Raw genomic sequence first — 144,179 nt, 5'->3', positions numbered from 1 at the left:
AGCAGCACGAAAGTTCCGGTGCTAGTCCCTAAAGCAGCGCAGCACATAACGCTTAGTTAAAATTCATGAAAGGGCTGTTTTCCTCACCTCACATGGCTAGTTTTTTAATCATAAAATGGTTGTGCACAATCGTCATATACCTTGCATCAAGAATGTCACGTGGTATCTCCCGGAATGCATTGCAATTGATTGATAAACTTTGACCAATGCTGAGAGGACAAGAAACCTAAGTCGTTGGTTAGACAGGCACTTCCATGGGGGAAAGTTTTGTGAGGCAAATCAAAATCTCCTGGAACAATGAATTATGAAAGAGTGGAGTTTGTGCATTATGTTTTATATATTCGAGCGACGCATCGAGGGGCCAATCCCCAAGGTGTAGGAGAGTCGCAGTGGAGCCGCGGCAATCAGCCGAGAGGTGCTTCCCACATATTACGAAGCATTATACCTCCCTCTAAGGAGAAGGGAAGGTGAACGTTGGACTACATATTGGATACAAACGCAAAATCGTCATAAGCATTTAGTGCAAAGTGAGTTTTAGATGCTCCTGGTCCACGAGGACGTGTGGTGGGGTTGTCTGTCGTATGCATGAGGTTCAGCTAGTACCATATCCAGTGTTGGTCCATTTTAGGTCCCATCAGTGGTGCATCTGCCGAGAGCTGCCAACAAGTGGTGATTCTCGAATCTAGGGTTTTTAGGGACCAAATAGTTGGATTATGTCCTTTGATAAGGACGGTCAAGCCGAAATACAAAAAGCAGAACGTGCTGAGAGGGCTAGACAGTGGTTGGAGATTGTAAGATGCTATTCTCCTCAAAGGAGCAGCCCGTTACGCATAAGTGGCAGTGGTTCCAGTAACCTAGGTGTTATGAGTAGCTCTTTTGAGTGCAAGTGGAAGTCTTGGTACTTCCCTATTTCCAGTTAATCAACCCACAAGAAGTGGGGGTGTAATGTTGCCTACACAAACTCCTGTTGTCAATTCGGTTGTAGCCATGGCACAACCTATCGCAATTCTAGTATATACACCAGATTTACCGGCATTAGGAGCACTGTTGCCCATTTTCTATAGGTTAGCACAAGAAGATGGAGAACTCCACATTAAGGAGTTTCAAACGCTCATGTTCAACTATCGAATCCAAGACGAAGGACACCTAATGATGTTCTTCAACATGACGTTAAAAGGAAGAGTGGCAGTGTGGTATCACGGTCTAGAAGCTGGAACCATAACTAGTAGTGCCCAATTCTTTACGGCTTTCCGTAGAGAGTTTGCCCCTGAGAAGGGTGGGCAATATTGGTTGCATGTTTTGAATGTAACATGCCAAGAGCCAAATGAGAATGTCTAGGCATATGCCAAGAAACTAAAGCGAGTTCTTTGCAAACTTAACGCTTATATTCCCATTCCAGCGGCGGCTGCACAATTGCAATATTTCCTACATGGATTGGATTTTAATATCCAGGTGCAGCTGAGTAGTGTTGCTTTGGCCGATATCGACATTGCCATTACCCAAGTAGAAGCAATAGAATTGCACTTGCAAACGGCTTATGCAGCAAGGATAAATTAGAATGGTAATAATTTGGCTTTGACAAATGGGAGTCAAGGGGACCCCATGTTAAATACGAGTGGCAGAGGAGGGAGTATTATGTCAAATTTCCCTATGTTACCAGCTCCTCCTAGCATGACTATGCCTATGGCTAGTCAAGCGGCCTCACTAAATAGTGGTGAAAACCAAACAATAAATCCTAATATTGTCCCGATTGGTCAGCGGTCGATTCCTAATCAAGTGCTTAGGCCCATGGGGCGATAGACTGACGATCGCGGCTATGAGTCGAGTGCTTCTAATGTCCTTGGTGAAGTTAAGGACATGACAAAGCACTACACTGATATGATCTCTGAACAGTATCGACAAATAGCTATGGATGTCAATTTTCTTAAGAAGCAATAGAATTTGATAGGGAGCCGACGCCCTCTAAAGAGGGTGGCTCCTCAAGATTCAGCTGTAAGTGGTGTGGGGGCCAACATTTCCCTAGAAATTGCCTGAATGTCAAATGTGATATTTGTGGGAAGTCTTGCCACTTAGCTGCTACCTATTGAAGTAAGATCAGTTCTCTCCAACAAGGGAGTAAACAACCAGGTCAAGTTAACCATCGCGCACAAGGGAATAATCTCCAGCAAGACGATGGACCAAGGCAAATACTGCAAAGAGGAAAGGCTGTTGTAGAGGAGTTACCTCATGGCAATGGAGTCAGCCTTATTGAGACTGTACATGTCAATGATGCTGAAACTTCTAATCTACGAGCCATAACAAGAGGTCAAAATATTAAAGAGGGTGACAAAGGAATTGTAAAACCTATCGAGGGAAGTCCTAAACAAGATGCTAGGGAAAAGCGAGTCCTGAATCCTGATATGGAAGGTGGACTGTTAAGACGTGTTGGCAGTAAAGTCGATCTCGAGGAGGATAAAAGATTGCCAAGAAAGAAGGTAAAGGCTAAAAAAGAGGCACCAAAGCCGATAGAAAGACCAAAGGAGAGAATGGTTTGGCGCGAGAAGAGAACTTTGGCTAATTATCACGACTTTGATCTAGCAAGTTCCCTTTGCGAAGTCAAACCAGATGTGAATCTCCTACAATTGATTAAACTTTCTCCAGGAGTATGCAAGGAATTCAAGAAAATCCTGCATATAGGGTATATAGTAGAACCTTTGGGCATAGCTAGAGTGGGGGAAGATTGGTTCGATCATGCTGAAAAGCATTGCCCTAGGGTTCCAACATATGTGGATGGAATATTAGTGGAGCACGCTATCGTGGACACTGGATCCTCCGTCAATATCATAAGTTCAGACTTGATGGGGAGAGGTTAGGTCTAGAGATCGAAAAAGACAGCTCCACACTTCTTAGGATGGCTGATGATAGTCTAAGATAACCAGAGGTTGCATTACTAAGGTCCACATTACAGTTGCGAGCATGGAATGCTATCTGGACTTTAGGGTACTAAGGTTCGCAAGATGTCCTAGCTATCGAGTTTTGCTAGGCAGGCCATGGATTCTACAGAGAGACTGTTAAGTCGATATACCTGCTGGTCGAGTGATTCTAGGTCGAGGTGCCCATCATGTAATAGTGGATGCTTACCGTGAGTCTCCTCAGAGTGAGAGAGCTCCACTATCCTCCACTGAACCAGAAATAGTAGATGATCCATCTAGTGGTGAGACGTCATCGAGCGATGGATCTAAGTAAGGGTCCACTACAGAGGATATTTATCAGATAACCTTGAATGAGCCGATAGAGCCTCATGATCGAATAAGAAACGCGGATATTATTGAGCTGGATCTTGGTATGCTAAATGTTTCGCAGCCAATTAAATTAGGGTCCATGCTTAGTTCGGAAGAAAGAGAGGATTATGTGTCCTTAATTCGAGTGTTTCGTGACATTTTTACTTAGAGCTATGATGAACTTCAAGGTATTCCTCCCAGTCTAGCTGTGCATACTATTCTTATAAAAGAAGGTACCCGCCCTATACGTTAGAAAGTAAGGCATGTGCCTTTTGAATTAAGGGACGGGTTGTACGAGGAACTACAGAAGTTGCGGAAAGCGGATTTGATCTTCCCTGTTCAACGTACTGAATGGTGCTGTGATCAGGAAGAAGAATAATAATCAAATCCGTCTTTGTGTAGACTTTAGAGAGTTGAATAAGCAGATTGTTAAAGATTACTACCCGTTGCTATTTATTGACCAAATTTTGGATCAACTAGCGGGTAGGGAAATATATTCGTTCATGGACTGCTTTGCAGGGTATAACCAAATGGCGATTCCTGAGCAAGACAAGCTAAAAACAACATTTATTACAGTCTTTGGTACCTTTTCGTACCATGTGATGGCATTTGGGTTGTGTAATGCACCTGGTTCGTGGCAAAGAACAGCCGATAAGACCTTTGGTGACATCTCCCCAGAGGAGCTGAAACTATTCATTGATGATCTGGGGGCAGCCACCCTAAGGGATAGGCAGTTGATCATTTTGCAGAAGTGTTTTGAGCGTTGCAAACAATTTTGCATAGCTCTTAACCCACGGAAGTGCATTTTCAAAGTCCCTTATGGGCTCTTGTTAGGCCATGTGGTTAGTTCCGCAGGCATTGCGACTCATCCTGAAACGATCATGGTCATAGTCGCCATGAGTCCGCCACATACTCCAAAGGAAGTGCATAGCTTTCTGTCATCAGTAGGGTATTATCGCAGGTTTATCAATGCCTTGGCAAAAAGAACATTGCCTCTGACGAACCTATTGTCCTTTAATTGTCAGTTTTCATGGAGTGATGCTTGCAAAGTGTCTTTTGATGATGTGAAGCAGGAGCTTGCCAAAGCACCTATTTTAAAAGCACAAAAAAGGGGTGAAATGTTCTATATATTTTCAGCAACAACCATGTATAGTATCGGCTGCTATTTAGCTCAAATTTGGGAGGAAAAGTAGTACCATCCAATATCTTTTGCTATTCGGAAGTTGGGTGTATCGAAAATTAACTACACCTATATGGAGAAGTTGTGCCTTGCGATGGTATTTGCGACCAAAAAGTTCAGGCACTACATTCTTTATGACAGGGTGGCTTTTTATACGAAGGCAGAAGGGCTTCGATTGTTGTTGAATAAGTTACAGCCACCTGACCGTGTAGCAAAGTGGTTAATCACTTTGCAAGAATTTGATTATGAGATTAAGAGCAAGCCGTCGAAGCTTCAGGGCATTATAGAGTGTCTTGTGGATTTGGGAGAGCCAAAAGAGGTCGTGGTTAAAGGAAGTGACATGGAAACTTTGTTCAAGATTGATATGGCATCTATTTCCTCCTGGTATGCTGCTATAACACACTATCTTTCTACGGGAGTCACTGGAGCTGGGTTATCAAAATCGAAGAAGAGGAAGATTAAACAGCATGCATTCAAATTTTCCTTGATTGCAGTAACATTATATCGGCAGGGTGTTGATGATATTTATCGCCGATGTGTGATGCATAACGAGGTTCCGTTTATTTTGGAAGAGTGCCATGACTCCGCTTGTGGAGGGCACTTTGCTGGGTGGTTAGCGGCACAGAAAGCTTTAAGAGCTAGATATTGGTGGCCGTCCACCTTCCAAGATTCATTTCACTATGTTAAGAGATGTGATACCTGTCAAAGGCATGACAGCAGAGAAAATAGGAAACATCCACTTACGTCTATCATGGCTATCCTTCCATTTGAGAAGTGGGGCATTCACTTTGTGGGTCCTATCACCCCGTCATCTACTACTCAGAAGAGGTACATTATAGTAGCAATTGATTATTTTTCAAAATGGTCAAAAGCATGGGCGACAAGACGGGACAATGCAAAAGAGACTGCCAATTTCTTACTTGAGCAAATCATCTACCGATTTGGTCCGCCAAAGGAAATAGTATCGGACCGTGGAACTCACTTTTTAAATAAAGTGATTAAAAGTCTGACTAAATCATGAAAAATTACGCATAACAAGACAACCCCCTATAATCCGCAAGCTAATGGACAAGTCGAAAGTACCAATAAGTAGCTTGTGGGTATCCTATCCAACATAGTCTCCGAAAAGAAGTGGGACTAGGATACAAAATTATATGTGGCAGTTTGGGCATATAATACGACATTTAAATGAGCCACTGGCCACACCCCATTTAAATTAGTTTACGGGGAGGAGTGTGTCTTGCCCTTAGAAATTGAGTTGCCAACCATTAGATTCCCAATCAATCATTCTCTGGGTGATGAATATGCCCTATTTGAGCGGTTTACGACTATAGCCCACTTGGACGAGCTCAAATTACAGAGTTTGTTGCACCAGGAGGTAGCTGAATGTCAGATGAAGCGGTTGCATGATCTAAAAGCGAAGAAATATACTTTTAAAAAAAGGCAGTTAGTTCTATATTATGATGCACGTAGGAAGCTATTTCCAGGAAAGTTGGAACCTCGATGGGATGGCCCTTACAAGATAGTTCGGATAGGTAGAAATAAGTCCACAGTTCTATTAGCTGATCTACAAGGGGTAGAATTTAAGAATAAGGTTAATCTTAATAAGATTAAACCTTATTATTTCTAAATATGCTAACGCACTAAATGCATTGCAAGTTTTTGAAGGGGTTAATTTGAGACCTGCAAGAGACCTTAAATTGGTTGATGGGGCAGTTAGTCCCTTATTTGGAGCACCCATATCTTGAGGAAAGAAATCATCAGGGGAGGCTTATCTTGTGGAGCAAGGGATATAAAGCGATTGAGCAAGAAGACGGTACCTTTGTGTGGGAAATTAAAGTTTTCTACCATCATTGTTTACAAATCTTGACAAGCATCCCTGTTCAGTTTAATGAAGAAGGTGAGATGGAGCCCTCAGTCCATCCTCTAAGTATGTTGAACTTTGACTATTGTAATTACGAATAGGGGAGTTCTTCATGGCTGGCTGTGTAAACCCATTATGGACGTATACATTATACTTTGATGGAGCATCCAGGGGCCCTAATAGAAAAGGGAGTGTTGGAGTAGTTATCCGAGATCCCCGACGTAGAGTTATAATGAAATTAGCTGCTTATCTTGAGGTAGGATTTACTAACAACATGGCCGAGTATAAAGCTCTGATTATGGGATTGAATATTGCTAAGAAAGGTGGTATTAAGCGGTTGTTAATAAAAGGGGATTCCCAGCTGATCTTAAATCAACTCAATGGGACATATACAGTCTGGAATCCTCTCCTTCGTATGTATCATCGAACTGCTATAACCCTACTTGATGAATTTGAGAGCATATCTATTCAGCTCATTCCACGTTATTGGAATCACTTTGCAGATTCCTTAGCTAATTTTTCTTATGAAGAGGACCTCTTTTTCAACTGTGGTCCTAGTCCAAATGTTGCTATTGATAATGAGACAGGACGTGGTCGCTTGTGGGGAATGTTATCAGACTACGCATTATATGCTAGGCAATGGTTGATATGGGTGATGCAAAGAGTAGCCGAGACCCATCTACCACTATTATCTTGGACCCATAGGTTGATCAGACGACATGTTATGCGTACGTCTCTTGCTATATATGCAGGAGGTATGGGCCATAATTTGATGCATTTAGTTTAGGACTGAGAGCCCTATTTTTCCCCTTGGAATGGAGTGTATTTGCATATATTTGCCTTTTTCCAAGGAGGGATCTCTATAAGCTTGTTTGTTTGTTTCATTAGGCCAAGAGAGCCAATAGGTTTAAGCAGTTAATGTCTGATTTATTTAGGCCAAGAGGGCCAGTTGTTTTCGGGTTTTAATAATCTATCTCTATAGGCCAGGAGGGCCAGTTTGTTTGCAGTGAAATGTGCTCTCTTTAGGCCAAGAGGGCCCTATCTCTGTTTGGTGCAGGTGTATTTAATGCTTTGTTGTTTTAGTGATTGCACCATACAGGTTGCCGAAGTCACTGGAGGGAGCCCTTGCTGCGAAGACGCTTTTTGTGGCCATTCCAAGTAGTTTCATTCCCTTTTCGAGTTTTTCCCTTAAGCAATTAATGATATATGTGCGGGTGAGGGTTTTCTTTCTTGTTGGGGACCGACAATCAAGGCATGAAGTCCCAAGTTTAGGTTAGGTATGTCTGGGGGAGGTCTGAGTAGTCATTGCCTCCTGCAAGGCATTGCCAGGCATTGAAATACCTGTTTTAGATGGGAGTTCTACTGACCCTGTTCTACGGACCTACTAGGCGGCCGTTCTATGAGTTCCTGTTGGTTGTGAGGCAGTTAGAGAAGCCTACTAAAATAATGATGGAAAGAGACAAAACCCTAAAGATCTGAAAGACAATATATGAATATACGGAGGTGTGTAAAAAGGGGTTTGACCCCTTAAAAATAGAAAAAGAAATAAAGTAAAATCCTTGAGCTGTTGTTTATCGCCTTGCGAAGGCCTGGTAGGTTCCTGGGGATGAGACAAGATCCGGGGCCGATGCCTTGTCTTCCTAGGGGTGACATCTAGCAGAAAAATAAAGAATATAAGAAGGTTGGAAGGAAAATAAAAGTGAGCATTAGAAAAAGATTCAGTGTCGCCTTGCAAGGGCTTGGTAGGTTCTTGGGTACCGAGACAGGACCTGAGGCCGATGCCCTGTGCTCCTTGGGTCACTACGCTCAGCTCCCGCCTTGTTACACGCCCGAGTATGGAAAAATAAAAGCCTAAAACCAGAAAAACTGTGCGAAAAGAAAATATTTCTTGCTTAGGGCTTAGGAATCCTTGCCTAGTAGGAGCTCCTAGTTGAGTTGTCCTTAGTCAAGAAGGTAGGTCAGACCACCACTTACGGCGACCTCTTTGATAATTCTTTTTAGTTTAGTCATGTTGGAGCAATCGGTTAGTGACTAGCTTCGGGCCTTCTATCAGATTATGCTGGGCCTACTCCTCGTGGATTTCATGCCTTGGTTTTGTCCGGGGGTAGGGTATGAGCTATGATGTGTTGTGTTGTGTATTTTTTGTATCAGCTTGATGCTCCTTTTTGTTGTTTATGTGCAGATCTATTGGTGGGATTCGACGGGCTAAGTCGCCCTATCCCGTGTTCGCCAATGGACAGACGATTTTGATACCGAGAAGTGCTTATATGATGGCGGATGGCTGAGCTGGAGTTTTTCTAGATGCAAAAGGATGTCAGGAATCCAATGCAAGTCTCATATCTCAATTCCGAGGTCGTTTGATTCCCCATTTAATCCCCGCAAGGTTCAGGTTGTGAAGCGGCTACTGGATCTGGAAGCCGAGAAGAGCATGACGATGCCCAACTTTGTAGATTTCGATGCCACGGAACCACCCATCGAACCCGATGTCGTTTGCCCCTCCAAAAGCAAACAAACCACTTGCCGGAAGTGTGTAAGCAAAAGTCATGAACCAGATAATTTGGGTTTTAAGCTTAAGCTCTAATTGAGAGCTTAAAAGAAGCTCACGAAATGAAACGTTGGGGGGGGAGGGGGGGTGTCATATTTTTGTGCCCCATTTTTTATCATTTTTCTGATCGGTCTAGTGCAGGAGGAATCCTCTTGGCCCTGAGATGCTTCTATCCTTCGCCCTCCATCGCCAAAAACGGATCAAGGAATGATGCACTGAGCAAAGAGATTAAAAACGAATCTTTCTCTCTCCTCCCTCTCTCTCCTACATAGAGGCAATTCATGTGCAAGAAATCAAGAAGAAGAGGGGTTGAAGAATGCTTGTTCGGCTGTGTGATCGAATTGCTTCAAGATGAAGAGGAGGCTAAGGAAAGAGGTTCAGCACTGAAGAATGGTTGCTGGTTGGCTCAAAATAATTATTAAAAAACCTGCAACACGCAACACACGCGCTCTGCTCCAATTTTATGAATAAATTTGCTTGTTTTTGTTGTTTCATGGTCCAAATGTTGTTCATATGCAATGAATTTTTGTTTCAATCTTGTTTCAAAATCTCCTGGAACAATGAATTATGAAAGAGTGGAGTTTGTGCATTATGTTTTATATGTTGGAGCGACGCATCGAGGGGCCAATCCCCGAGGTGTAAGAGAGTCGCAGTGGAGCCGCGGCAATCAGTCAAGAGGTGCTTCCCACATATTACGAGGCATTATACCTATATATTATGGGATCTCCCTCTAAGGAGAAGGGAAGGTGAACGTTGGACTACATATTGGATACAAACGCAAAATCGTCATAAGCGTTTAGTGCAAAGTGAGTTTTAGATGCTCCTGGCCCATGAGGCCGTATGGCGGGGTTGTCTGTCGTATGCATGAGGTTCAGCTAGTACCATATCCAGTGTTGGTCCATTTTAGGTCCCATCAGTGGTGCATCTGCCGAGAGCTGCCAACAAGTGGTGATTCTCGAATCTAGGGTTTTTAGGGACCAAATAGTTGGATTATGTCCTTTGATAAGGACGGTCAAGCCGAAATACAAAAAGCAGAACGTGCTGAGAGGGCTAGACAGTGGTTGGAGATTGTAAGATGCTATTCTCCTCAAAGGAGCAGCCCGTTACGCATAAGTGGCAGTGGTTCCAGTAACCTAGGTGTTATGAGTAGCTCTTTTGAGTGCAAGTGGAAGTCTTGGTACTTCCCTATTTCCAGTTAATCAACCCACAAGAAGTGGGGGTGTAATGTTGCCTACACAAACTCCTGTTGTCAATCCGATTGTACCCATGGCACAACCTATCGCAATTCTAGCATATACACCGAGTTTACCGGCATTAGGAGCATCGTTGCCCATTTTCTATGGGTTAGCACAAGAAGATGGAGAACTCCACATTAAGGAGTTTCAAACGCTCATGTTCAACTATCGAATCCAAGACGAAGGACACCTAATGATGTTCTTCAACATGACGTTAAAAGGAAGACCGGCAGTGTGGTATCACGGTCTACAAGCCGAACCATAACTAGCAGTGCCCAATTCTTAACGGCTTTCCGTAGAGAGTTTGCCCCTAAGAAGGGTGGGCAATATTGGTTGCGTGTTCTGAATGTAACATGCCAAGAGCCAAATGAGAATGTCCAGGCATATGCCAAGAAACTAAAGCAAGTTCTTTGCAAACTTAATGCTTATATTCCCATTCTAGCGACTGCATAATTGCAATATTTTCTACATGGATTGGATTTTAATATCCAGGTGCAGCTGAGTAGTGTTGCTTTGGCCGATATCGACACTGCCATTACCCAAGCAGAAGCAGTAGAGTCGCGCTTGCAAACCGCTTATGCAGCAAGGATAAATTGGAATGGTAATAATTTGGCCTTGACCAATGGGAGTCAAGGGGACCCCATGTTAAATACGAGTGGCAGAGGAGGGAGCATTATGTCAAATTTGCCTATGTTACCAGCTCCTCCTAGCATGACTATGCCTATGGCTAGTCAGGTGGCCTCACTAAATAGTGGTGAAAACCAAACAATGAATCCTAATGTTGTCCCGATTGGTCAGCGGTCGATTCCTAATCAAGTGCTTAGGCCCATGGGGCGACAGACTGACGATCGCGGCTATGAGTCGAGTGCTTCTAATGTCCATGGTGAAGTTAAGCACTACACTGATATGATCTCTGAACAGTGTCGACAAATAGCTGTGGATGTCAATTTTCTTAAGAAGCAACATAATTTGATAGGGAGCCGACGCCCTCTAAAGAGGGTGGCTCCTCAAGATTCAGCTGTAAGTGGTGTGGGGACCAATATTTCCCTAGAAATTGCCCGAATGTCAAATGTGATATTTGTGGAAAGTCTGGCCACTTAGCTGCTACCTGTTGGAGTAAGATCAGTTCTCTCCAACAAGGGAGTAAACAACCAGGTCAAGTTAACCATTGCGCACAAGGGAATAATCTCCAGCAAGACGATGGACCAAGGCAAATACTGCAAAGAGGAAAGGCTGTTGTAGAGGAGTTACCTCATGGCAATGGAGTCAGCCTTATTGAGACTGTACGTGTCAATGATGCTGAAACTTCTAATCTACGAGCCGTAACAAGAGGTCAAAATATTAAAGAGGGTGACAAAGAAATTGTAAAACCCGTGGAGGGAAGCCCTAAACAAGATGCTAGGGAAAAGCGAGTCCTGAATCCTGATATGGAAGGTGGACCGTTAAGACCTGTTGGGCAGTAAAGTCAATCTCGAGGAGGATAAAGGATTGCCAAGAAAGAAGGTAAAGGCTAAAAAAGAGGCACCAAAGCCGATGGAAAGACCAAGGGAGAGAATGGTTTGGCACGAGAAGAGAACTTTGGCTAATTATCACGACTTTGATCTAGCAAGTTCCCTTTGCGAAGTCAAGCCAGATGTGAATCTCCTGCAATTGATTGAACTTTCTCTAGGAGTATGCAAGGAATTCAAGAAAATCTTGCGTATAGGGTATATAGTAGAAGCTTTGGGCATAGCTAGAGTGGGGGAAGATTGGTTCTATCATGCTGAAAAGCATTACCCTAGGGTTCCAACATATGTGGATGGAATATTAGTGGAGCACGCTATCGTGGACATTGGATCCTCCATCAATATCATAAGTTCAGACTTGATGGAGAGGTTAGGTCTAGAGATCGAAAAAGACGGCTCCACACTTCTTAGGATGGCTGATGATAGTCTAAGACAACCAGAAGGTTGCATTACTAAGGTCCACATTACAGTTGCGAGCATGGAATGCTATCTGGACTTTAGGGTGATAAGGTTCGCAGGATATCCTAGCTATCGAGTTTTGCTAGGCAGGCCATGGATTCTATGGACAAACTGTCAAGTCGATATACCTGCTGGTCGAGTGATTCTAGGTCGAGGAGCCCATCATGTAATAGTGGATGCTTACCCTGAGTCTCCTCAGAGTGAGAGAGCTCCACTATCCTCCATTGAACTAGAAACAGTAGATGATCCATCTGGTAGTGAGACGTCATCGAGCGATGGATCTAAGTAAGGGTCCACTACTACAAAGGATATTTATCAGATAACCTTGAATGAGCCGATAGAGCCTCATGATCGAATAAGAGACGCTGACATTATTGAGATGGATCTTGGAACGCTAAATGATTCGCGGCCAATTAAATTAGGGTACATGCTCAGTTCGGAAGAAAGAGAGGATTATGTGTCCTTAATTCGAGAGTTTCGTGACATTTTTGCTTGGAGCTATGACGAACTTCAGGGTATTCCTCCCAGTCTAGCTGTGCATACTATTCCTATAAAAGAAGGTACCCGCCCTGTACGTCAAAAAGTAAGGCATATGCCTTTTGAATTAAGGGACGGGTTGTACGAGGAATTACAGAAGTTGCGGAAAGCGAGTTTGATCTTCCCTGTTCAACGTACTGAATGGTGCTCACCAGTTCTGATCAGGAAGAATAATAATAATCAAATCCATCTTTGTGTAGATTTCAGAGAGTTGAATAAGCAGATTGTTAAAGATTACTACCCGTTGCTATTTATTGACCAAATTTTGGATCAACTAGCGGATAGGGAAATATATTCGTTCATGGACTGCTTTGCAGGGTATAACCAAATGGCGATTACTGAGCAAGACAAGCTAAAAACAACGTTTATTACAGTCTTTGGTACCTTTTCGTACCATGTGATGGCATTTGGGTTGTGTAATGCACCTGGTTCGTGGAAAAGATCAGTCGATAAGACCTTTGGTGACATCTCCCCAGAGGAGCTGAAAGTATTCATTGATGATCTGGGGGCAGCCACCCTAAGGGATAGGCAATTGATCATTTTGCAGAAGTGTTTTGAGCGTTGCAGACAATTTTGCATAGCTCTTAACCCACGGAAGTGCATTTTCAAAGTCCCTTATGGGCTCTTGTTAGGCCATGTGGTTAGTTCCGCAGGCATTGCGACTCATCCTGAAACGATCATGGTCATAGTCGCCATGAGTCCGCCACATACTCCAAAGGAAGTGCATAGCTTTCTGTCATCAGTAGGGTATTATCGCAGGTTTATCAATGCCTTGGCAGAAAGAGCGTTGCCTCTGACGAACCTATTGTCCTTTAATTGTCAGTTTTTATGGAGTGATGCTTGCAAAGTGTCTTTTGATGATGTGAAGCAGGAGCTTGCCAAAGCACCTATTTTAACAGCACCAAAAAGGGGTGAAATGTTCTATATATTTTCAGCAACAACCATGTATAGTATCAGCTGCTATTTAGCTCAAATTTGGGAGGAAAAGTAGTACCATCTGATATCTTTTGCTATTCGGAAGTTGGGTGTATCAAAAATTAACTACACCTACATGGACTTGTGCCTTGCGATGGTATTTGCGACCAAAAAGTTCAGGCACTACATTCTTTATGAGAGGATGGTTTTTTATACAAAGACGGAAGGGATTCGATTGTTGTTGAATAAGTTACAGCCACCTGACCGTTCAGCAAAGTGGTTAATCACTTTGTAGGAATTTGATTATGAGATTAAGAGCAAGCCGCCGAAGCTTCGGGGCATTGTAGAGTGTCTTGTGGATTTGGGAGACCAAAAGAGGTCATGGTTGAAGGAAGTGACATGGAAACTTTGCTCAAGATTGATGCGGCATCTATTTCCTCCTAGTATGCTGCTATAACACACTATCTTTCTACGGGGAGACACTGGAGCTGGGTTATCAAAATCGAAGAAGAGGAAGATTAAACAGCATGCATTAAAATTTTCCTTGATCGCAGGAACATTATATCGGCAGGGTGTTGATGATATTTATCGCCGATGTGTGATGCCTGACGAGGTTCCCTTTATTTTGGAAGAGTGCCATGAGTCCGCTTGTGGAGGGCACTTTGCTGGGCGGTTAACGGCACAGAAAGCTTTAAGAGCTAGATATTGATGGCCGTCCATCTTCCAAGATTCATTTCACTATGTCAAGAGATGTGATACCTATCAAAAGCATGATAGCAGAGAGAATAGGAAACGCCCGCTTACGCCTATCATGGCTATCCTTCCATTTGAGAAGTGGGGCATTGACTTTGTGGGTCCTATCACCCCATCATCTACTACTCAGAAAATGTACATTATAGTAGCAACTGATTATTTTACAAAATGGTCAAACGCACAGGGGACGAGACAGGACAATGGAAAAGAGACTGCCAGTTTGCTACTTGAGCAAATCATCTGTCGATTTGGTCCGCCAAAGGAAATAGTATCGGACCGTGGAACTTACTTTTTAAATAAAGTGATTAAAAGTCTGACTAAAGCATGAAAAATTACGCATAACAAGACAACCCCCTATAATCCGCAAGCTAATGGACAAGTCGAAAGTACCAATAAGCAGCTTGTGGGTATCCTATCCAAGATAGTCTCCAAAAAGAAGCGGGACTGGGATACAAAATTATATGTGGCAGTTTGGGCGTATAATACGACGCTTAAACGAGCCACTGGTGGCCACATCCCATTCAAATGAGTTTATGAGGAGGAGTGTGTCTTGCCCTTAGAAATTGAGTTGCCGACCAGTAGATTCGCAATCAATCACTCTCTGGGTGATGAATATGCCCTATTTGAGCGGTTTACGACTATCGCCCAATTGGACAAGCTCAAATTGCAGAGTTTGTTGCACCAGGAGGTAGCTGAACGTCGGATGAAGCGGTTGCATGATCTAAAAGCGAAGAAATATGCTTTTAAAAAAAGGCAGTTAGTTCTATATTATGATGCGCGTAGGGAGCTATTTCCAGGAAAGTTGGAACCTCAATGGGATGGCCCTTAGAAGTTAGTTCGGATAGGTAAAAACAAGTCCACAGTTCTATTAGCTAATCTGCAAGGGGTGGAATTTAAGAATAAGGTTAATCTTAATAGGATTAGACCTTATTATTTCTAAATATGCTAACGCACTAAATGCATTGCAAGTTTTTGAAGGGGTTAATTTGAGACCTGCAAGAGACCTTAAATTGGTTGATGGGGTAGTTAGTCCCTTATTTGGAGCACCCATATCTTGAGCAAAGAAATCATCAGGGGAGGCTTATCTTGTGGAGTAAGGGATATAAAGTGATTGAGCAAGAAGACGGTACCTTTGTGTGGGAAATTAAAGTTCTCTGCCATCACTCTTTACAAATCTTGACAAGCATCCCTGTTCAGTTTAATGAAGAAGGTGCAATGGAGCCGTCAGTCCATCCTCTAAGTATGTTGAACTTTGACTATTGTAATTACGAATAGGGGAGTTATTGATGGATGGCTATGTAAACCCATTATGGACATATACATATACTTTGATGGAGCATCTAGGGGCCCTAATAGAAAAGGGAGTGTTGGAGTAGTTATCCGAGATCCCCGACGTAGAGTTACAATGAAATTAGTTGCTTATCTCGGGGTAGGATTTACTAACAACATGGCCGAGTATAAAGCTCTGATTATGGGATTGAATATTGCTAAGAAAGGTGGTATTAGGCGGTTGTTAATAAAAGGGGATTCCCAGCTGATCTTAAATCAACTCAATGGGACATATACAGTCTGGAATCCTCTCCTTCGTATGTATCATCGAACTGCTATAACGCTACTTGATGAATTTGAGAGCATATCTCTTCAGCTCATTCCACGTTATTGGAATCAGTTTGTGGATTCCTTAGCTAATTTTGCTTATGAAGATGACCTCTTTTTCAACTGTGGTCCTAGTTCGGATGTTGCTATTGATAATGAGATAGGACGTGGTCGCTTGTGGGGAATGTTATCAGACCACGCGTTATATGGCAAGTGATGGTTGATATGGGTGATGCAAAGAGTAGCTGAGACCCATCTACCACTATTATCTTGGACCCATAGGTTGATCAGACGACATGTTATGCGTACGCCTCTTGCTATATATGCAGGAGATATGGGCTATAATTTGATGCATTTAGTTTAGGGCTGAGAGCCCTATTTCTCCCCTTGGAATGGAGTGTATTTGCGTATATTTGCCTTTTTCCAAGGAGGGATCTCTATGAGCTAGTTTGTTTGTTTCATTAGGCCAAGAGGGCTAATAGCTTTAAGTAGTTAATGTCTGATTTCTTTAGGCCAAGAGGGCCAGTTGTTTTCGGGTTTTAATAATCTATCTCTTTAGGCCAAGAGGGCTAGTTAGTTTGCAGTGAAATGTGCTATCTCTTTAGGCCAAGAGGGCCCTATCTCTGTTTGGTGCAGGTGTATTTAATGCTTTGTTGTTTTAGTGATTGCACCATACAGGTTGCCGAAGTCACTGGAGGGAGCCCTTGCTGCGAAGACGCTTCTTGTGGCCATTCCAAGTAGTTTCATTCCCTTTTCGAGTTTTTCCCTTAAGCAATTAATGATATATGTGCGGGTGAGGGTTTTCTTTCTTGTTGGGGACCGGCAATCAAGGCATGAAGTCCCAAGTTTAGGTTAGGTATGTCTGGGGGAGGTCTGAGTAGTCATTGCCTCCTGCAAGGCATTGCCAGGCATTAAAATACCTGTTTTAGATGGGAGTTCTACTGACCCTGTTCTACGGACCTGCTAGGCGGCCGTTCTATGAGTTCCTGTTGGTTGTGAGGTAGTTAGAGAAGCCTACTAAAATAATGATGGAAAGAGACAAAACCCTAAAGATGTGAAAGACAATATATGAATATACGGAGGTGTGTAAAAAGGGGTTTGACCCCTTAAAAATAGAAAAAGAAAGAAAGTAAAATCCTTGAGCTGTTGTTTATCGCCTTGCGAAGGCCTGGTAGGTTCCTAGGGATGAGACAAGATCCGGGGCCGATGCCTTGTCTTCCTAGGGGTGGCATCTAGCAGAAAAATAAAGAATAGAAGAAGGTTGGAGCGAAAATAAAAGTGAGCATTAGAAAAAGATTCAGTGTCGCCTTGCAAGGGCTTGGTAGGTTCTTGGGTACCGAGACAGGACCTGATGCCCTGTTCTCCTTTAGTCACTACGCTCAGCTTCCACCTTGTTACACTCCCGAGTATGGAAAAATAAAAGCCTAAAACCAGAAAAACTATGCTAAAAGAAAATATTTCTTGCTCAGGCTATAGGAGTCCTCGCCTAGTAGGAGCTCCTGGTTGAGTTGTCCTTAGTCAACAAGGTAGGTCAGACCACCACTTAGGGCGACCTCTTTGATAATTCTTTTTAGTTTGGTCGTGTTGGAGCAATCGGTGTGACTAGCTTCGGGCCTTCTATCAGATTATGCTGGGCCTACTCCTCATGGATTTCATGCCTTGGTTTTGTCCAGGGGTAGGTATGAGCTATAATGTGTTGTGTTGTGTATTTTTTGTATCAGCTTGATGCTCCTTTTTGTTGTTTATGTGCAGATCTATTGGTGGGATTCGACGGGCTAAGTTGCCCTATCCCGTGTTCGCCAATGGACAGATGATTTTGATACCGAGAAGTGCTTAAAAATAGCCAATGACAGATGATTCGACGGGCTGAGTCGCCCTATCCCGTGGTCGCCAATATCAGGGGGAAAATAGACTTGTTGAAGGCAGCGGTGGCAATCAGTACGATTTTAAGCGGCAAGTCCCTAAAGCGCTAGTGCTAATTTTCATGGAAAATCAAATGATGGTGGATGGATGAACTGGAGTTTTCCTAGATGCAAAACGATGTCAGGAATCCAATGCAAGTCTCAGATCTCAATTCCGAGGTCATTTGATTCCCCATTTAATCCCCTCAAGTTTCGGGGTTGTGAAGCGGCTACTAGATCTGGAAGCCGAGAAGAGTGTGACGGGGCCCAACTTTGTAGATTTCGATGCCACGGAACCACCCGTCAAACCCGATGTCGTTTGCCCCTCCAAAAGCGAACAAACCACTTACCGGAAGTGTGTAAGCAAAAGTCATGAACCAGATAATTTGGGTTTTAAGCTTAAGCTCTAATTGAGAGCTTAAAAGAAGCTCATGAAATGAAACGTTGGGGGAGGAGGGGGGTGTCAGTTTTGTGCGCCCCATTTTTTATCATTTTTCTAATCGGTCTGAGGCAGGAGGAATCCTCTTGGCCCTGAGATGCTTCTATCCTTCACCCTCCATCGCCAAAAACGAATCAAGGAATGATGCACTGAGCAAAGAGATTAAAAACCAATCTTTCTCTCTCCTCCCTCTCTCTCCTACATAGAGGCAATTCATATGCAAGAAATCAAGAAGAAGAGGAGTTGAAGGATGCTTGTTTGGATGTGTGATCGGATTGCTTCAAGATGAAGAGGAGGCTGAGGAAAGAGGTTCAACACTAAAGAATGGTTGTTGGTCGGTCCATGGGCTGCCCAAAATAATTATTAAAAAACCCGCAACACACAAGACATACGGTCTGCTCCAATTTGATGAAGAAATTTGCTTGTTTTTGTTGTTTCATGGTCCAAATGTTGTTCATATGCAATGAATTTTTGTTTGAATCTTGTTTACATCATGGTTGAGGGCTATAACTATAGAAATGCAGAACTCGTAATGATTTAGAGCCGTTATTAATTCTTTAAAACTCACAAAATGTCATTTTTCAATGAAAATTAGTGGTTTTTTCGATTTTGAGTTGGGATTAGGAGTGGAAATGAGATAAACTCAAGGAAAATGTTAAGTTTCAGTCAAAATAATAATCCAACAAAAATAAATCAGAAAATACCTATTTTTCATGAATAATAAATAGGAAAAAATAATGAAAACACAACCATTTTATGATTAAAAAACCAACCATATGAGGTGCGAAAAAGAGCCCTTTCATGAATTTTAACTAAGCGTTACGTGCTGCGCTGCTTTAGGGACTAGCACCGGAACTTCCGTGCTGCTAGTCGCCTATATTTAATTATGGAACGATCCCTAAATGCTATGCACAAAGAGGAAAATCAGAATTTGTATCTTTTCAGCAATTAGATCGTCGCACAAACTTTATCCCCCCCTCATCATTTAGGTGTTGCTGCGGTGCATAGGTGCAAATGATTTTTTGTGCTATTTTTGTATGCAAAAAACAATAAACACGTATTATAACACAAAGGACGAGGCCAAACTGAGGCTTGACCTCATGCTTTAACCTCGCCAAACATTCACGCACGTCTAATCCTTGCATCAAGCACGTCACGTGGTATCTGGTGGAATGCATTGCAATTGATTGATAAACTTTGACCAACGTTAAGAGGACAGAAAACCTAAGTCGTTGGTTAGACATGCATTTCCATGGGAGAAAGTTTTGTGAGGCAAATAAAAATCTCCTGGAACAATGAATTATGAAAGAGTGGAGTTTGTGCGTTATGTTTTATATGTTGGAGTGACGCATCGAGGGGCCAATCCCCGAGGTGTAGGAGAGTCGCAGTGGAGCCGCGGCAATCAACCGAGAGGTGCTTCCCTATGTGTGTACTACGAGGCATTATACATATATGTTATGGGATCTCCCTCTCAGAAGAAGGGAAGGTGAACGTTGGACTACATATTGTATACAAACGCAAAATCGTCATAAGCATTTAGTGCAAAGTGAGTTTTAGACGCTCCTGCCCCACGAGGCTGTGTGGTGGGATTGTCTGTCTTATGCATGAGATTTGGCTAGTACCATATCCAGTGTCGGCCCATTTTAGGTCCCATAAATGGTGCGTCTGCCGGGAGCTGCGAACAAGTAGTGGTTCTCGAATCTAGGGTTTTTAGGGACCAAATAGTTGGTTTATGCCCTCTAACAAGGACGGTCAAGCCGAAATACAAAAAGCAGAATGTGCTGAGAGGGCTAGACGGTGGTTGGAGATTGTAAGATGCTATTCTCCTCAAAGGAGCAGCGCATTACACATAAGTGGCAGTGGTTCCAATAACCTAGGTGTTATGAGTAGCTCTTTGAGTGCAAGTGGAAGTCTTGGCACTTCCCTATTTCCAGTTAATCAACCCACAAGAAGTGGGGGTGTAGTGTTGCCTACACAAACTCCTGTTGTCAATCCAGTTGTAGCCATGGCACAACCTATCGCAATTCTAGTATATACACTGGATTTACTGGCATTAGGAGCACCGTTGTCCATTTTCTATGGGTTAGCAGAAGAAGATGGAGAACTCCACATTAAGGAGTTTCAAACGCTCATGTTGAACTATCGAATCCAAGATGAAGGACACCTAATGATGTTCTTCAACATGGCATTAAAAGGAAGAGCAGCAGCGTGGTATCACGGTCTAGAAGCCGGAACCATAACTTGCAGTTCCCAATTCTTTACGGCTTTCTGTAGAGAGTTTGCCCCTGAGACGGGTGGGCAATATTGGTTGCGTGTTTTGAATGTAACATGCCAAGAGCCAAATGAGAATGTCCAGGCATATGCCAAGAAACTAAAGCAAGTTCTTTGCAAACTTAACGCTTATATTCCCATTCCAACGGCTGCATAGTTGCAATATTTCCTACAAGGATTGGATTTTAATATCCAGGTGCAGTTGAGTAGTGTTGCTTTGGCCGATATCGACACTGACATTACCCAAGAAGAAGCAGTCGAGTCACGCTTGCAAGTGGCTTGTGCAGCAATGATAAATTAGAATGTTAACAATTTGGCCTTGACCAATGGGAGTCAAGGGGATGCCATGTTAAATACGAGTGGCAGAGGGAGTATTATGTCGAATTTTCTTATGTTACCAGCTCCTCCTAGTATGACTAAGCCTATGGCTAGTCAGGCGGCCTCACTAAATAGTGGTGAAAACCAAACAATGAATCCTAATGTTGTCCCGATTGGTCAGCGGCCGATTCCTAATCAAGTGGTTAGGCCCATGGGGCAACAGATTGACGATCGCGGCTATGAGTCGAGTGCTTCTAATGTCCTTGGTGAAGTTAAGGACATGATGAAGCACTACACTGATATGATCTCTGAACAGTATCGACAAATAGCTATGGATGTCAATTTTAAGAAGCAACTGAATTTGATAGGGAGCCGACACCCTCTGAAGAGGGTGGCTCCTCAAGATTCAGCTGTAAGTGGTCTGGGGGCCAACATTTCCCTAGAAATTGCCCGAATGTCAAATGTGATATTTGTGGGAAGTCTAGCCAGTTAGCTGCTACCTGTTGGAGTAAGATCAGTTCTCTCCAACAAGGGAGTAAACAACCAGGTCCAGTTAACCATCGCACACAAGGGAATAATCTCCAGCAAGACGATGGACCAAGGCAAATATTGCAAAGAGGAAAGGCTTCTAATCTACGAGCCGTAAAAGGAGGTCAAAATATTAAAGAGGGTGACAAAGGAATTGTAAAACCTGTCGAGGGAAGCCCTAAACAAGATGCTAGGGAAAAGCGAGTCCTGAATCCTAATATGGAACGTGGACCGTTAAGACCTGTTGGCAGTAAAGTCGATCTCGAGGAGGATAAAGGATTGCCAAGAAAGAAGGTAAAGGCTAAAAAAGAGGCACCAAAGCCAATGGAAAGACCAAAGGAGAGAATGGTTTGGCGCGAGAAGAGAACTTTGGTTAATTATCACGACTTTGATCTAGCAAGTTCCCTTTGTGAAGTCAAACCAGACGTGAATCTCTTGCAATTGATTAAACTTTCTCCAGGAGTACGCAAGGAATTCAAGAAAATCCAGTGTATAGGGTATATACTAGAACCTTTGGGCATAGCTAGAGTGGGGGAAGATTGGTTCGATCATGCTCAAAAGCATTGCCCTAGGGTTCCAACATATGTGGATGGAATATTAGTGGAGCATGCTATCATGGACACTGGATCCTCTGTCAATATCATAAGTTCAGACTTGATGGAGAGGTTAGGTCTAGAGATCCAAAAAGACGGCTCCACACTTCTTAGGATGGCTGATGATAGTCTCCAGCAAGAGAATAATCTCCAGCAAGACGATGGACCAAGGCAAATACTGCAAAGAGGAAAGGCTTCTAATCTACGAGCCGTAAAAAGAGGTCAAAATATTAAAGAGGGTGACAAAGGAATTGTAAAACCTGTCGAGGGAAGCCCTAAACAAGATGCTAGGGAAAAGCGAGTCTTGAATCCTGATATGGAAGGTGGACCATTAAGACCTGTTGGCCACGTGTTTATTATTTTTTACATACAAAAATGATACAAAACAACCATTTACACCTATGCACCGCAGCAACACCTAAATGATGAGGGGGGAGATAAAGTTTGTGCGACGATCTAATTGCTAAAAAGATACAAATTTTGATTTTCCTCTTTGTGCATAGCATTTAGGGATCGTTCCATAATTAAATATAGGCGACTAGCAGCACGGAAGTTCCGGTGCTAGTCCCTAAAGCAGCACAACACGTAATGCTTAGTTAAAATTCATGAAAGGGCTATTTTTCACACCTCACATGGCTAGTTTTTTAATCATAAAATGGTTGTGCACAATCTTCATATACCTTGCATCAAGTATGTCACGTGGTATCTCCTGGAATGCATTGCAATTGATTGATAAACTTTGACCAACGTTGAGAGGACAGGAAACCTAAGTCGTTGGTTAGACGGGCGCTTCCGTGGGGGAAAGTTTTGTGAGGCAAATCAAAATCTCCTGGAACACTGAATTATGAAAGAGTGGAGTTTGTGCGTTATGTTTTATATGTTGGAGCGACGCATCGAGGGGCCAATCCCCAAGGTGTAGGAGAGTTGCAGTGGAGCCGTGGCAATCAGCCGAGAGGTGCTTCCCTATGTGTGTATTACGAGGCATTATGCCTATATGTTATGGGATCTCTCTCTAAGGAGAAGGAAATGTGAACGTTGGACTACATATTGGATACAAATGCAAAATCGTCATAAGCATTTAGTGTAAAGTGAGTTTTAGACGCTCCTGGCCCACGAGGCCATGTGGTGGGGTTGTCTGTCATACGCATGAGGTCTAGCTAGTGCCATATCCAGTGTCGGCCCATTTTAGGTCCCATCAGTTTTTCACCCAATTTTTGAGATTTCATTAAAAAAGGACTAGCAAAATCATGGGGCACGCAATCGCAGTTTACATGTAGAAAACAACACTCTGAATTGGGAAAAGAAGAAGGAATGATCTCGAAGAATTCTGACCAGGTGTCCCCCCCTTTTGAAGCCAACGCAACCATTAGAATTTGTAGTCTAAGCAACATAGAAGAAGGTAGTGTTTGATGCACATTTTTGGTCTACAAGGGAGCTCCATCAGATCTAATGCTTCGAGATTCTGAGTAGTGCCATGCTAGGAATTTGTTTATCTTCTCAGGTTCTATCAATACATAATGCTTTGATTCATTATGCTTTGTTTATATCTTGTGTATCTCTTGCAGCTATTAGTACAATATGAATATGCTTATGCAGGTACAACAACAACAACAGGCGATGCAAACTTCTGCTCAAACAGAAACTGTTGTGATGAATGCTCTACAAGCAGTTAAGCATGAGATGAAGTTGTTTAATGGCATGAGTGTATTTGCATATTTACATACATATGCTCAAAAGATGGAATTCTTTGAGGTGGCTCAACTTGCACATAAAGTAGAAATTTTTGTGGGCGGATGTATCACATCCCCACTTCAAAGGTTACTTTACAATGAAGGAGGGTGCTTACCTCCCTTAATGATTAAAAAACAAGGAACCCCCTTGAATGGCTTACCCAAGTCTTGGAATTTGCGGTAGGGCCCCCTATTTATCAAGACTATATCCCTTTATACCCTTGAAGAAGTTTAAGGGGCTTTCATAAGGGCCTCATGTAAGGATTGAAATCCCATAAGGTGTGAAATTTTTAACAAGAGAAGAAAATAAACAATAGGTACAGTATTTTGTATAGGTCACTATACATGAATTAAAAGCTTGAGTTACTAAATTATACATGCAGGATACTGACTTGGTAGCTTTCAAGAAGACTCTAAGGGAAGAATTTTACATTGAAGACACTAGTCTAATTACTTGCAAGACTTTCTAGGAATGGGTTCTACAACCCAATAAGGGTCTTGTGGCTACAAAGTTATTAAGGGAATTTGAAAGTCGGTTTGAGTAGTTGGATCTTGCAGAACAACAAGCTCTTGTAAGTCAGAAAATTGAATTGTTTCTACAAGCAGTAGATCTTGAGCTTTGAGAGAAGCTTGATGATTTACTAGAGGATTAGACTACAGAGACATGCCTTAAAAATAGAGTGGAGGCATGTTAAGGAAGCTGTTATTGCACTGGTAAGAAAGCATAGAAGAAGAGAAAGATTGCATATATCTAGCTTGCTCACACTATTACATGCAAAACAATTGATGTATCCAATAACAACATACTTCTATGGTTAACCCTATGGCTGCACCTGCAGTTCCCACTGTTAGAGAATATGTATTAGATGAATTTGTAAAAGGCATGCAGGATCTTCAGTTGAAGGCAAAAAATTTGGATGACAAAGGACAAAAGGAAAGGGAATGGATGTGTAGCCCCTCAACCAAGGAAAAGATGTATGTGGTGTGATAGTTTGCATCATGAAAGGAAGGATTATGATGCTTATCAAGAGGCCTTGGCACGACAACTCATCTTTTGGAAAGATGGCAAGATTCGTGCACAAGAAACGAGATTGCCTCTTGCTTTGAATTTTGGAAAGGGAGGTATGCAAAAGTTGTTGGAAGACTTGGTTGTCTGAAATGCTTATGTGATTGTATATGCTTCTACTTTTAGTCTATAGTTGGATAGAACGCATGGTCAAGTGATGGTTGGTCCAAACACTGCAATATGGACACATGCTTTGCATGCAACTAAAAAGAGGAAAGTTGCTGATAGTGAATTGTCTCATGTAGGGCAAGACATTTGTGACATAACTGGTTTGGGAATCACTGGTAGATGCATATTCAGTATATGCATATATTATAAAAGGTACAAAACACGGATGTACTTGTGGAAGAGAAACGAAAGAGAGATGAAGATAATGCAGGGACATCTAAAAGAGTGACAAGATGAAGTGTGGATTAATGTAAAGCTACAAATGAGCCACCTCCCGATCATGTTATGGAAGAGGTTAGTCAGGAGCCAAAATAGGATAGCAAACAAGAGGGTAAAAAAAAGGGAAAGCACCTAGGATATAAGTTGCAGTCTGATATTGAGACAGCCACAGATCTTAAGAAGGTTCTTGAAGAACAGATCTTAATCAGTCGAGTGGAATTTACCTTGGGAGAGGTGCTTGGCATCACCAAGCGGGAATTTCATGACAAAATCATTGACATAATTAAGAGGAAGCGTCAGTTTCTTGGTGATACCACTAGTGCATTGCTGCAATTTGAAGAGAAAACTAGTTTGTTGGGTATTCAAGCTGAATATGAGCATGATGTAGGTACTGGTTTTTCTATGCAGGATGCTACTAATCAGTGGACAGCATGTGGAAAAGAGAAGAAAGTGGCTGAAAATGCATTGACTTGTAGCACTATGCATGGTGGAGTAAGGCAGATGCAACAATGTGCGAAAGAGACTCTAGGATTTGTTTCTCAAAGTCATTACACATGAAATCACTTGGCCAAGGCTACTACTGAAACGGTAGTGAAAATAGGGGAGCATGAAACTCCTTGTGTTGATTTGCTTGACCATGGGTCTGAGATTAATGTCATTGAGTGTGGATTGTATGAGAATGGTGCATAGCTTGGACACTGATCATGGTTGGCATATGAGGGCTACAAATAATTCTTTGGGGGAGCTCTATGCTGCATGTCCTAATGTAAAAGTGACGATTGGTGATGTACAAGAAGAGCAACACTTCTTTGTGTAAGATAATTCCTCATATGCAATGATTTCGAGATAGCCCTATATTACAAGAGCATGTATGGAAATAAAGGTGCTTGATGATGGTTCTTCTTATGCAAGAGTCAGAAGCAAGGATGGGAGAAAACCAGTCTAATTTCTTACCATTTATGTTAATCATCCTAGGAATCGAGATACGCTTCAAGAATCTCCTTTGCCTCCAAATGCAAGGGAATTCAAAGACTTGGATTTTCATTGAGCATTTCTGTAATGCGGGGCTAGAGTAGTGCTATTCAAAGGATGTACTCACCTCTTGATAAATGAAGAATGTATTTACTATTGGTTATTCTCAGCTTATAATAAACAATTCATGTTGGTTTAAGCCTATGGAAGCTATGTGCAAGGCTAAATGCATATCTATGAATTGTGTTACGTATAAGGAACTCAGAGCACTGGGATTGTTAGCTAAAAATTGAAGGCATTTCACGTATCTTTTATGTGTTGAGTCTGTACCAGTTCTGAGACGGTTGTTCACCGCCTAGGGAGGGTTAAAGGAATTCAAAGTTGGTGTAGAAGGGTTTCTTTTGCCTATTGAAAGAGACTATTTTATACAAATGTTGGATAGGCATGGAAAATCATTTGCATTTTAGCAAACTAAAATAGGTTGTGTGGATCTAAATGTTGTCTCTCCTATGGTAATATCTAATGTACCACATGTACCATGGAACTTGAGGCCTATTCCAATGCCTAAAGCTTACTTGCCAAAGCTAACAGATTTGCTAAATGAAAATATTTGCATGAAGATCTTGGAGTCCTCTTCAACCCCGTACTCAAATCATTGGTTTACTCTATCCAAAAAGAATGGGGCTTTGAGATTTATTCAAGATATGCGGGAGGTCAATAAAGTGACCATAAGAAATGTGGGTGCAGGTCTTGTGGTTGATGAATTTGTAGAGGCTTTTGCAAGTAGAGTAATCTATTATTTGGGTGATCTTTACTCGGGGTATGTTGAGTTTCAGCTTGCGATTGAGAGCGGGGATATCAAAACCATGAAGACCCCCTTGGGCTTAGTACGGATGTGTACTCTCCCGCAGGGTGCAATGAACTCAATGGCACACATGACAAACGTTACCCACTCATGGATTTTATACCACAATTGACAATGCCCTTCTTGGATGATGTTCCAATCAAAGGATGCGTAGTGGATGAAAAGAATGAAGAGATGGATGCTCATGGGTGCAAGCAATTCGTTGTTGACCATATTGTTGATTATGAAAGGATTTTGTTGGGTCTAGAAGAGATGCATTTAACTCTTTTTGGACAAAAGTCAATCTTTGGAGTTGAAGAGGTTTTGATTTTTGGGCATATGTGTGGGCCCTATGGGCAAAGACCATCACCAACAAAAAGTAGATGAGTGATTTGAAAGAATTCTAAGTAGGTGTCTTATAGTTTTACCCTCTGTTTGGAGCCAATGGAACCATCAGATTTGCAGTCGGAGCATTAGAGAAGAAGCTAGTGTTTGATGCACGTTTTTGGTCTACAAGGGAGCTCCAGAGTTCTAATGCTTAGAGATTGCTTTTGAGTAGTGCAAGATAAGGAATTTGTTTATCTTCTTAAGTTCTATCAATACATAGTGCTTTAATTCATTGTGCTTATGTACCTCTTGTCTATTCTTTTTCTTCCATCTCTAATCCTGGGTGGATACGACCTTTTGAATAAAACCTCTTCGACACTACTAATCCTCGCTTAAGGATCTCTTTAACATCATCTACATCTATCTATCCATTACTAATCTTATTCACTCCCATAGTTAGAGACCTGGTGTCTTCTCGGCATACGTCTAGATTATCTTGACATTGTTTTAGTGAACCCGACATGAAGGCTAGGGTAAAGAGTCATGTATGAATATAGATACACATATAGTTTTGGGACAAGATATAGAACATGTTATGGAGTATCTTCAAAAGCTCCTTGAGCTTAGATATATAGATGATGCAATTGGGATAAAACTTTTGGTTATATATCTAAGGATGAATCTAAGGATGAATGTATGCTTTGTATGTGAATTTGTATGTGAAACATATAGCAAGTGTTGGATGTTAGTGCAGAGATGAATGAGCTTGGATATGTAACTTATATCACTTATGGATTTTGGAAGAAATTTGAGGAATCTGTATCAATAGCACCAATGGGAGAAGTAAGAAGAGGAAGAACAAAGGATGTGGAATGAGGAAGAAGCAAGAAGATAGATAGAGGAGGCATTTCAAATGTCGAAAGAGGAGGAATTAAGGATACATATGCAACGAGAGAAGGATAAACATATAGAGGAAGCACAAGCTTTTATCCAAGCTTTACTATTTGTTACCGAGACTGAGTGATAACCTATTATCGATGTTTTTGATGCACTTATTGAGGAGTTGAGCACTTAGTGATTTTCCCTACTAAGGATGCTTATGCTAATGATGCTTTGAGTTGCCATACCAATGAGGTCTCTACAGTTACTATGGATGCTTTTAGTCATCACACACAAATGATGTTTATGTATATACTTTTGATGTTGGGAGTATCCATGTAGATCATGTCTTGAATGAGCCTAAAGTGGATGACAGGGACAATGCATATGTAGATTTTCTAAGTCCATGTGAGGAAGCGTATGAGGCTCATGTAGTACTCGATGTAGTAGAGACTACTGCTGTGTTGACTAGTTATACCACATGGATACCTTGGAAGATCATGTAATGGAAGAGTTAGCCATTACATATGCGTATTTTATTAGTGAATATGAAGAGGCTTACGAAGCTTATGTTTTACTTGATGTAAGGACTCAAAGGAAGATTGGTGACTTGCTGCATGTACATGATTTGCAATACATAATTGTTGTCTTTCAAATAGTTCATGAGTTAGATGCTATGCAGATAGAGGTTCCTATGTATGATGCTCCACAGTTGGAAAATATTTTGAATGCTTTGTTAGTGCCCTTGATAGGAAATTTAAAGATGCTTCAAGATATAGATTGCTTCACTATTTTTGGTGATGGTCAACGTGTGTTGGATGCAATTGAGGCTCAATTGATGTGATGCACAATTGTTAGTATAAGCAACTTTCCATGCACTGAGCTTTGAAAGAGTAGGCATGTTGCGATGTATTTGTTGATGGGCGCATTTCGAGCATGTATATGGAAGTTCCATAGCCTCTTGTATATGTTGCACACCCAAGGCCTTATGACCCTAGAGGGATTGCAGGTGTGGTTCAAGAGTTTTGGTGATACTAGTCATTTTGATCTATGATCTAGGGGGATTTCTTATGTGCATGATGAGTGAAAAGTTGATGATATGGGTGCTTGACTCACATGGATGCGTCGGGCTTTGTTCATGCTCAATCACAGGTTTAGAGAGAGTTGGTTCACTATCTTCCTTGGTCAACAAACTCTTCTCTTGAGAAAAGCATGTGTGCTTACAATATCACAGGATCATGCACTTAGTAGTAACAAGACAACGTAAAGTATAATGGATATGAAACAACACATATGTAAGAGATCAGAGCCTCAAAGTATCCCAAAATCAATCCTTGATTAAGAAAACATGTTTATAATGAGTCTTCCCTTCACCTGTCCTATTTCATCGTGTTATACCCAAAAACTCGCACCAAACACTAGGTGCTAACTATATCCCTACTTGTCATAATGCTTATCTATGTTATAGGCTTTACTGCAAAGGGCTAAGAAACTAGTATAGCATTTGAGACAAGAGCTCTTGTTTTTTTCTTCCCTTAGAACAAATTGTGCCCGTTTTGGGTTGGAATGGAAGAGAAACTAACAAGATACAGGAGGTGATGCACAAACTTAAAGATGCTTGGCCTACCTCCCTCAGCATGAACAACAGTACATTACTCAAGAACTTGTGTAATTTGCATGATAAGTTGCTTTTGGCTACAAGAAGGAGATCTTATTTTAGAGAGCCTAATGCTTGATGGCTGCTCAGAGCTATGGAGTCCTAGAGGAAAGAGGACTTGCATAAAGAATTCAAGACATGGAAGAAACATCTTGAGAAGGCATTAAGGGCAACCCCTTCTTTCAAAATTAAAGCACTCCTATGGAGAATAGCTACTAACAAACTGGCCACTTTAAGTAGGGTGGAAACAGATGCTACTTGTGGACTTTGGCAACTTGAATGAAGTCTCCAAGAAGGTGTGGATTGTCCTTACAATGATTGCTATGCTGAATAAATGGTGTCTCAGAAATAATGCTGCCTTTAGCCATCACAAGTAGTTTTTTGTGGAGTAAGTCTTTGTTATAACATTTTGATGGATGTTGCCCAAATGCTTAAGAGGATGTCTAAGTTTGCTGATGCCCTTAAACTAGTTATCAAGCTCTTAAATGGGCTAAAATTGTAACTTTCCCCCTCCCCCACTAGTATGTATGGGAAGATGTAAATACTATACCAGATAATACATCTCACTTTCGCATTTAAAAAGAAAGTGCAATTACATTTTGAAAATGCATACTTGAAGTGCAAATCCATATTTTTAAACCTCACAAACACCCTCAAAACACCTCGATTGCAAAGACTTATGGAGACATGTTAACACCATAAATACCTTATGTATACCTCTAAACATGTCAAATGCAAGACACATGACTATAGAGTAAAGTGGTTGGAAATTAATGGTGAAATTTTAGCTAGTTTTAGTTCTAACACAGTAAAGCTAAGGTGATTTATGAAAAGGTAAGTGTAATGTTGACAACACTCCAAATTTCTTTGTGATTTACCACATGGAAATATTGATGATATGACACTCAATTACAACCTTAAACTTGGAGATTGTGCCATGGAATTGACATTTCACATTAAATAAAGGATTGGGATACTATTATTATTGTCATATTAATAAATAAAATCTTTAATTAAATTGGGTGGGCTAAAAGAGAATATGTAAGAAATCTAAAAGCTCTCTAACATTTTGGGGGGTCCAATCTTTTATTTACCTCTACGAGCAACTAAAGGGTGCATATGTAAATATTTCAAGTAGAAATATTCACATTTTTTGTATACTCCAATAGCACCTAAAAGGGTGAATAAGTAAATATTTTTCATATAATATATAAGATAGTATTCCACATTAAAAAAAGAGAATCTATATGATAAACAAGAACAATAAAAAATTACAATAATTGGATGGTTTTGCTTAACAATATGACATGGTGCTTCTTTATGTACTCAAAGAGTCTAATTTAATATGAGAGAAGGAATTCTACAGTGTCTCCCACAAATTAGAAATAAAGAGATGTTTATTTCTTCTGAAAGCTTTGTATTGAAAAATGGAGTATCTTATAAAAGTTAAGAAATAGACTACAATGTTTGAGAAATAACTTTTTAAATTTAATGTTTGTATTTGACCACATGTGAATGGCTCTCATTGTATATTGAGGCGGCTTTTGAAAACTTGAACCTATTTTTCTTCTTGTTCTCCCAAACTTGTAACCAAATCTATGTATTTTCAAGGAGGGAATGTTCCTTCTTGCACTATTTTGAGAAGACCCTTTGACCTAGCTCTAGGATGAAGCTAACCTATCTTTTCATCAACCTTGAGAGAAAGGGATTGCTCCAAAAATGTCCTCAATAAGTTATTATAAGGTATATCATCCATGTAACAAGTAAGACTCATTTTACATCAATTTAGAGGGCAAGGAATCGATTGTCTAGTAATTACATATGTTTGGATTGAATGGCCCTTTATAATTATTTTTTATCTTTTTAGAGTCTTTTTTTCTTTAGTTGGAATAATAGACCTCAATGAAAAGCAAGGTTTATGGACCCTTTATAATAAGGAAGAATTACTAGTCACGAGCTTTTCTTTATGTAGGTAAAAGGTCCTTGTTTGCTGATGTGAAGCCATCAATAAAGATAAAGACTTGGTTGGTTCCCTAAAATAACACATGTAGTATCAACTTTATGTTTTGCTTTGGTCTCACTTTTCATATTGATCCATGAAAATGGTCATAATGTTGAAGGTAGTGGAGGTTTGATCTAGCTTACATTGTGAAAATGCACGCTAACTTGCAATTAGCTTGAGCATGGTGATGGCTTCAACTTGGATTTAAAAGGAATCTATGTGAGTAGCCAAGGAAAATATCAATTTTGAATGATAGTTGATACAGTTAAAAAAAAAGGCTTCATTTTGAATTATCCTTGACAATGCCACAAGTTTACTTTTTATGATAAAAGTTAGAAATACCTTAAAGCTTTGGTTGACCCGTGTTGTGGAATCATAAAACAATTGTCATTTGTTTCTCGTATATAGGCCTTAGTGAAAGTTTGATTGCAATGGCTTTTTTCTCAAAACATGTAGTTCTTTTAAATTTTTTATATTGAAGATCTACCTTTGAGCGACTTATACAATAACCAATATTGCATAAGTGCAAGAATAGTGCTAGTTGTCTCCATGGATCTTATTCTTTCACACCTCATCTGTGTATACCACCATAAAAGATCATGATTCTACCACCCCATATTCATGAAACATAGCTTTCCTCCTCAAGACTTGCAAAGTATCATGCACTAAACAATTTTTGTATTTTTGCAAATTTGAGGGGCTTTTTGGGAAATTTGATCGAATTGGAGGGGTATATTAGGAATATTAACCATATATGAAGGATATTTGGTAATGATAAAATTTGAGGGGCATCTTGAAACTTTTGTAAAAATCTAACGATATATTTTGGTACATTTCTGGCACACACGTGCATGCACACGCACACGCATGCACACACGCGCACGTGCACACACACACACTCACTCGCACGCACGCACGCACGCTTGCTCGCTCGCTCGCTCGCACGCGCGCACACACACACACACACTCGCGCGCGCGCGCACACACACACACAGAGTCACTTAATCAAACACTCCCTCCCTCCCTCACTTGCTTATTAGCTTGCCCATTTTACTCACTCACCCACCCTTTTCTAAGAGAAAATATTTAAAGCTTGCAATAAATGTATTTGTTTGTCACATCTTTGTACATCAGATCAAGTGAAAAGCATGTCTTGTGGTATAAACATGTGTAAAGGAAGGATTCAAACATAAAGCAACAAACTTTCTATCTTACAACTTCCTATAGTAGATGCACCATCGTTAACTCAAAATGTAGTCATAGTATTTGGATTTGTCTCCTTTTGAGGTTAAGTTGAAAAGGAAAAGCCATTCTAAATTTAAGCTATGATGATATCCTAATACATTCTTGTTTAAAGCCCCCTTCTAACTTTTGGAGATCAACAATTTCTTTTGTGGAAAGTTTTATATGGCTCTTTGCACCCTAATTGCATTTGAAATTACATTGTTCAATGAATTACCAATAAATATGATTCCTTGTCAATGAACTAGGTTTGCTTTATACAATCTCCTTTATGTGCTTGAATACATTTGTCTGAATAATCGTTATGCATTGATGTATCAGAATGCACTAAAACTTAAGGGTGGTGGGAAAGCTTTTGTGCTCTATTTGATGACAAAACCACACTTTTTTCTTAGTAGTTTACCAAGTGTGGGCTTGTGTTGATATGCCAAGCTTTGAGTCTCTTCCTTCTTTTTATGAGAGCCATGAGGAAGAGTAAGCTTTCTTTCATCATGGAGCACACTATGTAATTTTCTTTACTCCTTTGAGAGTTTTATATCATACTTTTGTTTGTTTGATGACTTTCTTATTATGCCATAAAACTCTATTGGATCTGCCTCTTTATTCAAAGTTATAACATCTATTTAAATGTGGTGGGTGTTACTTTAATAGGTAATGCAATTGAGTTTGTCACGTTCTGTGACATAACATATTAGAGGACATTGTTTTGCTACAATACTAGAATCCACACATGTCAATGAACATTGGAACTTGACAATGTGATGATGCATCTTGGTTAATATCAATTCAATAAGTGATATCATCTTTCTTATGTTCCATTTGTGAAGGTAGTAGTATGTGTTAATATATTAGACCTTATACTTTTGCTGAAGTTTAGATATTTAGTGTTTTCAAAGTCTACTTAAAGAATTGAGATAGATAAAAGATGTTTGGCATAACTTATCACCTTAGTCAAGCTATAACTACTTTTTGTATCATGTTGTTGGTTTCCATGATAGCATAACATGGAAGTAGGTCTTTTGGGGTGTTAAGGGCAAGATGAACCCTGCTTTTGCTCCCTTTTGGAATGTTGTTAGGGTTTTGGTCTTATCAACTATTTGGGATCCTAGGAACACTGTGGATTTCAAGGCTATAACTTAGATTATGGTTTGCCCTATAGATTGTTTGGTAAAGTCTCTCCTTAGTTTGACCTTACAAATAGTTTGGTAAAGTCTCTTCTTGGATTTTGAAGATAGTTGCTAGTCTAGGGAAAGATGGCCCTCTAAAATTGTGCATCTAAACCTTGCTAGCCCTGTTTAAAGTTTTCCAAACAAACTATGAATGTATGTATTTTTTTGTTTTGATAATATATTGCATCATTAAAATAACTTTTTACCCCTCTCAAGTTATAACTTTAACAAATTATGTTGAGATATACTTATGTAGCCTAATTGCAGAGTTAGGAGGCTTACTTGTACCTTGTATGATGTAGTTAAGTTTTTCCACCTTCTCTATTTGACTGTATTTCATTTGCAAACTTTGCAATATAGACTTGGGCAAAGTGTATGGTTGTAACATTGGTCCACAGGAATGCTAGTTCCAATTATAAGGGGACCAAAGTTGAAAGGATGTATGGAGATTTGAATAATTTATAAAAGAAAAGGGGTGATAATTTATGAAAACATAATTAGTAGGAAATTTTCAATAACATAGGCCTTATGTCTTATACCAAAAGCAAAAAGGAAAACATCATGTATTTACCTCTTGCTATTGCCTATTTTTTCAAATTATTGAGTTGAATGTTAGATTTCCTTGTTGACCTTATGTTGCTAGAACTAGTAAGAAAAGAACCATTAGTATAACCTTAGCAACCAAGCCCTACAATATATATTTGTCCATCATTTTCAATAGTATGGATCTAAACTTGTGTCCAAGGCATGGCATCACCCTTGAGGTACTTGCCAAGTTGGTAAGTAAGGAGTTGCTTACTTTGGTCAAAGGCTCAAGTCCCTAGATAATGAGAATGACACACCTTGATTGTAAGGTAATAGATGGATTTCAAGCCATACAAATAACATGAGGATGCATGGTAGCCACTATAGTGCTCATGGACTCTAAGTACGTTCTCCTAAGGGGGTGACTTTTACAAGTGGATGGTGCATGTTTTTAGAATGGTAAATACTCAAGGGATGTCTAAGTAACCTTCTAAACAAAAAAAACTCTAAGCAGGCTTGAAATTTCCTCACATATTTAGACATGATGCAAGAAGGAGTGTGTTACTGCATTATCATATTAGTTGTGATGTTGTGCCTTGTCAAAGGGTCATGTATATGATTTCGGTGCCGAAATTGTAGGTGGCAATCAATACACTCTTCACGATTGGTGTTGCTGAGCTTACAAGTGTGATCATTGGGTTGTGTGCATGACATTTGATGGAACTTGATTGTTTGGCAACAAGAATGCACATATTACATTTGTGTAATATATAGTTCAACACCATGGCTCAAGTAATGACTAGCAAAAACATAATTGCACTGTTGTTAGATACACATGAACATGTGATGCCCTAATGTATATGTTAACACTATGGCATGATGTTTTGATTATGTGGATGTACGAATAAGTGATAAATTCATTTGTTGGAGTGACTTTGACTAGACAACTTTGACCAAGAGGTCATAGCTCACCTAATGACTTGCATAGATGGGGATTTATAGGCTCACGATGGTGATGTGGTAGGGCATCATATATCTCCAATCTTAGATAAGTGTTCCTGTCTTGACAACCAAAGGAAGACGTCATGCTAGAGGTTTCTACCATGGTTGAAATGCTAGATGTCTCTACTAGGTAATTACTAGGTAACCATTCCTTCCTTGACACAATGGAGAGAAGCCATGTTAGATGTCTCTATCATGTTTGAAATGCAACAAGTAAATGCATTTGTTGGCTTTTCTTTTCCATTTTCTCTACCTTGTTAAACATGGCAAGATCCATGTACTAGGACATGTGCTACCAAAGTCTCAATTTAGAGGAATGGAGTAAGGCTTTGCATAATGGATACATATGTAGAAATACCATGCGTGTTTTGCATGCAGAAACCCAAATATTTTGAAAGAGACATTCTGGTTGAGGCCCAAAATATACTCTGTATCAGAATTGGAAAAGCCCAAAATATGTTTGATAAACGCCATGCCAGAGCCCAAAATGTGTATGGTTGTAGGATTATGATACCATGTTTAGTCTTCTTGTGAAGCCCCCAAATGTTTGTCTTGACCTTAGTGATACCATGGTTGCCCCACTAAAGCCCATGCTTCTGAAAAATAATTCTTGGTGGTTGAGTGGATCCTTCGATTGTGAGAGAGAGAGAGAGAGAGAGAGAGAAGCCTAAAAAAAAAAAAGAGAGAAGCCATAGCCAGGAGCTTTACTTCTTCCTACGCGTTGCGTGCCCCTGAAAACTGTAGCAGGAGCTTCTCATTTTGATCCCAGATAGGCACAGACAGACGCAGACAATAACAGGTTTGCTGGATCGTAGAGAAGGGGAGGCGATCGACCGTCTCGACCGATCGATCTCCTTCTCCCCCTCTCCCAGCCAATGGTTAACCTCCCTCGCCTCTCCCCCTAGCGATCTTCCCCTCGCCTGCCCCCATGGATGAATTCGCCAGCATCCTGCACCGTGATTATGGCCTCAGGCCCCAGGGCAAATCGGCTCCCATGTCCTCTGCCAAATCCGGAGTAGGTGCCGGCAGTATCCCCTCATTCTCCCCCCTCCTGCCTCCAATCGCTCATCCTCGTCGTCCACCGCAAATTTTACTAATGGTGCAACTCAAACGTCCTCCCTGCGGACTGCCACTGCTCCAAACCTCGCAGATGATCTCCTCTTCTTTGGTGCCGGAACTGCCCCCCAGGCCTCCGGCAAGAGCACCTTTGCATCTGCCTCGGCAGATCTGCTCGGAGGCTCCTCTGCTGCTGCATTTGGTGATGTGTTTGGTGGGCCGCCTTCGTACACACCGGCACCATCCTCTCATAGCTTCGACGATGTGTTCAGACCAACTCCACAGTCATCATCATCATCAACATCAAACAAGAACTCATCTCTGCCTGTTTTTGATGCTCCATTGTATGACGATGACATCTTTGGAGGGGTGCCAGGGATCAGGAGTGCAGGCTATGATGACATTTTCAATCTGGGGTCCAAGACCACCGAGCCTAATGGTCCAGGTTTTGATGACTTGCTAGGTGGTTTCAGTTCCTTCAAATCCAAGGACAATGCTGCAAATAGCAAGACGGACAAGTCACAGATGTCATCATCAGCGAACTTGGCATTTGATGAGCTACTACCGGGCTTTGGGGGAACTGAGCCTGCTAAGCCTGGGTATTCAACTTTTTTCTCTCTCTTTATGTATTGTTATGAGCATCTCTATCTGTCTGTTTCGTTTCCCAGATTTGGTTTGTGATAGAAGTAATGGCAACGGGAATTTATTCAAGCAATGCCAACTCTGCTTCTATGCTTTGGAATCACGGTCAATCAGCCATTGCAGTTGCATAAAGATGCTGTCATACAAGCCTAAGTCAAATTTTATCTCAATGATGGTTTCTCAGGTCCTCTGAAGATGATTCATCTTTGCGAAAGAAATCATCAGAGCAAGTCAATGGAGCAGTTGCAGATGATCCTTTCACAGTCTTTGAGTCTTCAGGCATGACCTCTACTGCTCCAACAAGCTCCATCTCAGGCATAGATCCATTTGGATTTTCAGTTGATGGCTTTAATATGAATCGCAAGAGTAGTTCAAGTATTGGTCTTAGTGATGGGGTTGAGCTTGAAAGTAGTCCACTTCCAGATCCTATAGCTGCAGATGCATCAAACAAATCCTATAATGCAGCAAGCAACTTTGGAATGAAGGAGGATACGTCTAGTCCTGCTTCCAGCCCAACCAGGACTGAGGCGGCCAGGGAGTCGAAGGAAGGCAGCTCTATACAAGGAAACCAGAGGGCCAGTAGCAGTTTTAGAGAGCATAGGAGAATATCTCCAAATGCGGAAAAGAGTGATTCGGATGTTGCTAATAAAGACACCGAAGCTGGTTCCACTTCATTCAGAGGAAATGTGTCTACTTCTAGTTCTGAATCTATGCCTGGTTCTGAATCTATGCCAGAGAGATACACATCATCGAGAAGCAGGCAGGTACCACATGAGCCTTCTCCTAATCATAAAAAAGTGGAGGCTCCTCTATCCAATGGTCATAAAGCTAGGAACGTGGAGGATTTTTGGATTACAATTGAAGATGTAAAACTTGTGACACAACCTACCTCTGCTCCACCTCCCTCAAGGCAACCGCCTGCACCTCGTCCAAAACAAAGCAGCACCTCAAGAAGAACTGGAGATGTCAAGTCAAATATGGATCAGGATTCAACAAAACAAAACAAATTTTCCACAACACAAGAAGGTGTTTTACCAGAAACTAGTGGTGAGGGGGGTCTCAGCAGCTCTGCCAGTATTTTTGATGGTTTTGAAGAGTTTGCAGCAGGTGGAGGTAGATCACACAAGGATGTGAAAAGCTCTAATACATCACCCTCAACTGTAGAAGAAGATCAGACAGAGGGAAGTGCAGCTGCAACAGCCTCTGGTGCTGCTGTGAGAGAGGCAATTGAGAGAGCAGAAGCGAAGCTTAGGCAAGTGAAGGAAGCCAAAGACAGAGAAAGAGAGGAGCTAAAAGACTCTAGAGATAGGGAAGAACGAGATAAGTCTCGGGAATCGCAAGAAAAAGGAGATGACGGGGAGGGGCGAGAACGCGAGAGATTGCACAGAGAAAGAGAGACAAGGGAAAGGAGGCGAGCTGAAAGGGAAAAAGAGAAGGAGAAAGAGAGGGAAAGAGAGAGGGAGAAGGATAGGATAGCTGTTGAAAAGGCTAATGAAGCCCGTGAAAGAGCTGCTGTTGAAAGAGCAGCAGCAGAGGCACGTGAGAGGGCAGTTGCTAAGGCTGCCGAGAGGGCTGCTGTTGAGAGGGCTACTAGTGAGGCCAGGGCTAGGGCAGAGCGCGCTGCTGTAGAACGGGCTACTGCTGAAGCACGGGAAAGGGCAGCTGCTGAAGCACGCGAGAAGAAAGCAGCTGCAGAAAGGGCTGCTGCAGCAAGGGAACGGCAGCAGAGGAATGGGGATGACCTTGAGGCATTCTTTATGTCTAGCACTCGACCGGCCAGTGCACCAAGGCAGAGAACTCAAAACACAGTAAGCTAATATTCTATTTTAAGAAAGGCTACGTCTTATGTAAACTAATCAAGGATTAGGGCAAATTGTGCATGAATCTGAAATTTTCACTTTGTGCCATTTTTTGGGCAGGATGCTCCAGCAGAGAGCCAATGGAAGAGTGTCAATTTAACATCTAATGTCAAGAAAGTGCCTTCTGCATCAAGCATGACAGATGATTTGGCTTCTATTTTTGGTATGATCCAGGAGAGTGTTTATTTATTTATAAAGGATAATTTTTGCTTTTGACGTTCCTGGGTTCAGTAAGCAAGCTTTACATAGCTAGCATGATTTTGGCTTGTGTCGAGCAAGTTGTAGTTGAAAGGTAGATGAGTTTTGGTGCTAATGAACCTGAAGATATGGAAAGTTGGCACTGCCTCATTACTCTCTGAAGCGTTTAAGGACAGATTCGGGCATGTTTGACTGGTAGTTTGTGACCACCCTCTTCTTCAGCCTTTCTTGGCAAAAGAAGAGGTTAGAGTGCAAGTTAGTAGTTTGGAGCTTCAATGAGCTTTCGACCCATGGGCTGCTGCTGCAGAATACATTTCAGAACCTGTGCAAAATCAATGCATAGATAACACAGGTACAATAATTTTAGAGGGTTCAACTGTTGCGTACAAGTGTGGTAAACACAAGCAATTGAAAGTAGCCAAGGGAGCTGGAAATGCTGATGACTGAATGAAAATTGAAAACAAGATCTGAGCTGTAATCTGTCTGATTCATCTGACCTAAGGGAAATAAAGAAAGAGTTGTATTAACATCTACGATAGTACAAATCAGCCTATGAGACAAAAATAGATGCATTTGGAATTCAGGGAACTATCATGTTTCGCAAGTAGAAAAAAGAAGCTGTAATCAAAATATATTGCTAGGAAACAACAAATAACTGGAAGGACTATCATGTTTTGCAAGTAGAAAAAAGAAGCTGTAATCAAATTATCTAGCTAGGAAACAACAAATAATTGGAAGGACTAAAAACTAGGGTTTTGATACAATGTGGAACGAAAATACAGCATGCAATGGGGAAAAAAGGAGGGTCATTAGTCTCATTGCACAATCTCTCTCATGGGTCTATCCAACATGGGTAATGAAACATTCCCCTAGGATCCTGGACTTATGGACAAGGCACAACACAAGCTGTGCCCATGACATAGGAACCACCAAGGGGATGGACATCAAACTCACCTTCCAGCCATAAGGCCAAACAGGCTCACCCCGAGGCCATAGCATATCGGTCCACACCCATACCACCAGCCCACATTGTCCTAGTGTATGGATGTGACAGCTATTGGGCTTAAAGTCTAAGAGTTGTGATCAATCATCACGTGGTCAATGTACACAATGGGCCTTGATTGTATAAATAGAACTTGACGGCCCTAACCTTGGGCACTAAGTCACTCAAGACCCAAGGCTGTGCCAATGTTGTAGGTACACATTTGGATACCCAAGATGTTAGGATCCAATTTGTGCACAAGAGTCAAGACACAACACAAGTTGTACCCATGACATAGAAACCACAAAGGGGATGGACATTAGACTCACCTCCTAGTGGTAGAGCCAATATAGGTTCAGCCTAGGGCCAGCAGTGTATCAGGCCACACTCTTGTCCCAAGAGTTGGTGTTCCTTACCACCAGCCCACACCATCCTAGTGTAGAGACGTGCCGCCCATTGGGCTTGAAGTCCAAGAATATCTTAGTGTTTCATGTATTTCGTGCTGTTCATCTCCTGGTTTCTTGTGTTCCGTCAGAGTTTGATGGAGATAGAGGAGCTTGACATGTGTTTGCATTTCAGTTTCCAGCCTAGTCAATTAGTTTCTAGCTGTGTTCACACTGTTCAGGCTGAGTGCATCTGCGTTTTGCCACGTGGCAGGCTGGTACACAGCATTTATTGCAGGGCAGCAGCAATATGAGCAGGTCAGCCAGCTGTCCTGCTATTTATGGCAGCTGGTTGGCTAGTGTGCACATGCTTGCAGTTATTCTGGCAGCCTATCTCTAGAGTTTGTCATTGCCATCATTGTCTCTCTTAGCTTGCTGTTCCTACTCAGTCTGTTTGTTCCGCCATCCTCACCAATGCATATCAACTACATGTAGGGGTTGATCCAGCTGGCCTTGTATCTAGCATTCTTTCGTAGATCAGTTCAGTAGATTCCTTCATTTTTCTGTGTTCATTTCAGTCTCTCTTTTCCCTTCTTTGTTTGTCTTCGTCTTTCTCTTTTGTTGTGCACTTTCACATGGGATCATTGCCAAACTAGAGGAATTCAAGCTGGCCCAAAGAGGAGAGCGCACACATTTACCAAGTTGGTTATAGATTATCTATGTTTACAACCTTTTCAGGCAAGGCAACAACAAAACGTAGTTGTTCATGTGATGGATTCAATTGCCTTGGCCCCAACAACTCTTCCATAGTTAGTGACATCAAAATGCAGCCTTTGTAGTAGTTACCTTTCCATCTCGGAGCAGCCCGACATCAAAACACACTAGTTTTTCTCGTGTATGTTTGCGCTTTGTGCCTATTTTTCAAAGGATAGATGGCAAGCTGGTACGATTGGCAAGACAACTTAGATGATGAGAGAGGATCGAATACACCACAATTGTGATTGTGAAGAGCAGTAGGAACATTGCGATGATCATTGTGAAGACTGTCATGATCAAGAAGATTGTGAGAATCATTGTGAAGATGAATGAGGTTGAAAATCTTAAAGAGATTGCTGATAAAAAAGAGATCAGATATTTGATAGAGATTGAAGATTGGAGTGTGTTTCTGTGTCACAAGGATATGTATTTTTTAATGCTTAGCTTTGGCATTCTTAAGTTGTGCAAACATAAAATGCAAGTCGGTCAAGGTACGCTAATAATCTAAAACTCTAAGCATGCAATGGGTGGCAAAAGTTGTTATAAGTCATGCTAGATAGGTACTTGTGGGTGCCTATTGTCAGTTTGGGCCTATGACATTAAATGGACCTTAGAATGTCCTGTGGTGACATTAGGACTAGGCATTAACTAATTAATTAATTCTAGTCTAAGGCATTTAATGTTGGGAACAACTTAAGGTACCAAAGGGGTTAGAACATGAAATGTGGATGGGCACCGCCCAATTATTGGGCAAGGTCAAATGAATAATGAAATAATGTTTAGAAGTTTAATTTTAAAAATCAGTTAATCAATGTTGGAAATTGATTTTAGAAGGTTGCCACTGGGCAAACTTGCTCATGCAAGTTGAGAGAAGGTTGTTTGTGTTGGCTGAGGGTGGTGGTAGCCATTCCAGAGGTTGAGCGAGGTGGAGAGTTGCTGTGAGAGGATTCCAACAAGGTTGACTGTTGGTGCATTTTGGGGTTGCCAGAGTAGCTTTGGGGTAGGTGAGAATTGATCATGCAGTGCAACAAGATAGGGATGTTAAAAAATGACAAAGAGACCAGAGAGAGAGTAGGGTTTGTGGAGAGAAACATAGTGTGTGTGAAACAAACACAGAGAGAGAAGAGAAACTCAGAAACACAAGAACGCGGTGATGATACATTGAATTATGCTATGAGAAGAAAAGTTGATATAGTGGAGCCGAAGCTCAAAAGATAACTGCACTGTCCTATTTGAATCACGCAGCAGCACTTGTGGGAATTTGGATAGTGAAGGGAGTGAAACGTAGTCCTCTAGGTAGTGGGCTATCAAAGTAATCACTAGAAGGTGAAGGACAGCTATTGAGAGAACGAATTGTAGTCCTTTGATGTCGTCGGAGATGAGGAAGATGATCACCGGCTGTCAAGGGAGCAAATCATAGTCCTCAAATGTCGTGGTGATGGCTTGGGCAATAGAACACAAATCCTAGAGTATGTCGGAGTTGTCAAGTACCAGGAGAGCAGCTTGGATGTTGACGCTAGGGGATGGACGATGATGTCAAATGAAGGGATAACCACCAGGGGGGTAAACGCAGCCTTTGAAGACCCGTCAACCCAAAAAGCAGGTATTTGGGGCTGCAAAAAGTTAAAACTGACGCCAAATGTGGGGTGACGCTGGGCAGGAAGATGTTGACGTCAGGCTGCAGATGGTGTTGGCAGATGTGGAGGAGGTCTTTAGTCAGTCAAATGCAAATCTTGTGAAGCCGTAAGGGAGTAGAAGAGGTCACTAGCTATGGAGGACTGATGCCAAGGTAGAAGTGTTGTCACCAAGAGTCTAATGATGACACCAGCAGGATGGAGCCTCCAAATGCAGAACGTGAGTGATGGGACAAGGTGCCTAAAGGACAAGAGGAAGGGTGACCGCGAATTGCGGTGTCCTCTAGTAGGGGTATATGTAGCAGTGGAGTGAAGAGTGTGGGAGTGACGGAGGAAGAGGGGTGAAAAATGATTGAGGTGAGTGAAGTGACTACCTATTTATATGCATGAGTTGTCTAGGGTGGCACACCATTGTGTGGGCGCACATTGAAAAAGTGTCCAAAATGTGGACACCAACCCTTTTTGGGGTTGTTAGTGTGAAACCTTAAATGTATAAACTAAAGAAGTGGTTTCTCAACACCCCTTCTTAGGCTAAAACAAGAATGAAGAAAGAGAAGTGAAGAGAGATAAGAAGAAGAGGTAGAGGTTCCCGAAGATCCAAGATTTCCACCTACAAGGTAATCTATAAGGAACAATAGATGGGATGAATTGTAGATAACTTGTCTCCACCTCGGGCGAGAAGCCTCTAGCTCTATAACTCCATGTTGGAAGGAATTTAAAGGCCTCGTCACCAAGTCGTGGCTAAACCTCCAAGCCCTCGATGTGGTACTTGAAGTTCTTGGGTACCAATAGAAGAAATGATTGCTCGAAGATAGCTATCCCCTAAGAGTACATAGGAGAGAAGATCTTCAAGATGAGTAGGTGCCTCTATGAAGTTTGAGATGCAGGGGCCCCCTTTGAAGCCAAAGAAGTAGAATCCCCCTTTGATGCCAAAGAGAGTACATCCCCCTCGGAACCCCCCCTTGACAAGAGAGAGAATCTAAAAACTCATGGATCACGGACTCTGAATCATCTGATGATGAAGAAACTGCCGTCGTGTGAAGAAATGCTCTAAACGCAAAAAGCATGAAACCAATCGTATAACAAAGCATAGACTGATAAACTCAGAATACAGTTAGGGTTAGGGTTAGGTAACTTAGAGACAGTAAACACAATGAATAATAAAGTGAATGAGTAATGAATATACAGTGCTCATGCAGCAAACACACTATGTAGTGAATATTGAATCTTGAACTCTCGTATCTCTAGGATCACGACAAATGTTACTCCAAACGGATCTCGAATTGCAGCAAAGGTAGCCTTCCAGTATTGAACATCAGCAAATGCAGCTAAAGGAAGGCTGGATCTGATGTAGATGGCAGTGCCCCATTGAGTCACTATGCTCTGAAGTACAGGAATATAATAATAGATGCCCCAAGACTTTCATACAATAAACAAAACAATCGCTCACTACTAGGATAAGTGCTTAGGGACTCTTAAGTGTATGTGTGTGTGTGTGTGTGTGTATGCCAATCATATTGAGAGTATGTGGAGAGAAATGAAAAATGGGTAAGCAAGCAAGACAAGCAAATCTAGCATGCAAGCATAGGGAAAGAGTACCTTCGGAGATTGCCACGTGCAATGCCATGATTATGGTGGATCTAGAGTCGACCACTCCAAGGATGATCGAAAATGAATAAATACGCATAGATGCATGTTTACATGAACAAAACGTCAATGCATGGGGTAATGCAAAGGGGAATGCAAATATTCATGCTCATGCAGAATGCGATGCAAGGGTGTCACTTGGACAGTGCACTTGCAGGGAATTATTGACTTATCCAAGCACCCTTTTACAATCATGTTATCTTGATAGTGTGGATGAAGTTACAAATGTCCAGAATACATAGTACATAATACATAAATGTCTGAAAATAAAAGGTTGTAAACATCATCACTGACACTATCAAGAGAAGGAAATCGCCCCATCTCAAAGTGGAAGGAAAAGTAAGAGGGAAGCACCCTCTTCCTATCAATCTGAAGAAGTAGAGGAGGGTGTATCCAAGCGATCCATGGTAGAAGATAGTGGAGAACCAACCGGTTGATGATCGCCTTGGGCAAAATATCTTCAAACTTGTCGCTTGACGGCACAAACTCTAGGCAAATGGTACCTAGCTCAACTTACTCTCTGGTGAAATGGTAGTGAATTGCCATGTGCTGTGTAAGAGGGAACATAATAGGATTGCATACAAGGGCAGTGGCACTTTGTTGTCATAGTAGACAACTATAGGCGGCTCACAAGGGATTTGAACTGTAGCCAACAAGTTCCTCAGATAGATGGCTTCTGTAGTGCCATCAAAGAGAGCCCGATACTTAGCCTTGGCCATGGAACCCGCCAACGTCTCTTATTTACGGCTGGCCTAAGAGATGGGTGCTGTGTCCAAGGTGTAGAGGTAGCCTCCATGAGAATGCTGGGTGCCATGATTTCCTACCTAGTGAGAATCAGTGTATCCTTGCAAGCATAAATCATTTCCATAAGTTAGTCCAAAATTATAAGCATACTTTAAATATCTTAACACATGAAGGCAAGCAGTCCAATGAGACATTCTTAAGTGCATTAAAATACCGGCTAAGCAAATTAACGGAGAATGCAAGATTTGGTCTAGTATGAATCAACCAAAGTAATTTTCCTACAATAGAATGATAGGTATAAGCATCAAAAGGCGGACTCCAGGTATCCTTGTGTAGATGGATAGTGGGATCTAGAGTTGTGGCGATTGGCCATGTCAAATAAGACAAACAATTCTAAGTCTGTCATCTCAAAGGTAGTGCAAAGCTGTGTCTTAATTTTTGCGAGAGTTGTGGATTTTGAGTCAGTGAGTAATATATCATCAACATAAAGCAGGATATAGCTGATCTTCTCGCTAGTGATGCGCATGTATAGATTTGGATCATAGGGGTAGAATGGTATCCATGAGTCCGTAAGAACTTGTCCATCATGTGGAACCAAGACCTCAGTGCTTACTTCAGTCCATAAAGAGCTTTCTGCAAGCAAAATGTGATTGAAGAGGAGGGCTTGCCAGCTACAATGGTGTTTTACGTCCGTTTTGAACTTATTGACACCATTAGAATCACATCAGAGCTATTGTTTAAAAGATTCTCTCTCCAATTGATTTTCTTTTTCATCTCCTAATATTCCCTCAATAATTCTTAGCATAATTTAGCCTTTGGTTAAGAGCAACTGAAGACATTGTTGCTGAAACCCTAATTGGAACAACCATTAGGGTTTCTCAGCCATCTTTGAAATTGTGCCAAATAATTGAAGAACCTATACTCAAAATAGTAGTTGCGAATTGAGAATTTACAGCAAATTTGAGGGATGATCCCATTTCCATTTGTTTGGCCTGTATGCAAGAGCCCAAGGATCAATTTGTGCCCAAGTTGTGTTAGAAGCAAGCAGAAAATTGGATCTTGATGCTGCTAGTCATTGATGACAGCCCAAAGTTTTGGAATTTGTAGAGACATTTATCTACATCTCAGTATACTATAGATTCATAGGAATACAACTTAAAGAAACATCATAAAGGTTGCTAGTTTGTTTGATGAGAGCATTGAGGAGATTATTTGTGATACCTCCTAACTCTCATTACTCTTCTACTTAGTTTCAGGAGGCCACCTGTGGGGGCTCTGTTTTCTAGTAGCCTTTCTTGTCCAATGCCACCGACAATCCTTTCTTTGTAATTAGACATGCTAGATGTTGTGATCCATGAGTTTTCAAGTTTCTTGTCTTTGTCAAAGGGGGATTCCATTTCTTTGTTTTCAGAGGGGGTTATTACTCATCTTGTGTTCCTTTGCACACCTTGGCAAAAAGCCCTTGTATTCATCTTCCCTTGGATGGGGTAGTCGATAACAAGTTGTCATCTCACCTATCGATACCTAGGATCTATAGGATCAACCTAGATCGTGGCCTTGAATCATAGTCACAAGTGATAGGTGGGATAAACCCTTGGGATGTTGGGATGCCATCCTTGTAACGGATATGTGATGGAATGTGTCACTTACAAAAGTAAGGTTACTTCAGTATGTGTGGCAAAGTGATGGAATGGGGATGTGAAATGTGACGGGATGCTTGTTTGTGACGGATTTGAGATGGCATTTGTGATGGATCCATCATCATCATCATCGTCATCATCTTTTCCTTTCTCACCTTTGTCATTATCTTCATTATCCTTATCCTCTCCCTCATTGTCTTGCTCTTCTTTAATAGTCTCTTCCATGGTGACTGGTCCCTTTCAAGGCTGGTAAGGCCTTGTCTATTGAGATTGTTTTAGAATTGTTGGAGGGGCAAACTAGGGCCTTGTCTCAGAGGGCCGTGTGCCACGAGGACGTGAAATTTTAGTGCTTTGCTTAGGATTTGATAAAAAGTTAATCAAATGTGCTAATGTGACTTGCACATGTGAGGTGCAAGTCAATTATTTCACAACGTGGGACCAAGGATCTTGAGATATCAGGCGGTGCCAAAGGCAAAAGTTGTAATGAGTTATGTCTGACAGATACTAAGTGATACTTAGTGTGAGATTTGGGCCTAGACCAATTTATTGGCTACTAATGTCAGCGGTGTCATTCAAGACTAGGGATTAATTGATTAGATAATGCCAGTCTAAGGGTCAATAATTGCTCAAGCATACTTGGGAGACTAATTGGCCTAGCCAATTTAATCATTGATTGGTGATGTTTTTGAAAATTACTTTAATAAGCTGGATAATACTGGCAAATGGGATTAGAAGGCTTTTACTTAGCAAAACTTATCTATGCAAGTGGGAAAGACGTTTTTGAAGGTTAGTGGATGTCTATTCTAGCCATTGTGAGAGAGGAGGCTGTTGGAGAGTAAGGAGATGCGGCGGATGTGATTTGTAGCCACCAGGGATTAGTCCTACAGCAAGTGACAACAGCTTGGAGCCCTCCAGGTACAGGTGATAGTAGCCCAAGGTCCTTTTGGTATGGGTGACAGCATGCAAGAGTGGGCAATAGTCTTTCTAGTGGTCCTAAGTGTGAAGATACTCTAGGGTTTACATTGAGGAAACACATGTATGACTAAGACAGAAACACAAAGACTCAGATAGTAATAAGCAAAACTCAAACCCTAAACATAAAACTCAAAACTCAAACACAGAGACAAACACAAAGAGAAGAAACTTTGAAGTGAATGAATGTTGTGATTGAATGTAAGAGTGTACAGAATACCCAAGGGCAGAGCAATGGAGTGTCGAAGAGTGAATCCACCGGAGACGGATCCTAAGTGCTGTGACGACCAGTTGGAGATGAGCAAGCGTTGAATAGCTGGTCACCAAAATATAGCAGTTGGAGATTGAAATTTGGTAAATGCAGCAATGTACCACCAAAAAAAGGCTGAAAACTGATCACCTGAGGCAGAGAATTGTCAAGCGACAGTTGAAGAGGTGTTTGTTGATGTAGACGGTTGGAGAGATAAGAAAAACGCAAGTGCTATAGCAGTTCCTTGGTGGGAGAGATTGCAGTAGTTTGCCGCTTGGCACTAGGTGCTGAAAACGCATGTTGATCTGGTGCTATGATGTCGCAATAGATAGAGACCTCCAAACAGCAGGGCAATGTTTGAAAATACGCTGTCTAGGGTTGGATAGTGATGGGTTGCTGTTGGTGACGGCTAGATAGCAGATGTTAGGTGGTTGATGGTTGAAATCTGCACGGTAGAGTGAGAAACCTACACAAAAGGATAAGGTTGAGATTATGTATTTAGAGATTTTGAAGGGTGTCCCAAAAAATTAAGGTTTTGGGGAGCCATGGAAAGTTTCTCGAATGACACACTAAATTTGCATTTTTAATTAATTAAGCATATTTTGGGACTGTTTTAACGTGGTAATCAGCTATAATTTTAGCTGAATACCTCTTCTTAGGCCTAAAACAAAGTCTAAAAGGGAAGGCTTGCAATGTTTATCCCAAGGTGTCCCACCCCAAAGCAGCCAGGGCATTGGACAAAGGGTGCATGTTGTGTAACAAACCTTTTGTATATCAATTATTACCAAGACATGATGGCTCAATGATTCCAAATCAATTTGATGTTCATGTACTTTGAAAGGCGATTTGTATTATTTAAGTAGTTTAAGATATGATTAGATGTTCATCTTTCGAGTTAAGGGTGGCTAATGGCTAGAACACCTTATAAATATGCTTGGGTCGCCATTGATGAGATGTGTAAGAGAAATTAAAAGTTTGAGTTGGGTAGTCAAATTGACCAAAAAGCTCAGATGACTAAGACTTTTACACTCAGATAGTCACATTGACTAGAAGCCTATATAATGAGTAGTTTTAGAAAGTGAAACTAGATGCTCATGATTGAAGAAACAAACCATGAACCTATAGAATGAAACACTTCAAAAGCTAAATTTGGTAACTCTTGAAATTTAGGAGGTTAGTATTTTTGGAAGTTGCTCAAATGGTAATTATATTTGCGGCAAAGGTTTTGGAATTTCGTAAGAAACAATTTTGTCTTCATCAGCTATCTCAAATTCTTAACCATTTGAGAGATTTAGAGTAGAAGGTTTGGAAGCTTCTTTCTCTAGAAAAGTGACATGTGGTATCTAGATGAGGACATGTGTCATTTTGAAGAGACAAATGTCTCTACACTTATCATTTTCAGTAAACACTTGATATTTATAGGCTTTACTTTTCACTTTTGAGCACCCAAGCCCCACACCTATATATTGGAGGTCTCTCTCTTCATTCGAAACAAGGTCTCGTGCTGAAATTTCAGTTGCATGCTTTGTACTCTCCTATCTATTTCTCATCCAAGAAACACTTTCTACTTAGCTTGATCTAATTCATACACTAAAGAAGAGAATCAACTTATTGCCCAAAGTTTGCACAAATTAGGGTTTCAAAACCCTAGTTTTTAGAATTGCAACAAATCAGCCCTTTTGTATATGGTTCTGGTACTTGGTGCTCGTGGTTTTGTTTCAATAAATTGTTGAAAAGGGGGAGGAACCAGTTTCCCTCTCAACGTGGTGTCGACTCCTCTCTCTCTCTCTCTCTCTCTCTCTATCTTCTAATTTTTCATGGTGATAATTGATCAAGTTGGTTAAGTTCAAAGTATTGTTGTTCTCACGTTTTTCCCCGCACTTACGCATTGGTGTGTAGTAGCCTACCAAGAGGTAGAGAATTGTCGAGCAACATCAACAAGAGAGATGTTTGTGTGAGAGTGCGTTGCGGAAGGAATACGAACACGGAGGGAGAGAGAGAGAGAAAGCAGAAAATAAGGAAGAGAAATCTGCACTGACTGAAATGAATGCTGAATACAAATGGGAAGGCGGAAGGAGACTGATCAGTCCCTGCACGCAGCCCATAGCGTCAGTGAGGTCACCAGATCAGGCTGATGATGATGGCAGCACCACCACGGGGGAGGAGTGTCGGAATCTGCAAGAAGACAAGTGATCAAGTGGGGAGGGGGGCTGCCTATAAATAGGCAAAAGGACAAACCCTAAAAATGCCCTAAAATGGGCACCCCACATCAATGACAAAAAAAGTGGCCGGGCAGCTAGTGGCTGCCCACTAAAAGAGGCCAAAAAGAAATGCACATCCAAAGACAGCCAGTCGAGAGTGACTAGCCTCCCCCATCATAACACATGACAAACATGTCAGAGCTCCTAATGTCCTCATTTGACTCAGACTGAGGCTCACAAGTAAGAGATGACAAGGCATGATAAACATGACTGCTAACACCCCCTCTCAGATCCTGGATGTGGGTGAAGGCCAAGGGAGAAACGGATCTTGGGTGGCAAGAGGAATGCCAAGGTCGATGAAGTCCGTCGATGTAGACTGCCGTTGAAGGAGCTCCTCACGATCCTGGGAATCCCCTTCTAAAACACTAGGGACCAGGGAATCCACAGCCGCATCACCGAGATCGTCCCCCGCTAAAAGGGATGGGGGGGTACGAGGGAACCACCGGAGGAGAAGGTGGGGGATGGGAATGAACCTGTGGAATAGAAGGTGCACAAGCGGGAACAGGTATAGCAATAGACTGCCTCGGAGGACCCTGCATCAAAGAAGGGGAATGGATCCTGTAAAGCCCGCCCTCCTGCCAACTTGTAGATAAGACAGCTCTTGTAAAAGAATCCTCAATAACAACGGCATGCTCGGTGAAGATCACTCGTGTACCAAGCCTCGTAAGGCCATAAACTGAGAGGAGGGGAAGGCCCAAAGACGGAACACGCAAGGCCTGTGAAAAGGAGCTCGAAGGTCGGTCAGTAAACAAAGGCAATGTGGCAACACCACTAATAGGCACCGATAAAATGTCACCAACAGTGACTGAACCCTCTGATGGACGGAGATCCTGTAACAAATCACCTCGGGGAGTCATATGACTCGAAGCATCACTGTCCACTAACCAAGGCTGCGCAGAAGACACTGCAGCCACGGAAGAAGGATCCTCCTCCAAAGCCTGGATACGAAGGAACACTGACTCATGGGTAACAGCAGGTGTAGAGGTAGAAGAAGGCTCCGATGTAGATCCACCCTTCGCTCTTGGACGAAGGTGAGGGTACTTCTTTCAGCATTTCTCCTCGGGATGTGTCCCTTTCCCACAGTGTGGGCACTTTGGTCTCTTTGAATCTAAGTCAGAGCCTGAAGAATTGTCCTTCTTCTTAGCCTTTGACTTCTTCTTCTTCTTCTGTCCTCTTGAACCTGCAACAAAGGCTCTAGTGGAGTCGGATCCACTAGCACTGACCTCTCTAAGTCGCTCGTCATGCTCCAAGACAAGCGGGGATAGCTCCTCCCATAGAAGCTGGGCACGGGTCCTCGAAGTAAGAAGGCTGGTGTAGAAGACATCAAACCGAGGCGATGGCAGCCGAGTCAAGAGAATCATAGCCATGTCTTCAGAAGATATTGTTCGATCGAGGGATGCAAGCTCATCCCTCATATCCTGTAATCTGTTGATGTGGTCAGTCATGGAAGGACTATCATCAATAGCGAGTATCCGCAACTTCTTTTCGAGAGATATCCCGTGGGCAAACGTCTTCTGTTGATAGAGAGACGCGAGCTTTCTCCACACGTCTGCTGCAGTCTTCAACCTGTGAACATGAACAAGGACAGAATCCTGCAAACTCAGAAAGAGGAAAGATCTGGCTTTAGAATTGAGCCGATCCCATAAGGCTGCATGATCCATAGATGTCCCATTTGCGGGATTCACCTTAGGCCGGGGAATAGGAACAGAAACAAGCTCCCAAAGATCGAAGGAGTCCAAGATACACTCCACCTTGCAGGACCAGAGAGAAAAGTTGGAGCCATCCAACCGGTCCTCTTTGGGCAGCTGAGGAAGTACGTGTACTTGTACAGGGGGTACCAAAGGCTGCATCTTCTGCCCACTGGAAGGGGCTCGCCGAGATACATGAATAGAAGGGGGACGGGAAAGAGGAATAGACTCCGGACGACGGTCCTCGTGATAGAAATCACGCCTCTGTTCAGATGAGTGCCAAGACAAAAGCTCGTTATTTGAGTCATCAAAGCCCGTAAACTGATGAGAAGACATCTTCGATATCTGCAAACACCAAAACACAACAAGGGAAGGTTGCTGGTGCCGAAACACAAACACCAGAAGCTCTTGAGCTGGCCGCCTTGCACAGAACGCAAGGATGATGTCAAACGCAAGTGCTAACGATGCAATCACCACAAAAAAAACCTGAGGTCGCCAGCTTGGAGGAGTGCTGCCAGAGGTTGAACGCAGCCACAGAAGCTGAAAACGCAGCTTGGTGGAGTGTCGCCCGGCTAGAGGAGGGCCGCCCAGGCTGAAAACACAAGTAGGAAGAGGTTGTTGATGATGTGGCAGGCACTGGAGAAGGTGCCAGCAGCAAATGCAAAGATTTGGGACCTCCTGGAAGGGCCGCCTTGGCTGTTGGGGATGACGCCAGCAGCAAACGCAAAGATTTGACACCAAAATAGCCCGCCTTGATCAAGAAGGTGGTGCAGAAGGTGACGCCTCAGCTGTTGGAGACGTCTTGACCAGCAAACACAAGGTTGTGGGTGTTCTCCTGCATAAATCTCAGCTCCGTGTACTCTCCTTCGGCTCTGATACCATGTGAGAGTGCGCTGCGGAAGAAGGAATATGAACACGGAGGGGGAGAGAGAGAGAGAAAGCAGAAAATAAGGAAGAGAAATCTGCACTGACTGAAATGAATGCTGAATACAAACGGGAAGGCGGAAGGAGACTGATCAGTCCCTGCACGCAGCCCACAGCGTCAGTGAGGGCACCAGATCAGGCTGATGATGATGGCAGCACCACCACGGGGGAGGAGTGTCGGAATCTGCAAGAAGACAAGTGATCAAGTGGGGAGGGGGGCTGCCTATAAATAGGCAAAAGGACAAACCCTAAAAATGCCCTAAAATGGGCGCCCCACATCAGTGACCAAAAAAGTGGCCGGGCAGCCAGTGGCTGCCCACTAAAAGAGGCCAAAAAGAAATGCACATCCAAAGACAGCCAGTCGAGAGTGACTAGCCTCCCCCATCACAACACATGACTGACATGTCAGAGCTCCTAATGCCCTCGTCTGACTCAGACTGAGGCTCACAGGCAGGAGATGACAAGGCATGACAAACATGACTACTAACAATTTGTTGATGTAGATGGCTGGGGGGATAGTAAAAACACAAGTACTGTAGCAGTCGCTTGGTGGAAGAGATAGGAATAGCTTGTCGCCTGGCACTAGATGTTGAAAACGTAGGCTGATTAGGTGCTATGATGATGTAGAAGATAGAGATCTCCAAACAATAGGGCGATAGTTGAAAACTGACCGTGTAGGGCTGGATAGTGATGGGTATAGGTGGTGATGGCTAGATAGCAAATGTTAGGTGGCTGATGGCTGAAATTTGCATGGTTGAGTGAGAAACCTGCACAAAAGGATAAGGTTGAATGGTGGGCAACCTGTGTATTTATAGATGTTGAAGGGTGTGTTGGGAATAAAGGGCCCTGGTGCCTTTAATATGTGCTCGGTGTGAACACACCTTTAGCACACTTGTACTTTCATATATATATATATCTATCTAAAAACCTAAAGAGGTATACTCATCATTGTACCCACAAGTCGTGCTCACTCTCACTCCATACTTTGCACACACACACACACACACACACACACACTCTCTCTCTCTCTCTCTCTCTCTCTCTCTCTCTCTCTCTCTCTCTCTTGCTAGCAAGCATTGCGTGTCTCGATCCTTGCGCCTCGGAGCTCAACAAACTGGTATCAGAGCCATCAAGTTTTGTGCGCTTCCCGAGATTTGACGAGACCAGCAGACAGCTGGAGTTCTTGGTGATTTGTGTGTCGAGCTGAGGCAGAAGACCGCGTGTGCAGATGGTGACCACCGTGGTGACAAGACAGCTCACAGGCGAGCAGGAGTCATTGGTGGGCAGCAGTCGGCAGATTTGATGGGTTGCAGATGACCAGTCGCTGCAGGCGACCAGACTTGGTAACGGGACTAGCGGAGAGCTGATGCGGTGCACAACTAACGGATGGGGACCAACGGGGACAGCAGATGTGTGACGGGCTGGCGGGCAGGCACAAGTGATGACCAGGTGACGACCTGCACGGGGTCAACAGACCCCCCCGTCACATCTTTCAAAAATCAGGTTTTTTTTTTCTTTAAAAATCTATTTTATCCCCTTTTACCTCTGATGTGGTTTTACGCGTGGAGGCACGACTTCCAAATTTGTGCAATCTTGGCCTGAAAATTTGGGGCATTTCCCGGAATTGGGGATTGTGATGTAGAAGAAGACCATTTGTCTCAAAAATTGCAGGAATTTGTGACATTTTGCTTTCGACATTTGGGGCTTTTCATGTACATGCAAAAAATTGGGCTGAAATTTGCCCAATTTCTCGACATTGATGCACATTCGACCCCGTGCAATTCGGGGATTATTTAATGAAATTTCAATGATTATTTGATTTATTATGGCTAGCCATATTTATTCAATTAATTAGTTTTCTAACACCATTTTTTGAATTTTTGGCAACTGATGTGTAGAGCAAGATGAATTCGATACGCATGTCAAGTGAAATTTATTCCATAGACTTTTTCATTGAATTATTTAAATAAACACACTATTGTTTATTCTAAGACATGCACACATCCTCTTTGTAAATATTTATTAATACTTGAGATTCAAGGAGATATATTAAATATTGCTGTTTGGGCAAAATTTGTGCGCCTTTTGGTCATTTTATGTACATGCGGGTTTTATTGCATGCAATTTGGACACCTAGCACTTAGAAAATTTGGGGGTTTTGCTGAAATTGCTCTATTTTGGCAAAATTGTCTTGTTCTATGCATGTCAGAGACAGTGCAAATGTATGGTTGATGCTTTGAGCACAAAAAATTTGGGGCTTTTGATCACGCGTGTCAAATTTTGTGCCCGTGGGTGCATGTACAATAGAAATTGCAGCTAAAATTTGGGACTTCTCTTGTAATGTGATGTATTTGCCCTTGGAACAGTTGTAATCAGTTGTGGAGTGCTGTAGCACATGGTTTAGTGCTTTTGAAAATTTACTTATAGATCTGAAATTTTTGCTTCTACGTGGTCATTTGTAACCGGCCTGTTCACGGGAAAGGGCGGTAGTGTACAACCAAAATATATAATGCTTTCACCCAATTAACAGTCGCCCACTTTACCTGAACCTAAAGACACAGAATCAAGAAGAAATACAGGAAGCTAGAATGCCCCTGTTGCAACACAGACACCCTGTTGGCCCCTAAGTCTTGCGCCCCTTGCGGTATTTCTTTATTTTCAAAAAGAGAGAAAGTACAATGGGCTGTCTTTCACCTATTGTGGGTGAAATTTGGCAGCATAACAGTACAATTACTGACCCAAAACAAGTTGACCAAGAGGGGAAACTCTGCCCAAGTCTTAAACTTCTGGTTGGAGTACAGAATTGACCATTTCAGTCTGCTGTAATTACTGGTTTAGACCTGTTTTGAAACCTGTTTTCAGCTCATATTGTTCCCTGTACTGTTCTGCATCATCTGTGCCAAGTGCCCTTCGATTCTGACATCAATTGGGCTCTGAAATAACCTCTGAACAGTCCAGAATCAGTACTGATTTAGTGCTGTTTCGGGCACTTGCTTGGTGAGGTTACCACCCTCACCTGTTCCTGCTTGTGGGCAACAAACAACTGCTCCTGTTCCTGGAGAAAGGAGGCTCTTGCTTCATGCAAAAACAGCATATTCCCACACAACTGTACATGAATCAGCAGAAAAGGCATCAACTGAGGCATAACCATAGCTGTCAGGGAGAGAGAGAGAGAGTAGGGAGCAAGCTCAGTCCTCTGTGCATCATAGACAAGGTAGGCCAGCTCTCAACAGCTCTCCATTTGCAACTATCCATCTTCCCTTTCACAAATGAGCCCCCAATACCCAAAAAACTGCACGCCAGCCCCTCTTTAAAGAGGTAAGTGCACAAATTTGTGCCAAATGGCAGCATTGGAAGGTGTTTCCCATTCTAGCCTTCCGGTCTAAAATTCTCAATCCTCGGTACAAAATTTGACCTCGGCACAGACCAGAGGATTAATCCTCGTGCAAAAACGAAGATAGTAACTCCCTAAATTTTAGGAGTTGCTTCCATTGCATCCCCACTAGTCTTCTGACCATCTTTGCAGACTATGGCTACATCCAAATTTGTAATGTAGCTCATCTGAAAGTGAATTTCCATTGATGACCCCACATGGACTAATCTCTTGGAGATTTGTCCGTCTTCACTTTGAACTAGTCTCTTCCAGGCTAGTTCTTCAGCACACTTGTCCATATACACTTTCGCAAGTCTCTTCCAGGCTTGTCAATCTACAGTGCCATTAGTCTCTTCCAGACTTGTACTGGACCTTAACTGTCCAGTTTTGACTCACTGGACATTCCTGTCCGTTTCACAGGCTGGCCATGCAACTTAGGCGTTTAGATTTCAAGAGGGATCCTTCCAAAAAGAAAAACCAAATAAAGTATGTAATAAAGAAATCATCAAAAAGGTAATAGTTGTCACAGTCTTGTGACATACCTCCCTCTCGAAATCGCAAACGTCCTCGTTTGCATGAATGTCATACATGCTTCCAGCTAACCCAGTGAACTTACACTTGGCAGCACATGTACAACACATACATGCTATCAGTCAACATTGTGTGCTGAACACACTGTTAACACATGTATGTTCTAACTGTGAAACATGGCAGACTATCATCATGTGACTCCACATCACTGTTTCTAGATATAGTGGCCGGTATACCACAATGATATCTCCATAGTGGTAGATTCTCATTTGATGACTCCACATCACCTTGACTAGAGATCTAGTGGCCGGTACATCAAAATGATATCCCCACTGAGTCAATTTACAAAATACATGCCCGATCGAGTAACCATTGTTACAACATGTATTCAATTCAATAGAAGTAAAAACTGTATTCTTGCAAGCAATACTTCTTTAGCACTGAGAAAACCATATGGACACAATAAGTGTTAACCTGTACAAAATCTGTTTCTGTACATAATTTCTTTCTTGATCAATTGTCACTTTGACAATCTATTTCAGCTTAGAGATACAAGGGGTCAAGGTAGGTTGCAAGCGAAATGCTTCAAGGTAAAGTTCCAACACATTAGGTGACTTTGCAAGTTCACCTTCGTCCATCCACTTAGCATCTATAGCTGAGTAGTTGTTGAACTTAACCAAATACCTTCTAGCAACTTTGCCTATCACTTTCCTTTCCTTGTGTGCCAATACCTGTTCTGGAACAAGAATTTCATCAAGTTCCTCAACTTTGGGCTGTTTCTCAGCTGGCATATCTTCTGGCACATTACCCACGTAGGGTCTAAGAAGACTTACATGGAAAGCATTATGAATCTTCCAATTGTCAGGCAATTTCAGCCTATAGCTGACATCACTAATCTTCTCTGTTACTTGAAAAGGCCCATAGTATCGCATACTAAGCTTAGTGAAAAGACTTTCTTTGACTTTCCGCTTCTTTAAGTGTGCCTTTTCAAACCGCAACAATACCCAATCACTAAGTGAAAACAACAATTCACGACGGTGATGATGAACAACTTTCTTTTGCTTTGCTTGAGTCCTTTCAAGGGCATGCTTAACTTTCTGATACATTTCATCTATACTTTGCACATACTGATCTGCCTGAAAGAAAGATCTTATCCTTTGTATGCAAAATGGGAGAAACCTTTTTACCACCTTCAACAACTTCAAAAGGGGCTTTGCCTGTTGACGAATGCACAGTATTATTGTATGCATACTCGACCAAAGGCAAATACTGCTCCCACTTTGACTTGTGTTCTGACACATAGCACTTAAGCAGATCCAAGACAGTAGAATTTGCCTCTTCTGACTGTCCATCAGTCTGTGGATGAAATGACGATGAGAACTTAAGCGTTGTGCCCATGTTCTCAAATATGCCTCTCCAGAATAGACTTGTCATCTGTGGATCACGGTCACTGACAATAGACTGTGGTATACCATGGTACTTGAAGACATTGCACATAAACAAAGGTGCCATCTGATCTGGTTTTATCTTCTTCTTGACAGGAATGAAATGAGCCTGTTTGCTAAACCTGCAAATAATAGTCCATATCGCATCATTTCCTGTCTGTGTCCTTGGAAGATCAAAGATAAAATCCATAGCTATGCTTTCCCATGGTTTATCTGGAATAGGCAATGGCTGTAAAAGCCCTGGTGCTTTTTGCCTGTCAAACTTGACCTTCTGGCAAATCAAACACTGCCGCACAAAAGCATCCACGTCTCTTCTCAAAGTAGGCCAATAAAAGAATATCTCTACTGCTTTGACTGTTGCATCAATACCATGATGCCCTGCATACGGTGGAGAATAACTCTCTGTCATAACTTTCCGTCTCAATGGCATAGTCACACATAGTCTACCATGCATCAACATGAAACCATCCTTCAGAAGATAATGCTCATGATGTTGTCCATTGACAAGTTGATCAAAGATCCTTGCAAAATCTTCATCATCAGCATACCGTTCCTTCATATCATCAAGCTCATGATGACAAGGAATTGACACAGCTGAAATTTGTGGCTTCCTTGACAAAGCATCAGCCATAACATTCTTTTTGCCTTCCACATGCACAATCTAAAAATGGAACATTGACAAAAAGTTTGCCCAACGCATATGCTTTTCTGACAGCTTAGTTTGAGTTAAGAAATAATGCAATGTCTGATGATCTGTCTGGACAACAAAATCTGCCCCAAGTAGGTAGTGTTTCCAACAAGAAAGCGCATGAATCACAGCCAGCAATTCTTTCTCATAGACCTGCATAGTCTTCTCTGGCCCTCGCAAGATTCTGCTTTCATAAGCCACTACCCAGCCATCTTGCATTAGCACTGCACCAATGCTATTGCCACAGGCATCACATTGGACAACAAATGACTTCCTAAGATCTGGCAGAATGATCACTGGACTAGAAGCCATCTTTTCTTTAAGAAGATTAAAAGCTGAAATCTCTTTCTGTGTCCACTGGAAAGAGACTCCTTTCTTCTGTAAAGCATGTAAAGGTGAAGCAATCTTTGCAAAATTGCGAATGAACCTCCTGTAGTAAGAACACAAACCCAAGAAGCTTCTAACATCATGGACAGTCTTCAAATTTGGCCATGTTCTAATTGCTTCAACCTTAGCAGGATCCATTCGGATACCATCCTTTGACACTGTGTGCCCCAGGAACTGGATTTCTTCCAAGAAGAACTCACTCTTCTTGCCATTGATAAACAACCTATTACTGCGAAGTTCATCAAAGACTGCTTTCAAGTGTTCTCTATGCTCCTGTTCATTCTTTGAAAAGACAATCATGTCATCAAAGAATGTACCAACAAACTGCCTGTATGGACGAAAAATCCTGTCCATCATTCGATTAAACGTAGCAGGAGCATTAGTAAGTCCAAATGGCATTACCAAGAACTCATAGAGACCAAACGTGGTCCTAAATGCAGTCTTATGCACATCCTCTCGCTTAATCCTGATTTGATGGTATTCCACTCTTCAAATCTATCCTGCTGAAAATTGACGCTCCTTCCAAACGGTTAAGGATGTTGTCAATTCTTGGAATGGGGAACTTGTTCTTGATGGTACTCTTGTTCAACGCTCGATAATCTATGCACATGCGCCAAGAGCCATCATTCTTTTGCACTAAGAGCACTGGTGAGCAAAAGGGAGATGAACTTGGCTGAATCAGCCCTTTTTCTAACAGCTCATTCACCTAGCTGAATATCTCTTTCTGTTGGGCTGCACTAACCCTATACGGAGGTCTATTTGGTGGGCTACTGCCTGGCACCAAATCTATCGCATGATCCTCAGACCTCTCTAGTGGCAACTGTGATGGTAATGAGTCAGAAAAACAATCACTGAACTGAGACAAGAAAGCAAACCTGTCTCTATCTAACATAGAAAAATTTGACTCGTCATTATCCTTGACATCACGTGCAAAAATCAAGTACGCAGAAAGATGATTCTTTATTACAGATGTAATGGCAGAAGCCGATACAACAGGTACAGACTCTCCTTTAAGCTTCACATTAAGCACATGAGTCTTTCCCCTATGTTCCAAAGTCAGTGTCTTGTTAAAGGCATCCAACACACCATGCTTTCAGAACATCCATGGCATTCCCAACAAGACATCACAGCCTTCAAGTGGCATGATATAAAATTCTTATGCATCAACATAAGACTGTATATCAAGACACAGCTTTCCAAGAATGGGTGTCACAGACTCTGAGTGGCCAGGACATGCCAACCCTGCCTCTGCTGTGTAGCCCATCTCATCTGCTCTGATGCCCAAAGTAGAAGCCAACTCTGGTGAGAGAAAGTTTGCCTTAGCTCCAGGATCAAAGAAAATGAGTACATGTTGATCCCTAACTTTACCCCAAGCTCTGCAAAGCTCATTAGCATTCGAGTGTGGCTTGTCTCCCAGCATATCTGGCACTAAACCTGCCGAAGGTTTGGGCTTCTTTCCTTTCCTGTCCTCTTTATCATCATCATCTGGTCTCTTATTCTTGTTCGGACAATTAGACGCAATATGACCAGTCTGCTCACAGATAAAGCACTTTCTCTCAGCCATTAAAGCCTTTCTCTCTTCAAGAGACTTGTGCACAAAAGGCTTCTTTTGGTCCTTTGACTGCTGTCCAAAGAACTTGGCTGGCTTCTTCTTGAATTGCCAAGGTTTACCTGTGCTTTGAGAATTCTGATAAACCTGTTTACCAAATGGCTTCTTTGCTGAAAATTTCTCAGATTTGTCCTGTTTAATGCTGCCCCCAAAACCCTTGATTGTCCCAACAATAATGCATTTCCTGTGCTGGCATTCTCAATTAACTGAGTCAAAGTGGTGACCTTTGTCTTTGTACAATAATTCCGGAGTTCTTTGGGCAGCCCGCAGCAATATTTCTCTATCTGCTCGGTCAATGGCACAATCTTGTAAGAAGTGACTGGAAGCAAAGCCTCCCAAAACTTCTTGTTATAATCTTCCAGATCCTTGCATTTAGATGCATCCAAATTGTGCCAAGCTGACATAACATCAATCTCAAATTCATTGGTCAACCAAGCAGAAGCAAATACTTGCTTAAAGTAAGTCCAAGTGGCAGGAGCCTGTCCTTGCATCAACAGTGTACTCCACCACTGACTAGCATTGTCCTTAAGAAAAGTGGTGGCTTTCCGGACCTTAGAAGGCTCTGTAAAGTTCCCTCCTGCAAATGCGGCATCAAACTGCTGTAACAAAGAGAGAGCCTTAGTCCTATCTTCAAATCCTCGAAAGATATCAAACTGTATGGCTGCACCACCTTCCTTGTATGGCTTTGGCTTCTCATGAGCCATCAAAGGGTCCGTAGGATATGCCTGTAACATAGGAACACTAACAGGTGGCATAGAAGTTGCTGGACCACTGACTATAGGGCTTGTAGACATTATACTTGCTTGCTGATTTTGATAACCAGCCATACCAAAAGTGCCCTGTGGCATGCCAAAACTGCCCTTAACTCCCTCAAATCTAGGTTGCATGCCTATATTACCATACATGTGGTTTGGCATAAAACCTTGTGTACCCCCAAACACTGTTCCTGGTACATAAATCTGGTTTCCAGGTGCATAACCAGCCATACTCTGAAATGCAGATCCACCTCCAAAGTACCCAGGATGTACAGAGGTCGGTGAAAAAACCTGTGGTAAAGCTTGAAAACTGCTTCCCTGTCCATTTAAGCCAACATTTGGCTACTGTAAAGTGGCGAGCTGAACTGGCAATGCCTGTGTAACTAGCGTTTCCCGCCACATGTTCCTGGATAGTCGGAACCAATCTTGGAGTCTCCATTGACTCTGCAAGCTGCCTTGGTGTTTCCACTGAATCTGCAGCATGCTTACCCTTATCTTGGACGTCTACTGGATCCGAAATCTTTGCAGATTGCCCAACTTGCTGTAAAGGAAGGGAGGGCTGCAAAAATGCCAAAAACCTTGGATTCTGCATCACTTGAGTAAACATACTCATAGCAGCAACTAACCGAGTCTTGAAAATGTCTTCATCCATAGAAGAAGCCGTAAGAACTTGTGGCTCAACCATAACAGGAGGAGTAACAAACTGTGGAGGTCTAGAAGACTCTCCCACCTCATGAACAACAGGGATCTCCTGTGATGAAGACGCTTCCTCTTTGGTGTCTTCCTTTCTATCAGCCATAATGCACAATTCTGTGTCTTACACCCAAACAAACCCTGGCTCACTCTTTAGGGAAAAAGTGATTCGGTCCCGGCAACGGAACCATGTAGCCGGCCTGTTCACAGGAAAGGGCGGTAGTGTACAACCAAAATATATAAATGCTTTCACCCAATTAACATATATATAAAGTGGGCGGTAGTGTACAACCAAAATATATAAATGCTTTCGCCCACTTTCACCCAATTAACAGGAAAGGGCCTGTTCACAAGAAAGGGCTAGAATGCCCCTGTTGCAACACAGACACCCTGTTGGCCCCTAAGTTAGGCGCCCCTTGTGGTATTTCTTTATTTTTAAAAAGAGAGAAAGTACAATGGGCTGTCTTTCACCTATTGTGGGTGAAATTTGGCAGCATAACAGTACAATTACTGACCCAAAACAAGTTGACCAAGAGGGGAAACTCTGCCCAAGTCTTAAACTTCTGGTTGGAGTAGGCTGCCCTGAGGATTCTTCGGTATTTGAGGGGGCTCTCTGACTTAGGGATTTCTTATCCCGCGGGTACAGACGCTTCAGATCTGGTTCTTGCCGGTTGGAGTGACTCGGATTGGGCTAGCGATGTGAACCACCGCCGGTCTACAACAGGCTACTGTTTTATCTTGGGTATAGGTGTTATCTCTTGGAGTAGCAAGAAGCAACCCGCAGTCGCTCTTTCTTCGGCGATTGTTGGAGGAGCTTGGCTACCCCGAGTTGCATTGCCTTGGTACGGAATCCTGTATTTCATGCTCGGACGAAGCACATTGAGATCCAATATCACTTCATTTGGGCGAAGCTTTTGGATGGGACCATTGATGTGGAGTATTGCAAGACGAAGGATAATCTTGCAGATTTGTTCACGAAGGCGCTTTCCCAGGTTCTTCTTCGGCAACATTCTAGATCCCTCAGTCTTTTGACCTGTCCAGGATCTGAGAGGGGGTGTTAGACAGTGTCATTTCCTGGACAGTCAGCACGTCAGCAGTCAGACAACAAAGCAGTACGGCCAGTGCAGGTGTGCAGAGGATGCCATGTTAGCTGGTCGGACATGGTGCCACGTGGCATAGTTTATGTAGTCGACCAGTTTTTCTACAGTCGGCTGCATTAAATGCAGCCAACCTAGTGCTGGGAATTTTCTATTTTCGGCTATTTATAGCCGGTTTTGTGGCACACTCCAGCGTTCATATTTTAAGATTCTGATCTTGAGATCTGTTGGCTGAGATAGATTGTGCTCGAGCTGACGGAGATCGAGGTCATCAAGTCGGAGACATACGCAGATTTTTCCTCTGCTCCCTTGTGTATTTCTGCACTCTTATACAGCATACTACACCGCAGATTTTCTGTGTTTACACTGTCTTCTTTTTTCTCTCTCTCTTCTCTCTATGTTCACTCTCTCTTAGTCTTTGTCCTACGCTTCTACATTGCTGCACTTTGACAAATGAGCCACTACATGTGCAAGAACAGTCAGGACAACAAGCTGTTAATGCTGATTTGTAGGCTGAAATGCTGGGACAACAAGCTGAAAATGCTTAACAGCCAGCAAACAACGATCATTGGGTTAGGAGATCATCTAGGGCTACTTGACAACATGATAGATTCATTCCTGGTACAAACAATGTGGCTGATTGTGTCATGTTGACAGATTGTGGTGAACCGTCTTGCTTTAAGGAAGCAATGGACAGACAGGACAACAAGAAATGGTATAAAGCCATGTTGTCAGAGATGGAATTTCTTGAGAAAAATGGCACTTGGGACTTGGTGCAGTTGCCTAAAGGGTAGAAAACCCTTCCATGCAAATGGGTTTACAAGATGAAGGTCATTTCTAGTTCCTCGCCAAAGTACAAAGCAAGATTGGTTGTGAAGGGGTACAAACAGGAACATGGAGTTGACTTTGATGAGATATTCTCTCCTATAGTCAAGATGACTACATTGAGAATCATTTTGGGTTTGGTTGCAATTGAAGATATGAAGCCCATGTAGATGGATATAAAGATTGCATTCTTACATGGTGATCTGCATGAAGACATATATATGCAGCAGCCCGAAGGGTTTGTGGAAAAAAGGAAAGAAAAAATGGTATGTAAACTCAAAAGGAGTTTGTATGGGCTGAAACAAGCACCAAGAGAATAGTGTCATAAGTTTGATACATTTATGTAGTCTCAAGGTTTTCATAGAAGTCAAGTGGATCACTGCTTGTACACCAAGAAGACCGCATATATGGCAGCTTGATTATCTTGGTTTTGTACGTTGATGACATGCTGATTGTTGGCAGGGATACTAATGCCTTGGACTCATTGAAGCAAAGTCTTCATGGTAGCTTTGACATGAAGGATCTTGGTGATGCAAATCACATTCTTGGCATGTGAATACTCAGAGATAGATCAAAATGATTACTCTATCTACCTCAACAGAAGTATATCTCCAAGGTTTTGCAACGTTTCAATATGGAGGTGGGAAAAACAATTGGCGTTCCATTGCCTCCATATGTGAAACTCAGTTCAGAGGACAACCCTATATCTGATGATGAGAAGGACGCAATGACCAAGATACCATATGCTTCAACTGTTGGCAGTTTGATGTATGCTATGGTTGCTACACGTCTTGACATTGCCTTTGCAGTGGGAGTGGTTAGCAGATACATGGCAAACCTTGGTAAAAAGCATTGGGAAGCAGTGAAAGGTATTATGAGATATCTCAAAGTCACAAAGGATTTGTGCATCTGCTTTGAAAAGCAGAAGGCATCTGTCGTTGGCTTACGGATGTAGACTATACTGGTCATGCGGATTGCTGAAAGTCCATTTCTAGATATGTGTTTACCTTCACAAGAAGAGCAGTCTCTTGGATCTCCATGCTATAGAAGTGTGTTTCATTGTTTACTACAGAGGCAAAGTATATGGCTACCACTGAGGCATGCAAAGAGGCTTTATGGCTTTTACGTTTGGTGGGAGAGCTTGGCATTACAGAGTTACTTGCTCTCCATTGTGATAGTTAGAGTGCTATCATGCTTGCACGGAATCCCGTCTTTCATGCAAAGGTGAAGCTTATACAGGTGAAGTACCACTTTATCAGAGATGTACTTGACAGTTAGAGCATTGAGCTTGTCAAAGTGCATACAGATGATAGTCATGCAGACCTTCTCAAGAAGGGTCTTCCAGCAAAGCGGTTTGCTCATTGTCGACAGATGATGGGAGTTGGATAGATATATGTATTTCAGCTTTGTACATACCTAGACTTAGCTAATTCTTTTCTCCTCTTGAGGCACATTGCCTTTAGGTGGGAGGTTGTTGGGAATAAAGTACCCTCATGCCTTTTATATGTGCTCAGATGTGAACACACCCTTAGCATACTTGTACTTTCATATATATATATCTACCTAAAAACCTAAAGAGGTACACTCGTCATTGTACCCACAAGTCGTGCTGACTCTCACTCCCTACTTTGCACTCTCTCTCTCTCTCTCTCTCTCTCTGTATGTGTGCTGCTAGCAAGCATTGTGTGTCGATCCTCGTGCCTCAGAGCTTAATAGGGTGTCCCAAAAAATTAGGGTTTTGGGAAACCATTGAAACTCTCTCAAATTGTACACCAAATTTGCGTTTTTAGTTAGTTAAGCGTGTTTTGGGATTGTATTAATGTGCTAATCAGCTGTAAAGTGCGTTTTAGCTCAACATTAAGCTATAGGTGACAAGTTCTATGGTTATTTGAGCAAGGCAATAGCATTTTTTAGCGTTTGTTGCAATGAAACTTTGCAATTTCTCTCTCTATGGCTTTCTCTTTCATCCCCCAGCCATCTTGTAAGTTACTGTAGCAAAATCTATCCATGAGTCATTAAAGGTGGAGATATTGGAAAATCTTTTCTATAAACCCTAATTTACAGCATAAATTAGGGTTTGATACCCACCTCGGGATGCTTACTTAGAATTGAGGGCCTAGGATTTGAATTGTAGGAGTTGAAATTAAGGAATTTTAGGGAGATTCAAGAAGCTAGCCAACCAATATCAAATTTGGGGTTGAATTTGTCTTTCAAGGAGCAAGATGAAGGTCAAAATCCCCAAGTAAACCAAGGGGTGAATTGCTTTGAAGGCTTGTTGGTTAGTCTTGATAGTTAGTGGCACTTGGATTAGTGGAGAAGGTTAGAGGATCTTGGTCGTACTCCATCCATTTGCAATAAAAGTTAAAGAAATACCACAAGGGGTGCTATTTTTGGAGCCAACAAGGTGTCCATTCTCCAAGATCTAAGTGGTAAAGTGCGCAATTTAATTTATGTGAATTGTTTACTTGCTGTAATTATTTTTAAAAGAGGTTATTTACCACCCTTTCTGGGAAGGAAGACTGCTTTCATGGTTCCATTGCTGGATACCATCAACTCCCTTGAATTGGTGGGCTTGAGGCACCTAATTGAAGGTCAAAAGCTTTGCTCTAGTGCTGAAATTGTATTCAGCTCAGCGTTACAGCAAGAATGTCTTCAGACAGTGAGATGGGATCAAGCAAGGATGATGCCTTTCAATCTGAAAATTCACAAAGTGTTGGGAAAAATGCAATGCTTGATCTTGGACAAGGCATGCAACATGGACAGCAAGCTGACAATGTTAGCTTAGACCAAAATGTGGATCCTTCTAGGTCTCTTGAAGATGATGACCGGCAAGAGGAAGAGGAATTTGATGACCAATTTAAAGATCAACTGAGGATAATAAACTTAAATGTTTATGTAATTGGCAAATGATCCTTAGTTCATGTGCATTTTGACCTCTTAAAGAGGAATTTGATGAACAATTTAAAGATCAATTGAGGATAATAACTGAAATGTTTATGTAATTGGCAAAGGATCCTTAGTTCATGTGCATTTTGACCTCTTAAAGAGGAATTTGATGAACAATTTAAAGATCAATTGAGGATAATAACTGAAATGTTTATGTAATTGGCAAAGGATCCTTAGTTCATGTGCATTTTGACCCCTTAAAGGAGGGCAGCGAAGGCAAGAAGAGGAAATAGTTTGCAAGAGCTTCGGGACATCAAAATGCATTGAAGGAAGAGCCAATATAGTAGCACGATGTCTCACATGTGGGTAGTAAGCATAAGCAAATGATGCCAATGGAGCAATTGATACATATGTAAGGCTAACTTCGAAGTGCCACTCCAATGCGTTTTGGACAATAGGGTATGCATGCAATTATGGGGCAGCCAATATACTTTGATGGTGGCACTAGTTTCCATGCAATGGTGGGTCAAGGATTGCATGCAGGAATGTATGCCACAACTCCTTATGGTATGTAGCAACTAATGTGTGGTGTTTAAGGCCCAATGTATCCAATTATGGTTGGTAATATGCATTACTCCATGTATAGCAATGGTGGCATGATACTGGGGTCCAAAGTGGCATTTAGCAATGCATTTATGTAGCCCATTGTGTTTGGAACTCATGGTATTAATGCTGGTCATGCAAATGCTCCATATAGTGCTGGTCATGAGGAAAAATGCAGCCTAGTATTGTTGGTATGAGATAAAATGCAACTAGTAATGCATGCAATATATGGGAGAAATGTATCTTGGTATGGTTGGTAGTATGCAAATTCCATACACACTGCATAGTCATATTTCAATGGTCCAAAGTATGTAAACAAGAATGTTTCCTAATGCATTTGGTGATCCTAACATGTCAAGTATATACGAGGGGCTAGCTAATTGGATGCAATGTGACTTATTAGTTAAGTTGGAATTGTAGCAATGTGAAAGCATAAAGCATCACAATGCTTAAGAGAGAAAGGTCTAGAACCTAGTGGAGATTTTGAGGCAAGTAGAGTTAGAGGTAAAAGTTTCAATGTGCTCCTTGGTGGAGCTTCAGCAATGTCTTTGCTACGAAAGAATGCAACCGGATGGAGGAGGGTGACTTGACAGACTATTCTCAAGTGATGCACTTTACCTTGATGTGTTTTAGTTAGAGCCGATTTTGGATTGGGCTCTTTCAGAATTAGCAGACTATAGAAGGTCCAGAATATTGCTTGATTCTTAGTGGGGAGGTTGCATTTGCATTCCCCTATTGATGGACAACTTAGTTATGTAGTCGATCTTGGATGTACTTGGTTTGCATTTAGGGTACTATAGGTTGACAATATTCTTGCCATTGAGATCACTATTCATTGTACTAGTCACTGTGAGTTGGTATGCAGATGTGTATGATTTGCACATAGGCTCCAAAACTATACAATTGCAAGGTTGTTGACATCTGTGGAATACATGGAATATACACTTGGATGTGACGTATATAACCAAGGCATGTTATGGGATACATAGATGGTATGCAATGTACACTTACAGGTGATGCAATAGAAGTACAATTGCATAAGTTACATGTGGTTTGTAGCTGATGTATGCTTTACATGACTATCACGTGGTAGATCATTGCTTAAAGGTGTTGTTTATGCTTACTTTATGCATTGCAATGCCTTGGTGGTTAAAACAATGTTGGGTTTTGGCATGTGGATGCATCCCTTATGATTTGATAATGTTATGATTCATATGTGTGGATTGTAACTTGCTTAAAGTGATTGGAATTTTATATATAGAAGGCATGAGTATAATTAAGCAATAGGTGCACATGTTGTTTGACTATGGCGTTAGCATGTATTTTCAGTAGTGGCAATAGATGCTTTAGCACATTGTAGTGTAATTGAGGATGATTGCAAGGATTTCAAGGGGGTGGTTTGTAGGAGGACGTGAAATTTTAGTGCTTTGCTTAGGATTTGATTAAAAGCTAATGAAATGTGCTAATGTGGCTTGCACATGTGAGATGCAAGCCAATTATTTCACAATGTGGGACCTAGGACCCAGATATATCAGTTGGTGCCAAAGGCGAAAGTTGTAAGAAGCTATGTCTGACAGGTTCTATGTGGTATGTCATCAGCCTTTCTTTTTGGATAGGGTGGTAAATAACTTGATTAAGCACTATTTATAATAATTAATAAATTCACAAAACTGAAATGCACACTTTACCATATAATCTTAGATATTGAACACCCTTTTGGCCCCAAAATTGGTGTCCCTTTCGGTATTTAATTAACTTAATTGAAGAAGAAGTTGATGTACAATGGGATTCTTCCAATTCCTTTTGGTATTTCAACTCCCCTTGTTGTCCAAAATGACCAACAAGTCTTCAATCTGATTTGCCCCTTGATTCAGGCAGTCAATTGGCCTTCACCTGCTTTGATGGAGATGGAAAATGCCCCAAATTCATTGATTTGCTAGTCCCTCCACTTGAATTTGATTGAAAACGACTTCAGTCCTATTGAATCCAAGTCTTGGAGCTTTCAATTTCTGGCACTCTTTGTGAGCTGTTGCTAAACCTTGATTTTTGTTGTAGATTACAACAAAGAAATTTGAAATTTCTTAGCCTCCGAAATTTCTCAGCCTCTGGTGATCTCAATGCTATAATCTTTGGAGCAAGGCTGTAGAAAGGCTAGGAGATGAGAAAGAATGCTGAGGAGAGAGAAACTTCAAACTTTCTTCGCGAAGAATTGAAGAAAATCAGTAATTTACTGGTGTTGCTCTATCTCAACAACTTGTAGATGCAAAGAACTGAAGAAAATCAATCATTTACTGTTGCTGCCTTGTCTCAATAGCCTGCAGATGTTGTCACTTGCTGTTGATTGGTCTTCTTCTGTCCTTGGCTGCCTCAAAAGGCCCTCCAATGGCTGTAAATTAGACGAGCAGCATCTTCTCTCTCTCTTTTGCAGGCTGAATATACTAAAAATGCCTCTCTTCAGCCTCTAAAGACGTTTTTGACTTCATAGGCATTTTTGACAAGTGGTAGCCTTTTCAAATGGTTTTTTCAGCATTACTCATAATTAAATATTAATTTTCAGCCTTTAAATACTGAAAATTAATCTAATAATTATTTTGGTGCTCTGAAAAATAATTTGACGGATCAATAATTAAATTGGCTAGGCAACTTCTATTTCGGAGTGTCTCTGCGTTATCTTTGACCATCGAATTGGCATTATGTACCATTAAACACTGCTTCTCTAGGGTCACCAGTTGACAATTATGGCTAAATGAATGACCTAGGCTAACAATTGGCACCAGATGCCACCAAGTACATGTGCGGCATGACTTATAGCAACTTTTGCCTTTGACATCCTGTGATTTTCTCGGGTCTTGGGCTCGCAAATTTGCTCCAATCCCTGTTACACTCACATGTGCAAATTTACGTAACCATGTGATTAAAAATTGATCCACACGTTAAGTGAGGTTTCAAAAATAGATGTCCTCATGATAACCCTTCCCCTTAAAATCCTTGCAATCATTCTCAATTGCATTGCCAAATGCATCAAAAGAGAAATAGTGGATTGGAATTTCCATAAGGCATCATAGTTAATACAATATTGCACACTGTTGCTCAACCATTCCATATGCCTTGCATATGCTGAAAATTACCAACCAATCATAACATAAAATAAGACTCACAAAGAATCTCAAAAACATTGCCAGATTATCACAACTCATCTGGTAAAACCAAACCATAGCATAGCATAACCAAGCATAAACCATGGCTAAAACATTAGTGGCATCATAACATATGTTATTGTCCATGGAACCAGATGTAAACCATTGAAAACTGAGCATAATCTGATCATAAAGTGATCACTTGCTAATCTAAGAACTGATCACAAACAACTGCAAATGTGATGCCAAACTGATCACAAATTCATTGCAAAAACTGACTAGCAATCAATGCAAAAACTGATTTAAAAAATGACCATAAATGGTTCTCAAGCTAATGTAAAACTGAGCTGAAATTGATCAGAATTTGCCTCAAATTTGAGGCAAAATTCATGCTTAATTGATCATAAGCTAATGCAAAAGTATAGTTTCAGTGCCCGGGTGAAACGCATACTCATCTACATACATCTCACAGTGACTAGTATACTAAGTAGTGACCTCATGGTAAACATACTATCAGCGCAGTACTTTGGATGCATGCTGAATACATCGAGATCCACTACATATGAGAGTGTCCATAAGTGAAGGAGTGAAAGTACTACTTTTCCCTTGAGCATCAGGCAATACTTCGGAACCTTGCTTTGCTGAACTTGACGGAGCCTGAATCAAAGTTGGCTCTAATTGAAAGGCATCTATGTAAAGATGCAACAACTGAGGATGGTCTGCCAAGTCATCCTTTTCTATCCATTTGGCATCCATTGGTGAATAATTTTGAAATTTCACCAAGTATCTCTTGGAAACTTTACCTTTGACTTTTTTTCCTTATGTGTCAAAATCCACTCAAGTACCAAAATCTGATCTAACTCCTCAACCTTAGGTTGAATTTCACCAGACATATCCTTTGGCACATCACCATGAAAAGGCCTCAACAAATTGACACGAAAGGCATTGTTTATCCGCCAATGTGGAGGTAATTTCGGCCGATATGCCACATCGCTAATCTTCTCCAATACCTGGAAGGACCCATAGTATCTCATACTCAACTTTGGATACAATCTTTCTCTTCCTTTCATCTTTTTTAGCCTTGTCTTTTCAAAATGCAACAATACATAATCACCCTCTGTAAACTGCAAAGCACATCTGTGGCGATCAACTGTCCTCTTTTTCTTTTCTTACGATCTCTGAAGTGCATATTTTATCTTTGCATAGGCTACATCCAAGTTTTTCACATAACACAGAATTGGTGGTATCTTCTTGCCACCCTTAACCACGTCAAATGGAGCTTTGCCCATAGAACTATGCACTATGTTATTGTAAGCAAACTCAACCAAGGGCAAATGTTGCTCCCACTGTGTCTTGTGGTTTGAAACATAGCATCTCAAAATATCTAACATTGTGGAATTTGCTTCCTCAGATAGACCATTTGTCTGCGGATGAAAGGATAATGAGAATTTTAGTGTGGTATCCATATTCTCAAACAACCCCTTCCAAAATAAACTGGTCATCCGGGGGTCTCGATCACTAATGATTGACTCTCGCATACCATGATACTTAAAGATGTGCTACAAAAATAATCATGCCATATGATTGGCCTTTATTTTCTTCCTCACCAGAATGAAATGGGTTTGTTTGCTAAACTTACAAATGATAGTTTATATCCCATCATTTCCTATAGGTGTCTTAGGAGGCTGAAAAATAAAGTCCATTTCAATGCTTTGCCAAGGCCTATCTGGAATAGGCAAGGGCTGCAACAAACCCAACATCTTTTGCCTATTATGCTTTACCTTATGGCATACAATGCATGTCTTAACAAATTGTTCTACGTTGTGCCTCAAAGCTGACCAATAAAAGAAATGCTTTAGTGGCTTAACTATGGCATCAATACCTTTGTGTCCTATATACGGAGGAGCATAACTTTCAGTGATAACTCTACGCCTTAATTGCTTTATGACACACAGTTGTCCATGCATCATCAGAAATCCATCTCTAATTAGCACAAAGTGTTCATGCCTTTGATCATTGCAAAGTTGATCATAAACATTAGCAAAGTTCGAATCAACAACATATTACTCTTTCATGGCATCCAACTCAGTGTGATAAACCATGCTGACGACTAAAATTTGTGGCTTATGTGACAATGTATCACTCACAATATTCTTTTTATCATCAATATGTATAATTTGAAAATGAAACATTAGCCAAATTGAGAAAGGGGTACAAACTAATTTGAAATACCGTGAGAGTGAAAAAGAGAGGTCAAGTGTGTCCATCTTGTATGCTTCTCTGACAACTTTGTCTGCATCAGAAAGTACCTTAAAGTTTGATGGTCAATCTGCACTGTAAAATCAACTCCCAACAAATAATGTTTCCACATAGACAGTGCATGAATTATAGCCAAGAGCTCTTTCTTATAGACCTGAAAATTGTTTTTTGCACCATGAAGAATTTGGCTCTCATAAGCCACAACTCGGCCGCCCTGTATAAGAACAACCCCAATGCTGTTACCACATGCATCACATTGAACTATGAATGACTTCCTTAGATCGGGCAATACAAGCACATGATCTGAAGTCATCTTTTCCTTCAACTTTTCAAATGCTGAACTATTGTCCATCTAAATGGCACGTCCTTATTTTGCAAGACATGCAATGGAGATGCAATTTCAGCAAACCCACATACATACTTCTTGTAGTAGTAAGAACATAAATCCAAGAAGCTGTGGATCTCATGCACATTCCTTAGCATCCAGCTTATTCCAAGCTGTCATGATGTCCACCTTAAAGGTACTTGTCAACCAATTCGATGCAAACATTTGCTTGAATTGTACCCACGTTGATGGTGCTCTACCTTGCATCAAAAGAGTGGACCACCACTGTAATGCATTCCCTTTCAAGAAAGTGGCTACCTTTCAAATCTTCAAGGACTCCTTGAAGTTCCCCATTGAATAGGTTGCATCAAACTATTGAATGAAAGCCAAAGCTTTCAGCCTATCTTGTACACCGCTGGAGGACTCTAACTTCATTGCTTTTCCATGCCCCTTTGGGTGTCAAGTTGTCATACACTGGGAACTCGTACTTGAAATCTAGGATGGCATAGAAGGAACTATAGGCAAAGATGAACAATCAAATAAGCCGCGATGGGTTCCCAAAACCTTATTGTAGGCATAAGGCTAGGATGAGGGTAACACTTGGATTTGGGTACCTAAAGCCAAGATGGCCAAGGATCCTACTCAAATGCTGCCCTCAAACATGACGACACCAAGCCATGTGGTAGAAAAAGCACCAATGCCACAAACAACTTAGGTTGCAAAACACATTGAGCCTCAAACGCATAAGCTAGCAAAGCCTAACCAGATTGCTGAATTTACATAAAAAACAATGCCAAACGGAGCATTTGCATGTCCCATAAGCATTGGGGGGTGCAGATGTAGTATAAACATGTTACTTTGTGCCCTAGGCATCAAGCAAATGCTGCCATACATAGGGTTTTGTATATTTCTAGCCATACCTGAATACATTGGGCCTTGCACACCATGCATTGGTGGTTGTATACCATAGAGATTTGTTCCATACATTCCCGTATGTGGTCCCTATCCAACCATAGCATGACAAATTGTGCTTCCACTAAAATATCCTAGTTGCCCCATCATAGCATGCATGCCCAACTATCCAAAATCCATCGTGATGTCCTTGTATTTGCATTTCTTTTTCCATAGGTACCAACTGTTTTATTTTGTTAGCATCTTTGGGAGCTTCTATTGAAGGATTTGGCATTATCTTCAGTCCATCTTGTTGTCTCGAAGGTGTAGAAGACGTCTTCTTCTTCTTGCCTTTGCTGTTTTTCTTTGAAGCATTCAAAAATCAGGTAAATTGAGGATACTTTGCCAATTCAGCAAAGAGATTTGTTACTCTCCTTATCCGATTCTTGAACTGGTCATCAAATTCCTCTTCACTTTACTGGTCATCAGTCTCCTTATGCCCTGAAGGCCATACATATTGCCCAACATCAACATTTTCAGCTTGTTGTCTATGGTCTGAGCCAGACATTGCATTTTCTTCATTTCCATATGAATGTTCATACTAAGAGGCATCATCACTGCTTGAGTCCATCTCATTGTATGAAGACATATTGCTGTAATTTCTCAGTTGAGATTAAAAATCAGCACTAGCATAAAGCTTTGGCTTGCAATTAGGTGCCTGAATTGAGTAGTATCCGGGCAATGGAACCATGAAACCAGCCTTCCTCCTCAGATAGGGTGGTAAATAACCTGATTAAGCACTATTTATAGTAATTAACAAATTCACAAAACGGAAATGCACACTTTACCATATAATCTTGGACATTGGACACATTTTTCGGTATTTATTTAACTTAATTGAAGAAGTAGTTGATGTACAATGGGATTCTCCCAATCCCTTTCGGTATTCCAACTCCCCTTGTTGTCCAAAACGACTAGCAAGTCTTCAATCTGATTTGCATCTTGATTGGAGTAGTCAATTGGTATTCATCTATTTTGATGGAGATGGAAAATGCCCGAAATTCATTGATTTGCTGGTCCCTCCACCTGAATTTGATTGAAAATAGCTTCAGTCCTATTGAATCCAAGTCTTGAAGCTTCCAATTTTTGGCATGCTTCTCGAGGCTGTTGCAAAACCCTGATTTCTATTGCAGATTAGGGTCTACAATAGAGAAATTTGAAATTTCTCAGCCTTTGGTGATCTCAATGCTGTAATCTTCGGAGCAAGGTTGTAGGAAGGTTGCGAGATGAGAGAGAATGCTGAGGAGAGAGAAAATTCAGACTTTCTTTGCGAAGAACAAAAGAAAATCAATCATTTACTGCTGCTACCTTGTCTCAACAGCCTGTAGATGCTGTCACTTGATGTTGATTGGTCTTCTCTTGCCCTTGGCTACCTTAGATGGTCCTCCAATGGTTGTAAATCAGACCAACAGCATCTCCTCCCTCTCTCTTGTAGGCTGAATACACTAAAAATGTCTCTCTTCGAAATTTAAAGACGTTTTTGAGTCTTGCATGGACACTTTTGACAAGTGGCAGTCTTTTCAAATGGTTTTTTCAGCATTATCCATAGTTAAATATTAATTTTCAGTCTTTAAATATTGAAAATTAATCTTCAATCTTTAAATATTGAAAATTAATCTAATAATTATTTCGGTGCCCTAAAAAATAATATGACTAGCCAATAATTAAATTGGCTAGGCAACATCCATTTCCGAGTATCTTTGCGCCATCTTCGACCATTAGATTGGCGTTAAGTACCATTAAACACTACTTCTCTAGTGTCACCAATTGACACTTATGGCCAAATGAATGACCTAGGCCAACAACTGGCATTAGATACCACCAAGTACATGTGCGGCATAACTTATAGCAACTTTTGCTTTTGACATCTTATGATTTTCTCGGGTCGTAGGCTTGTAAATTTTCTCTAATCCCAGTTACACCTCACATGTGTAACATTTACTTAACCATTTGATTCAAAATTAATCCACATGTTAAGTGAGGTTTCAAAAATACACGTCCTCATGATATGGTACTTGGTGTCAGATATGGGCTTGGACAATTGAATGTCAGCTTAAGAGTCAATAATTGCTCAAGTATACTCATGATAGAAATTGACCTAGCCAATTTAATTATTAGTTGGTGGAATTATTTTTTTGGGCATTAGAATAATTATTAAATTAAGTTTCAAAATTAATTTAATAAGTTGGATAATGTTGAAAAGTTGGATTAGAAGGCAGTCACTTGGCAAAACTTGCCCATGCAAGTGGAGAAAACGTTTTTAGGAAATGGTGAAAGTTTATTTCAGCCATTGTAAGTGAAAAGGAGGCTGTTAGAGAGCAAGGAGATGCTGTTGATGTGATTTGCAAGCACTAGGGATTAGTCCTACAGTAGGTGACAGCAGTTTGGAGCCCTCTAGGTGCAGGTGACAGTAGCCCAAGGTCCTTTTGGTGCATGTGATAGCATACAAAGAGCGGGCATGAGTCTTTTTGGTGGTTCTAAGTTGTAGGTGATAGCTTCCAGGACTGTTTGAGCAAGGCAACAGTAGTTTTTCAGCATTTCTTGCTATGAAACTCTGAAATTTCTCTCTATAGCATTCGCTCTCATCCAGGAGCCATCTCTCATGTTATCTCAGCAAAATCTAGCATTTGAGGCATCAGGTGAAGATATTGAAAAATCTTTGATATAAATTCTAATTTATAGAAGAAATAGGGATTGACAATTGCCTTGGGATGTGCGCTCAAAATTGAGAGCCTAGGATCTAAGTTCCAATAGCTGAAATTAAGCAATTTTAGGGAGATTCAAGAGGCTGGCTATATTGGGCTGAATTTGTCTTTCAAGGAGCAAGATGAAGGCCAATCCCCTAGCAAACCAAGGGGCAAATTGGTTTGAAGGCTTGTTAGTTAATTTTGATAGCAAGTGACACTTGGATTAGTGGAGTTCAAAGGATCTCAGTTGTACTCTATCCATTTGTAATAAAAGTGAAAAAAGTATTGCAACGGGTGCTAGCTTTGGGGCCAACAAGTTGTCCATTGTCCAAGATTTAAGTAGTAAAGTATGCATTTTATTTTATGTGAATTGTTTGCTTGCTATAATTATTGTTAAATTAGGTTATTTACTATCCTATTCTAGGAGGAAGGTTGGTTTCATTGTGAAACACGGTTCCTTTCAAGGCTGGTAGGGCCTTATCTATTGAGACTATCAAAACATTTTGAGTGTTGTAGCCATGGTTGTTGAGATAGTTTCAAGTCCCTCAAACAGTTGGTTCCTTGTCTATTGAGACTACTTCAAGGCCCTTTGAGAGTTGATATTCTTTTGGTGGCTTTTGAGTATCATAGCCTTCTCGACTAGTTCTTGAACATAATTTTTTGCATATTGCAAGAAGCTAGTTTCAAGCTTGGCTACAACTGTTGAAGTTACGCCTTTGTATGTTACTTTGATGATGTACATTCTGAAATTCAAAGTTAAGGCAAAAAATTTGTTAACCTTTTAATTATATTTTGTATGTTAGCTCAGTGTCTCCATGCTAGTGACCATGCTTTCGCATTCTTACTAGCATGGAAACACAAAGCTAGTGGCTTCTCTCGTGAGGTTGAGTTTTGGGCACCATGAGCACACATTGTGTATGGTTCTTTCTTATAAGTGTCATTTCGAGTGAAATACTTGGATTACAAGGTGGAGAATGTCTCTTTCACTCCTTCTAGGGCATCTTTTTGGGCTTGAGAGGAGGTGTTGAGATACCAAGGTTATTAAGCTCATTGTATTCCATTTTTTCCTATTTTAGTTTCCATTCAAAGCCCAAAAAACATAGTAATAGGAAACGATTGTCCTAGGCTCCCAAAATGCGAAAACACCACCCCAATTATGTTTGCTAAAGGGGACACCAAATTGGGATAAGGGGTGTCCCCTATCCCATCCTTGACCACTATTCCCCCATCTTGGTCGTCCCCTACCTTGTTCCCTTTTTGTTGCACATGCACATGCACTTGTTCTTTGGTAGTATATATTCACTTCTATGCCAAAAAGGCTTTAATGGTTTCATTTATTAGTGCTTGTCAGGGCACCACCCTAGATAGTTTGGTAACTCGTGTGCTTATAAATAGGGCATGGGCATTCATCACTCCTTATATTCTCATTCATTTTTCATCATTCCACCATCACACCTTCAGTCTGAGCTCTCTCCATTGCTGTCCATATCCCTACCTTAGTAGATATATTAGTTTTTGTGCTGTCTAGCTAATCCGATGCCTTAACAAGATCGGTGATTTCATTCTAGTTGTCTTTTTCACATCAGCATTAGCTATTCACACTCTAGATTGTTGCATTTTTTGAGTTCACATAGCTTGGCAACATGTTCTTCATAATTTCCATTGCTATGTTTGCTGGTTTCACCCCTCCTTGGGCTGGTATAGTACAATCTAAAGGGTAGTGATCATAAAATGACTTGCGCACACATGAAATAAATTAGCAAATAAACACAATACTCACTAAATAGGAGAGCTAGAATGCTCTTGCAAGATAGATGACACACTATAGGCCCCAAAGGTTGGCGTTCCTTTTGGTATTTCTTTATCATTGTTCAAAGCTTGCACAAATCACAAGCGATTTGCTGTCACAAACCAATACTCTCTTGATGCCAGTGATTCCCATCGGGCTTGTTCTTAAATCAGCCCAGACTTGTCTCTAGCTCAGTGTCCTCAATTGTTCTCATCAAGCCTGACCAAATGTGTGGCAAATTTGTTCATTCACACTAATAAGTGTAATGCACAAGAATACATGCTGTCTATAAAGAAATGCCCTAATACAGAAACACGTATGATCATACGACAAAGAACAAATTGAAAATAGAACATAGTGAGGGTTAGGGTAACTCAGAGACAATGAACACAGAGAATAATCTGAACTAAATGATTGCTGAATATACAATCCTCAATGCAGCAAATACACTCTGCAATGAGTGAATATTGAACCTTGAATTCTCATGTCTCAAGAACCGAGGTAGAGATAATGAGCTAGAGAGTGTGTTGTACAATGGATCTTGAAACACAACAAGATAGCCTTTGAAGAAACTTGCACAAAAGGATGGGCTGAATGGTGACATAGCTGCCAAGGGTTACTAAAACGAGAGGTATGAAACGGGTTTCATAGGTTTCATAAAATGTTAGAAATGGGTTTCATTCAATATATTAGAAAAAGAGAAGGTTTTATATACACATATTGTATAGCTCATGTGACATAGAAAACACATATTGACATTATTCATTATTTTGTACAATGCAAACAAACATTCAGCGTACCATTAGTATTGGCATGCATCATGGTCCACTATCCATGCCGATCATCAACTTGAGCTGTAAAAGGAACCATTAATATATGCAATCATCATGGATAACAACTCAAAACAAAATTACCGCAATCAATGCTAATATCCATGTCAACGTGTTAAGTAAATCCATGATAAACAATGATTACAAAAGTACCAAGATATTTCCAGTGTGGCATTTGTGAAAGTTTAAAACTTGTATTTTATACGTTTATGAAACACCTAGGTATGAAACAAGTTTCCTAACCTCATGAAACAGATTTCTTGGCAACTATGAATGATGGGTAGCTTATCTATTTATAGATGTTGATGGATCCTCCCAAATTAGGATTTATATAGTGCATGTTGGCTATCCAAGAACTTACCAAGACCATAGAGGCAATGGTTACCTTCCCTCGAGAGTGCGAAGGGCCACTTGGGAAAGGCCAAGGCTTTGGACAAAGAGTGCATGTAGTTTGCCAAGTCACCTATTAGAACCTACAAATGTGATGTTTAAATCACTTTGAAATAACAAAAAAAAAAGATTTTATGCCCATCAAGGGGAAGAGATGGTTGGCTCACAAATCATATAGTAGGGAGCATTTACTTAGCCACCCACAAGGTGTCGATGATGAGGGGTAAGCCACCGTGGAGGCGTGTAGGTGATTGGATTGTTGGCAGAGATTGGTTAGGATTTGAAGTGAGTTGGGTGCTATTGGGTTCTTTGCACAATGAGATGCATAGAAAATGCCATATAATGTAAATGAGAATGCTCATGCAACAAGGTGCCACTTGGACAATGTCCTTCCCGGGAAAATTGTATTACTTGCCCAAGCATCCTTTTACGAAGATGATATCAAGGTCATGAAGTGCAAAGGGGAAGATACACAGGGAAGGGATGGTTATGTTAAGGATAAGAAGACAATGCCGAAACATGTAGGTACCAAATGAAGGGTCGTAACCCCCTTTCAATCATGGATGTTGAACAAGGTTGGCTTGAGAAGAATGAGAGTGCATTAGCCATCATCGGGCTTGGCCTCTTTGACAATTTGTTACTTCATCCTGACCTCACCCAAGCTAAAGAGTTATGGGGTAGTCTTACTACATGATTCAAAGGTTACATAAATAATGCAAAATTGTCCTTGAAAAAGCAATTGTATAGCCTTCTGTACGATCCCACCGATTCTCTAAAGCAACATCTTGATCATTTGAGCCTTCTCTTTCAACAATTGACCTCTCTCAATAGTTGTGTGGATGACGACGATTAGAAGGCTGTTCTTCTTAACAGTCTCGTGAAAGAAGAACTTTTTTTAGAGATAGTTACAACCTTTAAAGTGCCTAGGAAGATCAAATATGAAGAAATGGATGCCATCTTTTTGGATGATGAAAAATGCAGCAGGGATGCTCATTTGATCCCAGGTGCCCTCTACACCAAAAACAGGCCACCAAAGTGTACTTACTGCAAACATATTGGTCATGCCATTGACTGATGTTTCAAAAAGAAAGAAAAGCAGATGGAGGAGCAACATGCGCTTTATGTAGCCACTCATTCCTTCCTTGATAGTGACTGATGGAGATGAACCTTTAATATCCGACAAAGCCTTAACTGTCTCCATGCAATCACTGTTTGTAGGCAATGGTGAACAAAAATGATAAATATATGGTTTTAAGTTTACTCCTTTTTAAGTTTACTCAAAAAATAATACTTGTGTTTGTAATTAGACATTGGCCATGCTCGCGTATGTGGTGAGACTTTTCTATCACATATATTGAATGCATCATGCACGTGAGGTACTGTGCTTGGATTTTTAATCTACAAATCATTTAGTTGTACCTTAAGTTTCACTATGATTATAGTGAAGCATTGTAGACATTTATCTTTAAACAAGACTGTAAATGTTTGGAGTTGTTGGTCTGTGCACGATCTTACATGGAAAGCCCTTGTTGCAGAATGGAGTAGACTATGTTTTTGTAGAATGTTTGAGACCTTTGCATATTTTGAATTTTACAGTGAGCACGCAAATATGCTGCTCCTTATTTCTTACTCAGCATTTGGTTTGGAAGTCTTGTGAGATTGTTCTGCCACATTTCTTTGATAAGCATGTCTGCATGCTCAGTATAGAGTAGGACATCAGGCTGTTATGATACTGTTTTTCTGTGAAGGTGGTCCTGCAGCAACCACTAGCGAGTTCCAGGAAATAGAGGGAGAGTCTGAAGAGCGACGACGACACAGACTGGAGCGCATTCAAAGGACTCATGAACGAGCTGTATGTTTTTGTTGCCACCAGTATGGTATACGAGTTTTCAAGTGCCTGTAATTGTTGGTGTGTAAGATGTTTATGGACATTTGAGCTTAACTCAATATAGGCATGATACGAGTCACCACTCACTTGCGGGCTTAGGAAGACCAACCTCAACATGTGAGGTCAGGTGCATCCAGGCAGTGCGGACGTGCTTTAAGATCTTTCATACTTTTTCAAACAACTTTGCTTTGCTAGAGTGAATTTGCATGTAGATGTACCTAGACGGTGTATGGAGTGCCTGGGTAGACTTTGCATGTGTTACATATAAATTGTGTATGATGGCTAGACTAGACTGATCTCTGTACAACAAGCTGTATGTTTATGTTGCCACGAGTATCTTGTTCTGCAGTCTTATATCATTTGGACTGCCAGAATGGTGTATATGTATTCAAGTGCATGATCAATATGAGTAACATATAATTATTCAGGATCAAACTTTTTGATACTTTAGTTGCGCCAATGGCTTATGTAGTCTTTTTCATATTCAGGCTTATATAACCACGAGATACAAGTAGAGTCTAAAAGGATCAAACTTTTTGACACTTCCATTGTGGCAATGGCTTATGTAATGTTATGGATATTCAGGCTTAACATAGTATAACCATGACATGACTCGCAATCCACTCCTAGGCCCATTAAGTTCCCATCCTTAAGTTTGGAGTCAGATGCATTGACAGGTCACGGTGCACATGCTGTAAGATTTTATGCTTTTCAACACCGCCTTGCCTTGCCATGGCGCTTCACATGTAGTCCTGGGATGGAAAGAATGCTCCATGTCATGTATTGCATGAATAGGCAATTAGCTTTTGGGGATCATTTTCTAGTAGACTCTTCTGGCTGTTCCGTTTTGAATCATCATCCCCTTTTTTCCCTTGATGAGATTTTGAGCTTTTGAACAGCTAGAAATTGGATACATTTATGTATATGTACTTATTTAACTATGCCTGTGAGTGCATGACATGAATAAAGAGATATTTATACACAGACACACACTGACATATATGCAGAGATGTATTTTCATGACATGATTTGGTCTGACATGATGGTTTTGTAAATTTCTGATTGACCATATCCAGGCTAAAGCTTTGGAAGAAAAGCATCAACGTGATTTGCTAAGCCAGAAGGAGCAAGCAGAAAGACATGTAATGAACATCTCTTTTATATTCCGTTCATCTGAAGGCTTGCATCCATATATTTTCCTTGGTTCTCATAATAATGTGCATCTTTTCTCATGAATCCCCTCCTCGACAATATGCATTTCTTGAGTTGCCTTCATAATATCATTGCTTTAGTTATAGGGGTGTGCATATGCCACTAAAAAAAGACCAATGAAGGCTGAATACGTTTTTTATAGAAGCAAGCCTTATCATATAAATCAAAATAGATTGCAGGACCAGGAACAAATGTGGCGGTCTTGCTACTGGCTTTTTAACTTTGTCTGTTAGGAAATAAGCTGCTTGATGAGCCACAGAATAACTTCTCCTTGTTGTGTTTGTGGTGATACAGAGAGCGGGTGAACTTGTAGACGCTGAAATTAAAAGATGGGCTGCAGGCAAAGAAGGGAATCTGCGAGCCTTGCTATCTACACTCCAATATGTGAGTAATTACTGCTGCCTTCTTTCTCAAGAGGGGTTTGTCTCGTTTTTCCTTGCACTCAAAAGGAGTTCTTTCAGGCCATGCCATATTACATGGTAGAGGTGTAGAAGGTATGTTTTTGTGACAAACGCAAAAGATGCAAATTCAGTTTGGACCAAAAACTTTGTGGCCAGCATGGATAGTGCATTTATTCAGTATGATGAGGATTTCAAGAGTCCCACATACTCAGGTTTTATCGTACATGTTATTAACTTGTCTTGCTTGTTGAGTGCAAGTTACTCCAAGTCGATCACTTGGAGAATTTATGGTGGCTGCTAAGAAAAAGTCTTGTCTTCTTAAATACCATTCAGCTTGTGTGGTGTCAAAGTGATCAGGCCTTCTTATTTGCAGGTCCTTTGGCCAGAGTGTGGCTGGCAGCCTGTATCATTGACAGATCTCATCACTGCGGCAGCAGTGAAAAAGGTATATCGCAAAGCTACCCTTTATGTTCACCCAGATAAAGTGCAGCAGAAAGGTGCTACAGTTCAGCAGAAATACATTGCTGAAAAGGTCTTTGATCTTTTGAAGGTATGTTAGCTCAAGTTGTGCTTCTATTTGATGGTCTTGAAGGTCTTGGGTGGTTTCCTCTAAGAAAAAAATTATTTTACAGGAGGCCTGGAACAAGTTCAACTCTGAGGAGCTTTTTTGATGTGAAACTTGAGAGTGTGTAAATGGCTGGATTTTATGTTCTGGCAGTACTTACTGCTGATGCCCATTGAAAGGTGCCAAGAATAAAGCTGGATCTGTCTTTATTCATGAGAATCACAGGTCTTATGAGCTCCAATGGAAGACGTGGCACTATTTGTAGGATGGAAGCTTGTTGTCACATTGTTGAACAATTTTGCGAAAGGCTGGAATGGCGTTATCCAAGTTCTATGGAGTTGGCTGGTTCCTCTGAAAGCAAGATCCGATTAGATTCCCATCTGCAACATGCTCTTCAAAATCAGTTGGGTTTGCAAGTCGTGCTGCTAGTCTACCATTGATCTTGAGTTGTTTCAGCAAGCTGCTATCTGAGGCCATCAGTAAGGCCTGCTATAAGATGACAAGTACTAGTGTGGAAGACAGTGTTCCAGGTGTTAAGTGATTGAATTCTAGGGTGCTTCTCCCCAACTTGACATGTCAGAATGGTCCATTTGTTTGTAAAATTTTCCATTTTAATGGGGTAAAATAGTGTTTATACTGAGGTATCATTGTTGGTATGATATATTTTTATGCTATGTGAATTGTTTCCTCACATCAGTTTTTCTAATTGAGATCTTTTATTACTAGAAGGTTAGAATATTTAGAGCCTTGGCTGGATGCTAGGGACTATGTCAAGTTCCTTTTGTCAGCTGTTTAATAACTGTACATTCATCACCACATTGGAGAGAGAGAGAGAGAGAGAGAGAGAGAGAGAGAGAGAGAGAGAGTATATTAATATCTCTGAAAGGCCAATGTGGCTTTTGAGACCAGAGCAATACATGTAAAAAGTTTCTCATCTGAAAAAGGTAAAAGACATGCCCATGAAACTGGATGTTTGGTAATAATCTATGTAAGAAAATGCTTGTGGTACAAATGTAAATGATACTCCTTAAAAAGAGGAAAATAGAGAGAGAGACTCATAGTGAAGTATTTCTTAAGTAGAAATGTAGCTGCACGTGTTTGAGGTTGTCTTGGCGTATGTTTCTATGATATCACCAAGAAAGAGACAAAAAGAGAGAAATGGTATCTCTTAGTGAAGTTCTCTCAAGTGGAAATGTAGCTCTGTGTTTGAGGTGCCTTGGCATCTCTCTTATGGTGCTTAATGATAGCTTTGATTTGTCTCCAATAAGGGTGTCTTCAAAGCAGGCGTGGGGTTCTTGCTTGACTAAGTGCCATCGTTCTAACCAAGGAGATATCCCTTGAAGATGAAGCTATTGTACGATATATCGTTGTCGATTGTTTGTTGGCAATGGCGGCCAATCCTATGCGTGGTTGTGTAATAGTGAAAAAGTTAAAAAAAAAAAACCATCCATCTATTTGGGTAGACTTTTGCGTGGGGGGTTTCTATATTGAAGGATAGATGCTATGCATTTTTGAAGCTCCAAAATGAAAAATCCCAAATACAAACTATATCGCTTGTAGATAGCAAAAACCATATTAAAATAGATGATGGTACTTGACTCGAATATGATGATATATTGACAATTTATCAATATAATGCTCCTTTGTCTTTGGAATTTTGTTATAAATTTGGCACATGTAGCTCTTTATCTTGTTTTGTGTTGAGGAAATGAGCCTATCCAATAGTTGTATGTAACCCATGTGGTAGGTAAGTATTCACATAGCTTGATTGGGTGATGCAATCATCCTTGGAGAGCTGAAAGAAATGACTTGGGTAATATATCCTCACACCATGTGTGGGAAAGGGGTCTAATCCAAGTCCTCTTTGGGTCTAGTCTCAGTATGTTTTGTTCTGATCACATGGTTTAGCTTGGTAATCCAAGTTGTAATCATAGGTTGGTAATCAGTCAATGTGCAGACTATGTAAACTCACCCATGTCCTCGTCTTAGTGTGCTATGTGGAAGAGCAAAACAAGTATCGGAATAATAAAAGGCACAAAATCGATGAAAGAGATCATGTACAAGATGTAATCGGGAAAAGGAATCTATTATGAGAATCAAGAGTACTAGCTCACCCATTTCACAAGTTCCCTTGCTCCACACTAAGAATCTCCAAGTACTTGAGTTAATTGTTGTGGCTACACTCCTTTTATAGATTGAAAAAATTGTCATACCATAGCATAGGTTGGTCAATAACCAAACAAACAATAAAGTGGGTACTTATAAATTACAGTGTGGGTGCTTGGGCATGTGTGATATGACCACTTTTGACACCTCTTAGAGCACATGTGAACAATCAAAGAACAAGAATGCCTAGGATGCACTATGGATGCTTCACTAGTGTGTACTCCATTGGATGCACTACCTTGAAGAAGTCTAAAAGCCATAATTCCTCTTTGAAAGCAAAGTAGTAAAGTTAGCCGTTGTGCACCTCTCATAGCCACACAAGCTCCATGGATAGCTCGTTGTGACATCAAGATTCCTTTACTTGAGTATATGCATGCCCTTTAGGTCCTCTCATGTGAGACCACATGAACACATCATGTTGCTTATCCCATCATAAACTTGGCATTGGACACATCAATCTCAAGGTTTAAGTCTCTAGAAAATGTGAAATTGATTATGCACATCAAATTCACCAGTAGTAAAAGAGCATCAACATGCCCTCTCTCCATCCTCACAATTGTCTCTTTCGGCAAGGAGCATGTGAAGGCATGCAATATCACTAGAATATAGCTCCTTGAGTCACCTTGATTGGAGTGGCCCTTAATGACTTAGTCTAAGAGTTTGAAGATGAGTTTTCCTCCTTGCTCTTCTCTTTGGGTTTGGTAGCTGGACACTCAAAGAGATGGCCACCCTTAATACCAACAAACATGCTCCTTGCTAGTCATTGAAGTTACAATCAATCCTGTCTTCACACTAACATTGGATCTTCCCTTATCCCTGTAGCAAGGACTCCTCATCAAGAAACAGAGATATGAGATCATCAAAATCAACATGATGAGCGCAAACGTGAATCCTCATAACTTGGGGCACCATCTCACTTTGGAGGAAGCTTGGTAAGCACCAAGGTTGATGACCGAAAGGAAGTAAGAGTTATTCCCAAAGTGAGCAATTGATCATGGATGATCTTGAACCTCAATAGAAATGCTTGCATGGAGTCTCTAGAATTAAACTTGAAGTTAATACAATTGACCTTGAAGGGTGATAGCCCTCATGCAAGATTGTCACTCATAAAGCTCTTGCACCTTGTCCCAAACTTCAGCTTATGACTCCAAAGTTTGAATGGTAGGAGCCATGGCCAAGTGAAATAAGCATATACCAAAGTTATACTTGTCTTATCATCTTTGCCATCCCATTCAAAAATATATTCTTGAAAATCGTCCTCCTCTTTTGTCCACTTGGAGGGATTCAATTGAGCTTGGGTTTGAAACTAGCAATAATTTGGAAAATATATTTCCAACACAAATCAAGAATTCATACATAGCTTTCAATGAGTATAATTAGGGCCTTTGAGTTTGTCATTATTATTAGTGCAAGGAGGTGAAATGATGATGGAAAAGGAGAAAGAATACTAACATAATTACCTTGGAGAAAGAGAGTAGCAAAGGGAGTGTGAATGCTTGCAAAGATTTCATAGCATGTAACAAATGCAAGGTCAAAAGAAATAACACACCAATCACCATAAAACCAACTCACATGAATTTAGGTTTCCAATCCAAACATGTTCAACAACCTTACAAAGGAAGAATGACCTTATAATCAAACACTGCACAAAGCGACAACACATATGGTCAAATTAGTTTGAGTATACCACTATTATTGGCCAAGAGGATGATGCTAGTCACCACAAACAATGGAAAAACCATCAAGCACAAAGAGCACATGCAAACTAGCATGAAGTTAAAATGCATGATTAGCAGTAACAAGTTGCCATATCAATTAGGTGCAGAGATGATAATACACATGTCAATGTTGCATGTCACGATACATGCAATAAGGTCATTAAAACAAAGAAGGAAAACCAACAATTATAGCTACCACATGTCAAGCTAGTCAGTTTGTAACAACAATTAGTAGTGACAACTATAAACATGGTACTGCTAGGGTCAAAATATATAGGTTGCATTTTACTAGCCAACGATAAAGAACACGAATGCGACATGATGCCTATGTTGCAAGCAAAAGCAAATGCAAAACCCAAGTCTACAAAAGAAACAACAATGATAGTGGTCACGATAATGCAAAAATCAAATCAACATATAGATCATTATTGTTTCTCCATCAACAAACCTTGAACATACAATATCATGTTAAAAGAAGAAATCCATTATGAAATTCAAAGAGAATGGTTGAGGGCCAACTCACACACTCCACAACCTGCTCTTTCCACACCAATAATCTACAAGTACATGCATCAATGACTGTGGCTAATCTTCCTCCTTTATAGACAAAAATAAAGTAGTCATCCTACCGTAAAATAGGTTGACCAACAACGAAATAAACAATAAAGATGTTACCTATAATTTAAGGCATGGAAACTTGTGAGCTTGTGATATGACCAATAACCAAATAAACAATAAAGATGCTGCCCATAAATTAGGACGTGGGCACATGTGAACTTGTGATATGACCACTTCTAACAAATCTGTGTATGAAAGAGATTGCTAATAGTACTGCCTTAACTACCATAACTATTGTTCCTATCTCCACTCTGATCTTTTGTGGGGTTGAGCTCTTCTCTCATATCATTCATGATATCGTCATCAGCAAAGCAGTGAGATCACTCCATGCTTGTATCCATCATAAAGCTCCCTTTGTGGTCCATCATGGTCCAATTAGTGGTTGTCTCATCATATGAGAAATCCTTGGGCTCCAAATGCCTATGCCATATAGGAGTGTGGATGTAACTAGTGTATCAAAGAGCCACACATTGGCACATGGTTCATGAAACTATATGTGTGCACACTATCTCTCCAATGCACCCAATGCTGCATGCACTCGTGATAGTTTAGTCTTTGATATCTCTCTCCAAGAAAATTGTGGCTCTTTGAAAGTGATTCCTAAGTATACATATTGTCTAGCAGACTTAATTGGATCTTCATCAAAAGTAAACTAAGATCTTGTCACCCAAGCTGCTAAGGTGTTGGAAGACCATAACCTTGGTTTTCTCAAGGTTCACACAAAGGTCTCTTTATCTTTGCACAAATATGATAGTGCATCCGAATGTCTCTAGTCTCTCAGATGAGTAACATATTCATTTTTATAAAGCAATATTGGTACCAATACCCTAGCTAAACTAGCTCCAATCCCTCCCTTCCTCTCAATATAATTTGAAACCTCATCTATATAGAGCCCAATCAAAGTGGGTAAGGGCATGCATCATCGTTTCACTTTGATAGTGCTATTGATTGAATCTAAGATACCCCAATGACCCATACTCTCTACCTAACATAGAGTAAAGACACTCCATTGTATCTCCTATGGAACACCAATATCCTCTAAATGTGTCATGATTCTAGCATGTGGCATTGTTTCAAATGCCTTTAAAAAATCCAAAAGACACTGATATGTACTTTTCTTGTGTACTTAGCCTTCCTCTCTTTTGCTCTCTTGTGTCTGAAGAATATAGAATACATATTTGCCTCCAATCTAGCCAACTATTGCTATTTCTCTTTTTGCACTAGGGGTTTAAAGAGTGTTTGATCATGTTTACACTAATTCAAGCAACTAGTGCTTCCAAGATAACTCTTATTACCAGGTGGAACCTCATTAATGACGAGTTTAATCTCACAAATCTTAGAAATCAAATGAATGAATCTTTTGTTGACAAAGTAGGAAATTTATCTAAGTTCAAGTATATTAAGGTAAAGTTGCATGTTCCTTTTAACCTTCAAAAGCTTCTAAAGGATTCTACTGACAAGCGTCAAGTTTATAGGAAAGATTATACTAGGCATATAAAGAGTCTTATAATGGACAATTATATGCACTACACTAATTCAAGTAACTAGTGCTTCCAAGATAACTCTTATTTATCAAATGGAACCTCATTGAAAGTAGGTTAACCTTTATCAAATAATATCTCCATAAACATGCTAACAAGCATAACTTTGGCATGTGAATTATGTAGATCTAAATATTGTCCAAAATGTGAAATTGTCATATAATTGAAAAGCTCTTCAAACAAGGAATCTTGGTGTACAAGTTACATAATATTATAATTTGATTTGGAAAATTTATATCATACATCTATTTTCTTAATGTGTTAATGTTAATAAATACAAAAAGCATACTAGGTTAACTTGTGTTCACCATGCAACAAATCATCTCTATGTTTTGTTAGTAAGTGATTCTTCAATCTCAGAACATCTTTCTCTACAATAAGATTGAGTTATATCTTGAAAAAAAATTATAATCATAACTAATACAACTTATCAATGAAGAGATGTTGTAGAAAGAATATGTGCTATTGTTTATTGTTGAGGCTCAAAGTACACTCTTAACCTTAGTATACATATAGGGGCTTTATTCACTATGTATAAAACAAACCTTGAATACCATGTGAATGTCATGTGAAGGGTGGATGTCTTGGTTGTAATTCCTTGTACACATCTTTTTGGATGTATCTTTGATGTATAGTTGAAATCCCTTAGGATGGCATCCTTTTGGGATTGTAGAGGTCATAACTTGAATGTCTATCTCTATCTCCTAAAAATTTGATGTTTTTTTACTATGGTTTCTTCATTCAGGAAATAGCAATATTCAGGATAGTGGTTGTTCTTGACTAGCTATAATGCAATTGAAATTCTGTACCAGTTTTCCAAAAATTGAATGTCATTTTTATCAATTTTTCATACATGAAGAATATATACTACAATATTTTCAAGATAACATTTTCCTTCTATTGTCTACAATGTAGCATGAATTTTTGTACTATTTTTGTTGTTTTCTATCATATTCTAATTCAAGAATGTATGGGCTCAATTATGAGTGTTTGGGGAAGATTAATGTATTGGATGTTATTCTTATTTTGGTGTGGTAGAATAGGTCAATACACTTTGGCAATCCTATTGGTTTCATGGGAATATTTCTCATGATTTAGGCTTCAAGCATGAAAAGAAGAAATTTGTAGGAGTAGCATGTGAAATCACAATATTGTAATATCTGAAGATTTGGTGCAATAGAGGACTTAGATCTATTCAAAAAAAGATTTTAGTCATGTCTATAAGGCAGATGATTCAAGTTTTATCTTCCTTCTTAAAGTTCTTGCTATAAGCTCTATTCTTATGTTCTAATTTCAAGATTTTTGCAATGGAAACAACATAGTGTTGCAATGGTTTAGTCGATAGCCTAAAGATCTCAATCTATTCAAGAGTTCTTAAGGATGTGGTTTTAAAGTAGTGTAGAAAATAATACGAAGAAAACTTTCTAGAAAAGTGTAATCAATAAAGAAGGAGATCAGAAGCAACTTTAAGAAAATTCAATAATGAGGAATGGATTGGTAGAAATTACTTCTCAGGCTAAGATGATGAATAGGAAGATGTAGAAGAAGATAAGACAAAGAATACAGAGAAGAAAGGATATTTCTTTACCAAAATCAATCCTAAGGGATAATCTAAAATGCAACAGTATCAAGGATTTATAGAGATGACATGAATAACCTAAATTGCAATAGTTTTAGGTATAATCTGAAGGGAAAAAGTGTTAGGAGTTGTAGAAATGGTAGGAGTAACATAAATTGTCAAATATCTATTAGAGATAGCTTGATAAGATAGAGAAATTTGATCAATATAGGAGTTTTCAAAAAATACATGTAAAAGAGTAATTTAGGAGCTTGAACTACAAAAATTGTGAGAATAACTTGAATATCATAGGTGGAAAACTATAGGCATGTTTCAAAATGGGTAAATCTAAGGAGAACTAAAATAGATGCAAAGTCTACTTTGAGCATGGACATATCTCAAGATGTTGACAATATATTTATGAGTCTTATGAAAGAGGAAAATATTGCAAGTTTTTTTGCATGATTAATTTATGTACGTAGTTCAATGTATCCATAAGAAGTTTTCTTTAGCAGCAGCAAGGAAAGGTGTAAGTTCAAGGATGGATAGAGCATGGGAAAAGTTGAGTTCTTTTGAGAATGTACTTCATGATGCTTGAGTGGCATAATGACCATGAAGGCCATAAAGTTAAATCTTGCTCTCGTTTGAAGCATGTTCGGAGATTGCTTAGAGCAGTCCAGAAGATCAATGAGAAATATGAAGATGTTTTGGACTCGGATTTGGATTCAAGTTCAAGTGATGATGATGATTGCTACCCTTTACTTGTGGTTTTGCGAAAGATTGAGACTAAGGGAGTGAGAGAGGACAAGAGCCAAAGCGACTGAGGATCCTCAAGTGCCCCAAACCCAACAAAGGAGCTTACCAATGGGAGAGTAGAGCATTATCTACCTTGCATGGATATGTTGAAGGTATTTTCCATATTGATCAATTTTGATGAAGAAGAAAGAAGCAATGAAATTAACTTTAAGAAGGTTGACCAATTTGGTAATGAGGAAGATCAATTTTGTGTTCAAGAAGATCGATTTTATGTTTAAGAAGATGATGTTGTTATGGATTAAAAGCATGAGGATTATGGTTTTCTCAATGAATATGTTATCACGAATGATTTTCTTGGTTCTTTTATTGGTTTTGTGAAGGATAATACAAGAAAGAAGTTAAGTTTCAGTAAATAAACGTTGCAACTACTGGGGATACCATTACTTGTAGTGTAAAATGCATCATTTTCAGATGTAGTTTTTCAAGGTACCTATAATTCTAGCATGTTGAATATTATTTCAAGACATTACACTATTCATCTTGAAGAAATTCAACAAGTTTATACTATTATACACTTTCATGATATTTACATGTATGAGGAGTTTTCAAGATAGTAAGTCTCGAGATAACAAATGATTAGTTTTCAGCAATGTTCATGTTTACAACAATGGGCTGAATGTCAAAGATGACGAAAATTACTCAATTTGTTTGGTTTTCTTAAAGATTTGCAAGGGATACACTCTATGGATCAATTTTCAACTAAGTTGGTTCAATGACTTTCTTTTGAGTTGGAAAATGAAAGGAATGCATCAGAAAATGCAACAATTGAGGCTCTATCTGTTATCAATCGGCTTCAAGAAGAGAAAGCTTTGAATCAACAAGAGGTTTCTCATGTCAAGAATGTAATGGAATTGCAAGTTTCTCATTGTTTTGAGATTATTAATGCTCTTGAGGAAGTTTTAGAGAAGGATAATGAAATTGCTCATTTGCATGCTCAATTAGCATTTTCTCATATTCCAAGTCAAGATGTTATTCTTGAGGATCTATATGCACAATCAATTAGTTTGATGGATGATGTAGAGGGTGATGAGGAGGCGTTATTTCTTCAAGAAAATCCTTCAGTGGTTCAAGTGTTTGAAATAGATGTTGATAGCATCATTCAAGGGTATCAGGAGCATCCCAAAAGTGTAGAAAATGGAGTTTCTAGATCAAAACTGGTTAAGACAACATCCTGAAGATCCTTTTGTAGGTTAGGAGTGGTTTGATTTTTAGGATAGGTCAAGAAGTGAGCAACATAAAGTGGTTCAGGACCATGGAACCAGTCATCCGGAATTTGGATAGTAAGGGAAACTTGAAATTTAGGACCAATGTATGGACAATTTAGATGTGCAAGATGAGGAAGGATAAAAGGCTATTATTTAGATTGAGCAGAGATATGAATACACTATGAAAAGGTATGAAAGAGTGGTGGAGGATGAAGTACAAGAGGTCAACTTGAACAAGGAACGAGAGGCTAAACCTATTAAAGTAAGCATATATACCCAAGAGGCATTCAAGAAAGATATCATAAGGCTATGTAAGGAATTTTAAGATATATTTGAATGGAATTACACTAATATGAAAGGCTTTGATTACATGGTCTGTCTCAATGAAGAACTAACTTGAAGAAGGATACCACATTGATCATACAAAAGCAAAAGCTAAATGCATCAATAATTTTTGATATGTTCTCGATCCCACATAATGACCATTGACGTGCTAAGTGTAGATGTGCATACCCATCTAACCAGGTGGTCCATCATCAATGTTGGTATGTGTATTGATCTTGCCATCTCAACAAAGTCTAATTGGGTTCAAACTCTGAACCAATCCCTAGAGAGTTAGAAGTTATAACAAGTGGGATAGACACACTTTTTTGAAGAACATGTCTGTGCCCTATATGTAAACAAAATTACAAACTATTTTGAGCATATGTGGGGGTCTTTTCCCAATGTATAACTAGCCACAATGTGGAGAATGAAATCCTTTCAATCAGAGTGACATTACTACCTTCAATGCTTGTCAATCAAGACTAGTAAGCTTAGTAAGAATTGCCCATTCTACCTTCAATGGTTAACCCAATATAGGTTGAAGCTATTCTATGGTGAATAGAAAGTTAGCATGTCTACCTATTCAGCCTACTTTTCAATGTTGATAACCTTCAATGATGATGCCCTATACAATGGCGTGCACCCAAATAGGTAGAAGGCATCATTATGCTAGTAGGATTAGATGAGCATGAAGAGAACTATTTTTTTCAAAATCATCTTAAATTGGTAATTCTTTTTGAGTTTGTATGGATACGATTTATTCCTTACATGTGCCATTTTGGAGTGGATCCACCACTAGGAATATGGATGGATATATCAATTGTAGATACTCCATGCATTCCTAAAATGACTAATAAAGTCACTTATGAACCTCCCAACAAAGAGAATCCAAGATCTATGGAGGATAGATGAATGCCAATGCAAAAAAAGAAGATGACCCTGACCCTCCAATATCTAAAGAATTAGTGGGTGTGGAGAATTTTTTCGAATCTAAACTTTGGGCATTTTGGAGGGTCAAAGAGGATGAGATGAAATATATTAGTCATTAAGGGAGTTTTGAGGTCTCAAAAATGCCCTGTAAGAGATCCTAGAGAGAGAAATATTTGGGAATTAAAAATTTTTGGTTTTTAAACAAGAATAAATTTTTATAAATAAGCATATCTAAAATCATAAAATGTCATTATCATAGCATTCTCATGGCCTATATCAAATTTAGAAATATGGGCCTTCATAAAGATAATAGGGATTGGCCCAATAATGATTTGACCTCTTATCATAAAACTGGCAATGAATACTCAATTTGAAAATTTTTACATTTTACTAAAATCTCCCTCTAACCTCATTTCCTTATTCCTTTCTCCTTCTTCTTGCTAGTTCTTCCTCTTTCCAAATTCACATAATTGTTTGATATTGATCTTCAATCACATCCTTAGCTATAGATCAATCATCCAATAACATTTGCATTTTTTGGTAAAAACCCTCATTATTATCTTCGTATTTAGTTAGAATATAAGTATGAATTGATCATAAATAGAGCAAAACTCAACATTGTTTCAAAGTCCATGAAGCATGTGTAGATTTGAAGGAAAAGAAAACTTGATCTTTGCGATGGAAGGTTATATCTTGAACCTCCCATAAATCTATTGACCTATTCTACCATAGCAAAACAAGGATAATAGCCAACATAGACATTTTCCTTGAATACTCATAATTCAGCCCATAGATTCTTGAATCAAAATATGATAAAAAACAACAAATATTCTTTAGAAAAATAGTATAAAAATTCAGGTTACATCCTAGATAATAGAAGGAAAATGTTGTCCTAAAAATACTACAGTATACATTCTTTCTAAATGAAAAAATAATAGAAAATGACATTCAATTTTCAAGAAAATAGTATAGGATTTTAGGTCGCATCATAGTCAACTAGCCAAGAACAACCATTGTCCAGAATATTACTGATCACACATTTCTTGAATGAATAAACCATAGTAAATGACATCGGATTTTCAAGAGACAGAGATAAACATTCAAGTTATGATCTCTCCAACCCCAATAGGGCACCATCTTGAAGGATTTCGACTATACATCAAAGATAGATCCAAAAAGATGCATACAAGGAGTTACAACTATGATATCCACCCTTCATGTCATGACATTTACATGGCATTTAAAATCTGTTTCATACATAGTAAATAAGGCAACTACAAGCATACTAAGGTTAAGAGTGTACTTTGAGCCTCAACACCTAGCATATCTTGGTGGATGGCCGCATGACTTGAACCCACATATCCCTTCATCCAAAGTGACTAATGGTGTAACCATTTCAAAGTAACATGCCATGGTTGGAAACCCATTAAGTACAATGACATCCATAGAATATCATAGAGAATGAAGATATAGAACCATGACAGAATAAGTAGATCACTACTAAAATGACGAAGAGTAGTTACATTGATCAAGAAATATATTGAAGACACTCTAGCATTTGCATAATAAGAAATATATTGATAAGGCTCTAGCATTTGCATCATAAGAGATATGGCAATGTACCACACAACTTGAATCTCGAATAAGGAATAGTATCACCAAATAAATATGTAAGATAATTTAAGAAAACATGCAAAAGTAGACAATACAAAACTACATCTGCATCTGCATCGTGGCATTTGCAAAGTATTGCTTGGTATCAATCCAAACTGATAGAACTTGTATTTGTTGACTTTAGGTCTATTTTAAGGTTCTTGAAACTTTTGATCTTTAGTCTGCTACTATAATTATTGTTTTTGAGTTTGTTGTAGCACTTTTTGCAGTACATCATGCATTTTAAAATGCTGCAATACTTCCCATTGTTGTTGCAAGATCTCAAGTTGTTGTTTTAGGAATTAAGGGTTCTATAGTCCATCTTGTTAATCTAACACTACCAATAGACATAAACACTCCTGAAGTATTAGAATATGATGGAAACCTAACATCTCATGTCCCATGATATCATAAAAAAGGTTGTGTTATAGAGCATAGGTTGATTTCATGCAAATTTTTCTCTATATGGGCAACTCTTGCATCAAGTGTAGTCAATGGCCATGGATGACAACAATGATGTATTCCATATATTGGATGTTGGGACAAGTCAGATAGAACCAACTATCCATTGTACAATTATAGAGATTATATAATATGTTATATATTAGTTGCAAAAGGACTCTAAACCATTGCATAAGGAATAGAAAGTACATCCTGTAGTGGTTATGGAAGCTGCAAGTGTACCAAAAACATATGCTATTGAGGATATTGCAGGTTCAAATTTTGCACTAGTGACATTAGAGTGTCACCACCTACTCCTAAGAAAATTGGTTAGGATGGCAAAGATACAAAGGTTCTTGCCTTGATTGCATGTATAGCAAATGTACCATGATCCCATACATTTGCTCATGCAATTAAGCTAAAGATGCTTGGGATACACTTGCATGATTGTATTAAGGAATAAATGAGGATTGTATTGCTTATGTACATAATCAATTATAGAGGGAACATATGGATGAAGGTGACCATGAACAATCTTTTGATAAATATGAAAGTACTTAAGAAGCTGTTGATTTCTATTATGAGATTTCCCAAATAGTTTACTTATGTAGATTGTTCCAGCAAGGGTCTTCTTAATTCTCATCAAAGTTTTGCATCTATTATTATTTTGATGATGGTGAAAGGAAATCCCAATGCTTTGTCATTTGTTGATAAGTTGGTCTTTATCCTATCATGTGAAGAGCAATTGACAAACTAGGTTCATCATGCATTTTGTAGATCAAGCTTTTATGGCTAGTGAGAAAAGTAAAGAAAAAGCTACCTTTTTTGCAAGTAAGTAGAAATTTATAAATATCTTTAAGAAAAAAAGAATGATAAGGATGAGAAGAAAAATGATAATAAAATCTATTGCAAGTATTGTGTAGTAAGAGATGATGTCATTAAGGGCTGCTTTAAATTGGCTATGAAAGAGGATAAGAATAAAGAGGCTAGTATGGTTATTGCAAGTGCCTCTCCTTCTAATTAAGAATCTACATATAATGTATATGTTATAGAGTGGTCATTAGTATGCAATGTAGTAGTCAAACATTTTTTAATATGATTTTTGAATGTCTATTGTGGATTTAGATATATCATACTTGACAGTGGTACCATTAAGCATGTTACTTTGCAATGTACTGTATTCACTTCTCTTGAGTCTATCCCTAAGGTTAGTACTTCCACATGTGCCAATAACTCATCTTATCCTCTTAAATGAGTTGGAAAAACTATGTTGACTATTGGCAAGAACAATACTTTCATTTCAAATGCATTGTACATGCTAGAGATAAAAAATAATTTACTATCAATTTCTTTACTTGTCAAGATTGGCTTGATTGTCAAGTTTGTGGATAACATATGTTTTGTTCATGATCTCTGAAGTCGTGATACAATTATTGCATCAAGTTTAGGATGCCTAGGGTTGTACAAGCTCTATAATTATGGTAAAAATGTGGAAGCTAATGGCATGTGTAGTTGTAGATTTACTAGCTATTTCAAATACATAACTTTGACATGCATACTTTGGTCATCTTAAATTTTCTAGCTTGTTGCACTCATAGAAATTTGACATGGTATCTTCATTGCCTACTCTTGAGACACTTGTAAATAGATATGTGAGGCATGCATATTGGGTAAAATGCAACATGCTTCCTTTCCAAAAGATAGTTTACTAAGAGTTGTTTGCAAAATATAGCTTGTACAGAGTGATGTTTGGTCAACATAGTTTGACACTTGATGTTTAATTGGTCAATAGTCAACATAGTTTTTCCAACTCGATTAGACCACCGCCTTTCATTACTATGCCATTGCTGTCATCTTTAATTGGCACTTAGCTACCAATGTGCACTATTGTATCTAGTACACATGGTGGAATCGAACCCACATAAGTTATTCTTTGATGGCTTCAGAGTGGGTGCATCTTGGGGTGGTGCTCATTGTGTTGGTGCAGATTCCAAACTAGATTGGGCAGAACTAGTGGGCGGTGGATAATATGGAAGAGAACATAAGTGATGCATCACTAGGCAATTTTAGGGTAAAATTTTGTTGAAATGTGAACTTTGGTGGTAGAGGTAGGGTGTTTAGTTTGGATTGGGGTTTGGAAAAATTGGATGATAGTCCTAGTAATAGTGGTAGTAGATTGAATATTTGTGAATCTTCCTCTTGGCTATGATTTTGGTCATGGGAGGTTTGTATTAGCAGGGCATAGTGTAACTTGGGGTGGCTTAAGTTACTTATAGGGTTGCTGCCTTATCGTCATTGGCATTATTTTCAAGACATCTAGCAAATTGGGATGTATTCGTAAGATTTTGTTCTGCATTAAGCTATTCATTTGATTGGGCCTGTGTAGTGTCATGTGAGGAAGAAGGGATAGGGTTATCAACAATAGTGGTGGGAATAGAGTGGGTAGGATTCATAGTGGTAGTAGGGGGAAAGATGAAGTAAGATAATGGCCACACATGACCCTCAAGGATTTCCATCCAAGTGCAGATTGCCACTTGCTTGCACTTTAATTGTAGCCTATCTAGAAAGACTCCTTCCCAAGCTATGGCTAGAGGGTTGGGAAGAACATAGAGGCGTCACCATGGGAGATGCTAAAGGCCTTAGCTTGCAAATATAGCGCTTTTAAGAAAAAATTGAGTACCTCATACTTGGATATGTGGTTGCCTACTATGAGTGATACTTGTTCTTTGTGGCAAGCTTGAAGATAGCTTCCATGTTAGGGGTGGGAAGTAGAGAAAGAGCCTTTGACACACCATCCATGGGGAGATGTAGCTGCTCTTGCATGTGTTGGGGGGTGATTTTGTCACAATGACCTATCAGTTTGACTCCTTGATTGTGATGCAGATGTTGAAGGATGGATTCATCCTCAAGGTAGATAGTGGTGCTTTCCCATGGCAATGTGAGGAAGGTGTTAAGGTGAAGGTGGTGCACCCAAGGCTTGATAGCCTCCTTGTGGTCTTGGAGCAATGGTGTTACCCTATAGAGGCAAAGGTGGGACGTAAGCATGGCTATCAATGACAAGAAGCTAGCAATGAAAGAGAAGAAAAGATAGACATAGTGCATTGAGAGGATGAAATGGCAATGATAAGAATCAAAGAAATAATGAGAAGAAAGGTAATGAGTAAGTTTTTTTTGTGGGGGCTTATTGCATGGAGCTTCAGGTGTTTGAATGTGGCCAATGCATGTATACCACATTGGCAATTGTGACCATGTGGAATCATGAGTACTGTTTACTTCTCAATCCATCATACCACCATTGTCAGTAAGAGTAGTCAGGCTGCAGGAATATAATGAAAAAAATTTAAGAGGGGCTAATCACCACCATAAGTTGTGGATTTGAGATCAAATTCAATTTTTGAAGTCTCAAGATCTAACTAGAAATAATCAAAATTGAGTGTGGAAGGAGCCCCTTTTAGATCTTCAGGGAACTCTCGAGTGATCGCAAAGGAACACCAGTCCGTCCACATTATAGTGCCACAATTACAATCCATTGACACTGGATGTGGAAAGAGATTTCCTTGTAAATCAGTAAGGTAAAAATAATTAGATGGGGTTGTAAGAAAAATCCAAAATGGGTTGCTCCATCACACCTTCAATTTATTGGGAAACTTGCTTATTTGAGTCTTGAAGACCAACATTGCTTGTCCTTGCTCGAAGAGCCACTTTCTAGGAGAGGTGATCCACTTGGTGTTTCTATTGGAACTAGACTTTAGAAAATAGGTTGGAACTTCGAATCTAGTCTTTATCAAGCTCTACTAGTTTTTGAATCTAGAATGGGAGGGACTCTTGTGGAAGAAATAAATCTTCCACAGCAATGCAAAGACTAGGGACAGTAAACTCCAGAGGCATGATTGCCCCTGATGCCAAATGAAAGCTTGTGAGATGTAAGGCTTATTGCCACCTTGAAGGATGTGTGGTTAGCCCATAATACTGTTGGGAGCTTTGTAACCTAATCTTTTCTATGCTGCTCCACCAACTTGGTAAGGATTTTGCATAGGGTATTGTTGGTCAACTCGACCAGGCCATTTTCTTGTAGGTAGTATAGGGAGGATTTCTTATGAAATGACCATGAAAAAGGTAGTCATTGACCTAATGACCTTATTGATAAAGTGACTAGTGAGATCACTCACCAATTCCACCATGCAACCATAATAGGTGAAGATACCCTTGAATAAGCACTTAGCCATTACTTGGCCTAAATTGTTTGGGAGTTCCCAACTTCTACTCACTTAATGTAGTAATCTGTTGCTGCAGTAAGGATATATCTATTCCTAATGGAAGATGCTACAAGTTTGATGGGATTGACAAATTTAAATTCCTGTTTTTGAAAGGGTTCCAATGGCAAGATTGGATGAAGTGGTAACCAATCCTAGGAAAGGGGTAGTCCAAGCTGTTGGCACAAATCACACTCTTAGACACACTTTGCAGATGACTCCATGCATAGTAGGTCACCATAATCATGCTTGTTGAATTTTTCTGTTAGTGGAATCAACTACAAAGCGGCCTCCTACAAGTCCTTGATGAGATTCTTCCAACATAATATCTTGCTCCATAGGGAGAACCACACATTGCAGCACTTTATATAGGGTTCAATAGTAAAGCTGGCCCAAGACTCTGGCCCAAGACTATTAGATATCCCCATCCTCATAAGGTGCCACCAATGATCCATGGTGCTTTAAGTTGTAAGGCCTCCATTATAAGGAGAAGCCATGTGTGAGCACAAACATTGGGTGGGTTCTGACTTATATGTCACATGAGGTCTATGTGACTGGATGGAAAAAAGGTGACCTTTGTAGATCTAGCCTTTGGGTTAGATAGACTAGTTATGCTAGTAGCAGCTTGAGGCACAATGCATGGAGTTACAAGGTGTGGGAGTTAATAGAAACCCCTATTTTGGGGTTTGAGTACTATGAAAGCAAACCTTAGTGCATTGGCCTCCCGGGGGGTAGTGTCCTCGCTTGACAACAAAGGGAATATTGCTTGGTCGACTAGGGAAGATTCATAATATGGTTAGACACGACTAGACTATCTTCTCTAGCTATAAAAGGAAGACCCCTCTAAAGCCATCGTGAATCTGTCTTTTACCCAGTCATAGTTTTGTTCAACTACCCTTAAGCTCTCCATCTATCATCTATCTGGATCACCACCTCAGCTTTACAATGGAAGCATACGAGTGGACAAAGTCATCTTTGTATCAATTCCTTTGAAATTAAAGTAGTTTTTATTATTCTCATATTTACTATGTGTTCTCTACTCCTTGCTTAGATTTTGTCCTTTGTGCCATATAATTTCTACATGGTATTAGAGCTTAGGTGAACTTTGAGGAATGAAGAGTACACGAGAGGCAAGGGCTTCAACAATGAAGAGGAGAAATCTCATTTGTTGCATCAAGTAGTGGTGTTACTGCATCAAGTGTGCTGCTACTGCTCTATCAATAATTCAAACATTGATGATTCATTCACCAACCATCAGTGAAGCCAAGTTAGATGGTACGAACCATACTTTGTGGAAGTTTAAAATTACAACTATCCTTGATTCTTATGAGCTTCTAGAGATGGTGCTAGGGATTGACCCAGAACCATAACCCACCCCCAACCTATCAAATTTGAGTGTCATGATTCCTTCAAATATAGATCTTTTGTGTAAGCTGGAAATGATGGAACGTGGATATAATGTGTGCCTTGGTTACAAGCTGTTCTAATAGTTTTTTGACCTTAATTTAACATACAACCAAGGCATCAGAGGCTTGGAATGCACCAAGGAGTTAGTACAAAATGCAAAATCAAACAAAAATTCAAAACTTGGAGAATCAACTAGTAGTATAGAAGTTTGCTAAATGAGAGATAGATGAAGTATTCATCACTTAGATAAAAAATACAAAATCAAACAAGAATTCAAAACTTGGAGAATCAACTAGTAGTATAGAAGTTTGCTAAATGAGAGATAGCTGAAGTATTCATCACTTAGATAAAAGATATGTACTACCAAATAACTAACACAGGGATACAAAAGACTAGTGAGGAGCTAGCTCTGAGATATCTTTGGATTTGTCTACTAAAGTTTGATGGATTGGTAACTACCCTAAATACTTAGGTAAGATCCCAAGCTTTGATGTTTGAAGAATTTTGTGCACTACTAATGGAGGAGGAGTTGAGGCTTAAAGTCAGAGAAGGTAGCAATAGTGGAGATGTTGCATTCTTTGCCAATGCAAAAGGAAAAGGTGGTTTCTCTACCAATGATGAAAAAAAGAAGAAGCGTGGTAATAAAGAGTTTTAAGGAGAGTGCTTCTATTGCAAGAAGAAACGACATGCAATTGCAGATTGTCGTGTCAAGAAGGTAGGTGAAAAGAATGGCATCGTGAAGAGTAAAGGGAAGGAGACAAGAATCATGGCTAAATCAAAGTTGGAGTTTATTCATGGTGACCATTTAGGAAGTGTGTTTCTTGAATGAAGAAATATCTACAATTGACTCATGGGTATTGGATGATGGCACCTCTTGGCCATCAACAAGAAATGTCTATATAGTTCTATGAAGTCTCTACAAGAATCCATCACTGTGATGGTTGGGAATGATGCAAAATGCCCTACTGAGGGCACATGCACTATTTCCTTTGTTACTACAAATAGTAAACTAAAAAATCTTTCAAATGTGCTGTATGTTCTAGAGATTAAGAGAAATCTGCTATGAGTTGCTTCTATAACTGATCTTGGCCATGAGGTGAGGTTCACTAAGACAGGTGCAAAAATTATCAAAAGTACTGGCAAAGTTGTCAGTGAATAAGAAATAAGGAACAACATATATGACCTAAGTGCTCTTATAGTCACTGATGGGGGCAAGCAATAGAGAAAGGTATTCCCACAAGAAAGTAAGAAGAGAGCGTAGGATTCTCTAGAGTTGGTGGATGCTGACTTGTGCGGTAAAATGCCTACACAAGCCTTGGGAGGATCTTCTTATTGTATGTTGATCATCAAAGACTACAATAGGAATATGTGGGTGTGCTTCCTTCGTGATAAGGCTCAAGATTTTGGTAAGTTTAAAGAATGGCTAAAACTTATTGAGAATGAAACATGGAAAAGTATGAAGAAGTTTAGAACAAATAGTGGTGTGAGTTCAACTCAAAGGAGTTTGAAGACTTTTGCAAGAGCAAAGGAATTAAGGATGAATTGACAATGCCTCATAAACCTTAGTAGAATGGAATTTTTGGAATGCCAAAATTGCATCGTTGTGAAAATAGCAAGGTGTATGCTTAAGGGCAAGGGATTGCCTAACTAGTTTTGGGCGGTAGAAGCTGCTAATACTATATTCTACATTCTCAATTAGAATTACATAAAGGCTCTTAAGGGAAAAACTCCTCATGTGGTCTATTTTGGTAGTAAATCATCTGTCTCACATTTTAGAACTCTTGGATATGAATGCTATGCACATTTTCCAAAGGATAAGAGAAACAAGTTAAATCCAAAAAGCACAAGATGTATCTTTTTGGGTTATAGTGATGAGCAAAAAGGCTTACAAATTGTATGACGATGAGGCAAAGAAGACCATAGCAAGCCATAATGTGATATTCAAGGAGAAGCCACAAACACCAGAGGAGGAGAATACAAGTTCTTCCACTTTATCATCCAGCTCCAAAGAAGTAGTCCACTATGAACCTATCCCATACACTATCCCTACCCTCAAGGAGAAGGAATAATCTTTAGATGATGAAGAAAAAGTTCACCAACCTACAATCAGGCCACTGAAAAAGCCATTGCCATGATGGGTGAAGTAGCTCAATGATCACAGTAATCCTATGCCTACCATAGTTGAGAAAAAGAAAAATGGACCAAGGAGGTCTTTAAGTAGAGGAGCAAAGAAATGCTTCTAGTCACACAGTTAATGTGGCCTTAATGGGCATAGATTATGAGAGAAGTAAAGAGGCCAATAGACTTGAAAGAAGCACTTGCCGAATCGAGCATGGAGAGTAGCTATGCAAGTTGAGTATAACAACATAATGAAGAATGATACTTGGGAGCTAGTGGATTGGCAAAAAAAAAAAGAAGACTATTGATACTTGGGAGCTTAGAAAAGTACAAAGCTAGCTTAGTTGCATAGGAATTTTTGAAGATTAAAGGAAGTGATTTTCAAGAATCATTTGCTCCAACTGCTAGAATGATCACCATTTGCATAGTATTTGCAATGGCTACTCATAAGAAGTGGCGAGTTGACCAAATGGTTGTTAAATCAACGTTCTTGAATGATGACCTCAAGGAGGAGGTGCATATAGCACAAGCATTAGGGTTTGAAGCCCCCTATTATGATGAAAACAAATTTTATAAGCTGAAAAAGGCATTGTATGGGTTGAAACAAGCCCCTAGAGCATAGTACCACTGGATAGATAAATTCTTTTTAAGCTTGAATTTCAAAAGATGTGCCTCAAAATGCTAACTTGTATATTTATAAGGATGGTGAAAAGTTTGTAGTGATTGTCCTATATGTGGACAACCTTCTTATTACATGTGACTATGAAAATATGATCCATTAGACTCGAAGGGCTTTGAGCTCTAAGTTTGAAATGACAGACTTGGGCTTGTTGCACTATTGTCTAGGGATTGAAGTTTGGACGAAAAATATTCATCTCTCAAAATAAGTATGCATGGGAGATCTTAAAAGCATTTGGCACGATCGAGTGTAGGGAGACAACTACACCTATGGAGGTCAATGTGAAGTTATCCATTGAGGATACATTAGTACTAGCAAACATCGGGAGATAGAAGAGGTTGGTTGGAAGTCTCATCTACTTGTGTAACACTAAGCTAGATATTAGTTTTTCTATTGGTGTTTTGAGCAGGTTCTCAAATGATCCACAAGAAAGTCATTGGAAGGGTGGGATAAGGATGCTCAGATACTTAAAGGGAACTCTTGATTATGGTATCACATATAGTTCCAAAAGTGCTCTTTTGGGAAATTGTGACTCAAATTGGACAAGTTATAGTGTTTCCAAGAAATCAATTTTTAGATTTTATTTCTCTTTAGGTTTAGGAATCTTCCCTTGGATAAGTAAGAAGCAACCAACTGTGGCATTGTCTTCTATTGAAGCGGAGTACAAGAGGCAGCTTGCTTTGCTGCATGTGAAGCAGTATGGCTAAGGAGGATCCTATGGAATATGGAAGTACATGATGAAGATCCAACAATGCTAATATGTGACCATTAGAGTTGCATAGCCATTGCCACGAATCCAGTTTTTCATGCATGCACCTAACACATTGAGATCCAATATCACTATGTGCGTGACTTGATTGAGGATGAGATAGTAGAGCTGGTGTCTACTATCCAAACATGTTGAGATTCAATATCACTATGTGTGTGACTTGATTGAGGATGGGATAGTAGAGTTGGGGTCTACTATCCAATGGAAAAGAATGGAGCATATATATTTACCAAAGCTCTTACAAAGGATCTCATTCAAGTTCATCTTCAGAGACTCGATATTGGGTTGAGAATGTAGTTCATCTAGGGGTGGATATTGAGGGGGGATACTAGATATACTCAATGCCCTACTCTCGTAAGGATCCATTGTGCTCTAAGTTGTAAGGTCCTCATTATGTGGAGAAGCAATGTGTGAGCATGGTCATGGAATGGGTCTTGACTTGTATGTCAGATGAGGTGTATGTGACTGGATAGAAAAATGGTAACCTTTGTGGATCTAGCCTTTGGGTTAAATGGAGTAATAGAGTGCTCTAAGTTGTAAGGTCCCCATTATGAGGAGAAGCCATGTGTGAGAACGGACATGGAATGGGTCCTGACTTGTCTGTCAGATGAGGTGTATGTGACTGGATAGTAAAATGGTAATCTTTGTGGATTTAGCCTTTGGGTTAAATAGAGTACTTATGTTGGTAGCAACTTGAGGTACAATACATCAAGTTGTGGGATGTGGGAGCTATCAAGGACCCCTATTTTGGGGTTTGGGGGCCACATACGTGGCCCTTGGCTAGGGGATCTTAGGGGGGATATAGGGCCCCCTATGATGGGGGTTCAGGGGTAACACCCTTAGCTCAATAATAAAGGAAATATTCCTTGGACAATTAGGGAAGATTCATAATATTGTGGGACATGCCGACCAGACTACCTTTTTGGAATATAAAAGGAAGATCCCTTTAAAGCCATTGTCATTCTATCTTTCACCTAGTTAGAGTTCTTCCAACTACCCTTAAGTTCTCTGCTTATCATTTGTCTAGATCGCCATCTAAGCTTCACAGTGGAAGCGCATAGGTGGATAGAGCCATCTTTGTATTATTTCATTTGAAATTAAAATAGTCTCTATTCTTCTCATATTTGTTGTGTGTTGTCTACTCCTTGCTTAGATTTTGTACACTGTGTCATGTAATTTCTACAAGGACATACTCAAAACATCAACTATGGACAACTAGTCATTTGCACTGGTCCATCAAAATGTGGTTTGGAAATTGCCATACGTCCAAGAAGACTAGTATTGTCTTGTACCAAGTCCAAGGAGGGTTAGGTGGGTCAAGTTTGAGATTGTTAGCTGTGGTGGAAAAGAGTTGAGCATCGAGGAAGTCATCATCGACACTTGAAGAGGGTTCTTTGGAATCTACTTGGGAGAGGAAATATGGAATGACATGCTTAGTTCTTAGTCTCTGCATCATTTTAAGGTCAACAGAATCCTAGAGCAATATTATCCATCTAGTTGGGTGTCCTGTGACATTCTATTGCTTGACCAAGTAAACTAGAGTAGAATGGTCCACATGAAAAAAAAAAGAATGACCAAGCAAACAATGTCAAAATTTTTAATTGAATAAACTATTCCAATGTATTCTCATTTAGTGACATAATAATTTTTCTCAGCAAAGGATAATAGTTTGCTAGCACAAAAAATAAGTCGAAACCATCCATTAGAATCCAGTTGCATGATCACATTAAACACTATATTAGGGATTTTGGAAAATTTTATATAATTTGGAAATTCATAGGATGGTCAATATTTGGTTGCATAGTCAAAATGTTACCCCCTTCCTTGAAGGTGAAACTTTTTCTAGATAGTATATAGATGATAGTACCAAGTTCCATATTCAAAAAAGGGATTATTATTTAGCCACATGGTCAAATATTTATTTCTAATTTGAGAGGGGAACTTGGGAGATTCCCAAATTCTCTAATTTAGTGTTACTATCGATTGCAATGTCCAATGCATCCACAAATATATGGAATGGTTTGGTCCAATTTGAGGAACTAGAATTAGGGCCTTTAAAAGTAATAGGGAAAGATGTTAGAATGCCAAATCCATTCCTCATTCTAGATGAGGGATGATTTAGGGATGTGGGCCAATTGATTTAGAGGAATGGCCACATGTGGTAAGAGGCATGGATGCTATACATTTTGTAAGGAGGGAAATAAGATGCTCTCAAAAATTAGGTTGCAAGTGATCTTCATAGGCTTAGTATCTTCTGGACCAAGATAAATTGTGGAAAGGACATCCTCAAAACTTAGGTTACAAGTAAGCATTGATATTCACAGGCATAATGTCTTCTAGACCAAGATAAATTGTGAAAGGGGGATCCTATGTGACCCTAGCATACCTTTTGCATTTGTGCTTCAAACCCTCTTTCTTGTCTCAGTACTTCTACTACATTCAACTTGACTATAGCCATAGGTTGAGCCACTTTTGTTGCGGGTGGTCTAGAATCAGGATTTTTGCATACTTGGAAATTTGATTTTGTGTTGGTACAGGCTCCAAGAAGGCAGGTTAATGTGGGGAATGTGGATCTTAATATTGCTGACTAATGTGCTTGACATCCACAAGCCAAAAGGCTTATAAATGTGCATTTGTTGTTGCTAGGAAAGAAGCTTCCTCATCATTATCCAAACCATCCATGTTGATTTTCTCAACTAGCATTGGTATGTAGGCTGCTAATGGAGGCACAATTCTATTTTCAAAGTTCTTGATCCTGTTGTTGTGACCTTAGCAGGTTGTTAGCTAGTCAAATCCTAGTTAGGACTGACCTTGGCTTGTTGCTACCAAGGTTGTCAAGTAAGAGGTGGTAATCCTCACATGCATGCTTCATAAATGGTACACCTTCCACTTCCATTCAAACTAAGTGGATAATTTCAAAAGGCCACACACTTTGTTGATTTTCCATGTGGGTAAAAAAGGGGATTGGTTCCCAATTTATTGACCCAAAATCCTAACAAGTGGCTATTGTGATAACATTGACTCCTATGCCACTATTAAGTAAAAGATTGTTAATTAATCGACCCTTGAATTGAAGAGAAATCATTGGAATAGTAGGCTAGAAATAAACACTCTTGCTATACCTTGCTGACTTCCTCCTTCAGTGGGGTTGCAATCAAGGCCACCACTACTAGTTTCAATAGTACAAGCCAATCCACTTGAATCATTTGTAACAAATGGCCCTTGACTGCTTAGGACCAAATTTAGTAAATCCCCCAAAGGAATAGTAGCGGTCTGTGTTTCCAAACTAGTTGGAATCACTTGTAAGAGGAAGATCAAGCCTCAAATTCTAGTAGTAAATGGTTCCCTTTTGCCCTTGTAGTGGGAGCTCTCTCTTAACCGCCAAGACCCACGGACCGCTTATTGCTTCAAGCATTCCAAGCTGATTACTAATGGCTACCTCTCACACAGCCGACGCGCCATCCATATCTATGGGTGTAGTGAGCTTACATCCATGCAGATCAAGTTACCTCCTCTCCTGTGCACTTCGATAGATCCACGATCCAAGTGCAAGATTCAAGCAAGCTCCATCCTCAAGCTCCATGCTTCAAGCTCCATTGCCGTGAGCAAGAGAAGAGAAGAGAAGAGAAGAAGAGAAGAAGAGAGGAGAAGATGGAGAGCTTCTCCTCCCCGGTCCCTCACCCTCACACACTCACTCCCTCACACTCTCACAATCCCTCTCTCAAGCACAAGCTCAAGCAAGCAAGAGGAAGAATAAGAAGAAGAAGAGGAGAGCCACTTTTGGCCACACACAAGAATGAGCTTCTCATTCACTTTTCAACTTTATATATAAAACCCTAAATTCCTTTTGGGCGATCATCCCCTTATCCCCTTTTTTACATGGCCGGCCATGGCCTAGGTCCTTTTTCCCATAGTCCTCCGCTCTTCCTAGCTTCCTCCCTACCACTCATCAACCTTTACAATTTGCACGGGTGCGAGCCCGGCACTCTTAAATAAATCATGTGTGCCTTGCGCTTTTTTACAATAGTATAGACTCGCGCTTTTTCTCATGCTCATTTTTCCTTGATTTAGGACTTTTCTGCATTTCTTGTGTTTCCAGATTCTTCTTGGTGCGCCTTCGTCTTCTGTTTCACTTTTGCCTTGGACTTGTCTTCTTCTTTAGATTTTCCAGCTTTTCCACCTTATTCGTTTGAGGGTTAACATTACCCCCCTCCTAGACGAGTGCCAGTCCCATGGCACTCACTGTCGTAGGTAGCAGGCTTTAGCATGCACCAAAGATGTAGGTGGCAAGGACATCTGTGGTTGCCTTGGAGGATTTCTGGTGGTGGCTTTTGTTGGGAGTTGCACTCATGGGTTGGCACAGGTATTGATGTTTGGGGGATTCTGGGGTGGGTGATGATTCGTTGGTGGGATTGCATGATGATGAAGGATAAGAATTCAGAGTTGAGTGTTGATGAAGAACTGACGGTACTTCTGTTGGAGTTTGCAATACCTACAATTGAAAACCTCTCATATGTGGTCTCTCCCTCAGGGTAGTGCTAGTCTTCTTTATCGTGCACAAGACGTAGTTCAATTAGTTTGGAAGATAGGTCGAACTCTAAGTAAGATGAGAGTAGTGTCTTGCACTTGAGGACCCAAACTGTGTATATATTTTGGTGCAGATATTATGTGAGTGCTTGTGCATACTTAGATGTTACATAGTTAGAAGACCGCAGACTAGTTCCTCGTAACAACGTGTGGATGAAGCACAGTTGTCCATGTTGAGGAGAAGTACACCTAAAGGTGTATGAGATATCCTTTGCGTTGTGACAGCTTGATGTAGCATAATTGAACACATTGACACCAAACTTTGGGTAGGTGGTAGCTACTGGGCTTGCTCGATGAGTACGATGTACTTTTCATGGCGATTTGTGCGGTGCTTATTACGAGGATCAATTGCAATTGTACTAAGGTGAATGCAAAAAGAAATCATGGAATTAGGTCAGGGTGACAGGTCTAACCATAGGGGAGACAAGCTCCCTAGGTATGTCCTACCCTTGATGTGCCTTGAACAATTGTGGGGGATGTGTAGAGGGCTAGGGAACTAGGGAAGGAGCCAGTCGACCAAGGTCACTGGGCGTACCTAATTTGAGGACCCCTAGGTGTCGTGCTGTGATTGTGAGTGCTTTTTCTTTTTCTTTTTCTTTTTCTTTTTCTTCTTTTTCTTTTTTTTTTCTCTTTAAAAAAAGAGAATAACATAAGTACAACCATTGCAATATGTTGAGGCTATCAGCCTTTCAACTGGATTGGGAATTATCGAGATTCAAAGGTTGTGAAAATGGATATTATAGCGAGGATTGTGTCCTAGCCTCGTTGCTAGAGGAACAATTTTTGAGATGGGGAGTGTTGAGAGTGGAAAAAGACTGAATTTTTGACTGCTTTTTATTATTTTTGAGGTTTGAATGATTGATTTTTGATGGATTTAGAGTGATGTATGGTTGTTAATGGAAGTGTTTGAGAGTGTTTTGGATGATATTGATTATGTTTTGGAAGTTCATGATGATTTTCAGTAGAAATATGAAGCTCTGTGATGATCTGATAGGTTTTGTTGAGGTTCTGATACCTTCTGTATAGCTTCTGTTTTGTTCTGATTTTCTTTTGTATGAAGCATGGATTGATGATTGATGAAGGTTGAAATATTTTGAAGGTTTATTGAATAGTTTTTAAAAGTTTGGAATGGTTTTAGTATGAGTTATGAGGATTTGATGTTCTCTGATGACTTTCTGTAATCCTCTGTAGACCTTCTGTAGAGCCTCTGTATCTGTTCTGTTCTGTTCTATAGATCTTCTGTAAGTGTTCTGTGGAATGTATGTGTGAGTTTGAAAAAGTTTTCTTAATTTTGGAAAGGATGAATCTAAGTTCAAAAGAGCTAAAACAAATGGAAGAAGGAGCTGCTGATGAGACTGAAGAGAAGACTAAAGTGACAGTGACAATAGTGAGCTATGAAGAGACAATGTAGTGGATCTGGTGCCTCTTCACATCAGACATATCTCTTGGGAGGTGTATCCACGACCTAAGAAGGATTATTGAGAGTCATTATTAGAGAATTTTGGTGAGGAGGTGATGTACTATTGATAGAGAGAGAGAGAGAGAGAGAGAGAGAGAGAGAGAGAGAGAGAGAGAGAGAGAGAGAGAGAGAGAGAGAGAGAGAGAGAGAGAGAGAGAGAGAGAGAGAGAGAGAGAGAGAGAGAGAGCCAGAGATAGCCAATTCTATCAAAATGGTGTATTCGTATATGAGAGATTGAGAGAGAAAACTACGAAGACATTGAAGATGAATACTATATGATTGATTTTCATTTAGAAATGGTGTATTCTTTTATATTCATTGTTCTATTGATGGATTTTATGAAGATGTGGAAGATTATGGTTGATTCTATCAAATCCGTGGGAGATATCTACTATGATGCTGCGTGAAGATTTGCTATTTTCCTTGTTTTGGTCATCAAAAGAATGAAATAAAAGCTTGTTGATATTACAAGATAGATTTTCTTGCAGTAGAATCCCCTTTTCCTTGGTGTTCCTCTTGGGGCTCCATGTCTTTGGTGCACAGCCGGGGAAAACTTGCCATCAGCAAAGCATCCGAAGAGGCTGAAAATGAAGGAAATGGCATTGCCAAGAAAAGAAGAATTCAACGGATGCTTGCAGAGTTCCTTCTTCCACTGAAGAGTTGGAGATTCTTATTGCCAAAGCCAATTTCCAAAATAATTTCATCCCACAAACCATCATGATGCATGCTCTATGTGGTGGACTATTTCCTCATCCTGTTGAGGTAGCATAAACTTGCATCTTGGTGGCAAATTGTTTAGGAAAAAACTGAAGAGCAGAAGCAGAGAGAATGAATATCCATGGAAGATTTGGTATTCATTGAGAAGTTTCCAGACATCATCAAGTGGGAGATTGTGAAGAAGCTCCAGGAGTCGTGGTCTGTGGAGGTTCATGAAAACAAGAAGGAATAGAGTTGGGATTTGTTCGTGGATGCTCAACAACAAGGTACGTGGGATACTTGGTGTTCTAACAATCTTCTATTTGTCCAATTAGCAACCCACTGGAAGTTGGTAGACAGAGTGTTTTTCACAACATACACTGTTGAAACCCTCAGAAGCTGGCATTATTATAATGTTAGCACAACAACGATCCTACGAAGAATGAGTTTTGATACTTTTAGAACAGAATATCTCCCCCTCTGTAGTGGTTTGAAAGCAAAATTTAGAGATGTTGAAACGAAGGAATTAGAGGAGATGTTGGCTAGAGAATCCCCCAGAGGCTGAAGCCCTCTCTGATTCTATTCTTTTGAGTGTTGAACAACTGGTTGGAGCCAAGCCCCTAATGAATGATGCGATCAAGAGGCAAGCGTTAGAACGAGTCCAGAGGTACGTGAGAAGAGAGAAGGCAAAAATCAAAGCTGAGAATGAGCTCGCAGCAAAAGCTTACTTTGACGCCCTAAAAGAACTCTTTACAGAAGTCCCCATGGCAACTCAAGGTCCCCTTCCTAGTCAGATTCGTCTTGGAAATATTGATGACAGGCTAGCAAATGTAGTTCCATTGTCAATTTTTAAGGGAGAGTACAATGAAGACCCTGATCTTCATGTAGCAGAATTTATGGTAGCATATGTGGCTAACAATGCCAGAAATGAGCATTGGTTAGCAATATTCCCCGCCACTTTCAAGGGTGCGGCGTTTTAGTGGTATGAGAGACAAGCAACAGGAACTTTTGGCACATGGGATGACCTGAAGTTGGCCTTCCTCAATAAATTCAGGCATGAAGGTTTTGAAGAGCGGATGCGAGAGGACTTCATGAACCTAAGTCAGTCCTCTGGAGAAAGAGTAGAAGCTTATGCCTCGCGAATGGAATCCATCCTGAAGAGATGAACTAATCATCATTTGGACGAAGGCATTAAGAAAGGAGTGTTCCTTAGAGGTCTATAACCAGAATTTTGCAAGTTCGTGGAATTGAGAAGACCAGTCAATCTACAAGCTGCAGTTGGAAGGTGCAAGATTGAATGACGAAGTTGAAGCAAGGTTATCAATGACTCCAGGAAGAGGAATCTTACCTCCTCCCATGCCAAGAATGGTATACCCACCAAATGCAATCCCAGCAGGGACAGTTCCCTACCCCTATCCCCAGAAGCAAACAGTGCTGCAGTATAATGCACCTAATCCACTGTGGTCACCACAGATGACAGTGCCTCAAATGGTGGTTCAACCACAACAATAGTGGCCTCAAATAGTTCCTCCAATGGTGATTCAACAACAATGGAACCCTACCAACTGGAATCAACAATCCCAAGTCTCAGCAGGAGCTCTGAATCAGAACCAAAACAGAGGATCCTCTAGATCAACCCAACCCATGTATGCAATAATTACAGAAGCTTCCCAAAACCCTACTACGAGTACTTCAAGAGGTGAAAATCTTAAGGACTACTTATCCAACTCAGTTGCAAGTATCAAGAAAGAGCTTATGGATGTGATTACAGAGCAGCTACAGACGTTGAAGGTGAATACTGCCAATATATCCACTCCTGCGGGAGCTGGAAGAGATGTGATGCACTCTAATACATGGTGCGGAAAGTGTCATCAAGCGGGACATTTAACCACTGAATGTACCCAAAAACCAACCATTCTTGGAGCCTTCTGTTCGTATTGTTTGCGAAAGAACCATACAGAGGATATTTGCTCTCTAAAAGAGATGCATGAACGAAGACAGAAGGATGAAAATGCAAGATTCAACTTGTTAGAATCCAAAATGACAACATAAGATATTGGACCAAAGCCTAGGGAGTTTGGTCCTAATTTTGGTCCAAGGAGGTTTTCCTCTCAAAGTTATAGAGGACGACAGTCTGGCGGTCGTCAGAGATTAGAGGTGGAATGTTATAGGTGTGGAGAAAAGGGTTATATCTCCCCGAATTGTCCAAACCCTAGATGATTTGTGGATTACAAGCCTTTATGCAGCCGATGCAAAGGAGAAGGCCACACTGCAAAGGACTGTCCAAGTCCAGGCCCTGTCAAGGCCAATGCCATTGATAGCCAACAGAAGGTACAAGAGCCTACCTCCAATTTGGTAGAGTTGGAAGTTGCCATTGTCACGCGCGCGAAGAAGGAACCAATTGTTTAGAATGAAAATAATTCTCCTGCTAGGATTATGAAATTCAACCTGTCAATAGAGGGACAGAGCAGTATAGTACAGAACAGTGCAGTACAGAGCACTGCAGTGCCACAGAGAGTCACAGAGACAGTCCCAGAAACAGGACCAGAGGTCTAGGAGATAGATGATGCAGAAGCACCTCCAGAAACAGAAGAAGTGCCGATGTTGCAATTGCTAGAAGAAAAAGGAGAGATGAAAATGGGTGTAGCCCCATTCTCGAGCAGGCTGGAGAAACCCGTGGATCCTATCAAAGAATATGACTTGGTAAAAGACCTAGAAATTTTTAAACCAAACTTAACATTCTAGCAGTTGCTGATGTTGTCTCCCAGCTGCCAAAAGAAATTCAAAAGCATCTTGATAAGAATACGCGGACTAAGGATTGCTTCCCCAACAACAATAAAGTCCAACAGAGCCCCAGAGCTTGTAAAGGAAGTAGATGTGGCTAACGCCTTTCTAGATCTTGGAACCCCAGAGATTAGTGTATGGATAGAAGGATGCTTTATTTCAGATGCATTGATTGATGCAGGCTCATCAGTAAACATAATGATGGATGTGACAATGAAGGACTTAGGGTTGCAAGGAATTCAACCTACATAGTGGCTTATCAGATTTGCAGACCAAAGCAGAATTAAACCGTTGGGCATCCTCCCATACGTAAAAACAACCCTTGCAGGAAGAGACTATTGGCTGACATATTTGGTAGTCAAACCAAATTCTTATGGGACCTCATACCCTTTGCTATTGGGAAGACCTTGGCTTTTTGAAGCGAGAGCCAAGAAGGACTAGTTCAAAGGAAACCTAAGCCTAGGCAGAGGACCCAACAAAGTGGTGTTGAAGTTGTATGGATTGTAAAAAGGCAATGGATCCACATCCATCGAAGTCATAACTGACTCCTCCAACAAGGTAACAGATGGTACATTAGGAGACCAAGAGGCTGTTAAACAAATCTTTCCCAAGAAAATAGAGGCACAGTCCCTAACAGTGGGCACTATAAGTCAACTACCAAAGGAAGCAAAGTCTTTGTCCATGGGAGAATACCTCCTGCCTTAACTAGAATTGACTTCTGAAATCACATTTGACAGTGAAATAGAAGCACGGATGTATTGTTCTCTCTGTTACATGGCAGTAGCAGAGACAACAACAGAGACAGAGCCAGAGACAGAAGCAGAAGCAGAAGTAGACACAGAGGCAGAAGATCTGTTCTTCTCCTACAGATCCTCTATAAAAGCAGAGACAGAGCTTCCAGAGGAAGAGGATGGACATGATAAGGAAGAAAATGAAGCAGGTTATGAAAGTGTAGTTGAAGAAGATCCTTTGATAGTGGATGATCTTTTTGAAGTCCCTATAGAGACCTCAGAGGCCGAAGATCTCGGGGTGTTGGAGGGAATGACCATGGTTCCATTTGGGTTGGCCAATGGACCACAAAGTATGCAGAATCTGCATAAGCAATGGATCAAAAGCATAAAAATTAAGTTCACTAATGGCTCCTGTTGCCCTGACCGTTCAGTTTGGAGAAAAGTTGATGATGATGCCCCCTGTCAATAGAAGCCTAAGCCATCAGAGCCTCGGCTTCTAGAAGGTGCGTGCTATGTGACATTCCTAGACGCATCCTCTAAAGATGAATCCCTAAGTCCAGAAGAAATCACCACTTACACAGAAGCAAACAAAGGCGTGATACCCTTCTAGCAATTTCAACAGCCAAATGAGTCATCTATTCAGAAGGAGGACACTGGTTCTAGTAGAACATCAGATGATGACACTACTCCCTTGAAAGAGTCAGACCTCTATCCAGAAGCAATCCGTGGGACATTTATCCATGAAGTGGAAGGTGAAAGACAAGTAATGTTCTTAGATACTGATGGTACTGAACGTCACCTAAAAGTGGACCTCAATCTTCCAAAAGTAGAACTAGTGGTCCTGCGAGACCTACTCAAAGAGAACTTAGACGTGTTTGCTTGGTCATATAAAGATCTAAAGGGGATTGATCCCACGATATGCCAATATCACATTGACCTAGAGCATGATGACAAACCTACAAGGCAAAGACAAAGGCGTATGAATCCTAATTATTCTACTCTGGTGAAGGCTGAATTATTGAAACTTCTTAAAGCCGAGTTCATTTATCCCATGGCTAACAGTGAATGGGTTTCGCCCATTGTGGTAGTACCCAAGAAGAACGAGAAACTTTGAATATGTGTGGACTTTTGAAAGCTCAATTCGAAGACGAAGAAGGATAATTTCCCTATCTTTTTTACAGACCAACTGTTGGACACAGTGGTAGGTCATGAGCTGTATTCCCTCTTGGATGGATTCAGCGGATATAACCAAGTCCAAATCGCAGAAGAGGACCAATCCAAAACAACCTTCACCACAGAATGGGGGACCTATGCCTATAGAGTGATGCCGTTTGGGCTCTATAATGCTCATGCCACCTTCCAACGAGTAATGATGGTTGCTTTTCAAAATCATCTTCATGATTTCATTGAGGTGTATCTTGATGACTTTTGTGTCGATAGTTTGATCTGTGAGCATTGGGGACACCTAGAGCAATGTTTTGACAGATGCCGATAGTATGGGATTTCTCTCAACCCCGAAAAATGTGTCTTTGGTGTCTCATCAGGAGTTCTTTTGGGCCATATTGTCTTTGCACAAGGGATTGCAACAAATCCGACGAAGGTTGAGAAGATTGCCGCCTTGACAGCACCAACAAACCTCAAGCAATTGAGAGGATTTCTTGGCCATATGGGCTACTACAGAAGATTTATTGCACATTTTGCAACCAAGGCAGCCCCTCTATACAAGCTCCTAAGGAAAGATGTGGATTTTCTTTGGACTGATGATTGTGAAGAAGCCTTTAATACCCTAAACCAATGCCTTATCCAAGCACATATCTTGCAGCCTCTTGGTTGGACGAAGGAGTTTCATGTGCACATAGATGCATCAGTCGAAGGGATAGGTGCTGTCCTATGTCAAAAGGGCCCCTCTAAATTAGATCAACCAATATATTATGCAAGCCAGAAGGTCACTAATAGGGAACGGAACTATACAGTGACAAAGCTTGAGTGCTTGGCAATGGTGTTTGCACTAGAGAAGTTTCGACACTATCTATTGTCAATGCATTTCAAGTTCTACATGGATCATGAAGCCATGTCCTTCCTGATGAACAAAACAGATGCTAAAGGACGACTGATGAGATGGTTGCTCCTATTCCAGGAGTTCGATTTTAAAGTGGTCACTAAGCCTAGCCGTTCCCATGTCCTAGCCAATCAACTATCACGGATCCCTCAAATTGCAGAAGAGGAACATAATGATCCAGACCTTCCTGATGCTTCCTTGTTTCTAATTGAAAAAATTACTCCCTGGTATGCAGGCATAGCCAACCTCCTGGCAACTCAACAGTATCCTCTTAGCATCTCAAGCTGTGAGAAGAAGAAGCTTTTGTTAGAATCAACCCCCTACACCTTGCTAGGTGGTGCACTGTACAAGAGAGGCAAAGATGAAGTGATGCAAAGATGTGTTGCAGGGGATGGAATTGGCATAGTATTGAAATCATGCCATGACAAACCATGTGGTGGACACTTCGCAGGAGAAGCGACAGCCAGGAAGGCTCTGTTGGCAGGATACTGGTGCCCGACCCTCCACAGGGATGCACATGACTACTGTAAAAGATGTCTTGCTTGTTAGCGAATGGAAAAACCCACCAAAACAAGTGCCATGCCACTGCAACCTATTATTCCCCTAAGACCGTTCAAGAAGTGGGGGATTGATTTCATGGGACCCATTGATCCACCCACTAGATGGAAGCAGAACAAATACATCTTAGTATGTACGAATTATGTCACAAAGTGGTGTGAAGCTAAAGCTTTGAAGCGGGATGATTGTAACAATGTAGCCCTGTTCATGTACGAAAATATTATCACCCATTTTGGCAGTCCCCTCAAGCTGGTAAGTGATAGAGGTACTCTTTTCCTTAACAAAATCATGGAGGAGCTGAGGGAGCTATATACGATCCACCATTGCAAGTCCACTCCTTACTATCCCAGAGCCAATGACCAAGTTGAAATCACCAATCGCATCCTCCGCTCGATCCTGACAAGAACGATTGCCGCACATCTTCGTGACTGGGACGATCGACTTACAGAGGTCCTTTGGGTATACAGAACCACCCATAAGGCAGCTACAGGACAGACCCCTTTCTAGCTAGTGTATGGTACAGAAGCCGTCTTCCCTCTTGAACTGGAATTGCCCTCTTTGCGAATGGAAATTAAAGAATACTTGGGAGATGATGAGTCACTGTAATGCTGCCTCATGTACTTGGAATGCTTGGATGAGATACGACAGATGACCCTATAGTGCATAGAAACCACTCAAGCGCGACGCAAGGCCTATCATGATAGTTTCATCAAGCATAAGGAGTTCAAGGAAGGTGATCTTGTCCTAGTCTATGATTTGAGATTTGGCAAATTTCCTAGCAAGCTTCAACAACGGTGGATGGGCCCATACAAGGTACTTGCTGTCAATCCTAATGGCTCTGTTCAGGTGCAGACCGTTGATGCATCTGATGATCCTTTCCTGATCAATGGCTATCGTCTGAAGTACTTCCCTCCCTGGGGATTTTGACAATCACAGTCGACCTACCCTCTCCCTTTTGGGCGTCGCACTGTCATTCTCTTCGGGCTTTTGATAGTCCTCATGATTCTCTTCATGAGGCAGTCTCATTCTGCTAGCCCCTCACGGTTACCTCTCAACCCGACCTTGTTATCTTCTCATCTGATTCAATAACGGTGGCGAGGTTGGTCCTGACACATGGTATTTCTACCATTCTCTTTCTTAACGGAAAAAAAGGAAAAAGAAAAAGAAAAAAAAACAAAACTGTTATGGGAGAAAAGGAAGAAATTCCCTGTCATAATAGGCCTCGTTCCAAGAAAAGATGGCAACACCTTTGGGCGGGAAGCTGACTGTGGAAAAACTGGTAACACCCCACAGTTTAGGATAGCTGATTCATCAGCAGCGCATCTTTTCAGCAAGTAATTTGAAGCCACTCCCTTGGTGCACTGTCTCTGTAATATCAGTCCGTCTGCCCTTCTTAACAGATGACCTTTCTTACAGATCATTGCAGTATGAGACTTGTTGGTTGCCTCCCTGGGTATGCCTCGTCTTCAATATTTTGCTAACAACAACAGCTAACATGATCTTCATCACCAACTCCTTGAGTGATGTGAGCTTTCATTCTAACAGGATGGGGACATGAGTGTGGGCTGCCCTCTGTATCTATCAGTGAGCGTGAGACAGAGGGTGGGGTGAGTGACCAGTTTTTTCCCTTCAAATCAAATGAGAGGTGAGATATGTGAACGGAGTGTTGCACACACGGGATGGGTCTCTCAATGCACAACGCACGATCTGTTCCTGTGCACTGAGGCTCCCTATCCTTCCTTCTTGCACTGTATACTTGCACAATTACACCATCAAATGCGCATAAGGCATACAACCTCTGCACAAGTGACAGTGAGGATTACATTAATGGATTTTAGGAACGGGTTGCCCCTCTGTATCTTTCAATAGAGTGTGAGACAAAGGGTGAGCTGAGTGTGACTGATGTTTCTTTACGACTAGTGGAGTCAGGTACGTTTATGTTTCCACGGGATGGGTCTCTGCCATCATCACATGACGCATCACTTTGTTCTGAACACTGTACTGCAAGGCTCCCTGGCCTTCCTTCTTGCACTGTATGCCGGCTCAGGGTGGATGCAGTGATGCACCATCAATTGTGCACCCTAGCATACTCCCTCTGCACCACCCCCTTGTCGATTCCTAAATTGGGTGTGAGATCTGGGTTTCCATCAATATTATTTCAAGTGATGTAAGTTATGGGGCGAGTGACTGTTCTCTCATCCCATCTGAGTGCCAGTGAGTTGAGTGACTATCCTTCGTCAACGACACCTCCCCCGATGGGATTTATCAACGAGATACATCCCTGGGTGCTATTGCATGGATCCTGCGATGCTGACTGAATGTTGGAGCGAGCCGTGGTACCTCTCCTGCAGCCGACTCCAACCCTACTATAGCAATGACGGTTCCTTCGACCATACGCGAAACGAGCCAAGTGTTCCTAACCCTAATTTTCTGTTTGATGTTTTAAGTATGGGGATGCCCGCGTCCAGTCGGTTGACGAGTCCTAGATTATGTTGTTGCATCTACCCCTGTCCGATTGCGCGCATCAATTTTGCATAGTATCGTGGAAATACATCTATCCATCTCCAAATGCGAAAATTCATTTTTAGCTCTGATGGGGTCCCTTCCCCACACCTCTGTTCTATTTCACCCTGTCCCCGGGGTTGTTCCTTGACGATTTGCCTTTATTCTTTGTTTTGCATTTTGCATATGAATGCACCCTATGTTCACTGCGACTCACATCCAACCTTATAGCCTGATCTGTCCCTTCGAATTGCCCATTTTTCCTTTTTACCAACCCCTGTTTGGACCGATGGTTCTTGAGTTATTAATTTTTGAAGCGATTCCTATAAATTAGATGGTTTTCCATGTGAACGTACTTTTATTGCTTCGGAACTGTGATTCAACATGCTCGCCTTGACAATCCCCTTCCCCTTGATATTTTTTATTTTTACTCTGTGTCCTTCCGATGCGCGGTTCATCCGCTATTCATTTTTGTGGGTTTTCAAGACCTTTTCATGCGTATTTTTTCACAGTTTCCCATATGAATCCCTCCTAATTCACCCCAAACCGAGTTCTGATGTGCCAACCTTGTGAATCCCCTTCTCCCAAACATTTTTCCTATTTATTGCACTTCGTTCCGACAATTGGTTCTTCTCGTATTAATTTCCAAGTCCATTTTCGGGTATGAATTTTGGGTTTTTTCCATGTGAACACATCCTATCTTGATCGGAACTGTGTTTTGCCATGATAGGGTTGTTGGGCACGTTATTCTGCACATTTTTCCTTCTTTCTGCCCTGCGTTTCGGCAAGCGGATTTTTCCATATTAATCCTCGTATGTATTTTTGGTGTCGTTTTTCGCATTTTTCCCATGTGAACACCCGGAACCTGTGTCGCATTTTTCTATCATCTTCTCCTCGTCTCTTGGCACATTTTTTCTTTTCACGGTCTTTCGATCCTGTGTATAATTTGGGTTTTATTAAATTTTCTTCCTCTTGAGGTGTGGCTGCGTCTCTTGTGTCGCGCATGAATGCGCATGTTTTTGGTTTTAAGCGCCTTGGGACACCCCCGTGGCCTCTGTGCCTCGCGTGTCGCCATCCCCGCCTCGTCTGATCCTGTCGATGCAAAATTTTTTTACTCCCGCTCTGCGCATGCGCGCGGGACGGGGGCGCACTCCCTTTTTAATGAATTTTGCCAACCAAGCAAAACAAAAACAACAAAAATAAAAGAAAAACAAAAGAGAAAGAAAAAAAAATACACACACACACATATACACAAAACGCAAGAAAAAAAATGACATAAAGAAAACCACAACAAGCCGAAACCACCACAATTATTAAAAAAAAAAACACACACAACACAAGCCCAACCCCACACAACACAATTACAAAAAAAAAAAACTAATAATACAAACGAAAAAGAAAGAAAGAAAGAAAAAAAAACCCTTTACCTGTCGGACGTCGTGGGTCGCCCTCCCTCCTGGGTTTTCCCTTCCTCCCCTCGCCTTCGTTCTCCCTTCTCCCCTCGCCTCCTTCTCCACCGCCATCTCCTCCCTCATTCTCCTTCCTCCCCTCGCCTTCGCTCTCCCTTCTCCCCTCGCCTCCAGTGCCACCTCGTCCTCTAGCACCTCTCCCTTCTCCCCCATGGCCCTCGCCTCCAGTGCCACCTCGTCCTCCAGTGCCTCTCCCTTCTCCCCCGTGGCCCTCGCCTCCAGCGCCACCATTGCTTCCCGCGTCTCCTCGGCCTCCTTCTCCTCCACGCCGTCCTCCTTCTCCTCCTCCACACTCCACCTTCTCCCCCTCCTCCTCTCCTCCTTCCACCGCCGTAGCCTCTGCTCCCTCCACCACTGCCGCCGTCTTCTCCTCCCGCCGCCACTCTCTCTGCTGTCTCCCTCCACATCTCCCTTTAGTTAGTTTACTAACCTACCTTACTTAACTAACTTAATTACCCTAACTCACCTACCTTACTTAACTCACTTAATTAACCTAATTAACCTAATTAACCTAACTAACCTAATTAACTTAACTAACATAATTCACCTAATTAACCTAACTAACTTAATTAACCTAATTCACTGAACTTTCCTAAGTAACTTACCTACCTGTACTTAGTTAACCTACCTAATTAACTACCCTAACCTAACCACGTTTCCCCCATTTTAGTCACCTTTCCTGCCTCTTCTCCACTCTACCCCCACCCTTCACACGCTGCCCGGACGTCCAGATGTGCCTGCACGTACTGGAGCGGCCACCGGAGCAGGTGTTCACTCGTGAGGACGCGCATTTGGTCTTCTCCGTGCGGTGGTGCATGCCACCGCTGAGCATACACAGGTGTTCACACGCAACCCGGTTATCTCTTTTGATTTTCCACAAACCTGAGAAAAATACTTAAAAAATACCTTTAAAAAACTTAAAAACATTAAAAAATTAATTAAAATTCAATTAAAAAATAAAAAAATTACGGAAAAATTCCTTACTAAATTGGGTAAATTTTTGGTTGATCTTGCTTATTATAATATAAAGAATAAATTGGAAAAAAACAATTTTTAAAATCCTTTTAAAATTCATTAAAAATTGAGAATAAAAATATCTAAAAATCAAAATTAAATTCAAAAAAGGCACAAAAAAATTCCATCAATGTATTTGACTTCTTTTGTAATATTTAAAAATAAAAAATATACCAGAAAAAGGAAAAAACACAACACAAAATACAAAATACAAACACACCTCAATTACAATAAAAATAATAATCAAAATCTCATCCAAACATTAATGAACATTACCTAAACCAAATGTGATCCCATTAATATCACCTTGATATTTATTATTTAAAAAAAACTAAAAAAAACTAAGATGTTTTATTATTTTCAGTTAGTGATTTTTGCTTTTTTGTTGGATTCCTTGCATTTGGGACTACTCAGTGCGCCCTCAGTCTCTTGCATATACATCCCTATCAGGTATCTATTTTTCGTACTTTATTTATTTTGGTCATCCCTTAACCACATTTAATTGTTAAAATGAACTTTATTCACCCACTTTTTTATGCGCGCTCGCGCTAAACACACATTTTTCTAATAACTTAAAATCAACCCGCCATTCACTTTGCACGCGCTACGTGTGCTTCAAAGGCACTTTAATTTTAAATAAAAATGAATCAACCGTCACAAAAATGCATGCGCGGAAAAAGAAAAGCAATTCAGACACATTAAATTTTTAATGAATATGCATTTAGAGACCTGAGTCTAGGGATCACAGTCTGGGTTTCGTTAACAGCACTGTTTCACATTAATAAATTGTAACCAATAATTTAAAAATAAACCGCCGTTTTCTTATTAAGGTTTACAACTTAAAAAAAATTCAACCATTGTTAATAATTTCTTAAAATAAACCATTCACTAATAAATACGCTTCTGGGATGGGCTCGTATAGTTCTTTAAGCTGATATTGTTTATCAAAGTTCTAGTTATGTCCTGATTAGGTTTTTGAGGTATTATGGTTTGATTGTGTGATACGATTACGGGAGCGGTATGTAGTTTTTTTTAAAAACCTGATATGGGGTCTTGGGTGCCTGCTTGTTGCATAGCATGAATCTTTCGATCGCATATGTGTAGGGGTCATGCCGAATTTTTTCTAGGATGTGGGTTGTTTGGGGTGGTCAATTGGTTAGTTATGTCTGTGTGTGCTTATTTTGATCGATTTCTTTTTGATAGTTATTTTGTTGTTTTGTAGGCATTCTATGTGATTGTCTGTGTTTGTGGTGTGTGTATATTCCATCTGAATGGCACCTCAAGCTCCTACTTCTGTTCAGTTTGTCCCATTAATCAGTAGGGATTATTCTTCTATACTGACTTTTGAGCCTATCGCGAAAGCTGGCCTTGCAACTTTCGTGGCTGCTTCACTCCCTTTGATTCCAGACGATTTAGCCCTATGTGATGAGTTTCTTGCATAATATAGTAAGAAATCAAGCTTGGTTCGTGGTACTTCCATGGTTTTGATACCTAGAGGGTTAGGGAAGGCTTTGTATCTTCTTTACAAAGGAGAATCCTTTGTTACAGCCAGACAATTATTCTCAAATGACGAGATTCTCAAGCTGTTACAGAAGTAGACCAAAGAGGTCCTCGATGTGTCAAGAAGGTGATTAACACTTCAGGAGTGTCTTTCTCAATGATTATTGATCCTCTCTGGAATCTCCTCTGCCAATTTCTCCAAGATAGGTTCATGCTTGCCAAGACACCATCCCACTATTTGTCCAAGGAGCTCTTCACAGCTTCTAGGATGGTGTTAAAAGGGGTTGCCATTGATTGGAGTACTTACCTTCTTATGAAGATGGACCAACATTTTGTCAAAGTGACTAGAGGGAATGTTACCAACGTAACCTATGGTTTATATTTATATGATTTCTTGATATAGTCAGACCTTAAGAAGGGTGTGCTACCCCCTCCTCCATCTGATTCAGTACCTCCCCCTCCACCTTCAGAGGATTCAAAACCCATTGACATAGAGAATCTTGATTCCCCTCCTCCATTGATCATTCAGTGGAAGTGCTTGAAGCGTGTAGCAGAGAAAATTCCCCCAGTCATTCCTTCAGTAACAGTTTCTACTACCTCTAGCAGTGACCTACCTGCCTACCTCACATGCAACAATTTATTCAGGGTATATCGAGAGGGTTCTTTGGAAATATCAGTTCCTTCACTGAACAGTTTAGTGTCAGGGGATACCATTCTTTTCTTTGTAACGACATCCAGAGTTCTATTGAACTCTCAGTGACAGCTTGTGTTCAACAAATATATACTTCTTTCTATGAAGAATTGATGCAATCCAAAGACCAGTTGCATAAGGCAACCACATAGTTAGCCTCTGCTAAAGACACTCTTGCCGATTTGTTTAAGCAGATGGAGCAGCAGACACAAATGATTGAGACCCAGAGAGAAGAAATATCTTCTTTGAAAATTCAGTTTAGCAGAGGCTTAGTCAGAGGTTACTAGAGTTTCGGAGGAGAAATAGAAAATGTCCAAAGAAGCTCAAGAGTTAAAGACTCTTTTAGATACAAAACTGTCAGCTTTGCAGACTGCTCACAATACAGTGGAATCCCAAGCTTCCCAGATTAAGCAGTTGTAGGACCAACTGGTGCAGTCACGGTTCATTCCTCCAAGCCCCAATGTTCCCATGATTCCTTCTATAACTCGATAGGACTTGGCAGTTCTCCAGAGACAGGCCACATTATGTCCGTTGTTTCAAGATAAAGTGGAAATATTGCAGTCCAGGATGGATTTATTATGGTCCACATTTGAGCAATTTCAAGAGTATGTTCCTCCTGACCATTCCTTTTTTGTCCACTATTAGTTGCAGAAGTTGGCCTTCTATATTAAGCTCTCAACGATGGATCTCCCTCTTCCAGAGGATGGTTGGAGTGGGGCTTGGTCTTTTGATTTATTGACATAAGTTGTCTGTATGGTCTTTGAGGATTCTGTGATGACAGATACCATGTTGCTGTCTTATATGTATCTACGAGGTGATCTGTTAATTTCAGATGATGTAGATCTGGCTTGGTATGTGGGGGATGTGGTCTTACAAGCTGCCTTATATGTCAACTATTTGGAGTTGAGGATAGATGACATGTTCCAGAGCTATTCTTCTAAAGTGGCTACTTGCCCTGACACTTCATGGCATTCAATGATTGATTCTGTAGTCCTGAACCAACGCCAAAATACAGCTTCTACTTATGTGCAGAGCACTAACCAATTGAGGGTGGATCTCCTAGCTTATCTTTCCAAGAAGCATCCATTTGATTCATCCTTCTTTGATGTCTACCATCGATGATCTGTTTTAGGTCACTCTGTTCCTAGCTTATTGTACTATTAACAAATGGCCCATCACTATGATACTTATTTTTCCCTTTATTAATCCAACTCAGCAGCCATCTTACCTCTCCTTTTCCAACCTCAGGGTTTTCCTCAAATTCCATTCTTTACCTATTGTTCTTTCATTGAAGATCGAGTCTTTTCCCCTTCTCCATCATGTCCTTCTCTATCTATCCATATACCTTCTACTTTTCCTGCTTATCAATTGATACCTTTCCTAACTGATTCGCTTAAAATTTCAACCATTCCTTCTTTAGCTTATTCCTCATTTTATGATTTTGCCTACCCATCTCTTCATCCTCTTTTACTTATTCTACTTCCATCTCCTGCCACTTCTATTTCTCAACCCCCTCAGTTAGTTAGTGGGTACGAAGGATTTGATCAATAGATTCCGAGAAGAAAAGGATGGAGCTCAATTGATTATCTCATGGGACCACAAATTAATTGGCCATTAATTCCAGGGGACTGGACAATTGCTAGTCAAGCATACCAAAATTACCTCCATTTTTCTCACCAATATTCACAATCTCTAGATCCTTCAGTGAGATTGATAGCCCATTTTTCTTGGTACTTAGCATATATGTATAGGCATTCCCATAACGATCAAAAGGCCATTCCAAAGCTTTGTATGAATGTCAATGTGAACATTGATTCCCAACAGTTGGATGTCCTATATTTTCATGCCCTTTGTCTACCTAGCAGATACCTTGTTTTGCTAGAAGGGATGTGTTGCCTTCAATTCTTTCAGAATCCTCCAAAATCCTTTGTGGATGAGTCTTTATTCCTGGATCACTTTCGTAATCATCAAGCCTTCAAGAGGGATCACCTTCATTGATGCCTTTCCAATGCATTTTGGATGATTCTTAATGATATATATATCTCTTTTTGGAGGTGTCATTTAGATGGTTGTTTTGTGTTTAGTGTTTGAGCTGTGGGTTAATTTTATGTGATGAGATCGTGGTGGTTGCCTATTTGATTTGCTTTCAAGAGATACATTTTTGGAGAATTACAGTGGTGGTGATGCTGGTTGGATAGTTCGAGATGATGAAGAAGAAACCTCTTATATCCTTTACAAATTTGTTATGACTTTCTATTGTTTATTAGATGTGTTAATGAATAACGAAGTTTTCCTTTAGTAGTATTCTTTTCTAGAGATACAGGTGATAAGTTGGGGTCGTGCTGGAGTGATTGTTGAAGATATTGAAGAAGATCAAATTGAGCTCTTTACTGAACTTATATTCTTCTTTTCCTTAGGTCGCAAGGACGCTTCCTTTCCAAGTGAGGGGATATGTTGAGAGTGAAAAAAGACTGAATTTTTGACTGATTTTTGTTATTTTTGAGGTCTGAATGATTGATTTTTGATGGATTTAGAGTGATGTATGGTTGTTAATAGAAGTGTTTGAGAGTGTTTTGGATGATATTGATTATGTTTTGGAAGTTCATGATGATTTTCAGTAGAAATATGAAGCTCTGTGATGATCTGATAGGTTTTGTTGAGGTTCTGATTGGTTCTGATACCTTTTGTATAGCTTCTGTTTTGTTCTGATTTTCTTCTGTATGAAGCATGGATTGATGATTGATGAAGGTTGAAATATTTTGAAGGTTTATTGAATAGTTTTTAATAGTTTGGAATGGTTTTAGTATGTTATGAGGATTTGATGTTCTCTAATGACCTTCTATAATCCTCTATAGACCTTTTGTAGAGCCTATGTATCTGTTCTATTTTGTTATGTAGATCTTCTGTAAGTGTTCTGTGGAATGTATGTGTGAGTTTGGAAAAGTTTTCTAACTTTTGAAAAGGATGAATCTAAGTTCAAAAGAGCTAAAACAAATGGAAGAAGTAGCTGATGAAGACTGAAGAGAAGACTAAAGTGACAGTGATAGTAGTGAGCTATGAAGAGACAATGTTGTGGATCTGGTGCCTCTTCACATCACACATACCACTTGGGAGGTGTATCCACGACCTAAGAAGGATTATTGAGAGTCATTATTAGAGCATTGTAGTGAGGAGGTGATGTACTATTAATAGAGAGAGAGAGAGAGCCAGAGATAGCCAATTCTATCAAAACGGTGTATCTGTATATGAGAGATTAAGAGAGAGAAAACTATGAAGACATTGAAGATGAATACTATGTGATTGATTTTCATTCAAAAATGGTGTATTCTTTTATATTCATTGTTCTATTGATGTATTTTATGAAGATGTGGAAGATTATGGTTGATTCTATCAAATCTGTGGGAGATGTCTACATGATGCTGCGTGAAGATTTGCTGTTTTCCTTGTTTTGGTCATCAAAAGAATGAAATAAAAGCTTGTTGATGTTACAAGATAGATTTTCTTGCAGTAGGATCCCATTTTCCTTGGTGTTCCTCTTGGGGATCTAGGGAGATACGCTGGAGATTTTGCAAGACCTCTTTGTAAGGTGCAATGTTGGCACAATTGAGGTAACAGCTGTCGTGAGTGCCAAGTGTAGAGTTTGACCTAGAAAGAAAGAGTGGCCACTGATCATACTTTGAGCCATGCGATGTGGGCGATCGACAAGGGTGATTTTCACTTTCGATGGTGAGGCTTCCGTCATGGCTCTTTATGATGTTGGTGGTCTTGCAGTGGCTTGGGCATTGAACACTTTTGTACAAAGACATGTGTCCTCTTACATCCATTTGATACTTCATGAGAGTATATGCAAGTCACATGCGTCAATTATAATGAAAAAAGGAAACACAAGAAGATATTACTTTATCTAAATCCTACGGTGTTGATTGTGATGCATATCATCGGTGCTTGTTAAAGACATGACATGTATTAGTAGTCGGTAAAAAGGGAGGTTTGTACAGTTGGGGAGCTTGCCCCTTTAACCACTTAAGGACAAAATGTTATGGCAAGATAGCCTTTGTTAAGCAACTTATACAACATAGCGGATATTCTATTTGTATGAGGCGGGGTGAGTTCGGGTGGTCAGGCGACTGGGGATATTCTGGTGAGGGGCTCCTATCAGGCCGGGCAGGGAAGTTATCGGTTGGGACTCGAATGGTGTAATCCCTGGCCATAGCTATTTCAAGAATGCTTCTAAATAATTCATCAAATTCCCTCTTGTTTCTAGGTGCCTTCTCCTCTTTAAAGCACCTGGTGCCCAAGCGTCTGGTAAGGGCCTGCACTGCCGGTGTCGCTACACCCCGAGTGCTCCCTTGAGCCTTCATCCTCTTGGCTTGGGGAGCTTTCAGCCTGCATCCAAGACAGTGTCGTTTGGGTAATTTTTTTGATGCGTACCTCTTTAGAGTAGGCACATAGCGCTCTAGCGGAGGAGCTTGTACCGTATGCTCCCTCCGACGACGGAAAGCTTCCTTACAGGCCAACTGCACTAGGGGCTCCATGACGGCTACCATGGGGGAACCTGCAAAATGTGAACCAAGGGTTAGGCCTTGAGGCAAGATAGAATTATTCACATGGAAGGGATTAAACAATGGATTATCAAGCGCATATGAGGAGGAGGGGTGAGGTGAGGCATGCAGTGTTTGTTGTAGAGGGATAGCCCCTGTGATGATATTCGTCCTGCTTCGATTGCAGGGCGTATTCAAGTCATTAGCAGATCTTGGCTTTTGCTAAGTTTCATGGACTGGTTGTGATAGAGTGGTGTAGGGCTCGTCCCCGGAAGAATAGACCAAAAAGGGGAAAGGTGTATAGAGGGGAACGACGCCCTGTCTTTTCCGTCACAGAGATGTTGGTCAGGGCTTCCTATGGCAGCAATGAGGGTTGCATGCCCTCCACCTAGAGGCGGGAATGATCACACGACTTCTAAACATGTGGTGAGAGGAGGACCTGAGGAGTTGAGCCTGTCAAACCCAACTCTTCTCCCTGCGCTTGACTATCATTGCTTGTGTGTGTTGATATTATCTATACAGGATCACAAAACTCATTGTTTATTTATGTACATATTTACGAATCCATGTCACTTCGTGAGGATAAAAACCAATTGTAGAACTCATGATTGTACTGGACCGTGGCACACGCATCTAGTACTCGTGACAGCTTACTCAATAACAATAGATATTTTGCAACATCGAGTAGCATGGTACCTTGTCCGAGTCTACTGGCAATATGTAACTCCTCCTCAGTGAGAACCTTATCAGCCAGAGACTTTTCTTGGCTAGTTTGGGCTAAGTCCATACCCAAAATGGCAATCAGTACTCAAAAGGAAGTCGATGCCATATAGGTTGGGTCTCTTTGAGAATTCCATTTATCCAATCACTCCTCTAAGACTGTCATAATATGGGCTCCTAGTTTGGCCATTGCAATGCGGTTTTCAAACCAACATTTTTCAAGTTGACTTAGACCCTTTTATTGTCGCTTTAGTTGCCCTATCTCTAAGAGATTTGGTTGGCAGAGCACATAATTGAATGTTATAGTTAAGTGTGGTTCGTCGGCTTCCTCGTCAGAGGTGACTCGCATGCGTTCATGCAGGAGTCTGTCATAGTGCTTGCCAAGATGTTCTTGCTCTTCCTAGAATAGGGGAAATGGCAAGTATTTCCCAAGCTGCTTCCTGGGAATGCACCCATGTCCACAAGGACATAGACACGTGCGAATACTTTGAGTTTAGGATCCAACTCAATTAAGCATTTTGCGACACTTCTATGTTCAATGAGGGTTTGCTTGGTTGCTATCTCATGCAAGGCTTTAAGAGTTTCCTTAGGCTTTAGCATAGCTAGGGGCTCAGGCCTAGATGAGAAAGATTGGTCAATGCTGGGATTGCTTATGCTCTCGGGGTTTCCATGTTTCTCTTGAAGCCTTGCTGCTATTGTGTCATGGTTCTCCTTGGATGTGACTGGTACAGTCTTGTCACCTTGTTGTGACAATGTTGTATCCACTCTTGATTGGTCAATGCGAGTTTTGTTGTCGGTGGATTGAGTGTTGCAAGCAATCGTTGATGGTAATGGTTGCTCTGACTTATCAGAACACATGGGTACATCTGAGGTTTCATCGCTATTAGGAGAGGTGGCAATCGGTTCATTGGTGGATGGGCTTGATGTTTTATTCCTCAGGTCATCAACACTCTTGGTCTCAATCTTCTTGGTGTCTAGAGCCACTAGCAACTGCCGTTGTTTTATCCTCTTTTTCTTGGGAAAATTGCGGTGCATCCTTTAAGGAATCGGGACCCTGAACGAGGTCAACCGTTGATGTGTTTGGTTTGGCCTTAGCATTCTCTTTCTTTATTGTGTCCTTATGGGACATGGCTGCGGGGGTTGCTGAATAGCCTTGCTAGGTTGATTCGTCAGATGCACCCTCTCCTTGGCCACCTCTTTTGAGAGATCTCTCCTCAAACCTAGGCTTCAATTGCTTTGGCAGTGCCAAGGGTGTCAAAGATGTTGGTTGCAACACCTCTTTCACAGGTGAATGGCCAAGGATGCCTTCCACCAGAGGTATTGTCACGGCTCGAGGCTGTGACTACCGTGATTCCTGATTGGAAGTAGTAGTGGTATGTTCAGTGCCATGCTACTATTAATCGACTGTGATGTTGAGTCCTTAGGAGGATTGGAAGTGGCTGTGTCTTTTGTTGCCCTTTGTGCATTCACTTGTGCGGATCGAGCATTAGTTGAGGTAGTCACAATAGATATCACGGGCATATCCTTGAGCCGAGAGCTACGGGGGGTGTCATGTCCCACCTTTTGGTCATTTGGAAGCTTAGATGGAGATAGAGATTGGGATTGAGTAGTTGTAGTTGACGACTGCTGTTGTGCTTCCTGTGTTTGTTTAGGAAAAGGGGGTGTAGGAGATTTGGGACTCTTAGGTGGACTTGGCACTGGCTGAAAGATTTGTTGGTGGTTGTTAGACGATTGTACCATTTGCTTTGTTGAACAATCAACCTTCTTATGAGCAATGTTTGCTTGTGGTGCTCATTATCCTCTTGGGAAGTCAAAAGCTTCTTGAGCAGTAGTAGTCTTTGTGCACGCTCAATTGTTACATCTGACATCTGCTTATTAAGCATGCTAGGCTGATACTCTTCCTTTCAAACACTCATGTTTGGTTTCTTGCCCCGAGACCTGGAGTTTCTCTTATATTTCCTCTTGTGCTTCTTTGCTTTTGATGCAATTTGGCCTTTAGCTGATAGAGGTGGTCTAGCAGGAGGTTTTGGTACCCAAATCCATTGGTTACCTGCATAATACCGTTGAGCACATAGCAACACTTTGGATATCCATCACGGCATTGTGCGGGCTCCCCATCGATACCTTCGTCTATAAGGCTTGGGCTTCTTTTGTGGTCTTCTATGATATTTGTAAGTCCAAAGCCTATCCTTGGCACATTGCCTCCTGACCTCCTTGTTTCAAGCATGGCCTTGCTCATTGGTTCTCTTTGTTCAACCTGCGCTTCGATCAAGTCTTTCAACCAGTCCTTGCTCTCATCACTAGACTTGCCTCGTATGTTAGAATGTTCCTTGTCCTTTCCTCGAGGTTTGATGAGGTCACCTTTGCTAAAGGTAGTGATTACCCTCACCCTCGATAGCATCAAATGTATCCTCTGTGATACATAATCAGCCTCACACCTCATCGCCCTTTTGAAGGGTCATCCTAGGAGGGTTTCTTTACCGCAATTTGCGCTTTTTGGAGGAACATGGAATAGGATAGGCAAGCTTTCAGTTTAAATAGTTACAAATATTTTGCACTTTCTTATAAGTGCTTGTGAGTGTTCCCCACAAGGACTAAGAGTTGCATTAGTTTGTGTGAGCTCTGGTTGGCCTAGTAGGGTCCATGCGTCATAGGTCAAGATATTAAAATCAGCTCCTTCATCAATGAGGGCATCGATAGTGTGCTCTCTTTTTGCGGTGAGTTTGACCCGAAGATAAGCAGGCGGTACTATGTCTTCATCCTTGGAGTCTTGGCTTATAAATTTAAGCCTTTTGAGAAACACCCTTGAGTCCCCAACTACATGACCAAATGTGGATTCTCCACTGATGTCTTGGATCGTCTGTGCAGTGCTATTCAAGGTGCATCTATCTTCAAGACTGTCATCTCTAGTCATCCTCGCAGTTGTAGCTTGATGCTGTTGATTTCTGCTTTGACTAGATGCAGTCTGAATGCAACAGATATGTGTTTTTGCGGTGCGGTGTGGCCTTTTTTACCTTGTTGGCTAGATTGGCCCATTGAGGTTCTAGGGTCTCTGTTTGTCTTTGTTCTGGTATGGTCTTTTGGTTGCTCCTTTTCAAGTGAGAATCCATGCTTGTGTAGAGCCATTACTACACTAGGATCTAATTTGGAGGACCTATCATGGCGCACATTTTCTCTCCAACCTACTTGGGGAAGGTGTAGAGGGGGTAGAGCCCCCTTTGCAAGGGTCTGGGGGGCAATCCTCCCCAACTCGTAGGGCCGTTATGGTAAATATCATGCGCGATTTGAAAGACCATTCGTAGCCAAGTTTTTAACTACTTACTTTTGATTTCAGCCCAGTGATAGATCTATTATGTGCTTTGGGCTCCATACGGTCCCTCCTCGGTTTTAGGGGTCGGTCGAATGTCCGATTTGGCCCGTCCGAATGGGCCGAGGGTCAAATGGGAAAGGGCCGAATGTAACTGGTCTGAATGTCAAATTCAGCCAGCTCGAATTGTGGTTGTCCGAGGGCTAAGTGGCCGAATCGTAGTGGGCCGAATTGATAGGGTCGAGGGCCAAGTGGTTCGTCTGAATGGGTTTGGGCTGAATGGCCGAGGGCCGAGTCAGGTGGGCCAAATGCCAAGTTGGTCCGAATATGGTTGATTCGGACGGACCGAGCGGTGGGTGTCCGAGTTGAGTAGGCCGAGGGCCAAATTTTGATGCGTTCGAGAGTGGTCGGAGTCAGGTGATTTGAGTGGTAGCGGGCCGAGGGTCGATTCTGGGACTTGACCCAGAATCATCGTCACTTGGACTGGCCGAATGTGGCGTGACTTTGGCCGATGCAATGATAAATCACTCGAATCACATGATTCAGGTCACGGCCTATCACACACACCTCTAGATCAAAGCTAAGGATGGAGAGGAAGAGTTGTATATACCTGCAATAGCCAATAAAATCCAAAATGCAAATCGACAACTGAATCAATCCCTCATGTCCTGTTATGACAACAGAAACCCTAATGCTTGTTTTTCTCTTTTTTCTTTGTTTTTTCCTACCCTAATGCATCCAAATCACAAAGCAAATACCTACACTACTCTAACATGCTTTTCCAAATCCAAAAAACCAAAAACCTACTTGCTAAGGAGATTAAATATCTCTTCAAACTCCCTCGCTTCCTATCTATCTACCTCAAGCACCGGTTCGGGGAAAACCCTACTTCCATGCTCGATTCGAAGTGCACAAGCTTTCAAGGCTCGAATCCGTTGGTCCCAGCAATGGAACCAAAATGTAGTGGGAGCTCTCCCTCCACCGCCAAGACCCACGGATTGCTTATTGCTTCAAGTGTTCCAAGCTGATTACTAATGGCTATCTCTCACATAGCCAACGCGCCATCCATATCTATGGGTATAGTGAGATTACCTCCATGCAGATCGAGTTACCTCCTCTCCTACGCACTTTGGTAGCTCCACGATCCAAGTGCAAGCTTCAAGCAAGCTCCATCCTCAAGCTCCATGCTTCAAGCTCCATTGTTGTGAGCAAGACAAGAGAAGAGAAGAGAAGAAGAGAAGAAGAGAAGAAGATGGAGAGCTTCTCCTCCCTGGTCCCACACCCTCACACACTCACTCCCTCACACTCTCACAATCCCTCTCTCAAGCACAAGCTCAAGCAAGCAAGAGGAAGATTAAGAAGAAGAAGAGGAGAGCCACTTTTGCCCGCACACAAGAATGAGCTTCTCATTCACTTTTCAACGTTATATACAAAACCCTAAATCCCTTTTGGGCAGTCATCCCCTTATCCCATTTTTTACATGGCCGGCCATGGCCTAGGCCCTTTTTCCCATAGTCCTCCTATCTTCCTAGCTTCCTCCCTACCGTTCTCATCAACCTTTACAATTTGCACGGGTGCGAGCCGGACACTCTTAAATAAATCATGGTGCGCAAGGCTCGCACTTTTTCTCATGCGCCTTTTTCCTTGATTTAGGACTTTTCTGCACTTCTTGTGTTTCCAGATTCTTCTTGGCGCGCCTTCATCTTCTGTTTCACTTTTGTATTTGACTTGTCTACTGCTTTAGATTTTCTTGCTGTTCCACCTTGTTCCTTTGAGGGTTAACATTACCCCCTCCTAGACGAGTGCCAGTCCCATGGCACTCACCGTCGTAGGTAGTAGGCTTTAGCATGCAGCATCGAAGACGTAGGTGGCAAGGACGTCTGTGGTTGCCTTGGAGGATTTTTGGTGGTGTAATATTCCCACCCCCCGTGCTCCCCTGTGACTTCCCCCCCATGAGAACCCCCCCTCCCCCCTAAAAAAATTTTCAAAAATTTTTAAAGTTTTTTACTCCCTCTCTCTCCCCTTGCCGACTGCGTGGCGGGGAGAGAGAGAGAGTGTGTGTGTGAGTAATGAAGGAGAGGGGGGCATGCAGCCCCTAGGTGGGAGGGGTGGCGGCCGCTAGATGGTCGTCTTCCTCCCCTTCCACCTCCCCCTCCACCATATGAGGCAGCCCTCCCCTCTCTCGTCAGCTACTACAGCAAGCTCTTCCCCTCCTCGTCAATGGATGTAGATCCCCTCTCTCGTCACCTGCATCGTCATGCGAGAGAAGAAGAAGAAGAAGAAGAAGAAGAAGAAGAAGAGGGAGAGAGAGAAGGAGAAGAAGAGAAGAAGAAGAAGGAGAGAGAGAGAGAAGGAGAAGAGGAGAAGAAGAGAAGAAGAAGAAGAAGAGAGAAGAAAAAGGAGGAGAAGAAGAAGAGGAGAGAGAGAGAAGGAGAAGAAGTGTAGAAGAAGAAGAAGAAGAGGAAGGGAGAGAGAGAAGAAGAAGAAGAAGAAGAATAAGAAGATGAGGGAGAGAGAGAAGGAGAAGAAGAGAAGAGAAAGGAGTTTGGAAGCTTCCAAGAAGCTTTCAAAGCATCTCCTTTAGGAGGTGTTTTACCTGCAAGACCCGGCTTAATTTTTCCTTAATCCGCGACCACATCGATTCAAGTGCAAAGGCTGTGAGGATTAGTGGGAAGCTACTGGACAATTTGCAGGAAATTCCTGCGCATCTAATAGCTATCCCCGCACACGAAGGCCACTAGATTTTCGCGAAAGATGGCACCCAAGAGGCACGCAACTAGCAACTCTGCAAGTGTCTCTACCCAAGGCGGAGGAGTGGCTACTAATGGGGTTTCGATTGTCAAGAATCAGGTCCATGATCCGGCACTCCTTGTCGATGAACTCAATATGTTACATGATTACGCAACCTCGTATATACAAAGCTCATGAAATACGTATCGAATAAATTCATAGGGAATTTTTGCATTAGACACTCTTATAAAAATTGTTTCATTGCATTGTTTAAGAAGGTTCTCTTGAATTTAATAAAAAAAGTCTAGCGCATGAGTTGCATGTATATTTGCAAACACGGGGTGATTTCATGGAAGTCAGCTGCACTAATGGAACGACTCAGTATTACCTTCGTGTCCCAAATATATTAATTATGCTCCATCGTGTATTGAATTGGAAATGGCATATCCTAGGGTCTTCTCTTGAGATTAATAGTGAAATGCATAAAGTATCACAGTCATATTAGATACATGCAAGGAAAACTTCTACATGCATGGGAAATATTCTCGCATAAACAAGCAACATGTTAAGTTGCATGCATTGAAAGGACCTTCGCATGTGTTGTAAAAAACTATTGCTTGTGACTAGCATTTATCATGGGTTTCTTTCATGCCTTAATTGCATGATCATGAAAAGATAAGTGCATGGAAGGATAGACATATCTTAAGGGTCTTTCTCTCGAATTGATTAGCGAAATCAAGTGATATGGTTGTCGCATCCATACTAGATGCATACGAAGGAACTATTACATGCATGGGTAATATCAAGATTGCACGCATAGAAAGATTGCATGAAATTAATGTGCATTAGAATTCTTGAATTCATGCTTTGTACATTGGCCTTGAAATTGTTGAGTAAAGTCAATACTTATCTTAATCAACGTAGTTAGAGAAGCTCAAAGAAAGGGTTAGAAAGGGGCAAACATTAGTGCATGTGAGTACTATTGAAAAAGGGGTTTAAGATCACGTACTCTTGTATCACCAAAAGTATCCTTGGTCAATTAGGGATCGAAGGAAAGATCACATAGATACTTCAAGGGATGTAGGAGATAACCAGCAAGTTGACCAACCAAGGACAACGGGGTTGTCCATGACCTATTTTTACCAAGAGGCCTAAGGTAAGGATAATTAGGGTCGGCAGGGTACAAACCCTAACCCGAAGATAAAGGGGAAACAAGAAAACTAGCTTGCCAGGCCCTTGGGATATCGCCAAGTCGTGAACTATCCAAGATTGGATACTGGGAGCATTCGGGAAAAAGGAATCACACCTTAGCAGTTGGTTGTACAAACGACCTCCAAAATGATCGTGATTGTACACTTAGGTACATTGTTTGAATTTCTTTGCTCAAGGAACTAACTCAAGGCAAAACACTTAATGCTTGAGGTTAAAAGCCTGGAGGGAGAGGCAGGTTTAGTTACCTCCGACTGTCTGCTTGGCCCTATGCAAAGGGGTTGTTAGCCGCGCTGGGTATATGGACCTAACCCGCCGTGAGAGGTCTCTCCATGGATGCTGCTTGGAGAGCGGGAGGACGCTTGGATGCCAGGGGAGACTCTGACTGTAAATTCCTTACCTTCGAATCCCACACAAGAGGTCAACATGACTCAAGATGGGATCTCGAGGCCCATGTACTAGTCTACGGGCGAAACTTGGAGCATCAATCCTGTAAATTGGTGGGATAGCCTTTGGGCATGATACTTGATGTATTCCGTGACTATGATAAATAAAGATAAGATATTTGAAAAAGGAACTTGCTTGAAATTTTTTTTGTGTCAGTGCCTAAGTTACGTGAGGGAACCTGTGTTTAAATTGATTAATTAAGGAAGCTGCCTTTGCTTGTTAAACATAATGTGGTAGGTAATTTGTTAACTAAGCAAACTGAGGAAAGTGCGGTGGATGTGACTTGGGTCCGTCCTACGGAAGGGTGGTCTCGGTTAGCTGGGAATTTTTCTTAAAAAAACATAATAACGAGACTATGAAGACCTAGCGTCAGTAGAGTTAGAATCCCGATTTATGCTGTTTTAGGGGAACGGAATGGGACTATGCCTTATGGGCAGAGAGGTTGAGCTTCACATCCCTCTCATTTCCCATTCTCCATGAACCAAGTGCAGCATAAATCCACTTCCATTCTGTTGTTTCTTCGCAAAGTGGTTCATCTGGAGCTCGACGCTAGCTACTCCCTAGAGACTTTGCTGATAGGAAGGGAACCCTGACTTTAGGTCGATCCTAAGTGGGAATGACCGGACATTTTCGGTCGTGCCAGACTAGGGAAGATCTAGATCGCAAACCTTGTGATATTCCTTGCGAGTGCCAAGCGGTGCTTTCTAGACTCTCTTCTCGATGGGCTTCTAAGACATGTGTCCCACAAGCGGACGAGCAAACATGTTACAGTTGGTATCAGAGCAAACCAACAAGGCCTAAGGATTACAAGGGAACTTAATGGAGGAAAATAAAGGGAATAAGGGGATAAACAGGGGAAGGTGAGTAGAATAGAGCAGTGTTTTCTATTGAAAACATTTCATTACTCACTTATGGATGCTGTGTTGCAGAGTTACGAAGCATGGAGCAAGTTCTTGGTGTTCCAGGTCATGTTCATGACTGCAATGCACGCTTTGAATTATCACCAGAGGCTTGGCATGATGGATATTCTGGACCGTTTCTATAATCCTTCGCCCTTGTATGTGGAGCGGAGATGGACTAGAGACTCAGGAATATACTACCTAGCAGCCCACCGACTCGCGTACCTTCAGACCAACTTGAAGAGAATCAAGTGGATGGAGGATTTAAAGATCATGAAGCTATTCATCTTTGTCAAAGCTCACGTAAATGAAACTTTGTACGTTAGTGGTTGGCAAGTCAAGAAGAACAAGTATATCTATGAAGAAGTGACACGGGTGATCTTTGCTGACAGGATCAAAGTGTTAGGGCACTATGAGAAGAACGGGTATCAAAGGAAGGGATACCCCAAGCTTCCTATGACTTATCCTTTCTTGAAAATCCATGAATCCACTCCATATTATTATTCTGTCGCTATAGCCAATTGTAACACCATCCTATTTTCCCCAAACTGATGTATCAATCAGCCTGTCCTACTTATCCAAAATAAATGTACTCAAGGGTTATGCCTTCATGAATAAATAAGACTTATTACAATTGTCTATCTTGATCATAAATGTTAACTGTGGTATTAAGTGATTAAATCACTTAGCAAAAGGATGTGCTAGTCATATTAACATAATATGGGAACATATGATAAGATGGTAACATAAAGAATCTTTCAGACAACCCCAAGTGCAGGTTCCAAATCCGACTCCTGCATTAAGTCCAGCTGTGGTTCAAGTGAAGTTCCTTCTCAAACAAATTAAGCCACCCGAGTTTGATGGAAAGGGAAGGAATGTTCAAGCTGATGTGGAAATTTGGATTGAGTCCAGGGAGGACTATTTTGAGGCAGCAGGAATTGCACCTACTAACCAAGCCATGCTCGCCAAACCTAAGCTTAAAGGCGAAGCGAGACTTTGGTGGAAACAGTGGTGTAGAGACCAAGCAATCTCGGAGGGGACAGTCACTTAGGATAAGCTTAAGGAAGCCGTGCAAGGGAGGTATCTGCTGTAAAATATTACACGGCGCAGCGAACAGAATCTGAGAAAGAGATAGAGAGTACACAACAGATAAGAGGAGAATCAGTAAAATTCTTTAACTCCAAACAACTGATACAAAGATGGCTCTGTCCACCCGTGCGCTTCCAATGAATGAAGCTTAGATGGCGATCTAGACAGAAGATAGGTGAAGAGCTTAAGGCTAGCTGGAACAACAACTCTGACTGGGTGAAAGATGAGTGTAAGATGGCTGCGAAGGGGTTTAGCTTTTATAGCTCGCGAAGGTCGTTAGGTCGGCCTGCTGACCGACCTACCATATGAGCCTCCACTAGTCGGCCAGGGAATATTCCAGGGAATATTCCCTTTACCATCGGGCCGGGGGCGCTGCCCCCGGACCCCCGCCAGGGGGGCCGCTGGCCCCCCTGGGACCCCCCAGCCAGGGGCCGCTTCCGCGGCCCCCGGACCCCACAATAGGGGCCCCTTTTAACTCCCTTACCACGCAACTCAATGCAATGTGCCTCGAGTTGCTACCAGCTTAACCACTCTGTCTAACCCAAAGATTAGACCCACAACAGTCACCTTTTTGCCATCCGGTCACATAGACCTCATCTGATATACAAGTCAGGACTCAACCAATGTCCGGGCTCACATTTGGCTTCTCCTCATAATGGGGGCCTTACAACTTTGAGCACCATGGATCATTGGTAGCACCTAATGAGGGTGGGGCATTGATCATATCTAACACCCCCCCTCAATGTCCACCCATAGGTGAACTATCTCCTCGGCCCAATGCCGAGTCTCTGAAGATGAACTTGAAGCAGATCCTTCGTAAGTGCTTTGGTGAAGATATCTGCTCCATTCTCCTCTGTTGGACAGTAGACCAATTCCACTATCCCATCCTCCATCAAATCACACACATAGTGATACTGGATCTCTATATGTTTGGTGCGTGCATGAAACACTGGATTTTTGGCAATGGCGATGCAACTCTGATTGTCACATCTCAGCACAGTTGGTTCTTCATCCTGCACTCCCATATGCCATAGAATCCTTCTCAACCATACGGCCTCACATGCAGCAAAACAAGCTGCCTTGTACTCTGCTTCGGTAGAAGACAATGCCACTGTTGGTTGCTTCTTACTAATCCAAGAGAAAATTCCTGAACCCAAAGAGAAACAATAACCAGAAACTGACTTCCTGGAATCAATGTCTCCTGCCCAATCTGAGTCACAGTTCCCCACAAGAGAAGTTCCGAAACTGTATGTGATACCATAGTCAAGAGTTTTCTTCAAGTATCTGAGCACCCGCATCCCAGCCTTCCAATGACTCTCATGAGGTTTGTTTGAGAACCTGCTCAAAACACCAACAGCAAAACTGATATCTGGTCTGGTGTTACACAAGTAGATTAGACTGCCGACCAACCTCCTATACCTCCCAATGTCTGCTAGTGCTGATGTATCCTCAACGGATAACTTTACATTCACCTCCATAGGTGTAGCTATCTCCTTGCACTCGGTCATGCCAAATGCCTTCAAGATCTCCCATGCATACTTCTTCTGAGAGATGAAGATCTTTCCTGGCTCTTGCCAGACTTCAATCCCCAAACAATAGTGCAGCAAGCCCAAGTCTGTCATTTCAAACTCAAAACTCAAAGCCTTTCGAGTTTGGTTGATCATATCTTCATAGTCGCCTGTAATAAGAAGGTCGTCCACATATAGGACAATCACTACAGACTTTTTACCATCCCTGTAAACATACAAGTTAGCATCTGAGGCACATCTTTTGAAGTTTAGGTTTAAAAAGAACCTATCTATCCGCTGGTACCATGCTCTGGGGGCTTGTTTCAGCCCATACAATGCCTTCTTTAGTTTACACACTTTGTTCTCAGAATGGGAGGCCTCAAACCCTGGTGGCTGAGCCACGTACACCTCCTCCTTGAGGTCACCATTTAAGAACGCTGACTTAACATCCATTTGGTACACTGGCCACTTCTTGTGGGCAGCCACTGCAAGTACCGTGCGAATAGTGGTCATTCTGGCAGTTGGGGCAAATGACTCTTGAAAATCAAACCCTTCAACTTGTGAAAATCCTTGGGCAACCAGTCTAGCTTTGTACTTTTCTAAGGTACCATCAGCCTTGTACTTTACCTTCCAGATCCACTTGGTGCCAATAATCTTCCGCTTTGCTGGCCGATCCACTAGCTCCCAAGTGTCATTCTTCATTATGCTGTCATACTCCGCCTGCATAGCAGCCTTCCATGATGGATCTGCAAGTGCTTCTTCTAAGTCAGTTGGCTCCTTTACTTCTCTCATAATCTCAACCATCAAGGCCATGTTGACT

General features: G+C 40.9%; 2 protein-coding genes across 2 annotated transcripts; one reads left to right on the top strand and one right to left on the bottom strand.

The window, feature by feature from the left end:
• Positions 1–36,183: 36,183 nt before the first annotated feature.
• LOC148032444 (uncharacterized) lies at positions 36,184–85,359 on the top strand. The gene is made up of 9 exons (XM_087683118.1): positions 36,184–36,714; positions 36,747–37,356; positions 37,584–39,207; positions 39,319–39,421; positions 82,346–82,449; positions 83,562–83,627; positions 83,992–84,081; positions 84,472–84,648; positions 84,731–85,359. The coding sequence occupies exons 1-9, from the start codon at positions 36,630–36,632 to the stop codon at positions 84,767–84,769; spliced, it is 2,898 nt and encodes a 965-aa protein (XP_087539244.1). The 5' UTR covers positions 36,184–36,629; the 3' UTR covers positions 84,770–85,359.
• LOC148032445 (uncharacterized) lies at positions 60,753–61,869 on the bottom strand. The gene is made up of 2 exons (XM_087683117.1): positions 61,526–61,869; positions 60,753–61,457 (listed from the first exon to the last, which is right to left on the bottom strand). The coding sequence occupies exons 1-2, from the start codon at positions 61,859–61,861 to the stop codon at positions 60,918–60,920; spliced, it is 876 nt and encodes a 291-aa protein (XP_087539243.1). The 5' UTR covers positions 61,862–61,869; the 3' UTR covers positions 60,753–60,917.
• Positions 85,360–144,179: the final 58,820 nt, after the last annotated feature.

This window comes from Lygodium microphyllum, chromosome 8, assembly GCF_053477565.2.
Source record: "Lygodium microphyllum isolate KBCC chromosome 8, Lygodium_microphyllum_v1.1.10, whole genome shotgun sequence".
Lineage (NCBI taxonomy): Eukaryota > Viridiplantae > Streptophyta > Polypodiopsida > Schizaeales > Lygodiaceae > Lygodium > Lygodium microphyllum.
Note: the sequence above shows the minus strand (reverse complement) of the source record. Positions and strands in the feature narration are given on the sequence as shown.

Coding starts and splice junctions, on each gene's coding strand:
- LOC148032444 (XM_087683118.1), top strand. CDS start 36,630: ATGGATGAATTCGCCAGCATCCTGCACCGTGATTATGGCCTCAGGCCC. Junction 37,357..37,583: donor ACTGAGCCTGCTAAGCCTGG/GTATTCAACTTT, acceptor ATGGTTTCTCAG/GTCCTCTGAAGATGATTCAT. Junction 84,082..84,471: donor TGCTATCTACACTCCAATAT/GTGAGTAATTAC, acceptor TCTTATTTGCAG/GTCCTTTGGCCAGAGTGTGG.
- LOC148032445 (XM_087683117.1), bottom strand. CDS start 61,861: ATGCAAGGACAGGCTCCTGCCACTTGGACTTACTTTAAGCAAGTATTT. Junction 61,458..61,525: donor TATTGTTGGGACAATCAAGG/GTTTTGGGGGCA, acceptor TTTGGTAAACAG/GTTTATCAGAATTCTCAAAG.